The sequence below is a fragment of the Bos javanicus genome, chromosome 11 (assembly GCF_032452875.1).
Source record: "Bos javanicus breed banteng chromosome 11, ARS-OSU_banteng_1.0, whole genome shotgun sequence".
Lineage (NCBI taxonomy): Eukaryota > Metazoa > Chordata > Mammalia > Artiodactyla > Bovidae > Bos > Bos javanicus.
This window is the reverse complement of record NC_083878.1, coordinates 30,494,383-30,628,876: the sequence shown is the minus strand read 5'-3', so window position 1 is coordinate 30,628,876 and position 134,494 is coordinate 30,494,383. Positions and strand designations below refer to the sequence as shown.

Genomic DNA, 134,494 nt, shown 5'->3' with positions numbered 1-134,494 from the left:
TGTGCAAGGCCCCAGAAGACAAGGGGCTTGAGGGAGAGGATGAGAAAAGGAGGGCCGACTCTCTTTCAACTGCAGGCCTTCCCAACACAGCCATCAGCAGAGAGGTGCTCCTGATGAGAAGAGGAATCCGTGTCGGAATTACATTCTGGTCACCACTCACTTATACCTTCATGGGTTCATTGAGGGGGTTCCCCAAGTGGCACTAGTGGCAAAGAATCCGCCTGCCAATGCAGGAAACGCAAGAGATACAGGTTCAATTCCTAGGTCAGGAAGAGTCCCTGGAACAGGAAATGGCAACCCACTCTAGTTCACTGATATTAGTGGGAGTGGTGTGTGCCAGGCACTGGGATAGGTGTTGGAAGTACCTCAAAGAGCCCACCAACAGCCATCTGCTGGGGGAAGCAGATCATAAAATCATAAGGAAACAGCATAAGCTCTTCAGTTCAGTTCAGTTGTTCAGTTGTGTCTGACTCTTTGTGACCCCGTGGACTGCAGCGTGCCAGGCATCTCTGTCCATCACCAACTCCTGGAGTTTACTCAAACTTATGCCCATTGAGTCGATGATGCCATCCAATCATCTCATGTTCTGTTGTCCCCTTCTCCTCCCACCTTCAATCTTTCCCAGCATCAGGGTCTTTTCGAGTGAGTCAGTTCTTCACATCAGGTGGCCAAAGTATTGGAGTTTCAGCTTCAGCATCAGTCCTTCTAATGAATATTCAGGACTGATTTCCTTTAAGATTGACTGGTTGGATTTCCTTGCAGTCCAAGGGACTCTCAAGAGTCTTCTCCAACACCACAGTTCAAAAGCATTAATTCTTTAGCGCTCAGCTTTCTTTATAGTCCAACTCTTAATGACCACTAGAAAAACCATAGCTTTGATTAGACGGATCTTTGTTGTCTCTGCTTTTTAATATGCTATCTAGGTTGGTCATAACTTTTCTTCCAAGGAGTAAGAGTCTTTTAATTTCATAGTTACAGTCACCATCTGCAGTGATTTTGGAGCCCCCCAAAATAAAGTCTGTCACTGTTTCCACTGTTTCCCCATTTATTTGCCATGAAGTGATGGGACCAGATGCCATGATCTTAGTTTTCTGAATGTTGAGTTTTAAGCCACACGTATTATACAATGAGGCTCTGAACTAACACAGAGAGAAAAAATTTGGACCTTTTGTGAATGGAGATGAGGAAAGTACTGAGATTAGGGAAGGTTTACAGAGGAGGTGGGCAATTGGAGATTCAGTCAGCCGGTCAGCCAGAAAATGCTTACTGAGGGTCTCGTGTGTCGGACACTGTTTTGGATACTGGGACGCACGAGGAAAAAAATAGTCCCCAACCCATACTCTTGTGGAGGTGGCATTGTGGTGGGAGACGCAGAGCATGTGTAAATATTAGTAAACATAATCAGTACCTCCAGGTTAGAATGGAAGGAACACAGGGCAGCTCGGTGGAGTTTATGGTGAGAGGGTCAGGTGAGCTTCACCAAGAAAGCGAGATTTGAGCAAGGACTTCCAGAAGAGCAGGAATAAGCCCCCCTTCCCCTGGGTCTCTGTGGGGAGTGTTTCAAGCACGGGGAGCAGGCAGGGCCAGTCCCTGGAAGTGAGAATGTCTTGGAAGGCTAGGAGGCCCATGTGCCTGGAGCAAAGCGGAGGAACTTGGAGAAGGAATCGGTTTCCAGGGGGACTTGCAGGCAGTTGTGACAAGTTCGACTTTTACTCTGAGAGAAATGGGTCACCATTGGAGCAATTGTGTGCTGGTAAATTGAGTCTCAAAAAAAGAAACTTTTTTTTTTTTTTTAAGCATCTGCCAACTTCTGTGGTATAAATACTCCCACCGTGGCTTATTCTAAGCTACCAATGTGACACCACTGAACACAGTACAGAAGGTATATCAGGGTGCCTTCTCACCAGCTGGGACCAGCTCCTCCAGCCCACCATTGCCTTGGAGGGTTTTGAGAAAAGTGTGACACGATCTGACTTGTGTCTTAAGAAGGTCACTCTGGCTGCTGTATTGAGAGCACACATGGGTGGGCGGGAGCGCAAAGGCCAAAGCAGGGGGCCACGTTGGAAGCTGGTGCCAAGATCAAGCTGAGAGAGGACAGCAGAGACCGTGAGTCCTGGACAGACTGTGGGTGTATTCCGAAGGAGGTATATTGAAATCCACCTGGTTTCTTGGTGGACTGGATGTGGGATGTGAGAGAAAGAAAGCAACACAGGATGGCGCTGAGGTTTAGTGGAAGGTTTGGGGGTGATGAGAGGAAAAGCATTCCAGGCACAGGGAACAGACTGTGAGAGTCCTGTTGTGAGCACATGTTGCATTTGGGGAAACAAAAAACAAGGAAGGGGTGTGGTTAGTGAGCCTGTTATATGCGCAGAGGCTGTGGTCGGGGCTGAACAGAAGACTGCCCCCCACCAGAGAGAGCAGGACTCAGGCTGTAGCCAGGGCAGAGCCCCTAATGGGATTTTAGCAGAGAAGCATGTGCCTAGGTTCATAATAAGAAGAAATAACTAAAGAATCCAGAGGTAGTGAGATCAGTTAGGAGGCTGTAGCATTGATCAGCACAGCACAGAGCTGGCATTTCACCTGGACGGTGGTGGTGAGGCTGGAGGGAGGAGGAGGAAGAGGAGGGAGGGCCTGGTACGAGTTCCAAAGCCATCCTTGCATGTGGACCACAGAGCACCGTGGGCATGTCGTACCTGTTTGTTCAGTAAGTTAACTGATCAGCTGATTGACGTGAGTCTTACCTTTACAAACCTCCTCCCATTCCCCCATTTATCTCCCAACCAAAGATATCTTTTCCAGAGGACAAATGAATTTATTATATTAGAAATGTAGCTTAAATGCACATGCCTCTCTGAGGGGGCTGGGAAATTCTCAGTGTCAATCCAAGGGGTGACTGCGTGGGTATTCCTTAGGCCGTACAAGGCAGGTTGCACACTCAACTGGGTATGAATATATACCTATTGGTTGGCCATGATTCACTCTACCACATCATTGACAGAACACAGAGCCCTTCCTTAGACCAAGCCCTTGTTTCCAGAAGGGACAAGAGGCCAGGAGTATTGGGTGAGGACAGAATGTGTAGACAGAACAAGAGACTGTAACTTTACCTGCTTGTTTGCTGATGAAAATTCACATGGCCAGGGTTATCTGTAACACCCACATCTTCACCTGACGTCACACCTTAGATAAGGTGTGTGTGATGGGAGGAGAAAGAACAGGTCAGGACTCGGTGGCTGACTCAACAACACAAGACAAACTGGCCTAAAAGTTCTGAAAGTTGCGCCTTAACAAGGCTGTGTAGGATCATCCCAAGGCGTCATTTTTTTATAGCACTGTAAAAGCCTCGTCATCAGCAATTTGGTCCATCTATCTGGGAGGAAGCTGACTTTTCCCACCCCACAGATAGCTTCTCCTCCATGCACAGGACACATGAGTATCCCTTCCACAAGGCATGTACCCCTTCCACAACATGTGCAGCTACAGGCCTGTAGACTGTTCTGGACAGATCAGCAGCCCAAAGCCTGCCTGCTCCACAAAACCAGTGATTACTTCCTCAGTGACAGTCGGGGTTGTTTTTCAGTAAGCTTCATTTTCGTAGTTAGCCTGCAAGTATGAATTCAGCACTAGACTCCCAGAGGCTCTCAGGGGTACTTACTCTTCTCAGACAATGACCTGCACCCGAGAAAGGAAAGAGTGGATGCCACCTTTCATGCTCAGACTGTGAGGAGTGTATCTATTGTCTCTACTAGAGTTGGGTTCTCTGAAGAGGACCGGAAGAGTGTGCATGTGTGTGTGTGTATGTTTCTGTATGCACACATGCCCGAATGCAGGTGTGTATCTATTTTTGAGAGAATAAACATATTGTTGTTTTTGTTGTCATTTAGTCACTAAGTTTTGTCTGACTCTTTGTGACTCCATGGACTGTAGCCCGCCAGGCTCCTCTGTCCATGGGATTTCCCAGGCAAGGATACTGAAGTGGGTTGCCATTTCCTACTCCAGCGGATCTTCCCAACCCAGGGATCGAATCTGTGTCCCCTGTTTGGCAGGTGGATTCTGCACCACTGAGCCACCTCGGAAGCCCATAAACATGTTAATAACTATATTATCAATTATTATCAACTATGTTATTAACTATTAATAACTATGTTACTCTATGTTATATTCCCATTGGGCACCAATAACTTAATACTCTCATTGAATCTTCACAACCCCGTGAGGAAAATGTTAATAGAACCTCTGATGAATAAATCTGTTACAAGCTAGTCTTGGGAATGACATAAGACTTTCTGATACATTTTCTCTTTGGAGATGTTTGAAGATTTTTACAGCAAGGTCAATTTTTTTCCCACTTAACCACTTTTATAGGACTACACTGCCTGTAATTCAGGTTAAGTTATACATGATAACCAAGTTTAATAAGAAAAACAATAATGTATTTCAGAATTTCAACATTTTTAATGAGTGGTACTTTATTCGTGAACAGTTCTAAGTCAAGTGATTTTATTAAATGAAAATGCTCACTTAAGTAACTGTTAGATCATGAAGAATAAATCTTGAGCCAAAATAATAATAATATTCATGACAAATGTGTATTCAGTGTGCTTTGATAACTTGCTCTAAACATTTCCTTAAGGACACAAGTTGTTAAGTGCCTCAGTTGCTATACTGATACTCCAAAAAGTAAAGAGACTTGCTCGAGGTCACACAAGCTCAGTCTCTGGCTGCCCTTTGTCTGCCTCTGGCTGGACAGAGAAAGCCATGAGTGAAATACAGGTGTCTCTGCTCTCCATGTGGGCACAAGTTGGGGGCTGGGATCCTTTCCATTCAGGTTGGAAATCCCCAGGAAACAGTCATCATAAACCAATCGTAGGCCAAAAGCAAAAGAGGATACATCTTTCAAAAGAAGATGCTATTCCAGAGCTCACGCTGGTGACATCACTGACTGATCCTTACTTCCTTTCTGGACCTGAGAGCATTTCAAAACAAAGGGTTTTCTAAGGATGAAGATTCTAAAATGTACCTGGAAAAGAGCCCCGGACAGTCCTGGGGTGGTCATCAGGCAAACATCACTCATCCCATCCTTAGAAATGATGACACCTTTGCCTGCATTTGGGTTCTGTCGTCCTGGCAATGTCATCTCTGAACAGTTCCTCTTCCAGACACCCCCAAAGAAGATGGTCGAAGGGTGGAGTCAGGAGTTTTGATCAAGATATAGCCTAGCCTGAAGCGCAAGGTGGTTAGGATGTATCTGGGGAAAAGGTAAAGATTTTCACTGCCCTGAAAAAAATGCTTAAATTTGTTGGTTTTATATCCATTTTTACTCCTATAAGGTTCGAAGAAGCAGGCATAGCCCCTGGCATGGCCCTACCCACAGAGGAGGCAATCAAGCCACAGTTGTGATTAGATGGAATGAAGTGACATGACTTTAAGGATATCATAACATTTTTTTCCTCAATTGTTTTCACAGGTGAGGAAACAGACCCAGAAAGGTTAAGCTACTTGCCCAAAGCAGCTTAACCCCCTAGCCCAGTCCCAGAGCTTCTGAGCATCATCTGCTGCAGGAAGATTCCACTGACCTGCAGTATACACAGGGGTCTCCCCACCTCGCCTTGCCCGGGCCAGGCTGCATAGGAGACACCGCCACTCTGTGTCTCCCTCCTTGGCACGAGATGAAATCAGGTGGTCCCATTCTTCCTGTTCCACTCTGCCAAGTTTATCTGAACACATTTCCTCTCCACAAAGCCAACTCGCCAATTATCTGCTCCAATTAAGGCGTGTGAGATGTGGTTAATTCAGTCACTCCAGTAGGGTGACCAGGGTGAACAGGGGGCTGGCCATGCTGGCTGCAAGTCCCCCGATGCCCCTGGCCGTGCTGCTTCCCCTGGCATTCTTCCTACCCCCAGATGGCCTCTGTGGTTTCTTCCCCTCCCCGCTCCTTCCTTTCTGAGTCCCTGGAGTTCCAGAACTGTGCCTTGCCCTGGCTCCTCCCCTATCAATGGACAGTTCTGTCCTAATTTTGTGTCCTCTGATAAACTAACATGTACAGAGTTGTCAGTGGTAAATGGCATGGTAATACTTAAAGAATTACCATAAAAAACGGTAATACTTAGAGTCTCTCACAAATAAGTAACTCTCTAATGACATTGCACACGAGGCATCTTCTGTATTTATGTCCAAAGCCAGCCTTATGACCAATGAATGTAAAAATCATGCCTGTTTTGCTTTGGCATACAAACCCCAAACACTCAGCTCTCTAAGGCCAGTCCTTCCTGCCTCTTAGCATGAAAACAAAGAAGGCAGACAAAGGCTGAATGTGTATTAGTCTGATCAGTTAGGACAATGGACACAAGGTCAAGTTCAATACCTTCCTCCCTTTTATGAAATAAATACTATGACCCTGAGATGAAATGTATAAAATAATACAACCTACGTATACACGTGCAGTGCTGGGCTCAGTCACTCAGTCGTGTACAATGCTTTGTGACTCCATGGACTGTAGCCCATCAGGCTCCTCTGTCTATGGTATTTTCTCTGCAAGAATACTGGAGTGGGTTACCATTTCCTCCTCCAGGGAATCTCCTCCAGGGTTCTTCTGGGGATCGAACCCTCATCTCCTGCATTGGCAGATGGATTCTGCACCACTGAGCTACCTGGGAAGCCCCTATCTACATAAGCCCCTACCTTCTCAAAAATAAAACCAACGTATTGCCTTGACTGGAAAGATTCAAAGGAGAAATAAGACAGAGATAATTTCTAATAAAGTAATACATATTTCAATATGGAAATGCTTGGGCCCAACTATCTTAGAAGATAAGATGAAGGAGTCAAATGTAATTATTCATACATTCACCATGAATGGGACAACTATAAATGTAGATCAATTCAATAATTGTATCATGTTGCATACAGCTAGTGCTGTAAACAAATCCTAGTAAACTTCCAAAAACCAAAGAACCAGATTACTTTGCTTCATGTGGCAGCTGCATTCTTGGAAAATTAAGTGTCTCTGAAACCATGCAAATATACATTTTATTTATGTGTAAAATGTAGTTAAGTTTGAGGCACAGGTAGTTATAAATACTATCGTTGTTGTCATTTTAAAGCTACATGAGCATCTGAGACAGGACATCCCTTGGCTCTTATCCACCATTTTATTGTATTACAAGTAGTGTGATTTATTGTGACAACAAAAAAAATACAACCACCTCCCCAAAATTCCCAAATGCTCCTGGGGTAGTACTGTGCCCTTCACTCAATAGCAAGTCATTCTATTAGCAATTACAATTAGCCTCTACTAACAGACTCGAGAGACAATATTTTTCTCTCAGGTAAAACAAATCTGGAAGCAGCAGTCTTGGGCTGATTTTTTCTAAGTCTCCTATCTTTTCTTTTCCAACATTCCTAGTACTGATTTCCATCCTTAAGTTCATGGTCACAGAATGGCTGCTGGAACCCCAGCTACTGTATCTATGATTTAGTTAAAATGAAGAAAGAAGGGGAAAAGTCAGGAAGAGCAAAACCATGTAGTAAATGAATAAGTCTCCTTTAGAAATGTTTCTAGAAGTCTCTCCCAACAACTACCTTTATATCTCATTAGCTACCCCTGTCCTCAAATAAGCCTACAAATGTAATTAGGCACTTCGCTGGCTCTAATAATAATCAGTTCCATAGTGAAGAAGCCAGAGTGAATGGACATTGGGTAGGCAGCCAGTCGTCTCTACCATATTACTTCACCCACTGATAATGTTCAGAGATTCTGCCAAAACCCCAAAAGCAGATGTAAGACACAGGTGCTAAGAAGGGCATGCAGTCTTTTGGGTTGTTTAGCTCAGGACCTCAAGCTTATGTGGGCTTCAATATTTGTATGCTATTCCCTGCACAGGAGCAATGTGACACTTCATCACAGTGATCGATTATGACTAGATCCTGGCACTGAACAAATCTGGGTCAGCAGACGGATCTGAGAAGGGGTTCAAAACTCAAAATCTGCCTGAGTGTCTACTGTGAGAATTCAAGATGACAATGGTTGAGCTTCTCACATCTGGCATTAGCCATTCAAACGCATGTGTGTGTTTCCAGACTTTGGGCCAGCCCCTCTAAATTTTCCTAGGGGAGTTCTGTTCAGGCTCACAAACATGCACTGCATCTACTCATTTTTCCTGCTGTGTGACAGGGATGCAAGATAAAACCAACAAAATTGCTTCCCTGAAAAGCTTATACTCTGGGTGTGGAGGGAGAAGGCAGGGAAGGAAGGTTAGGGGGAGCAGAGAGGGTTGAAGTGGTCCGTGCTGTGGAAAGGCATGTCCTGGGTATTGTGTGTCCGAAGCAGCCAGCACCACGCCATTCCTAGTGGGTGCTCAATAAATAGTTGTCGGTACTTCCCAGGTGGTCCAGTGGCTAAGACTCCACGCTCCCAATGCCGGGTACCCTGGTTTGATCCCTGGTCAGGGAACTAGATCCCACTTGCTACAGTTAAAAAGATCCTGCTCCAGGGCAGCCAAATAAATAATAAAAGAAAATAAATAGTTAGTTGTATTTTTTATTTCAAATTCTTCTCCATGATACTTGGAGAGGAATCTGTTCTCTTCGGAGACTTCCTGGGCTGAGGAGTTATTCATCACAGCTGAATTTCTTTGTTTTCCCTTCCACTTCATTCAGTCAGCTATGTCCCAGAAAAAGTTCCCAAAATATAGCTTAATTTTTCAAACTTGCAGAAAGCCTTCTTGGTTGAAACCATGCCAAAGCTTTTCGAACTGGGAAATATCAGTGATATGCAAAGATAATAAAAATAATCTCGTGCTTGGAAATTTCTAATTCTTCCATAGCCTCAGAATCCCTCCAGAGGGCAATTTGGCAACAGTTTTCAAAGTTTTAGTAAAACATTCATATCTTTTGACTCAGCAATTCTAAGAACTTAAACCAAGAAAGTAATGAAGGATATAGAGGAAGATCCAAAAATAAGGATGTTTATTAGAGTTTGGTCTATTGTTGTGAAAGATGATAGATGTGGTTGTTTCCAATGTTTTCTAACCAATAATAGATCAATGAATAAATATAGTGCATTTCATGCAACACAGTATAGCCACTTGAAATGATTCATTTAACAATTGTGTATCGATTACCTGTTGTGTGCCAGTCACTATTGTAGATAGAAGGACATAAGTGAATAAAACAGACGATGTGGATCTCAACATTCTGGTAATGTGCCATGATTGTGTTTATTAACATGAAAATAGATTGCTAAATTTAAAAGGCAATATAGCACATGGAACTCTACTCAATATTATGTGTCAGCCTGGATGCAAGGGGAGTGTGGGGGAGAATGGATACATGTATATATATGGCTGAGTCCCTTCACTGTTCACAGAAACTGTCACAACATTATTAACCCAATAGAAAATAAAAAGTTTTAGGTTTGGAAAAAAAATTTTTTTTAAAGCGGGTTAGAATGTAAGTATTCTTATTATTAAGAAAAATAATAGTTAACACTTATATAGTTTTTATTATGTGCCAGAATTATGCTATTATGTGCCAAACATCAAACATTTAATTTACATAAGAACCCAGTATGATCAATACTTGTTTGAAAGTATTTTTTTTTTTTACTGTTTGTTATTATTTTGTTGTTAAGATGGCCACAAATGTGATAATACAGTAACTGTTTTCTTTCCCCCACATTTACTTCAAACCTATTTTCTGGATTTGTCCTTTTCCTGCCTGTGGATGAAGTCTCAGGCAGGTTGCAAAGCTTTTTTGGTGCCTTTCAGTCAGATGGTCAGTCTTAATTCAGTAACGTGAATGTGCAGTTCAATCTGAACTTTTCCTCTTAAAGGGAATCTTCTCTTCCAGGTCAGCCTGCTGTGAGCTTGGATGCCTGAGAGGCTGCATGCTGCCATCTTCTCTCTCATAGCTCCCTGGCCTCCCTTCAGCTCCCACCCCTCCAAGGCTGGGGCCTTGGGATGCGACTGGGGGAAGGGCAGTCTCCTCTGGCATGCTTGTCTAGGTCCATCATTGATTTCTGTAAGTGTGGCACAAGCACCTTTGCGGCCTCTTTCTCTGGCAGATGCCTTTGCAGGTTGCTCCCAGGATTCATTGTTGAGGAGGCAGCCTCTTGTCCAGGTGGAAGCTTTCAGTTTTTCCTTCCACCCACGGAGTGTTCAGTCATCTCCTTCCACTAACCCTCTCTCTTGGACTCTCTGCCCTCCCACTCAGGCTTCCTCTTATGTAGTTGTCCCTTTTTCGTCTTTTTGACTGAGACACCGGGCAGGCAGGATCTTAGTTCCCTGAACAGGGATCTCCCGTGTCCCCTGCAGGGGAAGCTTGGAGTCTTAACCACTGGGCTATCAGGGAACTCCTCGTGGTCTCCTTTTGTAAAAAGGCAGGCTAGATCCCTCCTCAGATCCACACAGCACTGGCAAAGCTCACACATCTTGACTTGCCAGCATGAAGCACAGTCCTTCCCTCTCCTTGCTGTTGTTTCAGTCTTAGGTCCAGCCAGCCGCTCATCTGTGGGCTTCTCTTGTCGAAAGGCAGACACCAGTCCCCAAGCTCTAGAAGGATGTGTCTAGCTCTCTAAGTGGGTCTTAGAAGGCGCTCTCACTTGGCTTTGAAGGAGGAAATGTACTTCTCTTCCTGCTGGGGGAGGCTTTCCATGAAATTTTCCCTCACTACTCCAATTCTTACTTTTTAGGCTGATGGGGTGATTGCTCAGTCCTGGCAGAACCTGTTTCATAATCTCTCAGTTTACCCTTGCATAGAAGTCATAGCACCTTAACTTGAATATTTAGGATGTGGGATCTTTGGACACCTATTGTATTTTTATCAACCTTTAGGGCATCAGCCGAAAGTGAACAGAAAGAGTCACATTTTAACCTTCTGCTAATATATGTGTGTATATATATATATATATACACACACGTATCTGAAGGTTTCATTTTAAAATGCTTTCAGTTCTCTTCGGGTCACAGAATTATTTTTCTCTTTTTGTTTATCTGTACTTTATACTTTGAACATGAGAAGAAAATGACATTTTAAAAGTTTTTATTAAAGTATAGTTGATTTACAATGCGGCGAACTGACATGCCCCAGACATGGCTGCTGCCGGCGGGCAGCCTGCTGGGGCAACGAGCCACTGCGGCCAGTGAGGAGCCCAGCGTCGAGGGCATCGCCCACCTTTCTCATCCCCCTCACTTGCCCACCCCGCCCGAGAGACTGAGAGGAAACGTGGAGACCCCACTGCACAGATGGTCCTGATCCCTGGAGCGACGGTGGCTGCTGCCCAACCTGAAAAATGGCGGAGTAGAAGGACGTGTTTAAAATTCTCCAAGTCAGGGTTCAACAGTCCGTGAACGATGAACTTCCAGATATTCAAGCTGGATTTAGAAAAGGCAGAGGAACCAGAGATCAAATTGCCAACATCCGTTGGATCATCAAAAAAGCAAGAGAGTTCCAGAAAAAAATCTACTTCTGCTTTATTGACTACAGCAAAGCCTTTGACTGTGTGGATCACAACAAACTGTGGAAAATTCTGAAAGAGATGGGAATACCAGACCACCTGACCTGCCTCCTGAAAATTCTGTATGCAGGTCAAGAAGCAACCGTTAGAATTGGACATGGAAAAACAGATTGGTTCTGAATAGGGAAAGGAGTCTGTCAAGGCTGTATATTGTCACCCTGCTTATATATGTTGGAGAAGGCAATGGCACCCCACTCCAGTACTCTTGCCTGGAAAATCCCACGGGCGGAGGAGCCTGGTGGGCTGCAGTCCATGGGGTCGCTAAGAGTCGGACACGACTGAGCGACTTCACTTTCACTTTTCACTTTCCTGCAGTGGAGAAGGAAATGGCAACCCACTCCAGTGTTCTTGCCTGGAGAATCCCAGGGATGGGGGAGCCTGGTGGGCTGCCGTCTCTGGGGTCGCACAGAGTTGGACACAACTGAAGCGACTTAGCAGCAGCAGCAGCAGCTTATATACGTAGAGTACATCATGCGAAATGCTGGGCTGGATGAAGCTCAAGCTGGAATCACGATTTCCGGGAGAAATATCCAGAACCTCAGATATCCAGATGGCACCACCTTTATAGCAGAAAGTGAAGAAGAACTGAAGAGCCTCTTGATGAAAGTGAAAGAGGAGAGTGAAAAAGTTGGCTTAAAGCTCAACATTCAGAAAACAAAGATCATAGCATCTGGTCCCATCACTTCATGGCAAATAAATGGGGAAACAGTGGAAACAGTGAAAGACTTTATTTTGGGGGGCTCCAAAATCACTGCAGATGGTAACTGCAACCATGAAATTAAAAGACACTTACTCCTTGGAAGAAAAGCTATGACCAACCTAGACAGCATATTAAAAAGCAGAGACATTACTTTGCCAACAAAGGTCCGTCTAGTCAAAGCTATGGTTTTTCCAGTAGTCATGTATGGATATGGGAGCTGGACTATAAAGAAAGCTGAGCACAGAAGAATTGATGCTTTTGAACTATGGTGCTTGGAGAAGACTCTTGAGAGTCCCTTGGACTATAAGGAGATCAAACCAGTCCATCTTAAAGGAAATCAGTCCTGAATATTTATTGGAAGGACTGGTGCTGAAGGTGAAACTCCAAAAGTTTGGCCCCTGATTCGAAGAATTGACTCATTGGAAAAGATCCTGATGCTGGGAAAGATTGAAGCTGGGAGGAGAAGGGGACGACTGAGCATGAGATGGTTGGATGGCATCATCACCTCGATGGACATGAGTTTGAGTAAGCTCTGGGAGTTGGTGATGGACAGGGAAGCCTGGCGTGCTATAGTCCATGGGGTCACAAAGAGTTGGACACAACTGAGCAATTGAACTGAACTGATTTACAATGTGTTAATTTCTTCTGTGCCACAAAATGACTGTTATATTTTTTCATATTATTTTTCATATTCTTTTCCATTATGGTTGTCACAGGATATTGAATAGATTCCCTGTGCTATACAGTAGGATCTAATTGTTTATCCATTCTATATATAATAGTTCACCTCTGCTAATTCCAGACTCCTGTTCCTTCCCCCCTCTGCCCTCTCTTTTCCCTGGCAACCACAAGTCTGTTCTCTACATCTGTGAATTTGCATCCCATCAGTTTTGGTTCTTTGGATTTCATTTTATGCATTTATTTTTCTATTTTTCTTACAAATTTCACTTTTTTTTTTTCAAATTTCCCTTTTAAGAGTGTTTAGTTGACCAGACTCAAATTAATGAAACTGGAAAATATTCTATATTTGATCCACCCAGTAATACCCTTTAGACAGTGTTCCACACTCCCTTGGGATTGGTTTGCACAATAAGTGCTACTTTAGATATCCATTTGCTGCTTTAAATTGCTCTCAGGGTTTCAAAGGCCCTTGTGTTCACTGGTTCACATGGCTATAGTTTGCTACTCTTTACTAAAATACAGGCAAATCTCCCATGAATAAGAGCTTTAAAAATTTAAAAGCACTTTTTAATTTATATTCTTTTATTTTACCCTTTTATTCTTGCAACAATAGAGCACCTGCACATGTGATAGTCACTTCAGTTGTATCCAACTGTAGCCTACCACGCTCTTGTGTCCATGGGGATTCTCGAGGCAAGAATACTGAAGTGGGTTGCCATGCCCTCCTCCAGGGGATCTTCCCAACCCAGGAATCAAACCCACATCTCTTACATCTCCTGCATTGGCAGGCAGATTCTTTTCCACTGGCACCACCTGGGAAGCCCTGTAGAGCACCTGCCATAAGCCAGATAGTGCACCAATCCCTAGAGACACAGAACTCTCAAGACAGTTTTGGTATTTGTGGCCTTGATGAGCCTGTTTACTTCTGAATTGGACCTGAGTTTATTTTCTTAACCTCTGTGTAGTCTTCAAATATATGAGCACCAACACATTGAGGACAGATTTAACAATACTACGTAAGGCATAGAACAAGTCAGTAGAAAATGAACTTTGCCTCCTGCATGATTACAATCTAAATTCGTCTCCACACTGACCTAGTCATAAGGAAACCTGGTCACTTTTAATTAGATATATGAATTGGTTAGTTATTTGAGTCTCAATTTCCTGAATTAAAAAATGCATATTATACTAGTTAACTTCTAAGTTTTCTTACAATGCTAATGAATTACATATAATTGTATTGGGTCCCCCAAGTGAATACCATTAATTAATTATGCAAAGATATATGTTCATTCACTAAGTGCCAGGCACTGCAAGAGAAAACATGGTACCAACTGTCCTCATGAAACACATTAAGTGTCTGCTAATTCATTTACTGTCTGACTAAAACAATAACAATAAAGATTTCTGTTCTTTAAACCCTCACATATGGTCAATTAATCTTCCACAAAGGAAGCAAGAATATACAATGGGGAAAAGACAGTCTCTTCAGCAAGGGGTGTTGGGCGAGTTGGACAGCTGCATGTAAATCAATGAAGTTAGAACACACCCTCAGAGCATACACAAAAATAAATTCCAAAGTTTAAATGTAAGACATGACACCATAATGCTCCTAGAAGAGAACGCAGGCAAAAAATTCTCTGATATAAATTATATCAAGGTTTTCTTAGTTCAAGACAATAGAAATAAAAGCAAAAATAAACAAATGGGACCTAATCAAACCTATAAGCATTTGTATTTTTGTTTTGTTTATGGTTTCCTTTGCTACCATAAACAAAACAAAAATACAGCATATGGACCAGGAGAAAATACTTGCAAATGATGCAACTGACAAGGGATCAATTTACAAAATATACAAACAGCTCATATAACTCAATAACAAAAACCACAAACAACCCAATCGAAAAATGGACAGAAGACCTAAATAGACATTTCTCCAGAGAAGACAGGAGACAGGTGGCCCACAGGCCCATGAAAAGATGCACAGAATCACTAATTATTAGAGAAATGCAAATCAAGACTACAATGAAGTACCACCTCATACCAATCAGAATGGCCAACATGAAAAAGTCTGCAAATGACAAATACAGGAGAAAATATGGAGAAAAGGGAATCCTCCGACACTGTTGGTGGGAATGCAAATTGGTGCAGCCACTATGGAAAACAGTATGGAGGTTTCTCAAAAAACTAGAAAATAGAGCTACCATATGATCCAGCAATCCCACTCCTGGGCATATATCTGGACAAAACTATAATTCAAAATATGTTCACAGAAACACCATTTGCAATAGCCAAGACACGGGAACGTCTCAAACAACCTAAACGTCCATCGACAGATAAAGAAGATGGTGTGTGTGTGTGTGTGTGTGTGTGTGTGTGTGTGTGTACACACAATGGAATATATTTACTAAGCCATAAAAAAGAATGGAAAAAATGCCATTTGCAGCTACATGGATGAACCCAAAGATTATCATACTAAGTGAAGTAAGTCAGAAAGAAAAAGAGAAAGGCCATGTGATGTCACTTATCTGTGGAATCTAAAAGACAATACAAATGAACTTATCTATGAAACAAAAATAGACTCAGAGACATAGAGAACAGCCCAGGGGGAAGCGGGTAGGGGAGGGTTGGATTGGGAGTTTGGGATTAGCAGATGCAAACTATTACATATAGAATGAATAAACAACAAAGTCCTATTGCACAGTGCAGGAAACTATTAATGTATTCAATATCCTGTAATAAACCATAATGAAAAAGTATATATATATATGTATAACTGAATCACTTTACTGTATAGCAGAAATGATAACACTGTAAATCATACAACACTGTAAATCAACTCTGCTGCTGCTGCTGCTAAGTCGCTTCAGTCGTGTCCGACTCTGTGCGACCCCACAGACGGCAGCCCACCAGGCTCTCCTGTCCCCGGGATTCTCCAGGCAAGAACACTGGAGTGGGTTGCCATTTCCTTCTCCAAAAAGATTTCTCTTCCTAAGGAAATCATTATACTGTATAAAGGGGGCGGGGGGGGGGCACAGAAAAAATGTTAAACAACTAGAGCTCTCAAATTAACAAAAGATTAGTTTCATGAGAGAAATTAAAAAAGAATTTGCTTGTCTGGGAAGCAGTCTGAACAAGATGATTCTGGAAATCTAGTTTGGAAGCAATACCACCAGTTCACATGTGGGTCTGTCAAGCCCTATGCTGAATTCTCTAGCAGAGTCAAGTGCAAAAGAGGAGCGACAGTCTTGAAGAACTTTCTGTTTGGAGAAATAAGATATACTTGCAAAGTCCCCCACCCAAGAACTCAGAGAGCAACTCTGTGCACATCAGGAAAAAGTACCACTCCAGGCAGACAAATTACAAAATGGCTCCCCCACAGGGCAACAAATCAGATAAAGACTCATTTCTTGAGAATACTTCAACAAGAGTGTGTACGGACACATGGAGGCTAGGCTGATTTTAGCTCCACTCATTCCCTGGGTTTTGTGTTGGGCACTGACCACACACCTGTGTGACAGCCTGGCTTACAGTGAGCAAGAGAGTATAAAGTCTGAAGACACCAAGGAGATAATCATATGAGTTAAATCATGACCCCTGGGGAAAAAATTCCAAATTTACCAGTCTTTTTAAACCAAGTAAGGTCCTTGGTCTAAATAGGAAGTTTCCTCTCATTGCCCTTAGAGACACAGCTTTAAAAAAAAAGCTGTCATATTCTTATTAGGCCTTTTGTCCAGAGATCATTGCCATATCAGCAACAAGAAGCCCTGACAGCGTGAGGGTTAAGTGTTTGAAAATTCTCTTCCACTGAAGGCTGATCTTGTTGCCTAGTGACTGCTGCGTTGCTTGCTGCTGTCACTCACCTTGTCTCCAGAGAATTATCCCCCACTCTCATAAGGAAGGTTATGATTGGACAAAGCTGACATCATAGCCCAGAGAGGAACGGCGTCTCTTTGTCAAGACAGCACCAATGAGATGACTCAAGAGTTGGTGGCCAAGGGTTTTGGTTCCTTTGTTTTGTTTCTTTAACATAGAGCCAACAAATTGGATGAAACATTTTCCTCTTTTCTTGCCGAGCCAATTTTGCAGGTGTTAGTAGTGAATTTTTACCCATAAAGATATTCCTTGATAGTGTATAGATTATCTTCCCATCCATTTAACCAACACTGTCCCCCCATGAAGTCTTTTCTCCCCCATGCACTTGGTCAGCACTTGAAAAGCTGAACAGATTACAGGCAGAAAATGAGTACCCGGGAGCTCATTATCACACCATTGGTTGCAGTGTGGAATTTCACACAAGGCAGAGTCTTCTGGGTGCTTATCTGAAAAGTACCTGAAGAAGTTTCAAAGCATCAGTTTCAAGGACAGCCCTGTAATACTCCTTCAGCGCACATACACCAGACACCAAAAAAGTTTTTTGAAAGTCGATTAAACTTGAAAGCACACCTACTTTTAAAATCAAGCAGTTGGAAAACTCTCACACATTTTAGATAATAAACAGACATAAGTTCTTTGATCACTTTTAAAAATTTACATCATGCATTTGCACTGCTTTGAAAATCAAGCTTGATAAGTCTTTGTTTTTTGCACTGACTTGAGCTACATGTGTACTCCTGAATATTTCAGCCATTGAAGACATTAGCTATATGACTGGAGTGTCGGTTGCAGATTCATTATGCCAGACTGCTATATTAAATCATCTGTTAAATGTGTTCTTTTCTTGGTAAATATTTGGTATATAGCATAGTCACAGCTGTTATAATTGGATAATTACTTCCAATTAATGCTCTATTTCGAAAGTTGCAATTCCATATAAAGCTTAGAGTTAAGCTGTAACAAAGGCAAGCCTCTCCTGGGGAAACAGAGAGTGAGAATTCCTTTCTGTAATTCTCCTGGAAAGCAATTAGAGAGAGAGTACTAATAAATTATATATGGTCCTGCTTTTACCTGCGCTGATAAAGAATCTGTAGTGTGTCAGCTAAAATGTGTAAATACACCACTGCCTCTCCCAAGAGCTGTCTGCGAGTATTTGAAGATTGCAATTTCTTATTTGAATAATCAACATTTTTCTTAGAGTGAATTAAAGCTGACCATACATTCCTGGGGATAATTTATTTAAAAGAAGGGAGAGAGAGTATTTACACAGAATCAGGTTACAAGGAAACACTTCATCTCAGAATTATCATCAAACAATATAAATTCAGGAAAAACCAATTTCATTTGTAATATAATTTTCTCTAAGAAATCAGATTGGTGTGTAAGTGCAAGCAGAAAGTGGGTGGGAGTTCTTGTAAGTGAAATCTTAACAGATCTGAGGAGCAGAGTCTGCTGCAACACAGTTCTTGCTCATTTGACCAGAAAGATACCAAATGTCTGGGTTCTTAGAGTGTTAATTAATGTCTTAGTTCTTAGAGTTTCTTTGCTTGGAAACAATAGTGAGTTAGGTGTTGCAAAAACCCCTCAGACAGGCTGATTCTAAGATTATTCTTCTCTATTCCCTTAATGCCATAAAAAATGTGGATGGTTTAGAACCAATTACACTTAAATCTAGTAAATATATATTTTAATAGACTTTGCAGTAATGTAGCCTGACCTTTATACTAATGAGAAGAAGTAATATTTTTACCTATGAAACTTATTCATAAGATACTGTAATATATGTAGCAGTTTAGAGAAATACCACTTCTTTCTTAACTGCGTAGATTTTATACCCCCTGAATATTCATTGGAAGGACTGATGCTGAAGCTGAAGCTCCTATACTTTGGCCACTTGATGCAAACAGCCAACTCACTGGAAAAGACCCTGATGCTGGGCAAGACTGAAGGCAGGAGGAGAAGGGGATGACAGAGAATGAGATGGTTGGATGGCATCACTGACTCAATGGACATGAATTTGAGCAAACTCCAGCAGATGTGGCAGACAGGGAAGCCTGGCATGCTGCAGTCCATGGGGTCACAAAGAGTCAGGAGCAACTGAACAATAAGGTTATGTACATTTCTTGGTTTTGGAGTTATTTTAGCTGGAAGGGTAACTGTAAAAGGTGATAGTGTAGAGATGTCCTGTTTGTCAGAGATATTTGATTAATAATTTGTTAATTTGTATTGTATTAAAAATTTGCTATGGACACTCTCCAAATCTCAAGGTGTGGTAGCCATCCTTAGAAAATGCAATTTGATTCCACTGCTTCTAGATCTTGGATTCTAAGTTCTTACCATGGTAGCCCCAGAACTCTGTTAAGACCTGGCCCCTGGGACCTAAATACTTTGCAGGCCTCACCTCCTACCAGTCTTTCCTTTGTAAGGGACGCTCCAGGCAAATAGCTATTCTTCTTGCTAATGCTGTAAAAACATCAAAGAGCTGCAGCCTCTAATTTAGCCTTCACTGTTCCTTTCCTCCGGAGACTTGTGTGTGTCACTCCTGCACAGCGTTCTAATCTCTGCTTAGAGCCACCTAGGTAAGAGGTCCTCCCCATCTAAAAGGTGGCCTGCAAGTCCTGGACTTGCCTAGCTTCAAGACTGAAGAGCTCTGAGTCAGCAACAGATACCACTGGTTTAATAGATGGGGAGGTGACCTGTCTGAAACAAGGTCCAGGAGCGACTTCCCACTGTGTGCGGCAGGTGACTAGCTGGACATGGTGGAATTCTTCGCTCCCGGTGGAAGGGTGAGGTTACCAGTTACGGGGGAACTGACATCATGTTGATGCACTGGTTACCAGGGAAACTAGCCAAAGGGCATGCTCCTCTTGCCCCTTTGATAAGCTATCCTAGTGGAGATAATCTGATCTGATGGTTAGAACAATCACTAGCCGTGATTGCACGGGCCGGGGGCAAGTATGTAGGAAGGTCAGTCATGTGACTGGGGCAGGTGAAGCAGGCACTCGTCAAGCAGCAGGATGTACAAGGGAGCAGGAGAATAGCCATCTTAAGGGGCCTGATCATACAGCAATTGTCACCTTGCCCCTTCCTTACCTGTTTTTCTTCATAGCACTTATCACTTTCAGTATTTTATTTCAAGTTTTTATTTTGCTAGTCTCCTCCCACTAGAATGTAAGCTCCATGAGGGCAGAGAGACTTTCATCTGTTTTGCTTACTGCCAAACCATGAGGCCTAGGCAAAGGTTTGTTGAATAAATGAAGAAAAGGCCAAGCATTCTTCTTGTGTGTGATTAGTTCTGTAAACTGGAGGCGGTAAAACCTGCCAGTTAAAGCACAAGTTTAGGAACTACTGCTGCTACTAAGTTGCTTCAGTTGTGTCTGTCTCTGTGTGACCCCATAGACGGCAGCCCACCAGACTCCCCTGTCCCTGGGATTCTCCACTGGAGTGGGGTGCCATTTCCTTCTCCAGTTCATGAAAGTGAAAAGTGAAAGTGAAGTCGCTCAGTCGTGTCCAACTCTTTGCGACCCCATGGGCTGTAGCCCACCAGGCTCCTTGGCTTCCCAGGTGGCTCTGTCGTAAAGAATCTGCCTGCCAATGCAGAAGATACAGGAAATACAGGTTTGATCCCTAAGTCGGGAAGATCCCCTGGAAGAGGAAATGGAAACCCACTCCAGTATTCTTGCCTGGAGAATCCCACTGGACAGAGCCTGGCGGGCTACAGTTCATGGGGTCACAGAAGAGTTGGACGCAACTTAGCGACTGAACACAGCAACAACAACATTAACCTCATGATGTGATGTAAGAATTAAATGAAATAAGCTATCTAAATGTTTGATTTAGTAGTTGCCAAGTCTGTCAAGCAGAAAATAGTAAGTAGTTTTAACATTTCAGGTAATACCCTTCATAGATTACTAAATCAGATTCAGGTAGCTCTTAAAAAAAATTAAAAAGCCATTGAACTCCCAGCAAGTGATTTTCCATACCCACCCAACCCTCCCCAGAGAATATCTTTCTCTCCAATCTATCTCATATTCTGTAGGGGAGCCACCTGTCTGATTTGAAGGGTTTTTATTCAACTCTCAGCTCTGAAGCTGTTGAATTTAACTTCTCATTTGCTCCTTACTAACAAATTTTTATTAGCTCCCTTACTCTGCAGTTCAAATAGGACAACTTATTTTTGGTTTGCAAAAAAGAAATTAGAATGTCAAGGAGCTTTTCTCTTGACACTGTATGTTTCTTAGCTCTCACTCCACCCACCCTGCCTGCCTGCCAGTCGGAGGTATATGGATCTACTTTCTGTCACTATAGATTCCATTGCTATTGTTCAGTCGTGAAGTCGTGTCGGACTCTTTGGCACTCCGTGGACTGTAGCCCACCAGGCTTCTCTGTCCGTGGAGTTCTGCAGGAAAGAACACTGGAATGGGTTGCCATTTCTTTCTCCAGGGGGTCTTCCTGGACCAGAGACTGAAGTCACATCTCCTGCGTTGGCAGGTGGATTCTTTACCACTGAGCCACCAAGGAAGCCAATTACTTTTTTCTAAAGTTCCATGTAAATGGAATCACATAGTGTGTATTCTTTTGAGACTATTTTCATCTACACTGTTACTAGTATCAGCAGTTTGTTTCTTTTTATTTCTGGGTAGTGCTCTATTGCAGGAACTCATACTATATAAATATTTACCTATTGATGGACATTTGCATTGTTTCCCATTTTTGGAGCTATTTTGAATATGACTGCTATGCAAGCTTACTGCCATGAATATTTAGGAAAAAATCTTTTATTTCTCTTGGGGGGAACACCTAAGAACAAAATTTCTGAGTGTTACAGGCTAAACTGGGCCCCCCTCACAAATTCTTATCTTGAAGCACTAACCCCTAGTACCTCAGAATGACTGTATTTGGACATAGGGTCTTTACAAAGGGAATTAACCTAAAACGAGACCATTGGAGATGGGTCCTAACCCAATCTGACTGGTGTCCTTGTGAAATGAAATTTGGACAAAAAGGGAGAGCCAGGGATTCAAGTGCAAGGAGGAAAGGCCACGTGGGGTACAGTGAGAAGGCAGCATCTGCAGGCCAAGGAGAGGGGCCTCAGAAGGAACCACACCTCGCTCTTGGACTTCCTGCCCACACCTTGATCTTGGACTTCCTGCCTCCAGAATTGTAAGAAAATAAAATTTTGTTTCTAAGCCATCCAGTCAGTGGCATTTTATTGTAGCAAACAGCCCTAGCCGACTAGTACACTGGGCTATATAAGTGTATATTGAACTTTATGAGAAACTGCCAAACTGTTTTTCAAAGTGTTTGTGCCGTTATATACTCCTGCCAGCAACTACGAAATTTATACTGGTTTTGTATTTTTAAATACACTTGGTGTTGTCCATCCTTCTAATTTTAGACCTTCTATTGGATGTGTAGCAGTATCTCATTGGGGTTTTAGTATGCATTTCTCTTATAGCTAATGAGGTTGAGCATGTTTCCATGGTCTTATTGGCTGTTCATATGTATCTTTGGTTAACAGTCTGTTCAAATCTTTACCCATTCTTTACTCTATGTCTCTTTAATATTAGGTTGTAGGAGCTTCTTATATATCCTGAATACAAACCTTTGTCAGATATGCTTGTTGTATCTTCTCCCAGTGTGTTGTTTGCCGTTCCATTTCCTTAATGGTGTCTTTTGGAGAGCAAGTTTTCAATTTTGATGATCAGCCGACTTAGCAGAGCAGAGCAGCAGAGTTTATAAACCTTTTGTCCTCTTGTGGTTTGTATGTTCTAAATCTTTGCTTGTTCTGAGAGGTCAAAAAAGTTTTCTGTTTTAAAAAAACACTTCTAAATTTTACACTGTTAGCTTTAACATTTAGGTCAGTAATACTGATTTTAATAGATTTTCATGTATGGTGAGAGTTGAGATTCACCATTTTCTATGTGTATATCCAACTGTCCAGCACGATTTGTTAAAAAACAATTATCCTTAGTCCTTTCAGCACCTTTGTCAAAAATCAACTGCCCCCTGGATGGGAAGGGAGTCTGGGGGAAAATGGATACGTGTGTAAGTACAGCTGAGTCCCTCCACCGTTGACGTGAAACTATCACAGCATTGTTAATCGGCTTTCCTTGTTTCGCTCAGTCGTGTCCGACTCTCTGTGACCCCATGGACTGTAGCCCGCCATGCCCCCGTCCATGGGATTCTCCGGACAAGAATACTGGAATGGGTATACCCCAATACAAAATAAAATGTTTTTATAAAAAAACCAACTGCCTCTATATATGTGGATTTTGTTTCTGGACTATCCTGTTTCACTGAAATATATTAAAGCATACTCTTTATTATCATACCTTTAAAATCAGGTAGTATAAGCCATTCAACTTTTTAAAATGCATTTGGCTATTCTAAGTTATTTACATTTCCATATATTTTTAAAATCAGCTTTCCATTTGCCTCAAAAAAGCCTACTAGATTTTGACTGGTATTGAATTGAATGTATATTGAATGTATAGGTGAATTTGGAGAGAACTGACATTGACATCGTAACAATATTTAAGTCTTTGGATCCATAAACACAGTGAATCTATCCACTTATTTAGATGTCCTTAGCTCTCTCAACTTGGCTTTATAGTTTTTATTGCACAGGTCTTGCACATGTCATTACATTTGCTCCTTCATTTCTTGCATACTAATGTAAATAGTATTTTTAAAAACTTCATTTTCCAAAATTTTGTTGCTACTATATTGAAATACAATTGATTTTTATCAATCACTGGACCTAGTATCCTGAGAGCTTGCTCAATTATTAGTTCTAGTAGCCTTTTGCAGATTCTTTAGGAATTTTTACATCTACAATCATGTTGTCTGTACAAAGCTGGCTTCATTTCTTCCTTTCCAAACACTATGCCCTTTATCCCACCTTCTTCTTCCTCCCCCTTATTTCTTCACCTTACCAAACTGGCAAAGAGGTCCAGTAAAATATAGTAGTATGAGAGGGGACATGCTTGGCTTATGCATAATTAGAGGGGACATGGTTAGCCTCTCAGTGTTCAATATGATGTTAGTGGTAAATTTTTCACAGATGCCTTTTATCAGACCCAAGAATGTCAAGAACTGTTAAGGATGGGACTTTCATGGTGATCCAGGGGTTGAGTCCACCTGCCAATGCAGGGGACATGGGTTCCATCCCTGGTCCAGGAAGATTCCAAATACTGCAGGGCAACTAAGCTCGTGCGCCACAGCTAGCGAGTCCGTGACCTGCAACTACTGAACCTGCAGGACCTGTAGCCCGTGCTTCCAGAGAAGCCCGTGCACTGCAACTAGAGTAGACCCCACTCGTTGCAACTAGAAAAAGCCCACGCACAGCAATCAAGACCTAGCACAACCAAAAATAAATAAATGGGAAAAAAAAGAATGGATTATTAAAAAAAAAACACACACACACAACTGTGAAGGATGTGAGCTTTTACAGTACTTTCACGTCAACAAGCTTGTTTGCTACAGTTTCATGGGAGCTGGCAGAAAACATGGCTCCTGGGTCAGAGACAAAGGAATTTACTACTCACAGCAAGCAACATGAGCTTCACACTCAGGGTTTCGGTCTGTTTTCCCATGGGGATGTGCAGAGCAGCCCAGTTGAATGCTGCTTAGGAAACCCTAATATTTTATAAAGGCTGCAAGCAAATGTGTCTGACTTTGCCCCAGAGGGAGCCATAATCTTTATTATACTGGACTGCAAACAAACCTGTCCTCCATTCTGAAGAAAGACACTTTATTTTCCACAGTTATTTACCATACATATATTCTTGAAAATAAAGTCTACAAGAAAATACTGCAATGCCTCTGCTTGCAAGACATGCAAAAGTGTGACACACCCTACTTCACCCCCATTAGGATGATTTAGGATGACTATTATAAAGGGAGAGAGGGAGAAAGGAAGAAAAGAACAAGTGCTGGAAAGGATATGGAGAAATTGGAACATTTGCACATTGCTGTGGCAATGTGCAGCTGCTTTAGAAAACTTTATTGTGGTTCCACAAACACACCAAAAAACCCCAAAACTGAACACAGAATTATCGTTATCATCTGGTAATTTTACTTCTAGGTGTCTACCCAAAAGAACTGAAAGTAGGGATTTAAACAGATACTTGTACACCAATGTTCACAGCCCCGTTATGTACAAGACGCAAAGGACAGAAACAACTGAAATGTTTATCAATAGATGAATAGGTAAGCAAAAGAAAAAAAGAAGAACAAACAAAACCCAAAGTCAGTAGAAAAAAAGAAATAAAGATCATAGCACAAATAAATGAAACAGAGACTAAAAAACAATAGAAAAGATCTAAAACTAAGATCTGGTTCTTTGGAAAACAATACTTTCAAAAAATAGCCTTTAAAAACATTCTGAAATTAAAACTTTTATCCTTCATCGGTATGATTCCAGCTTTGTAACACTGGAGGGGAAAGTGTATGTGTGTGGGAGTATGAAACCACCTACATCTGTATTACCAACCCCCAAAAGACAGAGAAAGCACAAAAATGTTATAAAACAACATTTATTCTGTAATACTTTATCAGAGTGAATTGCATCTCTTTGGTAAAAATAAACTTTATAAACAATTTAATAATCAGAGATTAGATACAAAAACTAAACGTTTGTTAAGTTGTTTTTAATATGAGCAAAGACTGGCAACTAAGAAGTGGTTCACATGGACTTGTCATCTACTTACTGGCAGTTATAACTCAAACTCAGGGGGATTTTTATGCTACATTAGAAAAAAGGATAAGGACACAATTTAATAACTCAAATTTCTTAAATCAGAAACCTTCTTACACTTTCACTTAAAAATAAATAATAGTTACAATGAATTGGCAATTACACATTTTTATACACTATTTAATGGCAACATAATACTTTAAAATTAAGCACTTAATAAGAAATGTACAACACTTTTGACATTGGCACTGGCAGTCAGAAGCAAAAAAAATTGTGTGATTTAAGAAAAAATGGCAGGTATAACATCAAAATACTTTGTTTTTCAGAAAATAAATATTCTGACATCATTAACATATTGAAGCAAACTGTTTAAATCAAAGCTATATAACATTTCAAACCAAAAAAAAAACTATAATATATATATATGTAAACCAGAAAGCCTTAAAGTTTCTTAATTAAATGCTCTGGTCTTCACAAAAGGTTGTTAAGCTACTGTAGTATTTAAGACAATAGTCTTTACAGCTTTGTGAAGTATTCACAATCATTGCTTAAATTGCTGAGAAAGGCCTCCTGGTCTACCAAGACACACACACACACACACACACACACACACACACACACACACACTCTCACACTCCCCCCTTAACACTTTTCTCTAGCTTTGAATTTGTGCTAACATATATTTAACTGACCACCTAGTATGATCCTTTACACAATGCCTCAGAGAATAGGAAAAGAAAGAAACATGTATATTCTAAACTTTACTATACACAAAGAAATCAAAGTTAAGAGACGCCATGTTGGTTATAAGGAGGATAGGAAAGGCTCAAGGGTGGAAAAAAGGAGGTGATCCATCAATTCATTTTCCATGTAATATTTTCTTTCTCTGAATTTGAAAAGTAAAATAAAACATGAACTAATTGAGTTATATATTGCACAAATAAATTTCAAAAATATATATTCATGAAACACTGATTCTATTTGGGATGGGAAAGATGAAGATAAATTGTTAAAACTTCTACTAGGGATCTGTCATAAACTGAGATTGGCTGTTAACAATTTATATTGATGCAAGGCAAATTATACGTTAGCTTAAGTCACAATTTTAAAAGACAGAACCTTTCCAGGATTTCCAAGTTGTTTTTTATTACAGTAAAATTTGCTAGTAATATATTCTTAGAAATACAATTTCCAGTCCATAGGACTAGAAATGACTTCCCTTAATTGGGTGGTTATTAGCCATGTTTTTATCTCAATACACCTGAGGAATAGGATTATGTCTATGGAAGTAATTAAGGGGGATGGTAATTAAAAAGGTTCTTCCCCTTAAAAATAACTGCCTGGGTAAGTCAGCACATGGAAAGTGATACAGTGAATTCTATATAAGAATTCAATAAAGCATCCTGTAACTTATTCCTGTTAGCATTTAGTGTCAAAGTTCATTGACTTTGCTAGTGATGAATATAACTTTTAAATTTGTGGTAAGAGTACATGAAGAGGGAAAGAAAATCAAGTTTAAAAGTTATTGCTATTTATATTGACAAAAATAACTTTAAAGATCTTTATTTGAACTGAGAATGACTTTCTCCCTTCCTTATATCTTAGATCATTTTCCTTTACTTACAAAGACTAATGATCTAATGGACAAGAACCAGAGAGAACATTTGTAGTACAGAATTTCAGTTAACAAAATAAATTGGAACCAGATCATTAAAACACTGTTAATAAGGTATATCCAGAGGACCACAGTAAACAGCTTAAAAATATTTTGTTATTAAATGATTTTTATAATCTGTGTACTATTTGTGTGTATGTGCATGTGTCTGTGTGCTAGTCTCTCAGTCGTATTTGACTCTGCAACCCCATGGGCTGTAGCCCACCGGGCTCTTCTGTCCATAGAATTACCCAGGCAAAAATAATGGAGTGGGTAGTCATTCCCTTCTCCAAAGGATTTTCCCAACCCAGGGAGTGAAGCTGGGCCTCCTGCATAGAAGGCAGATTCTTTACCACTGAGCCACCAGGGAAGCCCCGTGTACTATTTATACTGTGATAAAACAATTTAACAATTTTTGGTGTTATATTCACTGTGTATAGTAAAAGATGTTAACTTAGGTTAGCAATTTTATGCAGCAGATGTGATACATATGAAGAACAAAAAATTCAATACCTCATCCTGCATACATATTATCAACAAATTGGAAGATTATTATTTTCAACAGCAGCAATTCTATCATTGTGGCTATCCAGGTTCAACTACAGTTAACATGGAAACAGGACAGATAAAGTTGTTATCCCTGGCTTAATGTCTTGACAACTGAAAAAGACATTTTCATTAGGCTTCTCATTTGACAGTTTTGCTCAAATAAACTCTACAAGTTAAAAGAAAAATGTCTTTTTTTTTAAAATGCTTTATCATCATAGAAACAGCTGAAAGTAACAAACCAAAATCATAAGCTTATGTGTATATGTATATATGAAATCATCAGAAAATAAAAACAAGGTCATTGTCTACGAAACAAGATGCAGCATGAGCTAAGACTGAACTTTTAGAAAGCTGCTTTTGCCATTGTAAAAAATACATTATGAATAAGTTTAACTTTATTAGTATCCTTTGTCCTTTTTGAATGATATAGTCAAGCTATACAAATGATATGAAAAAATGTGTATCATATAAGCAGATTTGTTCAAATACTGAAAAAGGCCTTGGGCAATACACATTTGGAAGAGTAACAAAATCTTTTAGGATGGATTTAATGGCACGTAATTACACTGCCTCCTTAAAAGGATTTATAAAATTTTATACAAATTTTAAAATTCATGAAGGCATTTTGTCTCTATAATTTTGTTAAATCCTTTAACTTAATTGGGTGCACATACAATTTAATTCATACAAAGCTTGAATAGAAGTTTTTTCCTAAATGATCTACCTTCATTTATGATGACATAAATAACACATATTCAAATGTTTATATTAGATTACACTCCATTCATGTAATTTTCAGAATGCAGTACATTTAACAAGCCAATGAAAGATCCTCTTATTGCAAAAGTGTGCCTAAATGGGACTCCATGGCTATATCCTTTCATTGGATACTTTCTCCTCAGCAAAGACAGCTAGTGGCTAAAATCAAAATAATGGTTGCAAAGCACTTTGGCTGCAATAAATGGCTCCAATCAACACTATGGAATATCTCGGAAGTTAAAAAATTTGAAAAAAATAATATTGTAACAAACTGAAGTTCTTAGAATAAATTACATCACAAAATTGCCTTTTCTAAATCTTAGAACTTTTTGCTATCTCTTTGCCGATTATGCAAAAGGAACTTTCTGGACATTTAGGATCTTTTCCAACTTACATTCAACTTTGTTCATGTGTCAACAAAAAATAATTAAAAACAAAAATTAAGACAAAATAAAATATTCAAATCTCATCCTACTGGATTACACGTGTCAAGAGAGGAGTATGGGAGAAAGAAAGCAGCAAAATTTCTAGCTGATCAGCAACTATAGTTAATTACAGATAGGAAAAGAAAATGAAAAAAAAGTTAGAGTTGCCAGTTCTTACACTTGGACATATTAACAGAACAAAAGACTTCCCTACAAGTTTAAGACAGAGGCTTGGGACTTTTTTTTTTTTTTTTTAACATAAAATTTCCAATCTTGAAGACACTTATCACAAAAATTATGCATTTAGGATTTCACATCATATTGATGATTGGGCATGATCCTAACAGCAACTATTTAATAAAAATTCAAAAAACAAAAATATTTTGAAATAAACAATTAGCACCCCTCCCCCACCCTAAACCAAAAGAAGTCCATTATGGCTTTGATATCCCTTGTAAAGAATTAAGTAGAAGAGTATTGCCACATTTAAAAATAATTTCACACTAGTAAGTATTTCTATTTTTTCCGCTGCTTTTGATTCTGTGTCTTTGCAGTACTTATTAGAGAACCTAGACATGTACGAATACCAGCAAGGTGAAGCAGAGATCCAGCTGCCTCTTTGAGCTCCTCATCAATTTCTTGACATGCTTGTTTTCGAATCTTTTTGTCTGGCTGCCCCTTTTCAGTGGTATCTGCACAAGCCTGCGATGCATAGCCACTGTCTCCAAGTGGATCATCTTCATAATCAACGTCTGTGTCTTCTTCACTGCGAAATCCTTCACTGCCATCACTTCCTACATGGCTATTCTTTGGGATAAATTCATACACCTCATCCACAGAAGACAGAGAAGACACACTAGACCTGGACGCACAACGCTGTGCTGCCATGCTACTTGCACTGTAATTGTGGTCTTCTTTTGGGTCAATGCTGGTGGCTAAAGAATCACTCTCATGTAATCGCATAGCACTGGAATGATTGAATGCATTGCTATAACTCCTCTTTTTTTGCATTGCTGTTTTAAGAGGCAGAGGCTTCTCACCTGTGGAAAATAAAGCTTCCATCAGTAAATCAAATGCATCTGACTGCAGAAACAGGCCATTTAAAACTATTATATCACTCCTGAATAAGTGCTTTAGACTGGTGATGTTTCGTGGGTCTTTAAATTTTATGCAGACCATCATCCTGTAGGAATCAATCTAAAATATTTTTAAACCATTTAATGGTATGTCTTGATCTTCCCATGGAAAATACAATTATTTCAAGCTGCTTGTAGAAAATGCCTCAATATTAATGTGTCACTGGTTAGCTAACAATTTACTTGTTGATATTTAGGTTGTTGCCAGTTTTTAACTATTACAAGTAATACTGCAATGAAAATCCTCTACATGCTTTTTCTTACACATATGGAATTTTTCTAGGAGAGATAAAAAGAAACAGAATTACTAAGTAAAAAATATATACATTTTAAATTTTAGTTGGTGTTTCCAAATTACCTTCCAAAATAGTTGTATTAATTTATATCCTTTGTGTGACAACACCCAGTTCCTATACTTAACCTCTAATATTATCAATCGTTTTAATTTTTCATAATCTCATGACAAAAAGATATTATCTCAATATTGTTTCATTTTGCATCTCCTTGATTTCTAGAGAAGCTGTATCTTTTCAAATGTGTGCTATCCATCTGTATATTTCCTCCTCTGAGGCCTAGCTATTCATATATTTTATTGAACCGTTTCCTTATTTCTTACCTACAGAATCTTTTTATGTTGTGCACATATGTATACTCAACATTATTCCTTTGTCTGCTATATACAGTGAAGAAATATGTCATCCCAGTACTATGCTTGTGTTACTTTTCTTACAGGTATCTGCTGTCGTCAGAACTCTAAATAAGAGTTTGATGTCTAATTAAATTTACACAAGCTTTTATGGATTTTGCACTTTGTATGTCAAAGATAGCTTTTCTCATTACAAGGTTATAAGCATACTATGTTTTCTTATTCATAGCTTTCATTTTTACTTTTATTCATTTCTTAAAAATATTTATTTTTATGTATTTATTTGGCTGCACCAGGTCTTAGCTGCAGAATGTGGGATCTTCAGCCTTTCGTTGCGGCATGTGAGATCTTTTGTTGCAGCATATGGGATCTAGTTCCCTAACCAGGGATTGAACCTGGGTCCCCTGCATTGGGAGCAGAGTCTTGTCCACCGGACCACCAGGGACATCACCATCTTCACTTTTAAATCTTTAAGCTTAATTTCTAAACATGATATTTATTTCTTCATTTCTTGGTCAATGTAACAAGAAGTATCATAGCATTAACCTCAATTTCACAACTGCTCACATAAATTAAAAGAAAATAAAACAGAAACTAAGTTATTCAGATGAAAATACGACCTAGTTAGAAAGAAGTAATTTTGCCTGTCCTAAATGACATGTGAAAGGTGCTCACAAAAAAGAAAAGCATGATTTCTTACATTCCAAAATTCCTTGTTCTATAGAAGTATTTAAAAGCATCATTGCAGTGGCAGCATCAATATCAGATTCTAAAAAAGGAAAAGAGTGATAATATTAATGTTCTTTATAAAAAAGAGGCTATTATAGTATATGCATGTACCCAAAGGTAACCAACATTAAGGTTTTGGTGTATTTTCTACTTACAAAAAAATGCATAATGTAAATTATACACACACATATATATAGATATCATATATATACAAAGACACAAACACATACAAATAAATGTACAAAACAAGACTTATTATTTTGTTATCTACTTTTGTTCATTTAAAATTATGAACAATATTTTATAAAGGAGAATTGAGAGGCACTAGAGATAATGAGAAGGCGATGGCACCCCACTCCAGTACTCTTTCCTGGAAAACCCCATGGACGGAGGAGCCTGGTAGGCTGCAGTCCATGGGGTCACTAAGAGTTGGACACGACTGAGCGACTTCACTTTCACTTTTCACTTTCCTGTATTGGAGAAGGAAATGGCAACCCACTCCAGTGTTCTTGCCTGGAGAATCCCAGGGACAGAGGAGCCTGGTAGGCTGCCATCTCTGGGGTCGCACAGAGTCAGACACGACTGAAGCGACTTAGCAGCAGCAGCAGCAGCAGCAGAGATAATGAAAGTTTTCCTCTTTAATTATTCACAATGAAAATAAGAACCCGACCTGCATTTCAATAAGGACTGCCCTTAAACAGATTAAATTAGCTAAGAACACACATAAATATTAGCACTGTCTTTAGTCATAATCACATGCAAGCCTATAAGTACTACAATTATGGATATTCCATTAGAAAAATGGATTTTAATAGGCTGGTAAAACCAGCAGGTTCTATTCCAGAGGTCATTACGCTCTCATATCTACTTTTGCACTAGCAGTTCCTCTACATCCTGGCAATCTGTTAGCCTTTATAACCGTAATCGAATAAAAGTAAAATGGTACAATCTAAAATGTGAAGGAAAAGTTAGAAAATGTTTACAAATTTTAAAAGATAGGTTATAAAGGATAATTTATATAATTTATATATCCTTTAATTATAAAGGATAGGTTTAAAACAAGACTCAAAAACATTCCATTTCTGCCTCAAAGTTGGAAAATTTTTATTATCCCCAAATCTTATTTTATTTAATATCTAATTATAAAATTGTCTTAGATAATAAAGCCATATGGATAGTGACTTGTTTCCTCCTCATCTTGACCACAAACTCTGTAAAGGCAGGAAATGTTATGACCTTAAAAAATAGGTTTAAGTAAATCAGAAGATTGTTGCTATGAGAAAGCACATATTCTTCTCCCTTGAATAAAGTGCAATCTCATTAATCAGAGTTTCTATATGAATTATTTCCAATTAGACTGTCAGCTCCCTTAAGGTAAGAATCATGTCTTATTCTCTATATTCCATAATACCTGGAACAAACAGTAGTTCCCTGATAAATGAGTGAAGAATATATTGTATCTCTGCCAAATCTCCTTTCTTTAGATTAAGCTGATTATCACCAAATTACTAAACCCTTGACATGTTCTAAGTATTATTAACTCATCTCACTCTCATAAGTTTATGATGTGGTACTATTAGTATTTCCATCTTAAAGATGAGAAAATGGACAAAGAGGGATCTCTAGGAATGATAGAGATGGGATTTAAACCTGTGCAGTCTACCTCCAGAATCTAGGCCTTCGATTTGTAATCTCATCATCCCTCAAAATTTACCAAGTATCTATAATTAGAGTAGGAAATTTTGCAGGAAATTATTGAGTATAACGGAAATTCTCTATTTTGTTACTCATTCAATAAATTGAGTGTCCTATCTCACACTCCAGGCTGAAAACAAAACAGGAAAATCCCTGACTCTCAGAACACAAAGAAATACAACTTCTGAGAGATAAACACTAGGGAGAAGAAAATTGGAGGGAAGGAAGACAGAGAATGTGGGGAAAGGTAGTTGCAACTTTAAATACAGAGGTTAGGGAAGGCCTCAAGGAAAGGTAATAGTTGAGCAAAAACCTCAGGAAGGTGAAAGAAAGGAAACCATGAAGATATTCAAAGATAAAGCATTTCAGGCAGAAAAAAAAAAGAAATCAAGTTAAGAAGAACTTGAATCAATGATTCCCACATGCCACAGCCATAGACGCTAATAAAACAAAGACCTCTCCAATTCCCATCTTTTAGAATGAGACTTGATTATGATAGAGTTCAGTATTCTAACATGTCTTTAAAGAAAAAAAGCTAGTAGAGCTCTAGCCCATATTGTATCTCTGTGTGAACTGGGAAAAAAAGCAACTGGCCTGCAGGTGAATGCTTCGTAAACCAGGGCACACAGCTTGAGGACTGGGTGTGGTCCAGTCCTTCCAAAATCAGCCCATCACTGTCTCAGCCGGGTGTCCTGTGTGCAGGGCGCAACCTGCCTGGCATGATACTAACAGAGAGACTTCTGCTCCATGGAATGATTTTGTTTTCTTTCAATAAAAAACAAAAAACCTTTTTTTTTTTTTTTAAAAGGGGGAATGGTGGTGAGGGAAAGAATCTAATACTGAAATGCATTATAACAAGTAAACAATTTCAGGAAATTTATTAATCTTGTAAATGAAGCACCTATAAAAGATTTTTAACTTTAAAAATTAGTATATCTTTATAGTGTGTATAGGGGCTTCTCTGGTGGCTCAGAAGGTTAAGAATCTTGCCCACAATGCAGGAGATTGGGTTTCGATCCCTGGGTTGGAAAGATCCCTTGGAGAAGGGAAAGGTAACCCACTCCATATTCTTGCCTGGAGAATTCCATGGACAGAGGAGCCTGGAGGGCGATAGTCCATGGGGTCTCAAAGAGTCAGATACAATTGAGCAACTAATACTTTCACTTTCTGTAACAGTAGAAATGACAGGAAAATTGTTCTTTGAATACAAATTCTTATAGGAATTTGTTAAGCTAAATTAGTTTGAATAGTCCAACATGAAATTACTTCTTTGCGAAAGGATTTTATCTACATCTGACTTTGTTTGATTTAGAACATTCGCTAAATATGCTTCCCACAACATCTTCTCAATTACCTCAAAAAAAGTTTAACTTCAATGTTAAAATAAGCACTAGAGAAATGATTCCATCTGGTAATCAAAAACACCTGATTATCCAACATGGTATTGGAAGTGTGAACCACTTCCAATACCATGAACCACCAGGGAAGTCTCCTATCCAACACTGTAAATCAACTATACTTCAATAAACACCACTACCACCTAATTATCAATGATTTGTCCAAAGTACATTCTTGAACTTCCTGGAACAAAAGCAACAAAACTGTGTAGATCTTACAATTCTTATTTATAGTACCAAATCAGTTTTGGTATTAAAATTAAACTTAAGACTTACTTATTGTCACAGCTGAAAACACTTTATAATGTTTTTCTTATATTGTTTATAATGTTTATGTTTATAATTTTTTTTCATTAATAAGTATAGGGTTGGTTTGTTCAGGTTTTTCCATAACATCTTACTGAAAAATCCAAAAAAACTTTTTGGTCAACTCAATACCTTTTGCGATTTTAAAGATGGCTCTGTGTTCTCAATAAACATATTATTAGCTGTATTATCTAACATATTCAGAATGAAAATTTCATTTTTTTATAAAGTCTTTTGTATATATTTTCTCTGACACTATTTAATCCAATAATTCACTTCCAGCTTAAAGTCATTTGTCATTAGAGCCATGAGAGCCATCCAAACAGTGAGTTAAATAATAACAAAAATAACCTGTTATAAGTCATATTAAACAGCATTAAATAGTTCCCTTTTTATCCTTCATAGTTCTGACTGCTGCTGCTGCTGCTGCTGCTAAGTCACTTCAGTCATGTCCGATTCTGTGCAACCCCAGAGGCGGCAACCCACCAGGCTCCCCCATCCCTGGGATTCTCCAGGCAAGAATACTGGAGTGGGATGCCATTTCCTTCTCCAATGCATGAAAGTGAAAAGTGAAAGTGAAGTTGCTCAGTCATGTCTGACTCTCAGCGACCCCATGGACTGTAGCCCACCACCCTCCTCCATCCATGGGATTTTCCAGGCAAGAGTACTGGAGTGGGGTGCCATTGCCTTCTCCAATAGTTCTGACTAGAGTTCAAAATATGCTACTGATTTAATAACTGGTTCAAATAAATCTCTGTCAAAACTGTTAACTTGTTCTTCCTAGTTTATATTTTCTTAGCCTTGATGCTAAGAAATTATTAACAATAATTGAGAGAAAATTAAAAAGACATCAGTTTTAACTATGTGAAAGTAAGAGTTATAATAAGACAAGTTTCTATTACCTGATTCTCAGTCCATTTGCTTAAGGAATGATATAAGAACCACAGTGGCAGAATTTAAATGATTATAAGCCAAGTATCAACTACAGCAGGATTTACTGCCTTTATCAAAACCAGTATACACAATTACAGAGCATCCAAACAAGGAAGCTGTTTCTCATGATTCTTAAAAGTAGGAGAGTGATTTCAATAAATTACTAGTACCTGAAGCTGTCTGAAGTACCAGTTTACTTTCACTTTAATTAAGATACAAATTGTGCAAATTTGTAAACTTAAATTTGAACTTAGATTTGCATTTAGTTCCTACCTTCATCATTAACTATTTGAATTTTATACTTGCTTGTAATACGCTACATATACTTTAGTGCTTAAGTATAAATACTAAAATTTACTAATTAGAATATGGTTCCATTTTTGTCTTCTTTGTTCACTGATGCATCCTTGGTGCCTAGAGCAGTGACTAGCACACAAGTGCACTCAATAAATATTTTTCAACACATGAATTTACTACAAACCCACACCAAATCAAAATATTGACCAAAAAAAGTTTTGTTCTGCTATCTCAGTATGGGATTTCTCTGCCTCCTGCTGCCTGTTATACAATACTGTAACATTGCTATTGGCCAGATGAGCAAAACAGAGGAGACTTTAAAAAGGATAATTCTATGAAGTGACAGATGAATTTTATATCGACTCTTGGGCTCCAAAGTCACTGTGGACAGTGACTGCAGCCAAGAAATTAAAGGACGCTTGCTCCTTGGAAGAAAAGCTATGACCAACCTAGACAGCATATTAAAAAGCAGAGATATTACTTTGTCGACAAAGGTCCATATAGTCAAAGCTATGGTTTTTCCAGTAGTCATGTACCAATGTGAGAGTTGGACCATAAAGAAGGCTGAGTGCTGAAGAACTGATGCTTTCAAACTGTGGTGTTGGAGAAGACTCTTGAGAATCCCTTGGACTGCAAGGAGATCCAACCAGTCAATCCTAAAGGAAATCAGTCCTGAATTTTCATTGGAAGGACTGACGCTGAAGCTGAAGCTCCAATACTTTGGCCACCTGATGTGAAGAACTGACTCATTTGAAAAGACTCTGATGCTGGGAAATACTGAAGGCAGGAGGAGAAGAGGATGACAGAGGATGAGATGGTTGGATGGCATCACTGACTCAATGAACATGATTTGGGCAAACTCTGAGAAATGGAGAAGGACAGGGAAGCCTAGCATGCAGCAGTCCAGGGGGTCGCAGAGTTGGATATGGCTGAGCAACTGAACAACAACAACAAAGTTAGAGCCAACAGTGAAATTTCAGTGATATTTATAAAACACAAAACTGACAATGTCACCTTATTCTTTAAAGACCTTCAGTAGTTCCCCTAACTCCTCATATCTGGTAGGAGTGCAGGCTCTGAAATCAGAGTTCCTTCTATACCATTTACTAGTTGTGTAACCTTAAGAAAGTTACTTAATCTCTCCAAAGTTCAATTTCTTTATTTGTAAAAGAGGGTAACAAAACCTCAAAGAGTTGTTGTAAGAATTAAATGAAATAATGCAAGCAAAACACCATAGTCAGGAACTCAATGTAAACTAATGTTACAGTTACAGGAAGAAGTTCCAACTCATTATACTAAAGAAGCTCTGCTTGACTTGGCTGCTGTTGCTGCTAAGTCACTTCAGTCGTGTCCGACTCTGTGCAACCCCAAAGATGGCAGCCCACCAGGCTCCGTCGTCCTTGGGATTCTCCAGGCAAGAACAGTGGAGTGGGTTGCCATTTCCTTCTCCATTGATTTGGCTAATGCCTGCTTAAACTTTTTCATTTGCCTTGCCCATGCTAAACGATCACATCTATAGCTACAGGACCAAGGCTACTTAATCTTCTGTGCTCTTAGGTTTCAGCCATGCTTACCAACCTGCAGTTCCTAGCAACTGTCCCAGACCAAACCTCTAACCAAGGTTAAGTATCTGTCCAACTTTTGAGGCCCAGAGCTCAGGCATCACACTTTCTTCTCAAAGAGGCCTTTTCCGTCCTACCTCTAAGCTTAATTTGCCACCCACTTCCTTTTCTCCCAGTGTATTCTGTACAATTCTAATCAATTAAACATGAATTAATTCTTCAATTAGACAGTATATTTTCTGAGACTAGGGCCTGGGTCTCTTTCTGCATATCCCAAGGCACCCAGAATTCAGTGATTAGCAAAATGGATGAATTCAACAAGTACTTGAAAGTTTAATCAGTTTATTGCTATATTTTTTCAAACTTTTTCCCTAGAAAAAAGATATCAAGAGTTAAGAAAAAGCAAATTTCCTCAGAGTCTATGTATATGTGCTAAATCAACCTGATTTAAATATAAAATTTCTTAAAGTTTTTGTGTGGTACAGTATTTCATTTTTCTCCTAAAACATTTGTATGAGAGATGATGGATAATACATACAACTCATTAGATGAAAAAATACCTATGCTCTCCTTGTGGAAGCTGATCCCCAAAGGAAGAAGCAGAATTCGGATGGAATAGAACAAGAACCAGAAGAAATTCTAAATAAACCCCAGAATTCAAGACAGAAAATGTTCTCAAAATGTGCATATGAGCTAAAGCTTAAAAGACTAAGGGTCAGAATTTACTGAAGTAATAAAAAGAAAAAGGAAGTATCAGCAATACCAAAACATAAAGAGAGCACATTTACTCATGTAGGTAACAGGAAAATGGGTACTTGCCTTATGTTCAGTCACAATATTATCTGAAGCAGACTAATTCCATTAACTTCTCTGCAGAGTTCTCTTAAGCTTTTCACATTCTTTCCCTCCCTTATTTTTACAGACCATCATCATATGTTTCCTAGGCTTGGCTTAGTGTAGTTTTAAAGAGCCAAATGTCTCTGATACACAGAGAGGCTTTCATCTGATAATTTTTATTTTTATAGGTCAGAGTAACATCTGCAAGCTCCAAAGCAGCAATGTGAGGAAAACTTTTGTTAGTATATATCACTAACCTATAATATTAACTTTGAGTAGAGGAAAAAACAACTAATTCAAAAATTTTATCTACTTTTTAAATGTCAGCCAAGTTCAAAAGTTAGTTTTGAAAGCTTACTGCTTTCTTCCTAAATTATAGTTCTTTACACCTAATCTTGGAGAAGGCAATGGCACCTCACTCCAGCACTCTTGCCTGGAAAAATCCCATGGATGGAGGAGCCTGGTGGGCTGAAGTCCATGGGGTCACTAAGAGTCGGACACGACTGAGCGACTTCACTTTCACTTTTCACTTTCATGCATTGGAGGAGGAAATGGCAACCCACTCCAGTGTTCTTGCCTGGAGAATCCCAGGGACCGGGAAGCCTGGTGGGCTGCTGTCTCTGGGGTAGCACAGAGTTGGACACGACTGACGAAACTTAGCAGTAGCAGCAGCAGTACACCTAATCTATAAAATAATTATGTAAAGCCATCCCTAACTCCAAGGCCATAACAGAAAGAGTGGCAGCCAGACTTGGCCACAGGCCATAGTCTGTCAACTATTCTAGTCCGACAGACTTGAAAAGATGATTTGGTACTTATTGCATTACTAAGAAATATTTCCCTATTTTCAAGGAAAAGTATACAATAAAAGGAAATGAAAACAGGGATATGAAATAGTATACACAGTATAATCCAAGTACCTGGAGAAAGAGTGTGTTTGGGAGGTGGTGGGTGGTATGTGCATGTATGGGCATGCATACAAACATATCTACTCTCGTGTAAGGCATAAAAAGGACCAAAGCAATCATATTAAAAATGTTAACAGCAGAGGGGCAAGATAGATAGGGTAAGAGATTAAGAGGTATAAACTACTATGTAAAAAATAACTAAGCTTCAAGAACATACTGTACAACACACGGAATACAGTCGATATTTTATAATTATAAATGGGGTATAACCTGAAAAACTGTGAATAACTATGTTGTACACCTGAAACATACAATATTGTACATCCAGTATAGCCCAATTAAAAAGTTAACAGCAGAATAAAGGGTAAGTTTTAGTTTCTTTTTTATAAATGTTTTTTATTTTCTAAACCTTCTATAATAAACAGGCAATATTTTTATAATTAAAAAATAATTAAATAAAAATTCTGATTTTAACCTGAGTTCTTATGATTTAAAATACTGATCTTTCACATACCTTTGAGAGTTCGCACCTGGTTCTGCTTGAGTACAGAGCTTAAGTAATGAGGTGATAAAGAACCACTGAAAAAAGAGATAAGACAAGCATACTTATTAAAAAAAAACTTTATTTCACATTTTATAAAACTTAGTTACAAATACAACTAGTTTGTACAATAAAAAACAGTTTTTACCTTGTTTTCTTTGCTAATACTATTCAGTTTAGCAAGAGTCTGCCAAAGCAGAAACAGTATAAGATCCAAGTTTAAATCACAACTATTTGGGCGTTCTTAGGCAAAATAATTAACCCTTTAGTTTCTTCATCTGTAAAACAGGAATAATTAAAACTCCCACATAGGGTTGTTGTGATAATTAAATAAGAACATTAAACTTAAAATGCCCAGAACAACAGACAATACATAATAGTTACTGTTTGATTCTACACTGGATGCCTAAGTTTGATAAGATATTAATATAGGTGTTACTACAGAAATGAAAGTGTTTATCAAAACAATGTTTAAAGAAGACTGTATGGTAATGACACACACAAAAAAAAGTTCCTGATTTAATTAAAAATATCAATTACAAATCAAAATTTCTATATTTATGAAAAAGAGACCAGCAGTTTCTTTTTTTTAATTTCAAAAATTTTTAAATATTTTTGGAACAAACTTTCCTCTTCTTTGGAATTTGTGATAGTATTTAAAAAAAAAATCTGTTTGGCTAACTAAATTAGTCTATTTCTTAGTCACAGTTTCATATACACTATATAGTTCATTCTCTTCCTCAGACTTAACCAATTATGGCATGAAAGGGCTACACAAAGGCATGTCAGATGGAACTGTCATTCTGTCCAACAATAATAAAGAGAAAATATTTCTAAAAATATTTTAAAGTCAAAGATTACAACCTCTATGCTGCTGTTTACCTGTTTTTAAACCACAAAATCATCTTTAACATTTAAACATATAAAAAATGAAAACATGAAAATATATCATATGAAAGGCACAGAAAAGTGTATTTTTGATGGTATACAAAAAAAGTGTGCCAATTCTCCCATTTAATTTTTAATAAAAAATAGCATTGCTAAATAAAACATAAAAGCAGTATCAACAGAACTTACCATTAATTTCCCAACTACTGTTCTTTTAAACTAAGACATCTCATAAGCACCAATACTAAAGAAAGTATCAACTCCCAAACAATGAGAATATAAACTCTGATAACATCTTTTCAGAGTTTCATTTCATAAGGATAAACTAGTTCTTGTCACAATGATCCTTCTAATCTACTAATATGGTAAATAAGCTTAAATCTCAATAAGTATGTATGTATATATATTGCTGAAATTTCAACTTTAGGCTAATTTTTAAAACTTATCAGCTACAAACACTCCTCTAAAAGTTATATAATTTAATTCCTTAAACACTACATGAAATGTTAGTAACTGCTGCAAATGGGAGTTCACTCTTCTACTTTTGTGAATGTTTCAAATTTTTCAATTATTTTACTAAAAAGCTTTAAAAAACTTTTTATAGACTACCCTTAAAAGTATTTTGACAAAACTGTCATTTTCAACTCAAATGAATACATATAATAGAATTTAAAAATAAAGATTCTAAAGGCTTCTTTCAAAGGCAATAGTCAGATTTAAAGTCATCATTTTCAGATTTGACTTAAAATGGGAAAGCTATAAGATCAATTTAATGATGACTGAGAAAACAAAAGGCCAAGGAAAAGTATAATTGCCAACAGAAACAAAAATCCAAAGCATTATTTTACTTGACATTTAAAAATTTGAGACTTGAACATAATTTTCAAATATTAAACATGCTATGAAGGGAAAAAATCTTAAAATAGAAAAATGAATATAAGTGTATATATAAATGCTGCAAACAAACTACCTTATTTTAAAAATTTTAAATATACTTCTATTTTCTTGTGTCTTTAGGTCAGTATTAGTACTGCAGACAATGTAAATGATCTGATCTTTACAAAAAGGTTTCAGGTTATACCTGAATTCATATTATCACTATCTTCAGAGTTTAGTTAGAATACATTATTAATTATTAATACATTTTGCAGAATTTATGCTCTCAATTACCCAACATCTTGGTTCCTAATAAGTGAAAATGCCTTAGTCTAATGTCTTATCAGTAAATAATTCTCTATGTAATTTGAAAAAAAAAAAAAGATGAAAAAAACCCCACAACTTTAAGTTATTCCATCTCATATAATGAAATCTTACATATTGCCACTGACATTTAAATCTTAGATCTTGTACCTTTGTGGTGACGCAGGAGGGCTGTAAAATGTGGATTTTGAGGAGAAAGGTTGCTTCTTCAGTGCCTGCATAAGGTTGGGTTTATATTCTGGATCAACACACCATAAGGAACCTTTTCCATTAACCTAAAATAAATTACATAAGAATTAGTAATCTGGAATCAGACACAAAAAGTGTCTGAATGTCTTTCATAAATGTGTGGGGACACAAAACCCAATAGCACCTTTTGAATACAATGCAAACACTGAAGTAAACTTGCCAGCAATGAACTGTGTGATTAAAAGCCCTGGAGGCAGACAGCCTGGGTTCCTATCTCCAGCTCTGCCATTTACCCGCTGCGTAACTTTAGGAAGGTTAACTAACTTCTATTTCTCTGGGTCATTATTCCCGTATTTGGAAGGTACAGATAATAATAGTAGCTACCTCACAGGGTTGTTCCATAGATTTAATTACACGTAGAGTACTCTGCACAGTGCATGGTGCATAGGGCCACAAGACCACAGCACTCTAGGACACACCATTCACATTTGCATCACAGTTTGTGAGAATGATACAACACCAAGCTATGCAGAGAACAGCATGAAGGGCTATGCGTGATGGCCCTTCAATTAGGTGGTGTCATTCCCCCCAAAGTGCTAAACAATATGATACTGGGTGATGCATCCAAAAATAATTATTTTTATGGCATTAACACTAGTATTTATTTTCCCATTTAAACTGCTTAAATTCAAAGCAAACAATTTAATGAAGAGATGGCAAAAGTCTCAAAGAGTAAAATAAAAAACTGAGGGATGGAAAAGACTCTTGTAAAAGGTAAAAAAGAGGAATAAGTACCATCCCTATCCTCAATATGGTTAAGTTACAACATTTGAGGGCCTTTTGGATAATAAGGTAAAGGGTACACAAGCCCAGATTTCATGGAAATAGTCAAAAGAATCTAAAAATAATAGAAATGTATGCTTATTGGAAACTAGAGAAAATATAAAGAGAAGTGCCCACTAAATGGCAAATGAGAGATGACTCAAAGAATGGCTTGCCTGCTCCACAGTTCCTCTAATATGAAGGAACAGCTCACCAGGAAGGTAAGCAGACAATATACCTGAAGAATATCACTAATATGATCTAATGTGCAGGGGAAAGGCCAGACCAGGAGATAATTCCTTCAAAGAGGTTTGAAAAATGCTGCATGTTTTACCTCCTTTCTTCTTAGAAGGTCACACTACATATTAGCAGATCGATGGTGGTTTAGTCGCTAAGTCATGTCCGACTCTTGCGACCCCATGGACTGTAGCCTGACAGGGTCCTCTGTCCATGGGGATTCTTCAGGCCAGAACACTGGAGTGGGTTGCCATTTCCTTCTCCAGGGGATCTTCCCAACCCAGGAATCGAACCTGGGTCTTCTGTATTGCAGGCAGATTCTTTACTGATTGAGCTATGAGGGGGTTCTAAATAGTCTTGCTTTATTTAAACCTGTTTTGTATTAAAAACACTGATGTAACTGATGAATTCTTACAGAATATACTTTCCTAATGTTAACACTGAGAAATGTTTTTTTTTTTTTTTGGTAGAAAAAACTACAAACATTGATTAGACCATGAAGAAAAATAAATCTTATTTAAAGGTCACTCTAGTGCAAAAAGGAAAAAAAAAAAAAAAAAAAAAACCCAACTGCAAAATTCTCTGACCACCTGGAAATTTACAAATGCTCTTGAATTTAAAAAGATATCCAAACTATAATTACAGATTGTAAAGGGCATAAGAAAAACATAAAAACTAAGTGGATGTGGTCAAATGCACAGACATTAGTTGAGCTAGTTAAATGAAATAACTGAAGGATTTCAGGAGCTGTAACATCACCTGCTAACTCTTCCTTAAGGATACATCTATCCTGTTTCTTTAGCTGAACATCCATCCCTATCTACCAACCTGAACAGTTTGACTAGAAGAACATCCCTACAAATGTACCACATGGACCCACAGCTTACATATAGAAGCCCACAGTCATGCAAGGAGGAGGTTCAACTGCAAACTCATCCCACTTCCCCAGAGCTAAACACCACTTGCACAGAAATTAAGAGTACAAGCCTTGAAGAAGAGTACAATACCTACCTTTGGAAACCTGGCTCTGTCACTTAACAGCTGTGTAACCTTTAGAAAAATATCTATGGTTCTCTGTGTATTAGTATGCTCAAAATACATATAAAACAGTACCTTCTGGACATAAGCCCTTAATACCAAATACTACTATTGTTATGTTTTATGTTCATTTTCTTTGCAGTTTTAAAAACTGTTCCTCTTTCTTCCAGTCTAATATCATTGTTTTTATTCTCCAATAATTTGTTTTTCTGCTTCTATTCCACTAGATACTGACATTAAATTTTAATAAATATTTTTGAAGATATTTAATCTTTTGAAGATATAAATATCAAAAGTTAAATATAAGGTATAACCTGAACCCTTCTCACCATGGTGTACAAAATTTCCTCACAAGATTAGTGAGATTCAAACTGCTACTAATTTTTGTTTTTACATCTTTTCTATTTCAAAAACCCCTTCTGAAAATTTGAATTATACCTCACAACATTAACAATTATCTAGACAACAGTAAAACTGACCCCTGCTCCTTTCTGCTTGTATAAAATCCCATATGATGTAAGCTATTATGATTGCTGAAGATTTAATATGATGAATTCCAGGGTGCTTCCATTTCCTGAACTGTTTTCAAAGTAACATTAGTCTATTACTGAGGTTTTTTTTTAATCTCTGAATATCATGTCATACCTACTATAGCAGAACAGTATAATGAAAGAATGGTTTCACAGGTTTTAAAAGTGAAATATTAAAACACTGCTTACTGACTGGCTACTGACATTGGACTAATAATTTAATCTCTATCTGTCCTCTAATTCATATTTTATCTGTAAAAAAACAGACCACTTCACTGAGTTGTGATGAGATTCAAATAAGAAAATTTTTATGTAAGTGACAGAGCTGCAAAGTAAATGAATACAAGAGGTTATACTGAAAATGGCAGAAAGTCAGTTTATGTTCCTATTCTTTTCTTCTAAGAGATGAAGGACTTTTAAAAACATAAACAATAAGAACAAAAATGAATTAATTTTGAAATGAGACAAAAGTTAGAAATAAACAAGAATTAAACTGATAAGGGAAAAACACTTTCGTGTGAGGAAAAGTATGGTAATTGAGTGTAAGGCAGTTTTTAACATCCCAGCAACTTAAATATATTGGACAAGAAAAACCATGGTGTCATATCATACTGTAATACAGAAAGTAACGTACCATACTATCAGATGAAACTTTTTCTGGCCTGTGGCAGCAAGATATCACATGAACTACATTGAAATTTTAAGTTTTTTCCAAAGGAAGTCAAATTTCTACCCATGTATTTTAGAATTAAGTGATGGACCATCCCATCTTAAATTAGATGTAATTCCAATCACTTGGCCTAAGTGGTAAGTGTATTCTGAAGATAGAGAAATAAAACTTTAAAAGTGATAGCACCCACAACATCCTTTGTCCCCAAACCACTTCAGTTTCATATAGAAAAGAAATACATAAATTATTTTTCATATATAGACTAAGACAATTATTTTAATGATTCTAACCATGTTCTATCTTGGTATTCCTGAGATTATACTCCCAGAAACTGTTTGGTTCATAAATCTACTTTTAAAATTCTATTGTGAGAGAACTGCAAATTGTTTTGATCACAGAAGAATTGGTATTTCCTTGAAACAGCAAATTGGAAGCACTAGTACTGAAAACTTGCAGTTCAGGGCATTTAAGTATCTTGAGTAAGGTCTCCAAATAACCGTCTGTTTTGTGTTACCATGGCAGCACTTCCGTTCACTGAGCCTGTTCACAAACTATCAGTAACAAGATAGAATTATGTATTTGCTAATCTATGTTTTAGAGTCTAAAGCAAAAAACTTATTTTTAAATCTAAGTCTCAGTTAAAAACTATGTCTCTTTATTGTTGTGCTTAGATGATAGAACACAAATACTAAAGAGTTTAAGAAGTATTATTTTAAAGTGAATATGACTATTACAAGAAATGCTTTTTTGTGCAGTGGAAACAGGAAATGTGCATTCTCTCATGTACTATTTTGCATTTTGAAACTCTAAGGCTTTTGGACATATTTGGTAAAGAACCACTGAAGGTTCTGAAGAAATAAGGAATATACTGAGACTTGAACTTTTAAGATTTATCTTAATGGAAGTTGTAAAGAACATTGGAAGAAACAAAGTTCACTATTCCTGGAATGTTTTCATGTACCTGCACTGTACATTTTAATATTTCCCCCCCTGACTACCTTTTTCAGTGGTTTTTAGAACCACTGAATTTAAAAGGGCATTCATAATTCTTGCTCATAGTGTGAATTTTCAATGGTGGCTTGCATGACTTCATTTCTTGGGATTCAGCTATTGAAGCAAATCACACCACGAAAATGTACAGCCTGAAATTGTACAGGCAAAACTTAGGATTTCACGTTCCCCAGCTAAATTCTCACATTAAATATTTTAGTCTGGGTTTTATAACAAAGTTCGAAAAGCAGATTTTAAGACTTCAATGTTAATGTTCAAAACATAAAAACAAAACAAAAACACCTTGTCTAGCTTTTCTGATTTTAAAATTCATAAATAACAAGCCAAGATTCTTAGGCCTATCTTTTGAGAGTGGTAACTACGGTATGGATGAGGGCAGGGAGCTAAGCAGCAGCCATAGCAGGTGACTAAGTATCTATATCAACCTGTGGTTTGACCTGGACCTTTGTAATCTTGCTTTCTTTTTTGAGATTATCATCTCCAGACAATTATTCATCAGAAAAAGTGCTTTTCAAGGTTGCCAAACCTAATGGAAGTGAGTATAACTTACTTGTCTTTTGCACGTTGAAAAAGGAAAAAAATCAGTATTTTGAGGTACTGATTCAAGCAGTAGTTTATTAAAAAAATAAAATAAAAACAAACCACAAGCACTCCCAATCTCACTTGAATTTATCACTTTTTGTCCAAATTTTGCACTTAATGACATAATGTTGGCAGCTTGAAAATGGCCACGATAGAAATATTTATATCATGGAAATTGGCAAAAGTGATACCTTCACCCTCACCCAATTGTTAAATATTTAGCAATACACCACTGTTCATGTATTTTTAATTCTAATCTTTTGGCTGCTACTTGATGCTAATCAAGTTTTTTTCTTCTTTCTTTTGGCTGTGAGATGCAGCACGTGGGATCTTAGTTCCCTGACCCATATCAGATCTGCACTCCCTGCAGTGGAAGTGTGGAGTTTTAACCCCTGGACTGCCAGGGATATCCCCATTTTCAAGTTTTTTTTTTGCAATATTTGACACTGTTGCTCATTCACACTTAAACTTACCCTCGCTGGCTTCCATTATACCATACTTTCCCTAGACCCTTCTACTAAAAACCAATGCTGATGACTAGTTTCTTTTATATCTTGCCATAAGCATAAATACAATAGGTCTAAAACTAGAAAAGAATTAACTGATACAGTTCAAAAAATAAAATCTAATGATGCATAGTAGAAAGAATACATACAAAATTTTCAACACTTTCAGTCATTTGAAAGGAGAGTCTGACTGATAGGGGAATGCGTTTCCAAAATGACTTACTCATATGTATATTGAGTCTGATTTCCTTGCCATACGGGTCTCTCCATAGGGCTATTTAAATGTCCTTATGATACAGCAGCTGACTTCCCATATAGCTAACTGGCCAAGAACCCAAGATGGAAGCCATGTCTTTTATGACCTGGATTCAAAAGGCACACTCCATTTCCATAATATCCTCTTGGTTACACACACCAGCCAAATTCCGTAGTGAAGGGGGACTCTGCTGCTGCTGCTAAGTTGCTTCAGTCGTGTCCAACTCTGTGCGACCTCATAGACGGCAGCCCATCAGGCTCCCCTATCCCTGGGATTCTCTAGGCAAGAACACTGGAGTGGGTTGCCATTTCCTTCTCCAATGCATGAAAGTAAAAAGTGAAAGTGAAATCGCTCAGTCGTGTCCGACTCTTTGCGACCCGATGGACTGCAGCCTACCAGGCTCCTCCATCCGTGGGATTTTCCAGGCAAGAGTACTGGAGTGGGGTGCCATCGCCTTCTCTGAAGGGGGACTCTACAAGGGCACAGATACTGGAAGGCAGGGCTCATTTGGGGGCTACCTTGGAGGCTAGCTATAACAGACTGATCCTTAAAAATTGCTGAGGCTTTTTAATGGCTGAGCACATAGCTGGCCTTCATAAATATTCCATGTGTAGTAAAGAATGTGTTAAATAGCAATTTATTACATAGCAGTAGATAACTAATACAATCTCCTTTAATCGTAAGAAAATGATGTGTCCAAATGCCTTGCTACCCAAGGTGTCTCATGGATTAGAGGCATCAGGATCACCTCAGAGCCTGTTAGAAATTAGAAAGCCTCAGTCTCCATCCTAGATTTGCTGGAGAAGAATGTGTATTTTAACAAGATCCCCAGATGATCAGTAGATACTTTCAAGTCTGAACAGCACTGTCCTATGAAATCCTTCAGTTATCTAAAGATTTAATTACTTGCTTTTTAAACTTTTATTCCAGAATTTTTATATCAGAACTTTCTGCTGCCACTTGGGTTATAGAAAACTACAAAAGAACAACACTCCTAGATTAACAAGAAAAAAACCAAAATAATCTACAAAACCATAATTTTTTATGAGCCTGAGAATTTAGACTGCAAGAAGAATTGATTTTGAGGTGTGACAGGATCTGTGAGGAGGGATGAAACATAAGAGCTGTTTCACTTTTGGTACAGCATGGAAAAAGTGGCAGTTACGATAAAAAGTAAGAAAACAAAATACTCAAGGAGACCTAAGGAAGACACCCTTGGAGATGGAAATAGATGTGTTGAGCCGACTATGGTCTGTGGTTAGAGCAAGGATATCAGGCATAGCTCATTCATGCTCCAGACCCTGAGTGAGTATAAGGTAAGATCAGGTGTCCCTCTGGGAGAGGCACTAAATCTGCCTAAACCCTGGACAAAGCAAATAAGAAGCAAAAGCTGTCTGCCACTGAGAGAGAGAAAAAGTACCCTCCCTCACCCCAGTCACCAGCAAAAGACAGCTACTGTTGGAAGAAAAGTACAAAACCCAGTTATCCTCACACTTTACTGATACTAGGCAATGCAGTATACATCATGTGGAGAAAGACAGGAAATTAGCTCATGCTCAAATGCTCCAAAGATACAAAGCAGAGATCTGCTGCCACTGGGAAATGGTCACTCACTTGTACCCAGAACTTCCCACTGATATTAGGTAACATTTACTTACCATGATGGGAGTGGACAAGAAACTGGCCTGAATGCTGGAACAGTGCTGTTCAAAAGGAACTTATACAATGACAAAGTATCCTATATTTGTTCTCTCCAGTATACCAACCACTAGCCACATGGAGGTCTCTGGCTATTGATAAGTGCAGCTCTGGACTTCACTGGGTGGATGGGAGTCTGCTCATGGAAGAGACAGGGCGTCCCACACTTGAGGCACGGGCATACAATAAGCCTGCCTGACACTAAAACTGGAGAAGAACCAAGAAACCTATCCTGTTCACACCAAGAACCTTGCACCAAGTAACAAGGAAGAACGATCTACTGCTAAGGGAGGAGTAAGCGTACAGAGAGAAATATTTAACTCCCCTCCCACTTCTAAGCTAAATGTGTCACAAACTGACAGATAAAGGTGGAGCAGAAAAGCTAAGAAAAATCACCTGACATTCCAGGCCTCACACTAAATACAAAGTATCAGCAGTCTCTCCATAGTAATGTAAAGACTATGGTATATCAAAGGTAACTATGACAACCACAAAACCCACCCAACTCAACTATTAACTAGATTGATCAATACCTGTCCATACTAACAACCTGATAGGAGTAGAGTCATATCTATTTCTTGATAGAAATATTCTTTACTCCAGTTTCTACCATTTTTTAACAAGCAATGTCTGATATTTAATGCAAAATTATGTGACACACAAAAGCAGGAAACAAAACAATTAACAAAACCAGACTCAGAGATGGTCCAAATATTGAAATTATCAGACAGACACTGTGACTGTGATTAATTTGTTTAACAGACCTAGTGGGAAATTTTTAGCAGAAAGTTGGAGACTTTTTAAAGGAAAATGAAAATACTTAAAAAAAAAATGAAGATTTTATTAGGCTGATCAGCAGAATGGATACAAGAAAGAAAAAAACTGTACAAAGATCAATAGAAATTATCCAAACTGAAACAAAGAAAAAAGAGTAGGAAGAGGGATAGAGCAATCAAGAGGTGAGACAACAGCAAATGGTCTAACATATTTTCATTGTAGGTGGTGAATCACAAGAAATATTTGAAGAGATAATGAGGAAACAAATTTCTAAGTTTAATGAATGACAACAAACCACAGATCCAAGAATGTCAGAATAACCAAGGCAGGATAAAATAAAGAAAAACACACTTAGGCACATCATAGTCAAATTGCTAAAAAGTAGTGATAAAGATAAAAATCTTGAGGACAGTAAGGAAAAAAAACTACAAACAAAAGAACAAAGATAAGAATGCCAACAGACTTCTCATCACAAACTATGCTACCCAGAAGACAAGAGAATAATGTCTTAAAAGTATTTAAATAGAAAACAAATAATGCAATAATAGATTTAAATCCAACTGTATCAATTACACTAATGTAAAAGATCCACATTCCAATTTTAAGGCAGGCACTGTCATATTGAATAAATAAGAATTTATAAATACAGCAACAAGAACATTACAGAAACTAAAAACAGAAAGTTGGGATATTAAAAAAACTAATTAATTATAATCGAACCACTTTTTTGTATACCTGAAACTAATGCAACATTGTAAATTAACTATACTTCAATTTTTAAAAGTTAAAGAAAATAAAAAGGAAATAATAAACTCCTAATTTATACCTAATTTGTACCTTTAGTAGACTGAACATAATTCTGCTAGATTTATATCAATACTGAAGAAACTTCAAAACATCTGAGATGAAAGTAAATGGTGAATAAAATTAAGTTCAAACTGAAGTAATCTGACTTGACTATTTTTTGTCTTCCTTTGACTTCCTCATATTTTAAGATCTCCGTCCTATTTTTCCCCCACCTCCCTAAATATAGCAACGTTTATAAACACTGACCTTGCCATGGCTTCTTTCCACTTTCTGAAAACATTTATTCAGGGACAGATTATGTCGAACAGAATTCTTCCAGCCAGTTGGTGCAGTTGCAAAATATGGGAAGCGGTTCAGAATCCAACTATAAATTTCTTTGACTGGCAAACACTTATTTGGAGAGTGTTCAATAGCCATATAAATGAGAAGACTAAAGGAGTATGGGGGCTTTGAAGTTGCTGATTTTTTTTCTTGGCTCTGATAGCACGACGGTCCAAAGGATGGCACATCATCTCCTTCTATGTCATACAATGGACTAACAATTGGAAGACCTTCGCTTCCAAAGCTGAAGTTGGTTAGGAGATTAGTACTTTCGTGAAGCCAGTTCAAGTTTGTGAGTTCATCATCTGCTGACTCATTGTCCACTAGAGTGGCCTTTGGCCTGGCAGCATCAACAGCTTCAGGCAAGCTTCCCATTTTGTAAATCTGGCTCAATCCTGCAACCTTTTCAGCTCCTGGAGTTTCAGCTCTCTTTTCTGGAGTCATTCCAATTACTGGACCCATTTACTCTTACAGTTCTGTAACAAAAGAAACAATTATCAACCAATGTTATACTTAAGATTCATAAGCACATGGAAAAAGGAAACACAAATTTAAATATCCCCAAATCAGAGAAATTTTATAATCAATATCCCATATAATATTTAAGTATATTTGCATAACAAATGCTAAAGGTTATAATACAGAATTTATTTTATGTTATTTGAAATGGCTATAAATAAAATGCCCCACTATAGCACAATATGTACAGGTGATATTAATAAAGTTGAATGTATTCTGAATACTTATTACAGTCCCTAGCCCATAATAACTGCCTAATAAGTAATGTGTGCTATTACTAAAAATGAATAATTGTATCTTTGAATTCTAAAATTCTATAATCTATTCATCTATAATTTCACTATAATTACAGTGAAATTAACAGTCATACATAAGGCTCAAAATAGATAATAATCAAATTTAAAATAAGCTCAAACAGTAATTCCAAATAAACTTTCCTCAAATATGATTATAATACTATAAAGAAATAATTTCTAATATTTTTATAGTATATCATACTAAAAAGATAACATTTCTTAATCACTAAATTCATTACTAGCAAAATCATATTTACTACAGATTTATTATTGTAAATTCCAGTATTTCAGAGAGCTGAAACTCCAGTATTTATTATTGTAAATTCCAACATTTTAACTCTTCCTTCTATATACTATCTCATCAAGTACTGATGGTGAAAGGTTGACATTCTTAGTCAAGTTTGAACTGTCACTGTATTTTCAAGGGGAGGAAAAAAAGCTGTTTCTAAGCTATCCTTTTTTATTTCTATTCTCTCAATGATTTTTTTTTACTTCTGAAACATACTTCAATTCAAACATCTTACTACGGAAGAATAACTGACCAAAAGGGAAAGTGGCAGAACTAAAGTGCCATTTAGTTCATTTTCCATGGTTCATCAAGGTAACTCACTTCCGAATTCTGTGAAAAACTCTACGTATACTATTATTCTAGTCAAACTTCTTATATTTATGTAAGTGAAATAAGAGAAGCAACCCCGGGATTTTATTTTATTTAAAACATAGCTGGCAGGTTTCTCTAATTATGAAAACTGGTCAATGTTGGATATAAAACAATCTGGATTCTTGTAGCTATTAGATGTAATCTCAGAATACCCAATTATCAGTAACATCCATCAGCTAATATTTGGGGTGTAAGCCATTGTACTAAATACTACATATTGTATCTTAAATGACTATCAATTAAAATGCATAAATTTTATTTACACTATTACTTAGTTCTACATATGGTCCTTTTCCTCCCACTGTGAATCCCATGATAAGAGTCTTTAATACATCGTAACAAAACATTGGGCATAAGGAGGCACTCAAATTATAATTTCAAATTGAAATGAACTTATAAGCAACAAATACCAAGTGCTGTGCTACCTGCTTTTAAAAGTTACTTTATTTTCGAAACAAACCATTAATGCTAGGAAATATCCCCACTAGTTACAATAAGAAAGTTGAAAATCCCTGTTATGGAAGCCAAGTAAGTAAACTGCCTAATGTTCTAAAGCTAATAAAAAGTGAAGCCAAAATTACAAACTACGCTGAGTTCAAGATTCAAGCTTCTTTGTCCATTCGAGTACACTCAATTTCTTCAGGAACATTCATTTTTAGCAACACTACTTAAAACAGATACTGTTGACAGTCTCATCAGAAACTAATTCAAATGGTTGCAAATATGTCATCCTCTGAATCACAAGTTTAGAATGAAATCCCATTACTTTAAGATGCAAGACAATACTATGGCAGCAAACGTGCCAAAGATTACATAAAGCATTGCTTGCTTGGTTACTTTGCCTCAGTTGTGTTCAACTCTTTGCCAGACAGGACTGCAGCCTGCCAAGCTCCTCTGTCCATGGGATTCTCCAGGTAAGAATACTGGAGTGGGTTGCCATTTCCTTCTCCAAGGGATCTTCCCCACCCAGGGATTGAACCTGCATTTCTTATGTCTCCTGCATTGGCAGGTCGGTTCTTTACCACTAGCACCACATATAGCCAAGCAAAGTTAAAAAATCAAGTTTAAAGACTGACATCCTCTTAGTTAGGTTTCAGTTGTTACTGTATTTTCAAGGAAAGAAAAAAAGCTGTTTTTAAACTATCCTTGACGAGTACTTTAGAACACCAAGTCCACCAAAATAAATAGGCAAATGACCTTTCCCTACAAATAAGTATATAAATAACAAACATATGTATTAGAAAATATTCAACTTCACTGATTATTAAAAAATACAAAACAAAAATGTGACATTAAGTATGATAATATACTTAGAGTAGTGTCTGATAAACACAAATAATTAGTAACATTATACAAGTTTTGTTGCCTAATGTCAATGGTTTCATGCTAATGCTCAGTTGTTCACTTTTTGTGAACTCGTGGACTGTAGTCCACCAGGCTCCTCTGTCCATGGGATTTTCAGGCAAGAATACTGGAGGAGGTTGCCACTTCCTTCTCCAGAGGATTTTTCCACGACCCAGGGATCAAACTTGCGTCTCCTGCATTGGCAAGTGGATTCTTTACTACTGAGCCACCTGGGAAGCCCTATCACCAACCAATTAAAAAAATTTGTAATAACACAATTTTGGGCAAGGACTTGGGGCCATTTTGAAAAACAAGATGGCAATATGCACCAAGAATCATTAAAAATGTCATATTCTTTGATTCAATGCTTCCACTTATGAGTCACTCCAGTGAAATAATCCTAAATCAGAGAAAATATTCTCTCCTTATCTTTTACACACACACAAACACACGCACGCACACAGATGTTTATCCAGGAATTATGAAAAAGAGGAAAACTATAAAGTTTATATATTTTATTACAGAGAAATAGCTAAGTAAATGAAAGCGCATCTATTTAATCTAATATTTAGCAGTCATTAAAAATGAAAATTATGAAGTAAAAATTGAAGATTGTGAAGTAAACAAAAAGGTTTACTAAAAACTGGCAAAAAAAAGTAGGAAATATACAAGAAGCTAACAGTGGTTTATACAGTGGAAGTGAGAAATAGATTTAAGGGCCTAGATCTGATAGAGTACCTGATCAACTATGGAATGAGGTTTGTGACATTGTACAGGAGACAGGGATCAAGATCATCCCCATGGAAAAGAAATGCAAAAAAGCAAAATGGCTGTCTGGGGAGGCCTTACAAATAGCTGTGAAAAGAAGAGAAGCGAAAAGCAAAGGAGAAAAGGAAAGACATAAACATCTGAATGCAGAGTTCCAAAGAATAGCAAGAAACGATAAGAAAGCCTTCTTCAGTGATCAATGCAAAGAAATAGAGGAAAACAACAGAATGGGAAAGACTAGGGATCTCTTCAAGAAAATCAGAGATACCAAAGGAACATTTCATGCAAAGATGAGCTCGATAAAGGACAGAAATGGTATGGACCTAACAGAAGCAGAAGATATTAAGAAGAGATGGCAAGAATACACAGAAGAACTGTACAAAAAAGATCTTCACGACCCAGATAATCACAATGGTGTGATCACTCACCTAGAGCCAGACATCCTGGAATGTGAAGTCAAGTGGGCCTTAGAAAGCATCACTACGAACAAAGCTAGTGGAGGTGATGGAATTCCAGTTGAGCTATTCCAAATCCTGAAAGATGATGCTGTGAAAGTGCTGCACTCAATATGCCAGCAAATTTGGAAAACTCAGCAGTGGCCACAGGACTGGAAAGGTCAGTTTTCATTCCAATCCCAAAGAAAGGCAATGCCAAAGAATGCTCAAACTACCGCACAATTGCACTCATCTCACACACTAGTAAAGTAATGCTCAAAATTCTCCAAGCCAGGCTTCAGCAATATGTGAACCGTGAACTTCCTGATGTTCAAGCTGGTTTTAGAAAAGGCAGAGGAACCAGAGATCAAATTGCCAACATCCACTGGATCATGGAAAAAGCAAGAGAGTTCCAGAAAAACATCTATTTCTGCTTTGACTATGCCAAAGCCTTTGACTGTGTGCATCACAATAAACTGTGGAAAATTCTGAAAGAGATGGGAATACCAGACCACCTGATCTGCCTCTTGAGAAATTTGTATGCAGGTCAGGAAGCAACAGTTAGAACTGGACCTGGAACAACAGACTGGTTCCAAATAGGAAAAGGAGTTCGTCAAGGCTGTATATTGTCACCCTGTTTATTTAACTTACATGCAGAGTACATCATGAGAAACGCTGGACTGGAAGAAACACAAGCTGGAATCAAGATAGCCAGGAGAAATATCAATAACCTCAGATATGCAGATGACACCAGCCTCATGGCAGAAAGTGAAGAGGAACTAAAAAGCCTCCTGATGAAAGTGAAAGTGGAGAGTGAAAAAGTTGGCTTAAAGCTCAACATTCAGAAAACGAAGATCATGGCATCCGGTCCCATCACTTCATTGGAAATAGATGGGGAAACAGTGGAAACAGTGTCAGACTTTATTTTTCTGGGCTCCAAAATCACTACAGATGGTGACTGCAACCATGAAATTAAAAGACACTTACTCCTTGGAAGCGGAGAAGGCAATGGCACCCCACTCCAGTACTCTTGCCTGGAAAATCCCATGGACAGAGGAGCCTGGTGGGCTGCAGTGCAGGGGGTCACTAAGAGTCGGACACGACTGAGCGACTTCACTTTCACGCATTGGAGAAGGAAATGGCAACCCACTCCAGTGTTCTTGCCTGGAGAATCCCAGGGATGGGGGAGCCTGGTGGGCTGCCGTCTATGGGGTCCCACAGAGTCGGACACGACTGAAGTGACTTAGCAGCACTCCTTGAAAGGAAAGTTATGACCAACCTAGATAGCATATTCAAAAGCAGAGACATTACTTTGCCAACAAAGGTTCGTCTAGTCAAGGCTGTGGTTTTTCCTGTGGTCATGTATGGATGTGAGAGTTGGACTGTGAAGAAGGCTGAGCGCCGAAGAATTAATGCTTTTGAACTGTGGCGTTGGAGAAGACTCTTGAGAGTCCCTTGGACTGCAAGGAGATCCAACCAGTCCATTCTGAAGGAGATCAGCCCTGGGATTTCTTTGGAAGGAATGATGCTAAAGCTGAAACTCCAGTACTTTGGCCACCTCATGGGAAGAGTTGACTCATTGGAAAAGACTCTGATGCTGGGAGGGATTGGGGGCAGGAGGAGAAGGGGATGACAGAGGATGAGATGGCTGGATGGCATCACTGACTCGATGGACATGAGTCTGAGTGAACTCTGGGAGTTGGTGATGGACAGGGAGGCCTGGCGTGCTGCGATTCATGGGGTCGCAAAGAGTCGGACAGGACTGAGCGACTGATCTGATCTGAACAGTGGTTTATATAATAACTTGGTGATTTTTTTCTTTGTTATATTTTCCAGTGTTTAAGATGTTTATTACTTTTATAGTTTAAAATTAAAACAATATACTCAAGGCAGAAAAGGTTGTGTTAGATTATTTTTAGTTGTATTTCCATTTCACACAAAACAAAATCACAAAACAGTCAGTCTGATCAAAGGCCTCTAGTCAAAAAACAGAAGCTACCTCTCATATTCTTAGTACAGTTTACTTTGTTACTAAGCTTTTCTGTAACACAATTTAGCTCACTGGTATGTGGGTAAAAGATTTTAGTACAATGTGAGAGTCACATAGGTTTGCACATGATTTTTCTCAGCCTATGTCTTTACACTACTAACTAATAAAAGCTAAACCTGAAATAAGCTAACATAGTGGAAAGCAGTAAGCTGCTGATGATACAGAACTGTACACAATTCTCTTTCAACCCATTTTCCTCCTCTTGGCACAGCTTGGCCACATGCATTTTCTAGAAAATACTTAATGAAATCTCTTCTCCAGATCTTTATGCATTTTACTGCCTCCATAACCCTGTAGCTTCAATCTTTCCTTGCACACCCTTCAATCAGGCTTAGTTTTTTTTTTTTTTAAATCTCAGGTTGACTGTAATATTTCTTTACTTGTAATAGATTTAATGTATTTTTTAAAATATTCTAGCATTCTTATTAAGATTTACTTCTGTTAGTGTTCTGGTTACAAAGCTTTGCAAGTATTGGGTGTGACCCATATCACCTGCCCACAGTGTTTTCAGAAATATGTAATATGTAACACTGTAACAAAAGGTCTATATATTCTACACCAAAATCAAGAAAACTTTTAGCTTTAAGTTTTTATGAAACTACTTCTTAAAATGAACTGAAAATATTCAGTAGCAGGTAATAATATGCATGGAAGTTTGATTCATAAAGCGAAATAAGTACAGAAATAAAAGGAAACCTGGACTAGTGATGTAATACTTCCTTTCAGTAATCTTTTAAGAACAATACTTCAATCAACCAAATATAATTGTTATACATAATAAATGTCACTCAAAATAGGCAGTTAAGCCTAGAAAATGTGGGATTTGAAAAATATATCCTAGGCTTCCCCTGGTGGCTCAGGGAAAGAGTGGTTAACAGTCTACATGCCAGTGCAGGAGACAGGGGTTTGATCCCTGACCTGGGAGGATCCCACATGTCTTAAGGAGCAACTTAAGGCCGTATGCCAAAACTACTGAGCCTGTGCTCTGGAGTCTTGGAGCTGCCAACTACTGAGCCCATGTGCTGCAGCTACTGAAGCCTGCATGCCCTACAGCCCATGCTCAGCAACAAGAGAAGCCTCTGCAATGAGAAGCCTGCCTGCACACCACACTAGAGAGTAGTCCCTGCTTGCCAAAACTAGAGAAACCCTGCGTGCAGCAATGAAGACGCTGCACAGCCAAAAAGAAATAAAAATGTATCCTAATTTATTAGGTGTGGAACTAACATAACTCAAATAATGAATACATTCACTATCCGATTTCTAAAACCAAGACACTGCTACAAAAAAAAAAAAAAAAAAAAAGGAAGTAAATGTACAAGACAATTTAGCAAAATACACATTTCTGACTCTAAATCTACACTTCAGGAAAGAACAGAATTTTCTCTCACAAGGACAATTTTTAAAGTGGAGAGTTCAAATAATCCCAGTATTATTTGAGCCCCTGCCTAGAGTTTCACTGTGTATCGGTCATGCAGTATCTTGAGAAGAGGGCTCAGTATTAAAATGCACCACATTTTTTTCAACTATGCAGCTCATACATCTCTAAAGGTGTCTAACAGGGAACTGCATGTCTGCATATCGTGTTCAATGATACAGTGATACTCAACTTCAGGGCAAGAAAAATAAGATTTCATATTGAAATTCTTAGATCACATCTCAAAATGTTAGAGGAGAGCACTTTTGCTTAGGTTTGTATTATTAATAATACTTGTCTGAGAGGAAATGCTTGACAGAGAATAAATAAGGGAAACCGAGGCAGTGAATTTTCAGTGTTACAAGGTGCTGAATTAAAGGTATTAGAGATCACACTGAGAGCTTTTTTTTTGCCCAAAATAACTAAGAAACCTCCTAAACGTCCAGTGTTGTTTAAAACCACGTAGATTTTTATGACTTAATCTGTTCACACTTTAATTAACTGTATCAAAGACAAAGCAAATGAAATTTTTTTCCTTTATAATTAGAATCCTTGAATATTTATTACTTAGCCCTCTAAGTTTTTCACACATCTTACAAAATTGAGTTGTACTGAAGCTTGTTTTCCTGTCCACCAAATTCATTAACATTACTGCAGCAGTAATTCATTCATTTTTTTACAGATGACTTACATTCTACTTTATGAATATACCACAATTTATTACACTCTTTAGACATTTATGTTTATGTTCGGGGCTATTACAAGTAGTATTGCTATGGACATCCTTGTTTATATCCCTTGGAACACAACTGTAAACAAGTTTTCTGAAATTCTAAAAGCACAATACATGTGAAGCAGCAGAGTTACTGGGTCAGAGTATTCTTTTCTTCAACTTTAACTGCTAAGGACAGATTACTACCAGCAATGTACAAGTATACTGTTTGCTCCATGAACCCATCAAAAAAAATTTTTGCCAACCTGATGACTGTGAATTTGTATCTCCTTGTGGTATAATTTGCATTGCCCATATTATTAATGGAGTTGACTATCTCTTCACATACAAAAGAAACCTAGAAGGCAAACGTGTGTGTGTGTGTGTGTGTGTGTGTGTGTATATATATATAAAATTTTTGTGTGTGTGCCCCTTTCCATTAAGTGTCTACTGAAGCCATTTGTATTGTTTGGATACTAATTTTTATATGTAATGCAAATATCTTTCCCTATTTATATGGCTTGTCTTTTTGTTGCCTATTAATGAAAAGGTTCTCAACTTTAATAGGGTGAATTAACTCTTTTCTTTATATAGTTACTATAGTGTTTCTCATTTAAGAATTTCTTCTGTATACAAAATTCATAGAAGTTTTATCCCATACTGTCTTCTATATGTATTATAGCTTTTACCTTTCACATTTAAGTCTTCAGTTTCACCCCCAAAATGTATGGATGTATTTTTAAAAATTCAATTTCATTTTTTACATATGAATACACAATTGTTCCAGCATCATTTACTAAAAATTTTGTCTTTTCTGTTGGGAGAACCAATCCATCATTGGCTCTTAGCACTCTAACATTCTCACTAGGCATGCCAAGAATGAAAGACCTTTATGTGACCCATTTCTCAGGACTGTGTTTGCCACATGCAAAATTGAGGAATGACTTAACACTTTCTAGACAAAGGGCAGCAAGAGTTCCATTAACATTTCCTTTTTCATATGTAAGTTATTTAACAGAATATATTTTAATTTCCATGGGATTTTTTTTCTTAGTGATTTCTAACTTTAATGATTTATAGCATACTAACCCTCTGAAATTTGTTGAAACTTGCTTGATGGTCCAGTAGGTGTTGATTTTCATGATGATTCAGCTGATGTTTCTACAGTGATTGGATGCAATATATGTCCATTGGATCAAGCTTGTTAACTACATTGTTTAAGTTTTCTATATTCCTGATTTTTTTTTTTGGGGGGGGTGGTTTGCTCTCTTTACCAATTAATGAGTTAGATATATTACAATCTCCCACTACACTGGTGAAATTTGTCAATTTTTCCTTGTGGTATTAATATATTTTATTTGTGGTTTTGAGTATTAGTTGCATACAAATTTAAAACTTCTATATATTGATAGAGAAGTGAAACATATACTGTTGTGTATCAACTCTTTTATCTCTAGTAATTCTACTTGCCTTAAAAGTCTATTTCAAATGACATCCCAGTTTTCATTTCATTAATATTTGCCTGGAGAAGGCAACGGCACCCCACTCCAGTACTCTTGCCTGGAAAATCCCATGGATGGAGGAGCCTGGTGGGCTGCAGTCCATGCGGTCGCTAAGAGTCGGACACGACTGAGCGACTTCACTTTCACTTTTCACTTTCATGCATTTGGAGAAGGAAATGACAACCCACTCCAGTGTTCTTGCCTGGAGAATCCCAGGGATGGGGGAGCCTGGTGGGCTGCCATCTATGGGGCTGCACAGAGTCGGACATGACCCAAGTGACTTAGCAGCAGCAGCAGCAGCAGCAATATTTGCCTGGTATATCTTTTTCCATCATTTTACCTACAACATGTTTTCCTTTTGTTTCTTTGTTGTTTAGTCACTAAGTCATGTCTGATTCTTTGCAACCCCATGGACTGTAGCCCACCAGGCTCCTCTGTCCATGTGTCTCTCCAGGCAAGAATACTGGAGTGGGTTGCCATTTCCTTCTTCATTGTTTCTTTGTAGTCTGTACTAACTCCCATATAGCTAAACATTTTAAAATGTAAGGCACTGATATGAGATTTACTTGTATCATCTTATTATTGCATTCTGTTTCCTTCTCTCTTATCCCGCTTGCCTTCTTTGGGATTATTTTTTTCTGGTTCCACCTTTTCATCATCTACTAGTTTGGAAGTTATGTATTTCTATTACTTAAGTGTTACTTAAAATTTTCTACCACACATACTTATCAAAATCCAAAGTTACTTTTAATCTTCTCCTCAGTAATAAAAAGATCTTTTGAATACTAGCTCAAATCACCTCCTCCCAGTTTATAAAATAACTGGCATTTAGTAGATAACTAAAATAACTGCTATTTTCGTTCTAGCTTTTTTTAACCCCATCAGTTCAGTTCAGTTCAGTCGCTCAGTCGTGTCCGACTCTTTGCAATCCCATGAATCGCAGCACGCCAGGCCTCCCTGTCCATCACCAACTCCCGGAGTTCACTGAGACTCAACATCCATCGAGTCCGTGATGCCATCCAGCCATCTCATCCTCTGTCGTCCCCTTCTCCTCCTGCCCCCAATCCCTCCCAGCATCAGAGTCTTTTCCAATGAGTCAACTCTTCCCATGAGGTGGCCAAAGTACTGGAGTTTCAGCTTTAGCATCATTCCTTCCAAAGAAATCCCAGGGCTGATTTCCTTCAGAATGGACTGGTTGGATCTCCTTGCAGTCCAAGGGACTCTCAAGAGTCTTCTCCAACACCACAGTTCAAAAGCATTAATTCTTCGGCGCTCAGCCTTCTTCACAGTCCAACTCTCACATCCATACATGACCACAGGAAAAACCACAGCCTTGACTAGACGAACCTTTGTTGGCAAAGTAATGTCTCTGCTTTTGAATATGCTATTTAGGTTGGTCATAACTTTCCTTCCAAGGAGTAAGCGTCTTTTAAGACACTATTATTGTTGTTTATACAAGTTTTGAAAATTAAATTACACTTCTTTAACATACACTTACCACTGTCCTTTGATCATCATTCCTTCCTGAATCTCAGACTTTCAATGACCATTTTCCTTCTATTTTAAATGGTCTGCTAGGGAGGTGGGGGAGGGACAGCATGAGAGTTTGGAGTTAGCAGACACAAATGATTATATACAGAATGGATAAACAAGGTCCTATTTTATCACACAGGCAACTATATTCAATATCCTTTCATAAACCATAATGGAAAAGAATATGAAAAAGAATATACATATATGTACACCTGAATCACTTTGCTAAATAGCAGAAATTAACACTGAATCAATCATACTTCAATCTAAAAAAAAAAAGCGGTCTGCTAGTGAACTTTCAAATTTCTCTGAGCATGTCTTTACTTGGCCCTTGTTCTCAAAAGTTATTTTTTTTGCTAGCTATAGAATTCTGGGTTGAATTAGAGTAGTTCAATGGCAACCCACTCCAGTATTCTTGCCTGAAGAATCCATGAACAGAGGAGCCTGGCAGGCTACAATCCATGGGGTCGCAAAGAGTTGGAAATAACTGAGGGAGTAACACTTTCACTTCAGTTTCAGAGTAGGTCAGTTTCTAGATTTATTTTCACTGAGTTTATTAGTTTCATGGTCTCTATTTCCATTATTGCTATCGAAAACTGATAATCCTTTCAAAGCGCTCCATGTTTTCTCTTAAATATTTCCCCTTTACTAACCTCTTTTATAATTTTCATTTTCTTGTCTCTCTGTATTTCTTCAGGTTTATCTTTTGTTATACCATTTTTTTCTCCAATGGGGTCTATTTGCTTTTATCTATCCCTTGTATTCTAATTTCAGTTACTATATATTTCCATTTCTAGAACTTCTGATTCTTTTACAAAATGTTTGCTCTTTTCCTCATTGAACATATTAGATATACTTCTTTTATATTTTATATCTGATAACCCCAAGACATGATCTAAGTGTAGGTCTGAATACAGATTCTCTTACATTGTGCCCTATTTCCTTAGATGGTTTGTAAACTTTTATTTTAAGCATCTCATTTTTTCATTAAAACTTTACCAACAGGAATTCTTTCACGATTATGATTTGTGCTACTTCTGTCAGGCCCCTGGGAGTAGCAACAATCCAGGATCAGTTAAAATTCTTAGCTTTCGGTCTAATGTGAATTCAAGCTGCAAACAAGTGTCAGGGCTGGTTTGTGGTAACAAATTTTCAGTAGAGATTTATTTTTCCTGTTCACAGCAATATTCTAGAAAGATAACTTTCTTTGTTGGGAAAGAATTTCTAGATCACTCTTATACCTATGGTAAAGCGCTATTACCGGGGAAGACCTAAATGTTTTTACTTTAGCTGGCTCTGGGTTTTGATTCATGATCCCTGAGCCCCCACAAGGCCATGAAAACAGAAGCTCACTTGACTTGGTAAATACCTTCAAGGCAACAGCCAGCTTCAGTACTCAGCTTACCTCACTGGGTTTCCAATTAATATTTGGTTTAAACAGTCTTTACTTTTGGGCATGAGCACTGATGAATTTGATCCAGCATTTTAGGTTGTTTTCAGCAGAAAGGCTGCTCCAGGTACTTAGTTCGCCATGTCGCTGGAAACACATGTTAACATTAGTTTCTGATGGAAATATCTCTGAAGTAAATTATCCCATATTTCAGAGCACTGGTTCTTAAGTTTCTTCTGCTTCCCTACATTTGAGAACTTTGACTTACTATCACTAAGAGTTGCTCGTAATGACAGTGATTGCCAGCTGGTCGTAGGTAGAAGACAGTTCCCTGGAGGTGAAAGGTAGTAATTAAAAGTCAGGTGTACATTTTTTGTTCAAGAGGGTGCTTCTTCTCATCCCCTTTAAAAATCATACTTTTTAAATATAGGAAAAATATTTTGACCCCTTAACTATGATTCACGCTGGGGGCCCGATCTTCACTGGGGCCCCCACTGGCAGGTCTTGACTCAGTCTACCTTTGTGTCCTTTCCTCTAATGTCTCTCATAGTTGAGGCAGATCTAGAAGCCTTAGGAGTCAAAGGGAAAATGTGGTTCCAAGTGGAAGGTGAGGTTTAAGCCCCACTTCAATGTTTGTATTGTTTCCATGGCAGCAGGTCACAGAACACCAAAGCGAACAGGGGCCAAGAGATATACTCCAATCCTTTCATTTTACTGTGGAAGAAATAGCCTCAGAGCCAGTGATTTTGCCAAAACCATTTCCTGTGAGGCAGTGCATCCAGGACAACACCTGCGTTTTCTGAAGCCCACTCTCTCCATCCCAACCCTGCTCCACTTTCCTCTCACCTCTTCATCCAAGTGCCAGGCTGTCTGGCACATAGCAAAAACACTCAAAGTGTTCAGAAATGCTTGGTGGCTTGCAAGAAAAATCTTAGCCTTCCCAACTCCACTAATGTTTGTATATCTCCTAGTTGCATATATGAAGGGCTTCTCCCGTGGCTCAGCGGTCAAGAATCTGCCTGCAATGCAGGAGCCACAGAAGATGCAGGTTTGATCCCTGGGTTGGGAGACTCCCTGGAGGAGGGCATGACGACCCACTGCAGTATTTTTGCCTGGAGAATCCCATGGACAGAGGAGCCTGGTGGGCTATAGTCCATAGGGTCACAAAGACTCGGACCCAACTGAAGCGACTTAACACATACATGATTCAGGCTATTGTAAACAAAGATTTGGCAAAGAATAATACTCACAGGGATTGTTCAAGTATATAGGACTATTTGCCACTTTCTCAGTATTTCTCAATTAGTATGTGCCATGGATAAACTCTCGGGGACACAAGTTTTAAGAATTTTCATTTTGTGCTTTCATTTCAGAAGCAATATAAAGGAAAAAAAGACAAAAATAAACTTACTTCAGATACTAAAGTCAGTGATTCTAAAAATGGAATCTATAATTATTTTCTTTAAAAGAGATCTATGTATTATTCCAGTTACAAACACTGCTTTACACTGAAAGGTCTCACATTTGCTATGCTTGAGTTACTGGACTAATCTTAGTTCTATATGCTAGTTCTCAGTTGTACTGTAGTCACTGTATCTGATTATACAGGTATATGATCCCTTATCTAATATCCTTGAAGGCAGATATATTTCAGAATTTATAGAGTATTTTGGATTTTAGAAAGAGACTACGATGTATATGTGATATGTTATACGACGTGTCATTGAGGTCTGAGACAGGACCCCATAAGAAAGATGTTAATATTTCTGCAGAAAAATGTATATTCACACTAAGAAGGGAGTAAATAAAGGCCATCAATAGTCTTCTATCAGTTCATATTATGTTTTACCACTCAATGGGTTAAAAGAAAATTTGGCTTTCAGAGCATTCTATTAAAAACATGGAAATACAATTATAGAAACATTATCTGCTATAGACTGGAAAGCCAGCTAAGTTTCATTAGAATTTCATACAGATTTGATAAGGGCAAAGAGTCCACATTAAGGTACATGAATTTAGTGCATAAACTTTGAAAGTTTCTTCCCAACTACTTAGGAGACCCTTTTTGTCTACTTATAATTTAACAGTTGAGGATACAGAATAAGTAATCTCCTGTTAAGCAGGAAATATACTATAATATGAACTTTAAAATGCCAGAAATACCTAAATGCATATAGGAATTTTAAATATATTCCAAAGATAACATATTAGCTATATTGGATTATAAGTATAATGTCTTTACATAAAGTAATGTGATAAAAGAGAAAAAGAGAGGTATAAAAGTTATACTATTCAGAATGATGTCTCCTGGTCCTTCAAGAAGAAACCTTTTATTCCTACTACACTCACAGGTCTGTTGTCACAGTTGTTAGTTATATGGTAAAATAGTGTACAACTATACAATGAAAGGCTTCTTCTTTGAGAAAGGAATAAATGTATGTAATACTAGAAAATACTGAATAGAAACGTGAGGAGGCAGTACATTTGAAGTTAAAATTGTGAAAGATAAGACAATTTCATATTATAAGTCATAAAATAGAAATCATTATTATTAATATTAGAATCTGGTGGCAGTGAAGCAGAGGGTTTAAGAGGAAGCATGAGTTGTGAAGAGATACTCCTGGGTTCAAATCCAGCTCTGCTACTCAACAGACTAGAAGACCTATCAATGTAGAATTCTAACAGTACCTACTTTCATAAGATTGTCAGTACAAACTAAATGAGAATATAAAGGACTTAGAACAGAGGTAGAGAGTAAGGACACAATGAATACTAGCTGGTAATTAATACTAGATGCTTTACTGTCTGAGCCACCAGGGAAGTCTAATTATTATTACTATGATTAATTTTTAAACTATTATTAGCTTTCTTTCTAAAGCAGTATATAAATGTTGTATCTCTCAAATTTAAAAAGTAGAGTATAAGATCCATAACAATATTTTATGTTCTAAAGTTTAGAAGTTTTAAAAAAGTTCTAGCATTAAGGAGGGCCTCCTTCTAAACTAATGACACCCGCTGGTATGGCACAAATTAGGACTTCTCAGAAGAGTGCTGCAATAACAGTTTCATCATGTTCTTTATGATGTGACTTTCACTTCCTTTTACTGTTTCCATGAACTCTGTTATGTCAATCTTTTACCAATCGTGCCGCATGACAGAATCTTTCTTCAAATCTTTCTAGTTTAATAATCTAAAAGAATTTAAACCATATATAAACTTTCAGAACTTTTTAAAGTTGATTGCTATTAATAGCCCCTGAAGAGTTTACGTTCCTTTATTAACAGCTCTGCCTAATGCTAACATTCTAATACACAATAATTTATATATAAAAACAAACAAACCAAGTACACTACCTATGAAATGAAGCATGCTAAGCTTTCACTAGTAACGACATTCTGAATAATAAAAGAGGCAGTGGCAATATAATGCTATAATCAAACAGGACAATAATATACATACATACATGTCGTTGTTTAGTCGGTAAGTCATGTCCAACTCTTGCGGTCCCGTGGACCATAGCCCATCAGGCTCCTCTGTCCATGGGATTTCCCAGGCAAGAATACTGGAGTGGATTGCCATTTCCTTCTTCAGGTATCTTCCTGACCCAGGGATCAAACCTGGGTCTTCGGTATTGGCAGGTGGATTCTTTATTACTGAGCCACCAGGGAAGCCCCATCTACATACATAGCTTTATTTATATCCAACTAGTTCAGAATCTACTATCCTGAATCGACAGAATTCTCACCAAGTTAAAATATACAAAATAATTTCTTTCAAAATATTACTATATTGTAAGTTTCTGGATAATATCTATAGTACCTTAAAAATATGGACTCATGTATATAAAATTAAACAACCCCCAAAATCAGGCTCTCAGTCCAGCAATTCCCATGAACATAAAAGCTTTTTCATGTATACCTTATTAAAATAAATCCATGGCAAATAAGGAATTAATTGCAATTAATTCAGTTCTATAAATGTGTTTAATAATTTTTAAAAGTCCTTTTCAAATTATTCTAGAGTTTCATGTTACATTTTTCAATTTTAATTAAGTTTTTATCTTACCTATATCATAGTTCTTAGAACCCTATATCTGTAAGTTGTTTGTAAGACAATTTTTTAATTGTAAATTTATATTTAATTCATTATATCATATAATAATTGTTTTTAGGAAATGAAGAGTAGTATTGAAAAAAGATATCAAAAAATAGCTAATTTTTGATGTGCATTTGTGTTAGTTGCTCAGCCATGTCTGACTCTTTGTGACCCCCATGTACTATGCCAGGCTCCTCTGTCCATGGAATTCTCCAGACAAGATAATTGAAGTAGGTAGTCATTCCCTTCTCCAGGGGCTCTTCCTGACCCAGGCATCAAACCTGGGTCTCCTGCATTGCAGGCAGATTCTTTACCATCTGAACCACCAGGAAGCAAATTTATTACAATTTATTTTTTTCTTATACCCCTGAACATCACTGAATATTTCTTTCCTCATTATACAGAAAGGATAAATGAGAAAAATCATTTTGCTGTTTCTAAAAAACTTTTACTACACTGGAGTGAAAAGGAACCATGCCATCTGTTATGTTCTACTAGAAATGGAAAGAAGTTGAAACCCTCTTGAGCAATCATACCGAGAGGCCCTGAAGAAGGCTTCCAGTCAGTCCCATGCTTAAAGCAAGGGATGGATAATCTCAAGCTATATGGCAGCATCTGAACTACAAACAAAGCTGTTTCTCACCATTTTCACCCACTAGTCTAGCTTCCTATTTAAAATCAGTCTCACTATAAACATTTTAAACATCCAAATTGCTAAAACTTTTGACAAATGAGTATAATATTTGGTTATATTTAATTTTATACACGTACAATCTCTAATTATGTCTTTTTACATGCTCTTAAGACATTTGGAAACATGTCTATTGACTTGTCATTTTACCTCTCACCAAGAACTTATTGTTACCAGTAAATTAAACAATCTTAGAAGTGTCAAAAGAGCAAACAGAGAGTAGGCCCCTTCTCAGACTTGTGGCTTTTCCATCCAATCACCTTAAGGTAACCAATATAAAACATCATCTGACAGGCTATGGTAACCCTAGCAAGGGGAAACAAGCTGTCATTCACTTAGCTCAGATGACTAAACAATGCTTTCCACAGAAAACATCTACCACAGAGTTAAGGTATAACACAGAAATCCAAGATGTTTATGAATTTTATCAGAATTGCCTGGCAGTTACTTCAGTTATTTACTGTGATTTAAGCTTGGTCTCTGATTAAGATATGCTATATAATAAAAGGAATTTCCATTCAATTTCCCCTCCTTTCCTCATCTTCATCTCCTTAGGAATAAACCATTTTTATTAATTAGCTATAAAATGTACCACTACTCAAGACTGGAAGCCATAGTACTACATTTACTAGATTGACTCAGCAATACAATAAGCTTACAACAAGCTCATCATTAAATATTTTAGCAGTTTACAGATACTATTTTCAAAATCTCAAGTTCATCATTTTTAAATCACGAAAACAATTTTTTTGCTAATTTACCACACTGGTAGTAATAATACTGTAACACTTATTGAGCACATACTATTTGCAAGGCATTGTGTAACAAATACAATGCTAAAAACTTTAATATTCTACTAGCTCACAATATCTGATAACTTTGGTAACTCTTAGGTAAGAAAAAAAAATAAGCCACATTGAAGGAACTCACAACCTTTTCCTACAATACATTCTTTGTTTTAAAGGTTCTCTGTTATAAATATGGACAGGGAGGCCTGGCGTGCTGTGATTCACGGGGTCACAAAGAGTCGGATATGACTGAGCGACTGAACTGAACTGATCCTGTAAAATCCAATATTGAGAGTAGAGGATAGGTTCAAATCCCTAAAGTACGACTGCAAAAAGACGCATGTTTGATTATAATGCTACATGATGTCACATATCCAGGACAACTGAAGCATTTCGGTCTCTGAGGGATAAAACTGCCTCTTGGTCATAGATTTAGGTGACACAGCATGTGATCCATTGTCTCTAAACAAAAAATGTGTGCAGCTGCATTTTCCAGTCAAGAAAGGGAAAGGGAGGGGAGGACACAGAATACAAAAGGGTCAAACATTTGTCTCATAGGGAAACTTTTTCAAATAGGGATTTAAAAAAAAAAGAAAATTGAATGAGGGAAAAACCTTTGACCAACTCATGCTAAATAAATGGCAGAAAACACTAAAATCGGGGAGGGGAGGGGGAACTGTTGTGGTAATCTTCCACCAAATCCACTTATCCCCTAAATCAACTTGCCCAGATACACTGTGTAAACCATGGTTCAAATGCCACTTCTATCTGAACAATTCTGTGCTATCTGCACACAGTATAGAGTTTCCATACACACTGTTGCAGCACTTATCTTTAAAACATTAAAAAGGGTCTCAGTTGTTCATTTCTTTCTTGGAGATGTTAAAATGAAGCAATAGCTTTATAAGTTAAAAAAAAAAAAAAAGAAAGAAAGAAAGGTGTTAGCTTCTAACCAGTAAAGAAACCTGATATTCTCTGTATAAAGACCAAATTACCCTTTTTTTAAAACGAACCCTAGCATATAACCCGCCTTTCACAGAGAAACACTGGTTTCAAAAAATAGTTCCACAATTGATCTAACTTGAGTGAAAATTTTCTCTGTTGAGAAAAATAGGTATTTCTAACCCTTGGACTGCAAGGAGATCCAACCAGTCCATTCTAAAGGAGATCAGTCCTGGGTGTTCTTTGGAAAGACTGATGCTAAAGCTGAAACTCCAATACTTTGGCCACCTCATGCGAAGAGTTGACTCATTGGAAAAGACTCTGATGCTGGGAGGGACTGGGGGCAGGAGGAAAAGGGGACGACAGAGGATGAGATGGCTGGATGGCATCACTGACTCGATGGATATGAGTTTGAGTGAACTCTGGGAGTTGGTGATGGACAGGGAGGCCTGGCGTGCTGCAATTCACAGGGTCGCAAAGAGTCAGACACGACTGAGTGACTGAACTGAACTGAACTGAATAAATGCTTTTAAAGGCTTCCCTGGTGGCTCAGATGGTAAAGAATCTGCCTGCAATGCAGGAGGCCCGGGTTTGACCCCTCATTTGGGAAAATCCCCTGGAGAAGGGAAGGCTACCCACTCCAGAATTCTCACCTGGAGAATTCCATGGACAGTTGGAGCCTGGTGGGACTGTGAGTCCCAGTCCACGGGGTTGAAAAGAATCAGATAAGGTGATGACAAAATAATTTGTAACTTCTATTAGTATCTAAAACACAGCATGAGTGTATCTTACATGTTATGAAACATGATAGAAAAAAAGCACTACTAGCTTTTGGTGTAAATCTAGCTTGGAAGACCCATCTTCTCAACCTTTGAGATGACGATCAATGTCACGTCTGAAGAAAAGTGCATAGAAGCTGAAAAAAACAGTACAGAAAGGTAAATAAAACACAAATGGAAGGAAATACCTTTACCATGTAGAATGAGAAGTAATATCACGATATTGTAACCAGGAAGCCAACAGGCACTTCAGTTTTTCGATAGCACTATAACTGTACTTGAAAAGCTATTTTGAAAGGAACAAAGTTTCAGAAACCTGAAAAATCAACAGATCAAACATCCTAAAGTAAAAAGATAAATTTGGTTGGCATAGGAATACAAACAGGTGGTAATCTTTGTCACCAAAATTTATTTATGGGTAATATGGCTTTCAGTGCTTTGAATATAAGCCATAATTAGTCAGCCATGCAGTAAGTATACAGTAAGTTAAATTGTTCCACTGAAAATAAGCATCTTTTAAAAGCACATTCATGATCAAAATAAATTTAATAAAGGCAAACAGTGATATCTTACATTACTAATGCCCCCATAACAAATTTGGAAAGCAAAATTAGAACTTAAAGACTGTATATGGCTGATTCGATATACTGATTTTTTATGTAATTCTAAAAACAATACAGGGGCTCCCCTGGCGGTTCAGTGGTAAAGAATCTGCCTACCAGTGCAGGAGACATAGGTTCAATCCCTGATCCAGGAAGATCCCACGCACACAACTAAGCTCGTGTACCACAACTGCCTTAGCCCGTCCTGGAGTGCTGGGAGCCTCAACTACTGAGCCCACATGCAGGAGCTGCTGGCGCTCGGGCTCCCCAGAGCCTGTGCTCCACAAGAGACGCCACTGCAGTAAGAAGCCCGCACACCACAGCCAGAGAGTAGCCCCTGTTTGCCACAACTGAAGAAAAGTCCATGGAGCATCGAAGACCCAGCAGTTAAAAATAAATAGGTAAATAAAAACAAACACCCCCACAAAAGTAATGGTAAGTTAACATAAAATTAAGTCCTCTTTAAAATAGGACTAAACTAAGCTTATATGAACACTTACTAAAGTCAGATATATTTATGTTAAATTATTAAAGATATATATTATTAAATAGAATCTTTCTCTTGCAACATCTGGATTGTTTACCCTCCCTACCACTATTCAGTCAAAACCCTAATATTTATGGCCTCATTTAATGACAATTCCTCCATGTAATTCCCACCTGAACTTCTTAGGGATTTTCAGTCTCTCTTACAATGTTCTAAATGTGTTTATACGTCCTCTTTTTACAGTAGTTATTTGTGTCAACAGTGCAAAAGAAATAATCAACATGAAATCCCTTTATAAACACTGAAGTTCTATATTATAAAGTAAATAAAAAACTAATAGAACCCAGAAGAGACTAGGAACTAATGGGCTCAACACACCTAAGAATACTTCAAGCAAGTACAACTTGGTTCTAACTTGCTGCCACTAGACAAGAAACACAAAGCTAAAATTATATTTAAATTATACTGCAATGATAATATTACGTTAGATACTATGTTCCACTATGCTCTGTGATCTTTTCACTTCCTAAATTTCACTTCTCTACTTAAGAAATTTTATCACAAAAGAAAACTTTAAGACATCAATTATTTTAATTCCATGTGAACAATATGCTATTTTGAAGTTGCAATTAAAGGAAGCTTACTATTAATCCATTTGTATAAAGAACTACCAAAGGAAAAGTCTGACAAAATAGGGAAAATGAGTTATTAAAGGTACTGACACAGCATTAATAAACCCCCATTATGACTATAAAACCCACCTCACTCAATCCCATTCCTTGGGGAAAGTTCTTACTCTGTGTTTCCACAGCACTAGAATCTATGTCTAGAAGCGCATGTCTCATACTGCAATTATTAACTTACATGCATCTGATTCTTAGTATTTAACCCAATTTTTGCTCCATAATTTAAGAATGGTTCTAGGTGTATCACTGTATGGTAACCTAAATGTAGGTTAGCTTTTAAATATTGGAAAAAGCTAAAGCATTAAAAGTCAAAGCACAAACACTTGTACATGTACAACAGAAAGACAAGCCCATGACCCTGTCACAATTTCCCAAAGGATCTTTAATAGATTCTTAAAGGTTCTCTTAATTACAAAGAAATAATCAGGGCAAAACAACAGGTTCAGAATTTCGTGACATGTACCTACAATCAGTGGACAGTATTAAGTGGCAATAATTTCAGAAGAAATGAAAGTTTTTTGTTAAGATTCGAGGGGAAAAAGACATGTGCACTCCCCAAATTAAATTAGGAAAAGGATTTTGAGAAGATGTTAACTTTGGTGGTAACAAATTTTGATTCCTTGAAAATCTTCACATAAAAACAGAGTGAGCAACTAGAGAGCAAACCCCAAACCCACAGGTAATACGGATACCTACAAAACTATGTTTAACAAAGTCTCCCCACCAACCCCAAAATACAAAGGGCCTAAACAAATCACCAACAGTCCACAGTCTTACTTTCTGTCAGTGTCTAGGTGAGAGAAGACAGAGGGAAGCAAGGAGGGACTTGAGAACAAAACAACAAAATAGCCAGTATTTGCTGCAAACTACTGACGGGCAGTTTGTACCGAACGAAAGCTGAAACTATTTGAAAAGTAGGTAAATGCAAGGAGACCACAGTAAGGCTACAGTTCCTATAAGCATGGAACAATCTAGTCCCTTTGAGCATTCAAAACTTGACATTTGGGGCTCTCTTCTAAGACAAACTCTAAGCTTAAGACGAAGTACTAGGAATGGCAAAAAAATTAAGCAGGATAGGGAAAAAAGAGATAAAAGAGAATCCAGACAGAATACCAGAGTAGAACAGAGCCGGGAAATCTCAGAAAGCCATTCACCATTTTTAAAATCATGAACAACAACAACAAAAAACACAGGACTGTGAAGTTAAAAGAGGTATTAGAACCAAGCCTCCTCCCAGAAGTTCAAGAAAACTAGTTTCATGTAAAGAAATGATGAAAAGCATTGAGAAAGAATATCACACAAAGTTACAATAAGAGAAACAGAAAAATAGTTAAATTCAGAAGCAGGGGGGAAACAGGGACCATGGGTAAAAGTTTCCAGCACACAAGATGAATACGTTCAATACTAGAGATGTGCTGTACAACAGAGTTCCTATAGTTAACAATACTGTATTGTACACTTAAAATTTTAAGACAGTAGATCTCATGTTAAATGTTCTTACTACAGTACAAATACAAAAATGAGCTTAAAAAATTACATAAGACATGAAAAAAAACATATATCAGAATTAGAAAAGCTCAGAAATAAAACAGAGCTCAAGAATCTGAAATAAAAGAAGGGGAAAAAAAACCTGTTTCAGAAATGAAGTAAAGAAATACGAGAAAAAATAAACAAACAAAGCCTTAAGAGAAACAGAGGATGAAAAGGAAGAAAAGTTAATCAGAAAGAAATAAAGAGGAAGCAGGCTACCCATACTGTATAAGAATACATAGTTGGGAAACTTAAGTGATTTTCAGAAAAGCTAGAATACTGGTTACTCTTTGAAGAAAGAGAGTTATGCTTTGGAATAGGCATGTAAAAGGGCATCTAAAGTGGCTGGCAAAATTCTATTCCTTAACGTGAAAGATATTGGCCTTAGAATAATTCACTAAGCTACACATTTCTTTGGTGGTTTTTAGCATGTACATTTTAACAGTAAAAAGCATTAAAAATTTTAGAAAATAAAAAACTATCAGTTCAGTTGCTCAGTCATGTCTCTTTGCGACCCCATGGACCACAGCATGCCAGGCTTCCCTGTCAATCACCATCTCCCAGAGCTTGCTTAAACTCATGTCCATCGAGTCAGTGATGCCATTCAACCATCTCATCCTTTGTCATCCCCTTCTCCTCCTGCCTTAGATCTTTCCCAGCACCAGGGTCTTTTCCAATGAGTCAGTTCTTCGCGTCAGGTGGCCAAAGTACTGGAGTTTCAGCTTCAGCATCAGTCTTTCCAATGAACATTTAGGACTGATTTCATTTAGGATGGACTGGTTGGATCTCCTTGGTGTCCAAGGGACTCTCAAGAGTCTTCTCCAACACCACAGTTCAAAAGCATCAATTCTTCGGTGCTCAGCTTTCTTTATGGTCCAACTCTCACATCCATACATGACTACTGGAAAAACCATAGCTTTGACTAGACGGACCTTTGTCAGCAAAGTGATGTCTCTGCTTTTTTTAACATGCTGTCTAGGTTGGTCATAGCTTTTCTTCCAAGGAGCAAGCATCTTTTAATTTCATGGCTGCAGTCGCCATCTGCAGTGATTTTAGAGCCCAAGAAAATAAAGTCTGTCACTGTTTCCACTGTTTCCCCATCTATTTGCCATGAAGTGATGGGACCAGATGCCATGATCCAATGCCATGCATTGGAGAAGGAAATGGCAACCCACTCCAGTGTTCTTGCCTGGAGAATCCCAGGGACGGGGGAGCCTGGTGGGCTACCATCCATGGGGTCGCACAGATTCGGACACAACTGAAGCGACTTAGCAGCAGCAGCCATAATCTTTGTTTTTATATTACTACTTCTAGCTATCAGTACAAAACATAGTAACAACAACAACATTTGAATAACCTTCAAAATGACTTAATAAAATTACAGGACAAACCAAGAGACAGGCTTCCCAGTGTTTCATCCTGATGTTTGGCAACCAGGACAATGAATTAAAAAGTCCACCATCTTATTATACAGAACTGATGTGATCTGTTTTTTACATGTAACACATGCTCTAAAAGTATTTGACATTTACTCATTCTTAGGATAAACTGCAATACTTAAAACATGCAAAAGATTTTTTCCATTGAGAGATACTCTAAAACTGCCAAGAAAACTCACCTTTGAGAAAAACAAACATGGTAATTTAAAAAATAAACATAATTAAATTCAACAAGCATTCACTCAGCATGTGCTATGTGCGCATGTGTGCTAAGTCACTTCAGTCACGTCTGAATCCTTGTGACCCTATGGACTGTAGCCCGCCCAGCTCCTCGGACCATGGGATTCTCCAGGCAAGAATCCTGGAGTGGGTTGCCATGACCTCTTTCAGGGGATCTTCCCCACCCAGGGATGGAACTAGTGTCTCCTGCATTGGCAGGCAGGTTCTTTACCGCGAGTGCCACCTGGGACGCCCATGTTATGTATGAGGTGTTTACAATTCAGTTGAAGAAATAAGCAACACAGATAAGAGAAAGCTATATACAGTAAGTGCTTTGAGAAAGGTACAAAGTACTATGGAAGAAAAGGACAGAAGAAGAAAAGGACATCCCGCCTGCTGAGTATTTTAACCAGATGCCTCTCATACTCCTCCAATTCATCTTCCCCAATACTGGCAGAATGATCTTTCAAAGACCCCAAATCCTCTTTTTAAAAGAGGATTTTTTTCCCCCTTTTTAAAAGGGATTTCACAAAATAACAGTACACAGCAGACAATTCAAAAGCCTTACAAGAACCAGGCAGGCAACAAACTGTAAAGCTGGTCTTCTGTAAGAAAGATGGAGACTGCCAAAAGAGGGCAGTTACTTATAAGTTTCAGCCAATCAAAACTATGAAACCAATGCTGCCACAATATTCATTTTTTCCAAGGGACAAAAGAACTCTAGATTTTTGTGTGAAATGCACCAACATTTAAATATTGGCAAATAGGTGGGAAAAAGGTGTTTTGTTTTTTTTTTTTTTTTTATATTTCAAGCCCAACAAAACACAGCTGGAGGTAAAGGTTGCAAACTTTGGCTTACAGAAATGATACTAACATTCCAATAAAGGGCCCCTACTGTCCTCAAAATTGAATTATGGTTGTCTTCAAATTCAAAGGAAACAATGAACAATTTTCTCATAACGTTTTCTTCAAACTTTAGCACCTGCTTCCATTAGTCTGCTGGCAATAGCAAAAATGCAAGAAAAAATAGAAAAGGAACGTTTGATAGTCACCTCAAAACTGCTTCACCATTTTTTGGTGTGATCAACAGTTGTGCTCACACCATTTTATACTATATACCTGTTACATGGTCAAATTTTCTGTTCCTAAAATTGTTTCTAGATTATATGATAGAATCAAATATATTAATCTATCTGTTCTTTAGCAAAAGAATGCCATGAGACTTCAGAAAAACCACGGGCCTAATAAAATCTAAAATCTTTAGCATGGTGGCTGACAATTCCATACAAAATTTGGCTTCTGTCTGCACCTATTTCACACCACCCAAGCTTCCTGAATATCCAGTGTTCTCTTTATTCCTTTATGTCTTAAGATGTATTTCAGGCTCTCCACCCTAAGTTCTCTCTCTAGCAGCCTTCCTTGAATTATTTAATTTTTCCAATCATGCTTCCTCAGCATCCTACTTAGAGTCCTATTACAGAACTTGGGCTTCCCTGGTGGCTCAGACATATAGAACTTACTTGCTACTTCTGATTATTCACCATTATTATTCAGGCACTAGACCAGTTTTCAAACTTTTGATGCTATCCCACAATAAGAAATACATTTTTATAAGCGAACCATGACATGCTTGCATATATAACTGAAACAAAATGAAATAACACTTTTACCCTTACCACATACAACACACTGACATTCTCTACTTGATTGTATTTTTTTAAGAAATATTGGTCACAATTTACTATATTGATTCTCTATCATCCATTTAAGAAATGCTGTACTAGAATATAAATCCTTGGAGGCAGAACAAAAATACATTCATTTTTATGCTCTGCCACACACCATAACATTTAGTAAGCAAATGTTTAAATGAGTAAATAAAGCAGTATTCTGTACTAGAAAAGTAAAAGAGTAATAAGGCTTTGAAGTCAAGCAGACCCATCACCTACCAACTTACTTATGCAGTCTCTGACAAATGACTTCACCCCTTACATCCCAAGGAATAACACTACTTATTTAATTCACTATGAGAACAAAGTAGTGGCCTTCATGTCACAGAATGTGCTAAGTCACTTCATTCCTGTTTGATTCTGTGTGACCCTACGGGCTGTAGCCCATCAGGCTCCTCTGTCCATGGGATTCTCTAGGCAAGAATACTGGAGTGGGTTGCCATGCCCTCCTCCAGGGGCTTTTCGCAATCCAGGGATGGAACCTGTGTCTCCTGCATTGGAAGGCAGGTTCTTATACCACTGGAGCCACCTGGGCACAGAATAAGCATTGTATAAATAGTAGTTTGCCTGTATTCTTCCTTATTTTCCTGGGAAGGAAACATCTATCTCTTCCTGGCAAACATCCATTTTTCAAAGACCTAGAGTCACAGCACAAAGAATATGAAATTTTAAAATCTGACAGACCTGGGTTCAAACACCCAGCTCGGTATTTACTTAACTTCTGTTTCTTTATAAGAATAAAATATGTCCTACCCAGTCATTATGGATAATTATATATTCACGTGTCTAATATAATACCATGTCAGAATATAGCAGGCACTTGATAAAAGGTAGGAACTGTTGCTATGATTATTAGTAAGTGTTGCTCACTCAGCACAGATGAAGAATTTAACCTGAACTTTTACAGAAGAATTGGACAGAAACTTAGGGCAGACAGACAGAACAGTAAAATCTCAATTTACAAAAAATCTCTTCCTTTTTTCCTATATTTCCTCTTTTAAGACAAATAAACCACAAGGATGTAAAGTCCATCAATTTCCTCCATTTTCTACTTCTAAGGTTATATAAAAAATTCAAAATAACTACTCTGTGTCAAAATTCTAATTTAAATAATAAATTATACTCAGTCAGCTGAACATTGTAAAATGTGAAAAGTGTAAATGTATTAGCAATGCATTTTAGAGAATTTCAATAATGTAAAAATGCTTTCAGTTAACCCAGTTAAGTAGTAAAAATTAACTGAAATTCTTATTTAACATTATCTTTCAAATCACTTCTGAGAGGGAAAAAAAAACCTCTAAGTAGCAAAAGCAGCAAATATCTATGAAAATACAATCAAGAAGTCAAGAATTTTCTTATACAATGTGCAAACTTGATAAGATATGAAGATAATGATAATTAAACTATTCTGCTAACTTAACAGTACTACACCTACTTGGAGACAGTCAAAATATTTTTCCATTATTCATGTTGGTAGCAAAAAGATGGGTATTTTAATAGTATACATATTTAACTTTTACAATAGCAGCATATTTCTACATGGCTACTTAGCTTTATTTAGCCGTTTAGGCTTACAATAATACTATGTTTACAACTGTCAATGAAATAAGACCTATATAGGTGAGCAGATATATTCTATTTTATGTTCACATCAGGCTGACTCCAAAAGAGTAGAATGATGTCTCTTGTTCACCACAAGAGATATACTTAAATACAGTAGATGCTCGATATACTTAAATACAGCACTTAAATACAGTAGATGCTCGATAAATATCTGTCCAAATTTAATGTTTATTTATGGACAGGAAAATTAGGTTGAGGGAAATAAAAAAATACACAAATCAAAATTAGGTCAAGGCCTTGAGCATGAGCCTTGCCTGGCAATTTGACTCCAAACAGCAGAGTATAAATGGGTGGGGAATGAAACCTGACAAAGACTTCAAACAAGCAATCAAAGCCTGTTAACATTTTCAATTTTTTGTTGTCAGTATGTACGCTTGATATGCTGTGATGAGAATGGAATGGCACTTCACCTCTGTGGTCTTCCTCCCTAAAACCCATTACCCATGTCTACTCATGAGGAAAACATCAGGTAATTTTCAATTGAGGGATATTCTATAAGATTTCTGACTGGTACTCCTAAAAACTCTCACAATCATCAAAAATAAGAAAAATGTGAGATACTAGAATTCTGAAAGAGAAGAAGGACACTTGGGAAAAACTAATGAAATCTGAATTAAGTATGCAATTTAGTTAATAGTAAAGTAGCAACTTTGTTTCCTTAGTTGTGACAACTGTACCATAGTAATGTAAGAAGTTAACAATAGGGTACACTGGGTGAGGTATACTCTACTGTCTGGCTACTTTCTGTAATTGTAAAACTATTCTAAAACCAAAAGTTTATTTAAATTTTAAAAAAGGGCAAGAGAAATAAATATATAAATCAAAATCCTTTGGAAGTGAATGGTGATAAACATTCTTCTGGATCCTTTATATTTGGTAGCACTCTCATACAGTGGAAATTAAGGTTTTGAACAAGTCTACAGTATTAATTATGAAGTCACATATGACCAAAGCAGATGCTCCTTACTTTTGTTTTCCAAAGCATCATTCTTAGGCCTCCATACTTCAATTAGTAACTCTGTAACAAAAAATTGTAACATTAGCTGTCACCTCTATACTGAATGAATTATCTCACACCTCTAATCTCTAGTCATTAAAGGTTATATTCACCTTGATATCCTCTACTCACATTACCCTCTAACTAAACTCACCATCTTCTTGATTATGCTCCCTTTCCAAACCTCATTCTCAAAAGTTATTCCCCTTCTATAGTCAATAACTAGCCTTGCACAACACTGTCAAATGAACCTTCCTCAAATAAGGACTTTATCCCCTCATTCCCAGGCTTAAATGCCATCTTTTTTTGGGGGGGGGGATTAAACCATGTTTAAATTCAGAAGTGATGTTTGCAAGGCCATCCATAATTGGTTATTCTTTCATACCCTTCATGCACACCTTCAATCCATCTCTCTACCTTGTAAGTGCTGCCTTTCCTTTATTGAGAAAATAATCAGATACTCACTAAGCACCCATCTGGGGGCGGTGGGGGGGAAGACTCCTCTGGGTGGTCAAAGACTTTGTAATTTTCTTGGGATGAAAAATAGGGAATCTGTTTTGCAAGGCTGTAGCCTTAGTTCCCATAACAGTGCCTGGCAAATGGTAGGTGCTCGAAAACTATTTATTAAAAAAAAGCACACAAGGTAGTATAGAATGCTACAACCCAAGAGAATAAGACTTTTCCGTTGGAGAGGTGGAAGGCAGGTCTAAAATGATTCCAAGGCTCTCAAGACAATTAACATTTTAACCAAGCCTCAAGTTTGAGTAGATTTTCAGTGGTTAAGAGGATGTGTGTAGGTGCATTTCCAACAGAAAAATGTTGCATTAGCCAAGGGAAAAAGAAGTAAATTGTTATACCATATTGAAGTAGTAAATAATGAACAGTTCCTGTGGAAGATAAGATGGGAGACTAGGTCCAAATTTCAAAAACTCTTGAGAAGAAATTTGATATTACTCTTGATCTAAGAGGTTTTGGTCATTAAAAGTGATATAATCTTTAGGAAGATTAATCTAGGGGGACTAACATGAAGGTAAGGCTTCTGAAAGCAAAAACCTTACTCTATCTAAGAAGTTACTCCTCTGTCTCACTCAAACCTTCTAATTTCCTTCTCAACTCTTACAGTACCTGCCTGCATCATACAATTTAACTCCTAATTATATCATCTCACACTGTAAATTTTTTTTCACATGTATTAATCATGTCTCTTCAACCCAAGAATAAGGATCAAATCCTAGAGCACTTTTTCTTCCCTAAGCAATCAACAAAGAATTGGGCCCTTTATTCTGGAGGACCTTTTTGCAAGTATGCAAAATCCAGTTGCGAAAATGACAACAATCCAAAAGCAAGGCACACATATACAAGCTGCCACAAGAACAAGATTAATACTTGTTTGGATGGCACTTTGTAAAGTTTTATTTGATAGCTACATCCCATAACTATTAATGTAGTTATCTCCCAGCATATGCTTTCAGTGTTTCCTCCATTATATAAGTACTTTTTCATCTCATTTAGTTTTCTTTCTCAACTATGCATTGGTCTCAGTGGTCGCCCCACATATTCACTTCTCAATTGCATTGTCTTTTCTGAACTGAAGCCTCTCCAATCTTTTTAGCTATTAGCTTCCCTGAAAACCATTATTATGGCATATTAAAATTCTAATGAATGGTGCTGCTATAACTTTTCCACATAATTCTAAATTTTTCCTGTGGTTTAGCACTCTTCAAATAAAACTGATGCAAATAAAAATATATGTTACAGAAATAATTCAAATTCGCCAAAACATTTACAAAATTTAACATGATGAAATCAAAGATTGTATGTACTTAAAATTGTATGTATTGATACCTAAATTCTGAAAACTCCAAACTGTCCAAATATCTATCTTCAACATTTTTTAACTTATCTTACTTTAAAATCATTTAATAATATATTTATTTTGCTTTCTGTTATTTTTGATCTTCAGCCCTTGGCCTCTTACTTTTATATATTCTAAAACAGTTTCATTTCTTTTAAATCTGTTGATGTTAACATCTTTACTAGCTGTTAATACTTTCCTAAAAAAAAAAAGTTCCCATGCACAAATCAAACAAAGTATTTTATCTCTGAACAAGTATTTCCACTAGTAATACATCTTTTCAGGTCATAATGAAATTATCAAAAAGAAATCCTCCAGAATGTTATTACTTTTGATTACATTAGAAATTTATTAACCACTCTGAAATTCAAACGGATTTTTTTCCCCAGAGTTGAGAAACTCCATAATGTACTCTTCTGTTCCCCATCACTCCTTAATGGTACCTAATACTGCTTAGATTTTAAATACGAATCATCAAAACAGGAGAAGGCACCTTACACGGACTGCAGGAAAACAGGGAGAAGTCGACTTGGTTGGAACAGAGATAGAGAAGAACAATTCAGCTTTCTCCACTTCCCCAATCTCAGGAAACACCAAAATGTGGGTCCAAAGCAACTGCAGGGCTACAAAGCCCCTGGCTGCCACTGAAGCCTCTGCTCTAGAGGCGCTAGGGCACTCAATGACACTCGGTCGGCCACGTGGCTGTCACAATCAGAAGACAGGATTAACAGTGTAAACTAACCTGGAAATAACAATCGACCTCTTCCCACAACCTCAGAGTTGGGGTGAAAGAAAGAAGTTGTGTGTCATTTCCTTGCACGCTAAGGCTTTTTTTCTATAAACAGAAAACGAAGTACTGGGGCTGCTTTAAAGAGCCTTTAAAGCAGAAATCAGGTCCCAGAAGATTCCCGAGAGTGTGCCCCCAGTGAATTAAGACACGCTAACTCTCGTGAGCGGCGATGGGAACAGAGGCATTCTGCAAAGGGGCAATGGGGTGGAGTTTAGTAAAATGGAGCACTACACACATGGGCGGCTTTCCCCTGACTCCCACCTTCTTCCCGGGTTCCAAACTCTCGGCTTTTGCCGCGGGGCGAACTCAGAAGGGCTGAGGGACCTCGCACACGCCCTCACGACCTCTCGCCTTCCCAGTAAAAAGAAATGAAGGGCAGAGATGGAGAGCCCAAGAGAAGCGGCGAACAGGAAGTGTCCATATTGCAGAGCAGAAACACTCCCACCCCGAGATAGCACCCTCGGCGGACCCCCGGGCGCCCGCTGGAGGAAGGGCCAGAGCGTGCCGAGATCGGCCACCCCCACATCCATGACCCAGCCCTGCCCACCGCAAAGCTCGGCCGCCCGGCTGTTCGGAGTTCACTGCCGGCCGCGCCCGGCGCCTCCCCGGGCTCTACTTGGCACGGCCCAGCCAGTCCGCCCGGGGCCGGACGAGAACTCCACGCCCGGCACGTCTCGCTGCACTTCAAGCCGGGGGAGGGGGGGGTTCCGGCAATGACTCTCGACGGGCTTGGGGCGCTTCCCTCAACAGTAGATTCGCCCCGAGTCGAGCCCGAAGAGTCCTCGGGGCCACCTCCAAGCCTTTCCGAAGTGCCGGCAACACTAGCCGCGGTTTCCGCCGTGGACACCCGCTCCCGGGCCGTCATTACACCCCTCAAGAAAAACTCCTAACTCCTCACCGGGCCGCACTACCCTCAGTTCGCCGCCCCCCGGGAGCCCACAAACCACCCAAGCCACGCGCAAGGGAAGACTCCCCTGGCGGCGCCAATTCATCACGGGACAAAAATGTCCGGGCGCGTCACGGGACAGCCGCCTCCGCGCCCCACGCCCGGCGCCTGCCGCACGCGCTGTCTCCGAGCCCGGGAGCCGCGGCGCGGCTCGGGGCAGGGAGCACGGATGCCGGGCAGCGCCGGCTGGGGAAGGCGCCGCTCCACTCGGGACTCACCGTCAGCTCGGCCGCCGCAGCGGAGGGGCGAGGGATGGGTAGGGGAAGACACAATATGGCAGAGCACCACAGCTGCTGTCGGCCGCTTCCAGTAGCCGCCTCCGGGAAGACGCGGCCACGAGCAGGCAGCGGCAGCTGCGGTGGCGGCCGCAGCAGTACCACATCCCCCTCCCGTTCGCTTCCTCCCCTCCCTCCGCCCTCCCCCCGCTGCCATGGCAACGAGGCGCCAAGGCGATTAGCCCCGCCCCTCCCTCCAGTCCCCGCCTCCAGCGACTCCTCGGAGGGGGGCTCCGCCCTTCCCTCCCACTCCCCTCCCACCTCCTACCCGAGGTCCAGGCCTGGGAACTGGCAGGCTGCTGAGGCGGCGGGAGGCGGAGGAAGGGGGTTGCGGTGTCCGGAAGGGCGGGGCTCGCACGCAAGGGAGGGCGGTGATGTTGTGAGCCAGTCAGGTTTCGGGCTGTGGAGGGGCTGGAGAAGGCGGGAAAATGGAAAGGCCTCGCCTGTCCGGGAAGGACCTATAGGAGTGAGGCGGGGCGCGGCGCGGCCGCTGAGTGGCCGAGATGGGGAGAGGGCGGGACGCAGCTGGGCGGGGCGAGGATGGACGCCAGGCTGGACAGTCAGAGAAGCGAGTGCTGCGAGTGCATCGACCGCCCTCTGTAACCCGAACTCTGTGTGTTTCCTCAGGAGCTTTCCGCCATTGGCCAGGCTTTAATTGAAAGAGCTCTAGAAACGGTAAAGCACTAATAGAAATTTACAGTAGTATCACCCTCGCTTAACTGAAAGTTTATGTGGAAACTAAGCTCAAAGTGAGATTAAAAAAAAAAAAAAAGGGCTTGGGAATCAGACCCAAAATTTAATAAGGAGCTCCAGAACGCGCACTAAGTGCTATGGACTGGGCTAAATTCTTTTCACGGTTACATTGTTGTAACCGTAATGCTAAAACAGTATTGCTAGATAAAATACAAGTGTGTCTAGTTAAAGCCGAATTTCAGCATAAGAATGTTCCATTTGAGAAATACTTCCTACTTTGTTTTGTTTTTATACGAAATCTGCCAACCCTCTCCTAACTCCTAATAATTTCCGCTTTACAGTTAAGGAAACTGAAGCATAGAAAAATAACCTGTCAAAATGGGTAAGTGACATAAGGCTCCATTTTACCGTTACCACTTTGATCCTGATAATTAAAATTATGAATTCCTATACTACATCTTCAAAAACTAGAGTAGCAATACCTACCTCGTAAATGTGTTGAATGCATTTTTTTAGAAGAAGTGAAGTGAAGTCGCTCAGTTGTGTCCGACTCTTTGTGACCCCATGGACTATAGCCTATCAGGCTCCTCCATCCATGGGATTTTCCAGGCAAGAATACTGGAGTGGGTTGTCATTTCCTTCTCCAGGGGATCTTCCCTACCCAGGGATCGAACCCGGGTCTCCTGCATTGTGGGCAGACGCTTTATCCTCTAAGCCACCAGGGAAGCCCAAGGGTAGACGTGGACAGTAACTGAGGCACAGTAGGTACTAACTGAAGTTCATTTCCTTCCTGAACAATGAATGTTAACAGTATATGAGCCAGGTTCTAAGTATAAAGTGGGCAGAATATAAAACAAGCTGCCTGCTGAAAACAAAACAAGCCAAGCTGTGGGGATGACAGAGATACAGAAGAATTATAGGAATCACCATATATAGTAAAAAATGAAAATGTTCCCCTCATTCCACGGATGAAAACACTTTTTATATGATTTGTTCAGTCATCTACTAGTTCCGCTTGCTTTTGATTACACTGTCCTAGAGGGCCTCTTGGCTGCATTCAGAGTTAAAAGACCACAGGTAAATGTACAGCATGCTTCAGTTGAAGAAATAGTTGCTTCGGTTGCTCCCTTCAGTGCAATCACTGTTGCCCCCTCAAGTGGGCAAATTCAAGGAAGTTTTAGAGGAAGAGTATAGCAGAAAGGGAAGAGAGGTAAGCAGGAAGTTTGAGAGAAGATGGCTTCTGGGGAATGACAATCTTCTCAGACCTCAGTCTTGTTTTATCTCTGCTGGTCATTGTCATGGTGGCCACTGACATAGGTCTTCATCTCCCTACAGATTATTGTACTAGTGTTTTACTTGAAACATGGGACTTTAGTTTCTCTTTTTCCTTCTAATCTCTTTTAAACCCAGATGACCAAACAATCCTCCTCAACTCCAGGAGAATTACAGAATAAGAACTGGAAGTTATATATACTTTAGAGATATTTCATCTAGGAGCTCAATCTATCATAGATGGGAAAACAAATCCAGAAAAATGATGTAACTTGTTAATGATCAAATAATGAATCTACTGCATCAACATTCAATAAGTTTTCTCTACTTGTCCTCTCTACTGATTGATTCACCCCAGAGAGGCTGGAACATTTAAATAATCTCTGTGGGTGAGGCTCTCTTAGGAACTCTGTCATACTTAGTTCAGAGTCCAGGGACACTTGTATACTTTAGTGGCTATTTTAGAAGGCTTTGAATACCTACCAAGGAAAATCTCTGATTAAAAATAACTATGATTCAGAGTGAGTAGCTTTTCCCCAGGAGCTTACAAGAGTAAAAAGGCTAAGAAACCAGAGCCTAACTCTTTAGGAAAAAGAGAATCTTGGCATTTAAGATCTCCTGGGTGGTGCAGTGGTAACAGGAGACGCAGGCTTGATCCTACCGTCGGGAAGATCCCCTGGAGAAGAAAATGGCAAGCCATTCCAGTATTCTTGCCTGGAAAATTCCATGGACAGAGGAGCCTGGTGGGCTACAGTCCATGGGGTTGCAAAGAGTTGGGCACAACTGAGCAACTGAGCACACAGCACACACAAAGCTTGTATTCTTCTTTCTCCAAAATATTTTACAGGAACATAGTCATTAATAAACTTTACTGAAGACAAATTTTAAAAGTATATTGTTTAAAATGTCCTCATGTTTAGGTTAAAAAGTGACAGTGATCTCGGATGGCCTCAGCCTGCAGCAGCTTGAAGTAGGATTTCAGTTGCTAGCCAGAGTTTGAGGTCAGACAGTGTCAGGGAAAATGCTGAATCCTAGCCACTAGACCACCAGGGACCAGTTTACAATGACAAGCTGTGTAGAAATGCATTTCCACATAGAAATGGAAAGTAGTGAAGCAAGTAAAGAATTTATTAGGAGAAAAGAGAATACAGTATGCTTGGATAGACACATCAGTGGGCTCAGAGTCGCACTCTTCTGATGGTTTGACTCACTTCTGTGGGGCATATCTAACAGGTTTCCTTTGACCAATTTTCTTGCTTTGCCTGGTTCTGAGTCTGTATTTGGTATATATCAAGGTCCTCCCTGTGTGCACACACACATCTCTAAGCCAAGATGGATTCTAGTGAAGAGGCCCATGAGTAGTTGATGTTACTTACTATGAGGTGACACCCTCTCCCTTTTTGACTTCCAAGGAGTCTTTCTGCACATGCGTAGTTAGGGAGTCTCTTCCTCCATCATCCTGCTTTTATAGGTTTCTCCTATTATGGAATTTCTGTCCACAGAGGAGAAACTGTTCAGCCTGGGGCCCATCTATCTCCTGCCTCAATAGAAACTCAAACATACACGTTTATATTTTAAATGCTTCCCTGATAGCTCAGTTGGTAAAGAATCTGCCTGCAGTGCAGGAGACCCTGTTCCTGGGTTAGGAAGATCCCCTGGAGAAGGGATAGGCTACCCACTACAGTATTCGTGGGCTTCCCTTGTGGGTCAGCTGCAATGCGGGAGACCTGGATTTGATCCCTTGGTTGGGAAGAGTCCCTGAAGAAGGGAAAGGCTACCCTCTCCAGTATTCTGGCCTGGAGAATTCCATCATCTGTATAGTCCAGGGGGTCGCAAAGAGTTGGACATGACTAAGCCACTTTCACTTTCTTTCATTATTACATCATGTATATTTAACAAAAGACTTTTTGATCACGAGTTGATGAGTCCAAAAATAACCAGTTTACCAACAAGGGCTCTAGACTTCAAGCCCCTTGAGGTCAGTTATCTTGTCTTCTTTATCCTTACAATGTAATTTCTTAGAATAGCTTTCAGAACAGAGATGATGTTTAGTAGTGTTTGTCAGTAAAAGAAATAACTTTCCTCAAATGATATCAGAACTAGGATACAACATTGATAAATACTGGTCTGCCACTTTGACTCAAAAGTCAAAGTGAGTGAAATTACAATTGTGAGTGAAAGTCTATTTTTTTTTTCCTTTACGGATCTTTTTCAATGTACTTCTAAAAGCAACTACCATGGTGGTCCAGTGGTAAAGACTTAGATCTTCCAGTGCAAGGGTTTGATTACTGGTTGGGAAACAAAGATCCCACATGCTGTGCAGTGTATTCAAAAAAACAAAAGCAACTACCTATGTTTAATTATATCTACATTTGTATAAGCCCTGATATTGGCAGTAATTTGGACCAATCCTTTTACTGAGGACACTAGAAAAACTCAGCAAAGTATTTTAAAAAACCAATTCAAAGGCATCAGAGAGCTCACAAGATAGGAATTACCAGGCTATGAATCTGAAGAATGATGGAGACCCAGGGACATCCATTTATCCATTCCATAGAGTGAAGCTAAGAGGATGAGCAGGGATGAGTCAGGGTGTACTAAGGAGGGAGGAGGAGAGCTCTGTTGAAGCTCCTGTTGGACTAGGAATCCAAATGGCTACATCCTAGAAGTAAAGGGGTGACATCTCATTTTCAAAGCATTTAAATCCTGAGGTTGGATTAAGATAATTCCTTTGCGCTAATGTCCCTAAGCACTTGGTGGAGGCAAACTAAAATCATACTTGGAGTAAAGTAATATGTTAGGCCTGAAGTCATCTCAACAAATAATTTTGCAAATACAGTTTTTAGTACACAATTAAAAGTAAATCATACAAAGAAAGAAAAACAACAGAAGCAATAAAAAAAAGTCACAAAAGGGGTTGAGACAGTGAAATTATCAATTAAAAATAACAATGCTTACTATATATAAATAAATAAAACATAAGATTTAAAATTTAGGCAGATAACCAGAAACTTGAAAAAAGAATCAGGAAATACCTGACAGTCCAGTGGCTAGGACTACATGCTCTTATTGTGGAGAACCCAGATTCAATCCCTGGTCGGGGAACTGAAATCCCACAAGCCTGGTTCAGTTCAGTCCAGTCGCTCAGTTGTGTCCAACTCTTTGCGACCCCATGGACTGCAACATATCAGGCTTCCCTGTCCATCACCAGCTCCTGGAGCTGACTCAAACTTATGTCCATTGAGTTGGAGATGCCATCCAACTATCTCATCCTCTGTCATCCCCTTCTCCCAACTTCAATTTTTCCCAGAATCAGGGTCTTTTCAAATGAGTCAGTTCTTCACATCATGTGGCCAAAGTATTGAAGTTTCAGCTTCAGCATCAATCCTTCCAATGAATATTCAGGACTGATTTCATTTAAGATGGACTGGTTGGATCTCCTTGCAGTCTAAGGGACTCTCAAGAATCTTCTCCAACACCACAGTTCAAAAGCATCAATTCTTCAGCACTCAGCTTTCTTTATAGTCCAGCTCTCACATCCATACGTGACTACTGGAAAAACCATAACTTTGGCTAGATGGGCCTTTGTTTAAAGTAATGTTTCTGCTTTTTAGTATGCTGTCTAGGTTGGTCATAGCTTTTCTTCCAAGGAGCAAGCGTCTTTTAATTTCATGGCTGCAATCACCATCTGCAGTGATTTTGGAGCCCCCAAAAATAATGTCTGACACTGTTTCCATTGTTTCCCCATCTATTTGCCATGAAGTGATGGGACCAGATGCCATGATCTTCATTTTCTGAATGTTGAGCTTTAAGCCAACTTTTTCACTCTCTTCTTTCTCTTTCATCAAAAGGCTCTTTAGTTCTTCTTCTCTTTCTGGCATAAGTGTGGTGTCATCTGCCTATCTGAGATTATTGATATTTCTCCCAGCAGTCTTGATTCCAGCTTGTGCTTCGTCCAGCCCAGCATTTCTCATGATTTGAAATAGCTCAACTGGAATTCCATCACCTCCACTAGTTTTGTTCATAGTGATGCTTTCTAAGGCCCACTTGACTTCGCATTTCAGGATGTCTGGCTCTAGGTGAGTGTGAGTGATCACACCATCGTGATTATCTGGGTCGTGAAGATCTTTTTTGTACAGTTCTTCTGTGTATTCTTGCCACCTCTTCTTAATATCTTCTGCATCTATAGGTCCATACCATTTCTGTCCTTTATTGTGCCCATCTTTGCATGAAATGTTCCCCTGGTATATCTAATTTTCTTGAAGAGATCTCTAGTCTTTCCCATTCTATTGTTTTCCTCTGTCTTTTTGCATTGATCACTGAGGAAGGCTTTCTTATCTCTCCTTGCTATTCTTTGGAACTCTGCATTCAAATGGATATATCTTTCCTTTTTTCCTTTGCCTGGTAGTGTGACATAAAAAAAAAAGCAGATGAAAATTTTAGAACCCCCAAATTACCCACTCCAGTACTCCTGCCTGGAAAATCCCATGGATGGAGGAGCCTGATAGGCTGCAGTCCATGGGGTTTCCAGGAGTCTGATACAACTGAGCGACTTCACTTTCACTTTCATGCATTGGAGAAGGAAATGACAACCCACTCCAGTGTTCTTGGCTGGAGAATCCCAGGGACGGGGGAGCCTTGTGGGCTGCTCTCTATGGGGTCGCACAGAGTCAGACACGACTGAAGCGACTTAGCAGCAGCAGTAGAAGCAGCATATTAGCAGAGATATAAAATTAGTGAACTAGAAGATAAGTCAGAAAAAAATATTCATTATGAAGCACAAAGAAAAATAAGAAAGGAAAATGTAGAACACAGAGGAAGAACATAGAAGATACCATAATGAAGTTTAATAAGCATGGAAATGGAATTCTAGAAGGAACAAAAAGACAATATTGAGCACAAATAATATTTCAATGAACGAATCCCTAGCAGGATAAAAAATATTTTTAATTGACACATAAACACATCATGAAAATGTGTGTTTATGTGAGCATTCAAAGACAAATAAAAATCTTAACTGCAGCTAGAGAAAATAAGAATTAACCTTTAAAGAAACAAATTAGACTTATAACTAACTCTTTAATAGAACTATCTTAATCCAGAAAATGATAGAATGATAACTTCCAAGGATTAAAAGCAAATATTTTAAGAACAAAGGTGAAATTAAGAGTTTTTCAAAATAGAGTATTTGTCTCTATAGAGTATCTGTCTCCAGCAGGTTGAAAATGGCATTCTTCAGGCAGAAGGAAGTGATCCCAGTTGTTAAACAAGAGATACATGAGGAAATAAACATCAACCAAAATAGTAAATATGTGGGTAAATCTATCTGAATATTGATATTGACTATTTATATCGATTGTAGTAATGTCTTCTGTATTTAAACGTACACAAATGGTAAATGAACTTCCCAGGTGGTTCATGGCAAAGAATTCACCTGTCATGCAGGAGATGTGGGTTCAATTCCTGCGTCAGGAAGATCCCCTGGAGAGGAAAATGGCAACTCATTCCAGTATTCTTGCCTGGGCAATCCCATGGACAGAGAAGCCTGGCAGGCTGTAGTCCATGGGCTCACAAAAGAGTAGAACATGGCTAAATGACATAAAATCAGGAGAGGGGAAATGGAATCAAGTGTTCTAAAATCTGTGCATTGTCTAGGCGAATGGGAAAAGGTAAAATTAATAATAGACTAAGTTAAGAATACATTTTGCTATCACTAGAATAATCACTAAGAGAATAAAGAGAATAATACATACTATGTGTATTAGTCAAGTTTCTCCAGAGAGAAAGAACTAACAGAATGTGGGTGGTGGGGAGCGGAGAGAGAGAAAAAGAGAGATATTTATTTTAAGGAACTGGCTCAAGTGATTATGGAGGGGTTTGGAAGTCCAAAATCTGCTGGGTATTCTGGCAGGCTGGAAGCCAAGGATGAGTTGCAGTTTGAGTCCAAAAGCAGTGTGCTGGCAGAATTCCTTCTTGCTCAGAGATCAGTCTTTGTTTTATTAAGGCCTTCAGCTGAATGGATGAAGCTCACCCTTGTTATGGAGGGTAATCTGCTTTACTCAAAGTGCATTAATTTGAATGTTGGTCTTATCCAAGAAACACCTTCACAGAAGCATCTAGAATAATGTTTGATCAACTATCTGGACACTATAGTACAGCCAAAATGACACATAAAATTAATCATCACATCATACAATTTCCAACCTAAAAGGAGAGAGAGAATGGAGTAATAAAAGGTAATCAATCTAAGTGTGAGAAAGGAGAAACATGGTATTATGTAATAGGCACGACAAATAGAAAGTACTTAATAAGATGGTGGATTTAAACTCAAATATCTCACTGATTACATTAAGTGAAAAGAGCTCATAATTTAATGAAAAAGTTTTTTTTGGTTACCTATTGCTGTGTGACAAACTACCCCCAAATTTAGTAACTTTAAACTACCACCATTTTATTATATTTTGTGATTCTATGGGTTGGGATCATGGATAGAACACAAAGGGAATGGCTCATCTCATCTGTGGGTGATTTCTACTGGGGCTAAAACAGCCCAGATAGCTTCACTCTCATGTCTGGTACCTCAGTTAGGACGGACCAGCTTAACTTAGATCATATGTATAGGACACCGGTTCTCACTGTTGATTGGATTCTTTGATTTTTGTATAGTTTCATGACTTCCTTTCCGTGTGCTTCTCCAAATAGGTCTCTCCTGGGAGAGAGGCAGACTTCTTATATACAAACTCAGGGCTTCCAGAAGGATTAGGCTTGGAACTAGCACACTGGCACTTCTGCCACATTCTACTGGATAAAGTAAATTACAGGTTTATACCAGAGTCAAGGGGAGAGAAATAGTTAAGGACATAAATATTAGGAGGTATGATGAATCTGGGGCCACTGGTCCTTGTAACCAGCTAGCACAGACTGTCAGCCTCAACAAAAATTCAAAATCCACCTATGTGCTGTTTAGAAGGGATATATCTAGACTCTAAAAATGCAAAAGAAAAGGGATGGAAAAAAACTAAACTATGAAATACTACCAAAAGAAAGCTAGAATAGATTAAGTAGACTAAAAAAAAGTAGTACTAGAGATAACGGGAGAGTCTTCATAATGATAAAGATTTAATTGGCCAGGAAGATTTTTTTTAATTCTAAGTTTGTGTTGTTCTAGTAACGTAACCTCATGGCACATAAAGCAGAAATTACAGAATAACAAGGAAGAATAAAAATTTACAATTTTGGTGGAAAAGGGTAACATATTCAGTTACTGATAAAATAGGCAGACAAAAATTTCAGTAAGAGTTTAGATTTGAACACTTTTAGCAAAACTGAGTGTAAGAACATATTGAGGCCATTTCTATAATCCTTTGCATATGAACAAATTCATCACTTACATTATTTCTGTTTGGGCTCCTGAAGCTGGAATGGACATCCAAGGATCCTAAGCCTTTAGACTGATTGGAACGTATCTATATTTTACATATCTGTGTACCAGTGTGTACCTTTACCTCATTAATTAAGTCAACATATAAAGTTGACTTATAAAGTTCTTGGTTGTCGTATACATATAAAGTTCCTACTATATGCCAGGCACCACGCTTAGCACAGAGATGAAAGCTATAGTTAAAATTACAGACAAGCAAATCAAAAAATATGATTTGGTACTAATAAGTGCAGTGATAGAGCTGCACATAAGGAGTAATGGAACTGAGTCCTAACTCAGCCACAGATGATGCCTAAGCAAAGTGACACAAGAAAAGAATATAGAGTAGAAGTGACAGTGTGGGGGTGGCAGTGGCAAACCTGGTTGTACGAGAGATGACTGTGCAAGTCAGAGAATTGCCAGTCATTTGGAATGTCTAGAATATAAAAGACTGATGGAGTTAAGGGTTATCTAGTTGCAAGAAACAGAAATTCATGCCAGCTGGCTAAAGGAAAGGAGGAATGAATATAAAAATAGGCAGGGATTATATGAGACACAACTGTGGGGAGCACAGCCAACTTTGCAAGAACTCTCCTTCCCCACTGCTCTCTCTCATGGTGGTGTTTCTTCACTTGTCTGCTTCTCTCCACAGATTGGCTTCTCTGCTTGTTTTCTGCTTGCATGTGTCCTATGACTGTCTCAAATAGTGATCCCAGTTCTCCAACCCTGGCCCCTTCCCAGTTTGCCCAACTTTACTGCTTAACAACCCAGTTATTACTTAACTCAGCCGCAGGGTTCCAACTCCAAATTCCCAGGGACTGTAATCTGACTGGTACTATCAACAAGCATGTAGATCAGGGGTCAGCAAGCTACAGTCTGAGGCAAGGTTGGGATGGGACGAATCTGTCCTGTCTTGGGCTTTTAAAATATATATATATATTTAATTAATATATTTATTCAGGCTGTGCAGGGTCTTATCACTGTGCCTGGGCTTTCCCTAGTTATGACGAGCAGGGGCTACTCTCAAGTTGTGGTGCGAGGGCTTCTCATTGCCGTGACTTCTCTTGTTGTACAGCACAGGCTCTAAGGGATGCAAGCTTCACTATTTGTGGTGCATGGGCTCAGGAATTGTGGCTCTGAGGCTCTAGAACTTGGGCTCAGTAGTTGTGGTGCACCGGCTTAAGCTGCTCCAAGATATATGGGATCTTCCCGGACAAAGGATCAGACCCCTGTCCCCTGCATTGCAAGGTGGATTCTTAACCACTAGACCACTAGCGAAGCCCCTGTCTTCTGCTTTTAGAACACAGCCAAACATATTCATTTACATGTTGTCTGTGACTGCTTTGGCATTTACAAGGACAGTGTTGGGTAGTTGCAACAGAGAACCTATGGACCACAAATCCCAAAGTGGATACTATCTAATCCTTTCAAGAAAAACTTCTCTGACCTCTGCATCAAACAGTTGGATGTGGAGATACAGGGCTATATAGCGGCTTGAGTGGCACATGGTAGGCGGGGGTGGTCAGCTCTGGTAACAAAGTTCTTCTGAGAGGGGATAATCACCCCCCCACTCCCCACCCCACATATAGAAAAAGGATAATGTGGAGAAAAAGCAGTCTAAGAAAAATTTGAGAAAAGGACTGTTTAAATGTTCTAGCACAGGAAAGAAAATAATCAGTCTAAGTATGTGCTAAATTTTTTACACAAAGGATGGGAGAGTGCAAGACAGTTACTCCTTAATCTGGAGAAGTTCATTAAGATGCTAAATTTAGAAGAGCATGTCACAGTAACTACCTATATATAACTGGCTTGTGGCAAATTTCCCAGACCCTCCATAGTTAGCTCTTCTTGAGATGAACTGGTTGAGGCACAGTGTGTACATATAAAGATTTTAAAATGCATGTCCACAAGGTTATATATTTACCTTTCAAAAGGAGAAAGAGAGAGAAGAGGCACGGAGAGAATGAGACCAATAAATGTAAAGACAGAGGCAGATGGACTGAAACTTTCAGGGGAGGGGAAGATGAAATCTAGAAAATCAAAATTTACCATTTTGGGAAATGATCTTAAATTTACCATTTAAGATCATTGTGGGGAAAATCTTTCCTAAGCAGTCTTTTGGGTTGAATAGAAAAATTATTTAATATTAGAGGTTAAACCACCTTAGAGCTAATTCTAGTCCTTGCAACTCAAAGTGTGATCTGAGCTCACTCAGTATCATTGGCATCACCAGGGAGTTTATAGAAATGGAGAATCTTAAGGTCCCACCCCAGGCCCACTGATTAAGATTATGCATTTTTAAAATATTGCCCAGATGATTCATCTACCTGTTGAAGTATGAGAAGCATTGAATTAGAACAGTAGTTTTTAGACCATTCAAAGAAGAGCAGTTGTAGTTTTGGTTTTTTTTTTTTTTTTTTGAGTGAAATCTTACATGGAGCCCAACTCTATCAAATGATCAAAGTATACCTTCTCTGGTTGAAGATGGGTGAATACTGACATGCAGAGAAGGACCAAAAAAGCTCAGGCATTTCCAGCCAATGTACCCCCAGTACACAATTTGAAAACCCACTGATCTAACATAATGAATGGAAGTAATATCCGAATCCTCGGGGCCAAGCTCTGTTAAACTCCCAGGCCCTCTTCCACTTCCACCTCACTGAGAACTTCTACTACAATGAATCCCTGTTAGTGATGGAATATGTCCTGCCTTGAGAGAGTTGGAATTTTTAAAGACTTTAAAAATCACTGACCTAGATTCCTTCTCTCAGATTAAAGATGGGGAGACTCAGGCTCAGAATATGACCAATGAAACTTCATTAAAATACGGCCACATTTAAAACTACACTGATTGCTAACAAGGTAGCTCTTGTAGGCAGACGGTAAAGCATCTGCCTACAATGCTGGAGACCTGGGTTTGATCCCTGGGTCGGGAAGATCTTCTGGAGAAGGAAATGGCAACTCACTCCAGTACTCTTGCCTGGAAAATCCCACGGATGGAAGAGCCTGGTAGGCTACAGTCCGTGGGGTCGTAAAGAGTCGGACACGACTGAGCGACTTCACCTACCTACCTACCTATGGGCTGATATCTGTGTCCCCTCGAATTAATCTGATTGATTCCTAATGCCTAAAGTAATAGTTTTAGGAAGTAAGAAGTTTGGAAAGTGATTAGGTCATGAGAGTAGAATCCTAAGGAATGAAATTAGTGCCCTTATAAAAAAGACCTCTCTGGGCTTCCCTGGTGCCTCATATGGTAAAGAATCTACCTGCAATGCAAGAGACCTGGATTTGGTCCCTGGGTTGTGAAGATCCCCTGGAGAAGGGAATGGCTACCCACGCCAGTGTTCTTGCCTGGAGAATTCCATGGACAGAGGAGCCTGGTGGGCTACAGTCCATGGGGTTGCAAAGAGTCAGACACGACTAGCAACCAACACTAGAAAACCTCTCAGAGTTCCCTTACCCCTTCCACCATGTCAGATTACAGCAAGAAGATGGTAATCTATGAACCAGGAACCAGATTCTAACCAGACACCGAACTGTGGGAATCTCCAGACTCCTGAACTGTAAGAAATAAATGTTGTTTGTAAGTCATCCAGTTTATTATATTTTGTTGGAGCATCCGAAATGAAGAAAGACAGAGATAGTTCTGAAGCTTCAGTCATTCTCAGAATTAAGAAAGTGCTAAAATGCCATTTTCTTTTTATGTAGCAATGAAGTAGAGAGACAGTGTGTGCAGTTTTTAAAGCCCTAGATTTAGACAGGCTCAGGTTTGAATCTGGATCTGCTACTTCCTAGCCCAGGCAAAATAGTTCAACGTTTTCTAAATCTCTTCATGTCTGATATTATTTTTAAATAAACAACTGAAAAGTCAACCTACTTCAGCTTTAGAAATTGCCTAAAATGATTGCACGTGTAAAGGCAAATAAAACCATTTTCCACTGCTAGAAGAGTAAAGCAAATTTATCTGCAGTAAATAGAGTTTCTTCAAAATTAAATTCTGCAGTTGTGGAAATAGTTCTTGATAAATGAAGCATATGTTTAAAGAAGGCAGAGAGTATTAAAGAGATTCCAAATCATAGTATATGCAACTTTTAGATCCATAGCAGTGTTGCATTTAGAGTCAGGCATTTTTAGTAACTATGGTCCATTTTCACTCTGGTGCCTCTATTTCTTTCATAACTTCAAAATATCTCTAGACTCTGACCCCTTCTCCCCACCTCTACTGCCACCACCTTGGTCAAAACCACAGTCACCCCTCACCAAATGACTTAGCCTCCCAACCCTCTACACCTACTCATGTCCCCGTGCAGTATTTTCCTACCACAGCAGTCAGATTAATCCTCTCAAAAACTGGCAGTTCATATTACTCCTCAGCTCAAAACTATTCAATGGCTTCCCCATTTCACTTAGAAGAATGCTGAAGTCCTAATAGTCCACCAAGTCTTTCATAATCTCGCCTCATCACTACCACCACCATTGCCTTCCCTGCTTTTTCTTGACAATGCCAGGCACACCCTGCCCTATGACCTTTACTCTTTGCCTGAGATGTTCTCCCAGATATCTATTTAGGTAACTCTCTCACCTTCTTTAAGTCTTTGCTTGAATTTTACTTTCTCACTGAGACTTGCCTTGACCTTCTAATTTTATAAAAAAATTACCCCAACCTCATCCCAGGAATCCCAATCCCCTTTCCCTGGTTGTATTGTACTTTATTTTGCAACACATTAGATAGCTGATTTCTTATATCTTGCTTAAATCTGCACCCCCTCCACCACACACACACATACACACACACACACACACACACACGAATGTAAGCTCCAGAGAGGCAGCAGCCTCTGTTTTGTTCATTGATGTGTTCTAAGTATCTAGAACACTGACATATATACACACTCAACAAATATTTGTCAAATTAATTAGTTTTGTAGTTACCGGTTTTGTGTGTGTTTGTTGCACTGCCTTATTTTGAAAAGACTAAATTAAACTGACAATAACAAATCTAATAACTGCACAAGTTGGGGGTTTTCCATTTTCTTTTCATTTCTCTTTGTTTCAATTTCTTCTTCATGCTGTGATTAAAAAAAACAAACAAATAAACAAACCCAGAAGTTTCAAATACAACTCTATTTTAAGCTGATGTGCTTGTTTCTTCACCTAAGAATCCATGTTCCTCACGTTGTATCAATGCCATTTCTATTTTCTCTCTAGTCTTCAGCCACACCCTGCTGCTGCTGCTACTAAGTCACTTCAGTCGTGTCTGACTCTGTGTGACCCCAGAGATGGCAGCCCACCAGGCTCCCCTGTCCCTGGGATTCTCCAGGCAAGAACAGTGGAGTGGGTTGCCATTTCCTTCTCCATCAGCCACACCCTATCAATGCACAAAACAGAAATTATGTGTCTAAAGATCCATTATTTTTAGGACCTCCTGGTCTAATGTATTGGCTAAGAGACACTCATCCTCAGACCAGTAATCTGGGTTGAGACTACAGCTATAAAGAATGGATATAGGATGATAACTGATAATAGGAGCAGTGGTATGTAGAGGAAGATCTGGAGGCTGGCCCCTCTGTGGGAAAATGTTGACTCTCTGTTAGCCCTTCCCCTATAGGACAAGAGAAAGAAGACAAATTGGAGTGGGGACATTAATAAAATTGTGTGCTCTATGCCATGGTTTATAAAACCCTCCCTTGGCTCCTTTACAAAATCTTCAGAATAATCTAAATTGCTTTTAAGTATTTGAAGGGTGGGTTTTCTTTGGAAGGGACTTGAATATATTCTGATTCCTACTTTAAAGTTGACATGGGGCCAAAATGGAGGCTTTCTGGACAGGCTTACATAAGGAAAGTTTTAAGGAGTATGATTAGCAGAACTAATAAAGACCTGTTCAAGTAACTTAGAGATGTGTTGGGAAAGGGACCATAAAAATGACAAAAATTCATATAATTAGAGCCCTCCTTTTGGCTTAGGAGACTGTCTCTTCAAAATATCTGTTTCAAATGTCTAAATGTTGACTAGAAAGGGAGATATTAGTAGGGTCTATCCCATTTTACAGTTACACACTTGAGGTTAGTTAGCTTCTTCAATTAAAAGGGAACAAAGCCTTCAGAGAAAAAGTAAAAGGAAAGTATTTGTAGTTTTGATGGAACAGGCATTTCAGAAATGTTTGTTTGTTTGGAGGCAAAGCATACTGCCAACAGGTTTAAACAAACATTGGTACCACAGTGTACACCCTGACAGTGAGGAGAGGGCATGGTTAAGGTGCTGTTCCTTTGTGTGACAGGCTGGTCATACTCTACTCAATTTCATCACATTTTTGCCTAATGTAATTCTTGGCCTACCCTTTTATGATCATGGGTATCCTCATCTCCCATTGTATGTTATTTCCGATGAGAATTTTGATCTCATTTAAGTAAGTTCTCAATAGTTTGGAGCCCTATTTTTTAAATTGTTGATTAGACTTATATAATATAAGGCCAATTATTAAGCCATGACTAGGAAGAAGGCAATGGCACCCCACTCCAGTACTCTTGCCTGAAAAATCCCATGGATGGAGGAGCCTGGTAGGCTGCAGTCCATGGGGTTGCTGAGGGTCGGACACGACCGAGCAACTTCACTTTCACTTTTCACTTTCATCCACTGGAGAAGGAAATGGCAACCCACTCCAGTGTTCTTGCCTGGAGAATCCCAGGGACGGGGGAGCCTGGTGGGCTGCCGTCTCTGGGGTCGCACAGAGTCGGACATGACTGAAGCGACTTAGCAGCAGCAGCAGCAGCAGGAAGATAAAGAAATAAAAAACACAGGTGCCTAGAGTGGCACCTGGGTCATGGGGGAATGTAGAAGGTTGCATTCTACCCTCATCCTCCAGCAAGAACACGGGTCCCCGTCGAGTAGGGGTTGGAGGTCAGTCCGGCACATACCTGCAGCATCTTGGGGCAGGCATGACAGTGGCCCATCTCTGCCCTGAGCTGGCAGCATCACAGTGCATTTGATGGATGTCTTAACAGGGGCAAGCTCTTACTCCCCTATCTGGGTACCAAAAGCCTCCTGGAGTGGAGGTTGCAATCCTTTGGGGATTGCCCCTCTGCCATGGGTTTGGGTGGCATGCCATGGGAAGGAAGGTTGACTTCTGCTCCTGCCCAGGACTCAGCTCCTAACTCCTACACCTGTGAGAGGTGAACTTAGCAGCTGATGAATGGTGAGTACACACATTTGTGGAATGGTGCCCCAGGGTGCTTTTGAGTGGTGCCTTGAAAGTATCCCTGTGCAAGGAAGCAGGACATTAAGTGGCTAATAAAAATACACCATGATGAGGTGAAAGAGAAGAAAAATTAAAAATGTTTTATATTTTGGTATCTTTAATATTATAGTGAGTTGGCACTTTTTCTACTTTTTGAACAAGGCACTGTATTTTCACTTTTCACTGGACCCTGCAAATAATGTGGCCGGTCCTGTCTGTATGCATTTTGCAATTTTCTTTTCTAAGTAACAGGTTATAACATCAGACATGGTGATGTGTCTTCCATTAGTGAAAATAAGCCAATTTTTACAATCTTCAATTACCTTTGATGGGTTTAGTAAAGAGGAAGCAATTTTTCCATACTCATACGAATTGCTCTATCGTTAAATTCATTTTATTGTATGAGTTAAAATTAATAAACAGGGAAGGAAATTTAGTAGTTGTCAGCAGAATTTCATTTTAAATTGTGGTAATTTCTTTTCTGGATGTTCTTGATATCCAGCAATCATGATATAAAATGCTGCTTCTGTATAGATATTATATTACATAGGAGAATTTATTTTCAGTTCTGAGGCAGACAAGTCTCCTAAGAATAAAATAATCCTTAAAAATAATTGAATCTTTGATATGCGCATTTTCTATCTCTTCTTTTGTTAGGGAAGTAGTATGGTTTAGTTGAAAGAACCCAGGATACTGAAATAGAAGAAAATGGGTGAGTTATTTAATTTTCTGGTTCTCAATTTTATCTTTGTTAAATAAAGACCTTCAAGTAACTAGAAAATTTCTCAGGTTTCTTCCAGCCCTGGAATCCAGTGAAGTTTGAATAGCATGTTTAAACACACACACACACAGACACACACACACATGCTATTTGAATGAATACTACTACTATGAAACTATCTTTAGTAACTATGGGTCTTGAAACATATTTGCCTGAATAAATAGAAACATACTGAATTTACTCAAGTAAAAATTTGTTTTTTCTATTTGAGAAATTGTGTCATATAGAACAAGAAGGCACAAAATAATATGTATGAGTACATATTCAAAATAACTATAACAGGGATGCCTGGCTTGCTGCGATTCATGGGGTCGCAAAGAGTTGGACACGACTGAGCGACTGAACTGAACTGAAGTGAACTGAACTGAACCACCACCCAGACTAAGAAATAGAAAACTTCCATATCCTGCTGCTGCTAAGTCACTTCAGTCGTGTCCGACTCTGTGCGACCCCATAGACGGCAGTTCACCAGGCTCCCCCGTCCCTGGGATTCTCCAGGCAAGAACACTGGAGTGGGTTGCCATTTCCTTCTCCAATGTATGAAAGGGAAAAGTGAAAGTGAAGTCGCTCAGTCGTGTCCGACTCTTAGCGACCCCATGGACTGCAGCCTACCAGGCTCCTGCGTCCATGGGATTCTCCAGGCAAGAGTACTGGAGTGGGCCATATCTTAGAAGCTCCTTATCTGCACCTCTCTGAACACACACTTGCAGAGGTAACTGTTACACTGCTTTTCAAAATGTATTTATTTATTTGGCTGCCCCAGGTCTTAGTTGCAGCATGTGGGATCTTTAGCTGTGGCATGTGGGATCTAGTTCCCTGACCAGGGCTGGAACCCAGGGCCCCTGCATTGTGAGTGTGGAGTCTTAGCCACTGGACCACCAGGGAAGTCTTATACTGTTCTTTTGAGATAATCATTCTCTTGTTATTCTTTATAGATTTTACCATCTGTACAGGTGGTGTTAAATAATATGTAATTTTTAAAGGAGTTGTTAAAATAACACTTTGCATGAGATAGAAAATCTTACTGGCCAAAATGGCTTATTTCTCCTTAGTCGGATGTCTACCTCTGATCCAGTCAATTGTGGCAGAGGTAGAAAAACAGCCACAACAGTTCCAGTCAGCATTTATTCAAAGGTTACATACATTGTTCAGGAAATAGCGAGATACAATGTGTAATTCAACCAATGATGTCATTTTAAACAAGTCTGAACTACCACTGGCTTTATTTTCACATTAATAAATACTGCATTTTACATTCTGTTAAAAAAAACTTCAGATCTCTAAAAGAAAAAAATGCTAACCTTAATTCAGTTGACTGGTCATAGAAAATAATTCTCCCCTTTCTTTATTTTATTTAATTATTACTGGATGTTTCTTGGGTGTCTGTGTTGTCAATTAATGGAGAAATTCATTGAATCTCACCCACTGCTACCCTGCCATTGGTCTTATGTTCTCTAGCCAGGCCCATATCTTCTTCCTTTTCTAAGCCAATTAAGAATATCAAATGCCACTTGTTGAATAATTAACATGATGGAATGAAATGCATTCTTTTCTTTTTACTGCATAATTTTAGGCATAAATTGTGTGTTAGAGACGCAGATCATTGATTCTACCCATCCTCTATTCTAAAAGATTCTGACCCTTGCCTCCATCACAACAGAACCCTTGCTGGCCTGTTTGTGCTATGTGATCCCACCTCTCCTCTGGACTTCGGCAAGTAAGTAATGGGCAGACCTTGGTTGGTCCAAGGAGATGCACCCTACCTTGCAGTTAAACCGATCAAATTCTCCTTTTTGAACATTTGAGAGTGAATGCACAGAAACCTAGAGAGTGGTTAGCTGCATCATTTTTCACAGGGGAGCTAGAAAGAGTGACCACCCTGCTTCCACCCCTTGATTTCTCCTTGAATTCCATAAGATCAATATTTCTTAAATAACAGATCAAGAGAATGATAAACACTTGAACTAACTTGAGTAGGCTATTTGAAATAAACTTGCTCTAAAACAAATGGAAAAAAAATTTTTTTAATATTTTTCCTTAAAACAACAACAACAACAAAGTTATTCCCTAAAAACAGTAGTTCTCAAACTTCACCACTCCTTGAGAAACAATGCCTGAGGAATAATTATCTAAGATGACCATAACTAACATAACTTTTTTTTAAAACCAAAAATTGAGATTCCTCAGAAGAGTATAATAATTATGAGATCATATCTTGGATGAAGCCAGATAACCTAGGTCTAAACTCTGGCTCTGCCACTTACAAAGTGGGTGAACTTGGACAAGAATCTTAACTTTTCTGTGCCTCTTCATCTGTAAAGTAGATAGTCTAATAGATAGTATCTTTAGGCAGCCTAGCACTATTTAATTCCGGGGATCCCATTGTTACAGACCACAGTGTCAATGGCATCCCCTAAAATTGTGCAAAATTTTATCTTGTTATGAGTAGTTACCTCCTGGAGTTGTGATTAAGATCATTGTAAGGATTAAATGAAGTGAAATGCATGTGAAGGGTTTAGAACAGTGCCAGCCATGGTGAGGGTTCATTAGGTGCTGACTATTAGAAAATGGTCCATGTCTTGGCTAGGCAAAGGAAATACTGAACACATTGTTGAGGTAACTGTATCCTTAGCTAAGAAATAAAGGCGTACAGGTACCACTGTGCAGGTATAGTAGATTTTTGGAGAGCACGGAAGTGACAAAAGAAAATATGCTCCTAATTCTCCCAGGGTACAAAACTACCCTTTACCCTATATCTAGGGTATGCTAAAATTAAAGTAAACAAATAGTCACTGCTATCCCTAAATTATATTTTAACTCCTACAACATTAAATACTCTATCATAGAGACAGTACTCTGTACAGATTGACCCTAATTTTTTTTTTTTAATTAAGTCTATTTATTCTCCTGGAGAAGGCAATGGCAACCCACTCCAGTACTCTTGCCTGGAAAATCCCATGGACAGAGGAGCCTGGTAGGCTATAGTCCATGGGGTCGCTTAGAGTCGGACACTACTGAGCGGCTTCACTTTCACTATTCACTTTCATGCACTGGAGAAGGAAATGGCAACCCACTCCAGTGTTCTTGCCTGGAGAATCCCAGAGACGGGGGAGCCTGGTGAGCTGCCGTCTAGGGGGTCACACAGAGTCGGACATGACTGAAGCGACTTAGCAACAGCAGCAGCAATTTATTCTCCAACATACTGTGTTCTGATTTAAAATATTACTGAAGGATGTAGGTGGTAAATTGCACAATTTTATTTGACAGGATAAGAAACTGTTTTAAGCAAGGAAATGGTTAAAAAACCAAAGTTGTATTTGAAACTGTAGGAATAGTAAAAGCTGGGTGAACTTGGTGCCATAAGAAAAGTCCTTTGAGACATGTGTATGTGAATGTTCACAGCAGTATTATTCATAAGAGCCAAAACCTAGAAACAGTCCAAATGTCCATCAACTGGTGAATGGATAAACAAAATGTGGTTTATTTGTTATCATTGCTATGACACCAAATCACCCCAACATGTAGTGGCTGAAAACAACAAATGTTTATTTTCTTACCATTCCTGTGAGAGATCAAAGGGTCAGGAATATGTACCTTGCTTAGTTGGGTAACTCTACTTTATTCTCTCCTAAAGCTGCAGTCAAGGTGCTGGCCAGGGCTATAGCCTCATCTGAAGCCTGGACTGAAGAGTGGGGGGTATCTGCTTCCATTATCACTCACATGGTGTTAGCAGGCCTTAGGCTTTCATTGGCTACTGGCCAGAAACATCCGTTCCTTGCCATGTGGATCTCCCTACAGGGCTGCTCAAAAATTGGCAGCAAGAGAATGAGAGCCTCCAAGATGGAAACCATAGTCTTTTTATTTTTAATTTTAACCTTATTAGTGAAAATGAAAGTTGCTCAGTCATGTCCGACTCTTTGTGACCCCATGCACTATACAGTCCATGGAATTCTCCAGGCCACAATACTGAAGTGGGTAGCCTTTCCCTTCTCCAGGGGATCTTCCCATCCCAGGGATCAAACCCAGGTCTCCCACATTGCAGGTGAATTCTTTACCAGCTGAGCCACAATGGAAGCCAAGAATACTGGAGTGGGTTAGCCTATCCCTTCTCTAGTGGATCTTCCTGACCCAGGCATTGAACTGGGGTCTTCTGCATTGCAGGTAGATTCTTTACCAACTAAACTATCAAGATTTTAACCTAATCTAAGGATGACAGCCCACTACATTCTGTTCATTAAGAGTGAGTCATTAGATCTAGCCTACACTCAGTAGGAAGGAATGACACAGGGGCATGACTGCCAGGAGGCAGGAATCATTGAACATCATCTTAGAAGCTGCAACCAATGTGGTACATCCATCAGTGGTACTATTCATCCATAAAAAAGAACAAACTTCAGGGCTTTGCTACAAATGTATGAAACTCAAAAACATTAGGCTAAATAGAAGAAGTCAGGCATAAAAGACCACATTCTGTATGTTTCTATTATTAGACATTCTGAAAAGGCAAAATTATAGAAACAGAAAGTAGATTAGGGGTTACTTCAGGTTAAGGGGGTGGGTGGAGAAAAGGGAATTTTTTAGAGATGATGGACATATTTATAAAAATGGATTGTAGTGATGGCTACAGAACTCTCTATAATTATTAAAAATCAGTAAATAAATACAAAAAAAGACAGCATGGGATACAAAACAACTGTACTTTTCAAAAAATGTCATCATTCTGCCTTTCATGAAAGGCAGAGGTATTTTGTCAGATTAAAAGAAACCAAAAAGTCATGCCAACCAACTGTAATGCATGATCCTGGATTGACTACTGAATATAGTGGGGAGGGCATGGAAGAGATGTCATACAGACTTCATCAGGAAATTTGGAGAAATTACATATGGACTGTAGATTACATAATATTATTGTATCAATATTAAACTTTCCAAATAAGTATCCTGTGGTTATGTAGGAGAATGCCCTTGTTCTTAAGAAATATTTGCTTTCCAGGGGTAGAGTCACATTTTTTCTGCAACTATGGATGATGAGGTCCCACCTCCAGGTTGTTACCAGGGCATGGACATTTTAAAAGTTCCTAGGTGGTTGTAATGTACAGCTCAGGTCAAGAACCAATGTTCCATGTGTGGCCATTATGGTTTTACCAGTAGTCATGTATGGATGTGAGAGATGGACTATAAGGAAAGCCGAGCACCAAAGAATTGATGCTTTTGAACTGCAGTGTTGGAGAAGACTCTTGAGAATCCCTTGGACTGCAAGGAGATCCAATCAGTCCATCCTAAAGGAAATCAGTCCTGAATATTCATTGGAAGGACTGATGTTGAAGCCGAAACTCCAATATTTTGGCCACCTGATGCGAAGAGCTGACTCATTTGAAAAGACCCTGATGCTGAGAAAGATTGAAGGCAGGAGGAGAAGGGAGCAACAGAGGATGAGGTGGTTGGATGGCATCACCGACTCAATGGGCATGAGTTTGAGTAAACTCCGGGAGTTGGTGATGGACAGGGAGGCCTGGCGTGCTGCAGTCCATGGGGTCTCAAAGAATAGGACATGACTGAGCTACTGAACTGAACTGAACCTCTTAACTTGTTTAGGTGGGGAAAATGCATGTATAAGCAAAATGCGGAGGAGTGATAGAGCAAATATAATTAATTGTTAACAACTGGTGAATCTGAAGGACCTATAAAACTTCTTCATATGTTCTTGCAACTCTTTTGTAAGTTTAAAATTATTTCAAACTAAAAAGTTTTAAAAACCCATACATTTTTGAATGAAATTCTCCTTCTGTCTCTTAGCTTCCAGCCAGGATAGAATACAGCTACTAACACAAACAGAAAAAGCAACCTTAGAAAAAAGAAAACAAATGATTTTTTATCTATTACTTACCAGGTACTATTTTTGTTTTATTTAATTCTTTTCACACATGGAACACTGGTTCTTGACCTCAGCTATACATTACAACCACCTAGGAACTTTTAAAACTTCTCTGCCCTGGCAACAACCTGGAGGTGGGACCTCATCATCCGTATTTTTAAAGTTCTCCAGGTGATTTCCATTGTACAGCCAAGATTGAGATCTCTGCCTTGGACCTAAAGCTTTGTCACCTCCTTCTTAGAACTGTCAAAGTTGAGGCCCAGTGAGATTCTGTAATCTGCTCAGCTTGCAGAAATTGCAGAAAGGGTAGATGGAAATGGGTACACAGAAAAGTAGGCATCCATGTGACCTCATTTTTAGGCTCTTATCACCACACCTTTTGGCCCTCTTGGGTCTTCACCCTACTTTCCTGAGCTTGGTCTGCAGAAAAGTAGCTGAATTGGATGCTGCAAAATATAATCATAGTTGTTTTGAATTTTAAGGACCTTACAGAATGAATACAAATGTATAAAAGATGAGTCTTTATAGAAAAAATTCTATAAAAGCACATAACTTCTTTGTGAGAGGCTGAAATCTATCTGGTGATGGGAGTAGGTTCAATCCAGAAAGTCTTCTTTGATAAATAGTCAAGAAAGAGAAATGCACACATCTAGAGACGCTTTCTCATGATAACATAACTCCTTTCAAAGCAGACAAAACAGATCTTTTAATTTTGATTGTTAAATAAGAACTTTCTAAAAGATTTCACTCCAAATTTAGAATAGTAAAATATGCTTCTTTTAAGCCATGCTTCTCAATAACTAATCACTAGAAAGAATTATGTCTCATTTTAATTCAGTCCCATCTATTAATTTTTCATATTGTTGAACAGATAATATTCATGTGCGTGCATGCTAAGTCATTTCAGTCGTGTCCGACTCTTTGGACCCTGCCAGGCTCCTCTGTCCATGGGATTCTCCAAGCAAGAATACTGGAGTGGGTTGCCACTTCCTTCTCTAGAGTATCTTCCCAACCCGGGGATCAAACTCACATCTCTTACGTCTCCTTTGTTGGCAGGTATGTTCTTTACCACTAACGCCCCTGGGATACCTGGGATATTCATGTAATAAACTTTAATTGTTGCTGCTCCTAGGTTTCCCAGACACTTAGAAAATAAGGATTTTTCAAGTGATGTTTAGGCTGAGGAAGAGGAAAATTGACCCACAGTTTATCATTTAGCTTATTAGCATACTGATATGACTACAATTTGTATTTGACTAGAGGGTTGTTTTTTTACTCTTGTAATCTTTGTTGGCAGAATACTATGGTTTGGTTGATTTTTAAAACAAATTGACTATTTACACTAGGGAAATAAGATGGTGTTAATGCAAGAAGTGAATTAATTGCTCTGAAACAATTCCATGTTGGCTTAGCCTCTTAGGTGGTATTTGCACGGCTCTAGTGGCTAATGATCAGTTCGCCTCGGCATTTAAACAAAATCAACCCTAAGACATTTCTCACACTTCCTAATGAATGATTCTTTTCTTAGTCTCAAGTTATCTAGTCCTACGGTGATTTAGGATAGCTCTTTTATTTGATAAGTAAAAGATTTTTCAGGTCACTAATTCAGAATGAACTAGCTATTCTCTAGCTGCTTACCCTTCAAAGAATTTACTTTGATGTAGATTCACATAAGAAAGAAATTAACTGGACTGTGTTGAGTCGATCTTACTGGTATTGAGATTTTTATTATTTTAAAAAAGTAATTAAATATTCTAAGTAATAACATTATTCTAAAATAGTCTAAGAATATTTTAGAGGGCCTGTAGTAAAAAGCACGTTCACTGTTGAGAAAGGCAGACCATCTCTGGTGTATTGATGCTGTTTTCTGTATGTCCCAAAGACTGAATGTTTGTGTTCCCTGAAAATTCATAGACAGAAACCTAACCCCCTAATATGATAATATTCTGGAGTGGGGACTTAAGGAGGTAATTAGGTAATGAGGGTGTTCAGTTCAGTTCAGTCGCTCAGTCATGTCCAATTCTTTGCAACCCCATGAACCGCAGCACACCAGGCCTCCCTGTCCATCACCAGCTCCTGGAGTTCACTCAAATTCACGTCCATTGAGTCAGTGATGCCATCCAGCCATCTCATCCTCTGTCACCCACTTCTGCCCCTAATTTTTCCCAGCATCAGGGTCTTTTCAAATGAGTCAGCTCTTCGCATCAGGTGGCCAAAGTATTGGAGTTTCAGTTTCAACATCAGTCCTTCCAATGAACACCAGGTCTGATCTCCTTTGGGATGGACTGGTTGGATCTCCTTGCAGTCCAAGGGACTCTCAAGAGTCTTCTCCAACACCACAGTTCAGAAGCATCAATTCTTCTGCACTCAGCTTGCTTTATAGTCCAACTCTCAAATCCATACATGACCACTGGAAAAACCATAGTTTTCACTACACGGACCTTTGTTGGCAAAGTAATATCTGCTTTTGAATATGCTATCTAGATTGGTCATAACTTTCCTTCCAAGGAGTGTCTTTTAATTTCATGGCTGCAATCACCATCTGCAGTGATTTTGGAGCCCCCCAAAATAAAGTCTGACACTGTTTCCACTGTTTCCCCATCTATTTGCCATGAAGTGATGGGACCAGATGCCATGATCTTCGTTTTCTGAATGTTGAGCTTTAAGCCAACTTTTTCACTCTCCTCTTTCACTTTCATCAAGAGGCTCTTTAGTTTTTCTTCACTTTCTGCCATAAGGGTGGTGTCATCTGCATATCTGCGGTTATTGATATTTCTCCCGGCAATCTTGATTCTAGCTTGTGCTTCTTCCAGCCCAGTGTTTCTCATGATGTACTCTGCATAGAAGTTAAATAAGCAGGGTGACAATATGCAGCCTTGACGTATTCCTTTTCCTATTTGGAATCAGTCTGTTGTTCCATGTCCAGTTCTAACTTTTGCTTCCTGACCTGCACATAGGTTTCTCAAGAGGCAGGTCAGGTGGTCTGATATTCCTATCTCTTGAAGAAGTTTCCACAGTTTGTTGTGATCCACACAGTTAAAGGTTTTGGCATAGTCAATAAAGCATAAATAGATGTTTTTCTGGAACTCTCTTGCTTTTTCGATGATCCAGTGGATGTTGGCAATTTGATCTCTGGTTCCTCTGCCTTTTCTAAAACCAGCTTGAACATCTGGAAGTTCACTGTTCATGTGTTGCTGAAGCCTGAGGCTGAAGCCCTTATTAATGGGATTAGTGCTTTTATAAAAGAGACTTCCTTAGGGCTGCCTACCTTCTTTGGCCATGTGAAGACACAAGAATAGAATGGTGGTCTATGAAACAGCAAGTAGACTATCACCAGACACTGAATCTGTGAGCACCTAGATTTTGGAGTTTCCAGCTCAGAATCATGAAAGTAAATTTCTGTTGTTTAAGCTCCCTAGTCAATGGCGTTCTGTTATAGCAGCCTGAGTGGATTAAGACAGTATGTGTATCAGATATCTAGTGTAAGGAGATATAGATACAGGTATAGATATATATGGGCTTCCCTGGTAGCTCAGCTGGTAAAGAATCAGCCTGCAGTGCAGGAGGGAGAAGGCAATGGCAACCCACTCCAGTACTCTTGCCTGGAAAATCCCATGGATGGAGGAGCCTGGTGTGCTGCAGTCCATGGGGTCGCTAAGAGTGGGACACAACTGAGTGACTTCACTTTCACTTTTCACTTTCATGCATTGGAGAAGGAAATGGAAACCCACTCCAGTGTTCTTGCCTGAAGAATCCCAGGGACGGGGGAGCCTGGTGAGCTGCCATCTGTGTCCACACAGAGTCAGACACGACTGAAGCGACTTAGCAGCAGCAGCAGCAGCAGCAAGGTAGACCCCAGTTCAATTCCTGTGTTGGGAAGATCCCCTGGAGAAGAGCATGGCAACCCACTCCAGTATTCTTGCCTGGAGAATCCCCATGGATAGAGGAGGCTGGCAGACTACAGTCCATGGGGTTGCAAAGAGTTGGACATGAATGAGTGACTAAGAACAGCACATAGGTATATACAGGTGTATTTATTGGACACATATGTATTTATTGGATATTTTTATATATGGGGAAAAACATTTCATTCCTTTTAGGAGACAATCAAATACTCAGTAGGTCCCTTAGCCCAGCAGGTAAGATTGTCTTGTCTATTGAAAAAGTGTCCCTTTCAATGCCTCACTATATATAAGGTTGGCCAAAAACTTCGTTTGGGTTTTTCTGTAAGATTGTGCAGAAAACTCAAACAAACTTTTTGGCTGACTCAATATTTACCTTGGTAACAAGTTTGTATCAGATTTCTCTGTCCTGGGACAAAGTGCCTAATCAACTTCTTTATGGTGGACAAGGGACTTACAATAGCTGTCAATTAGGAGTCTAAATTAATTAGTAGTGGTAGAACTCTGAGATGAAGACAAAAGGGAGAAAGGAGAATGAAATAAGAATAATACTAAGAGTTACCAAAGCACACACTATATGCAGGACACTATGGTAAATACATTTAAGCCATGTTGACCTATTTCATTCTCTCAGCCACTGTGAGAGAGGTACCAAATTCCTCACCTGAAAAATGGTGAAGGTTTAATAACTTGCTGAACACGATAAAGTGATAGAGTGGAGATTCAAACACACTTTGAAGTTCTATCCATTTCAAACCTGTTTTCTTTTTATAACACCATGCTGCTGTCAAAATGAAAGAGTTTTCAGCAAATTCTGACAAGAAAATAAATCTGAAAATTTGATGCACTATGGGGGGAAACACAAGTTTTGGGGGTAGATTTGGCCCAGGGGCATAAGGCACAAGGGCATGTTGCTCAGGACATGGGAAAAGAGACTAGAAGATAGCTAGAAATAGATAGCAGAAAGAGAGTGAATACTTCTCAAGGACCTAGGACTTAGAATAGAATGTGCTTGGGTAACTGACCAGGCTAAAGACTCTCAGTATAGATTTTTTCTAAGTTGATCAAAGATGAACTGTGAATGTGACAGTGTATGTATAATATATATTTAAAAAGCATGTATAATATATGTAAAAATTATATGTAAAAAAGTATGTATAATATATGTAAAAAGTATACATATAATATATATTAAAAAGCATGTAGAATATATATGCTGTATAAAAAAGTGAAAGTCAGTCAGTTGTGTCCCAGTCTTTGCAACCCATGGAATTCTGCAGGCCAGAAAATTGGAGTGGGTAGCCTATCCCTTCTCCAACAGATCTTCCCCACCCAGGAATCGAACTGAGCTCTCCTGCATTATAGGTGGATTCTTTACCAACTGAGCTATCAGGGAAGCCCTTTATATATGCTTTATATTCTGACCTATATGTAACTCTAGTTTTCAAAGAATACTTTATCACTTACAGTGGCTTCAAGAAGATTAGCCTGTACTTGTTGCTGTTGCTGAGAATTTACTAAGAGGAGGATTATAAGAAAAATGAGGGCATTTCTCTAAGATATATACAGGGGAATGAAATTACTAGAGCAATGAGTGTGCAGATCTGGATCTTTTTTTTTTTTTTTTTAATCTCCATTTTAACTAGATATTACCAAAATTGGGGGAGGGTAGCTATTCCTTGGAAGTCACTCCAAGAATATGATCTGACCTCTCTGGGGAGGAAAAAATGTTATTTTTAAAAATAATTATTTGTTTATTTGGCTGTGCTGGTTCTTCATTTCTGCCTGGGCTACTCTCTAGTTGTGGTTCATGTGCTTCTCACTGCGGTGGCTTCTCTTGTTGCAGAGTACAGGCCCCAGAGTAAACTGGCTTCAGTAGTTGCAGCGCATGGACTTAGTTGTTGCAGTTTCCAGGTTCTAGACCACAGGCTCAGTAACAAGATGTTACAGTGAACTTACGCATCAGTTTATAGGAAAATGAGTAGATGAATTGCAACATATTCATCCACTGGAATATCTATGAAACAACAGTTAAAATCAGTGAAGTGGAGCTATAAACATGAATAAAACTCAAAAACAATGATAAGGGGCAAATTGCAGAGTATATTCAGAATGATATTCTTATAAAGTTTTAAAAACATGCAGAACAGTGTTATATATAACATATATAAAGTAAAAATATACTACAATATTACATGTCAGTGTGATAAAAAAATAACACTCACAGTAGTGACAGTGACACTGACCCTGACAGGGACAAAGTTGAGTACAAGTGGGACAGGGCCTTCAACAGTTTGTGTAATAATTTATTTTTAAAATGGTGTAATGGATCCATGGGGGCTTATTTTGTCGATCTCTAACTTTTTTATGGGTTTCCCTGGTGGCTTAGAGGTAAAGAATCTGCCTGCCAATGCAGGAGATGCAGGTTTGATTCCTGGGTCAGGAAGATTCCCCTGGAGAAGGAAATGGCAACCCACTCCAGTATTCTTGCCTGGGAAATCCCATGGACAGAGGCGCCTGGTCTGCTACAGTCCATGGAGTTACAAAGAGTTATACACAATTTAGTGACTAAACAACAACAACATTTTGTATGCCTGTAATGTTTCAACTTAAAAGTACTAGAAGAGGTAAAAAGAAGATCAAAAAGATACACAGTGGAAAAAAAAAGACACACAGTGAAATGCTTAATAGTATTTGTTGAGGATTATAAAGCAGATTAAATTTTCTTCTTTATTCTCTATATTTTCCAAAATAAATATATCATTTTCAAGTTTTATAAATGAAAAAAAAATTTTAAAGCAGAGTATATTACAGAGCCATGCTATTTTGCAAGAGCTTAGAATAGTAACTGGAGTATATTAAAGTATCAGTAAATATTTACAGAGTGAATGAATGAATGAAATACGTGGATGAATAATTGAGGCTTTACCAATACAGGCCAGTGGAGGAAGAGGAAGTAGGAATCATGGAAGCAGGCTATTGCCTGAAGCAGATAATTCTATATGGTACAATGTACAATGGTCATAATTCTTGTTTCTAAGTGAAACCAACTCAGGTATAATGAGGCTGGGCAAGGGCAAAAATATAAACCCAATCACTTTTCCCCAGTCTTAACCAACTATTCCTACCTTCCTTCTCTTTCCCACCTACCTCTGTTGCTGAGACTCATTCCTTGCACCTAAGCGTGCCTATCACCATTTGTAGGACAAGAGGAAATGTCTAAATATAAATAGTATCCATGGTTGAAACAACTAGCCTAGGTAACTTGGGTTGTATCCAGACATGGAATGGATAAAAACTAGTCAAAATTTGCACTAGCATTGTCTTAGTTTGAGCTGCTGTAACAATGTATCAAAGATTGGGTGGCTTATAAACAACAGAAACTTATTTCTCACAGTTTTGGAGTCTGTAACTCCAAAATCAGCCTGCCAGTGTGTCAGGTTCTGGTGAGAGCCCTCATCCGGGTTGCAGACTGTTGACTTATTGTATCTTCATACAGCAGAAGGGGCCAGGGAGCTCTTTGGGGTCTCATTTACAAGGGCACCGGTCTCATTCATGAAAGCTCCACCTTCATGACCTAATTATCTCCCAAAGGCCCTGCTGCCTAATCTTATCACACGAGGGGTTAGCATTTCAACATGAATTTGGGTGGTGGTGATGGTATAAATATTCAGTCCATAATAAGCATTAAACTCCCAAAATATCATCTCAAATATTTCACTAAATGGGCTGAGGCACCACAGGCAGATTATACACATCCAGTAATACATTGCCTTGCTTTAAATGAGTGCATATTTATATTTGTACCAAGAATTATAGACCACTTGGTAAGAGTCTACTTATTAAACTGATGAACAAGGTAGTTCTTTGGGCCTAGGTGATTTGAGAAAGACAGAGCATGAATCTGCACAGAAAAATAGCAGTAATCTTCTAAATGCAGCCAAGTCAATTGTATTTGTTGTGCACTAACAGAAAGACTCCTGGGTTTTAGTAGATAGCCCGCTATGCAATCATCCTGACTGAATAGCCTCAGATACTTTGTTTTGAAGAGAGTGCAGAAATCCTGCAGGTTTAATTGCCAATAAATCAGCATGAACTCCACTCCCTGGCATTCTTTTTCTACAATGATCTTTTCAACCAGAAAATGAAGAGATGGATTTTACAGTGTGTGTGTACTGCGTTTGGTAAGATAACAGAATTACACTTGCCGTTTTCTCCATTTCAGGCTACACTAGATAATGAAGGACTCTATTAATGACATGTTCTGTTCGCTTTTAGGTTATTTTCATCTTGTATTATAGTCATTCCTTTTTGTTATTATGGAGAGCTGTCTTTCTTTTTAAAAAAGATCCATCTATCATCAGTGAGTTCAATATTTTACTGTTACCAGAGATTTTATTTCCGAGTTAATTCACAAGAATTTGCATTAAAATATTCTGGCTCACTCAAAAAGCTATTTATGAACTGATTGAATTGGGTGTTACTCTTAGCTGATTTTCAGATTTGGTTTAAAAAATAGCTATTTTAATTAATATTTCCAATTCATGACTGTAACTAATACAAACATTTTATCACTCATCCATATCCAAATGTAACATAAACCTGCTGTTTGTACTGTTGAATTGTTTGTATTTGATATGTTGATATTTATTTTAATTTGAATGACTAGTATTTTGCAGTATATATTTAGATTTTTATATGAATACTATAAGAAAGCATCAAAATGTAAAACTACAATTAAATTGTAGTTCTACTTTCTGCTTAATTTCAGAGTGCTACTGCTACCTATTCTAAATTTAGGATGATACTTTCCTTACCTGACCACAGAGTGCTGGACAGATGATTCCTTGAGGTTCTGTGCAGCTCTAAGATCTCTGATGTGACCTGCTGGGTCAGGAAGCCATCTTCTTATGGACTGTTTGCTGGACAATGTTGTTGTGCTTTAAGTATACATTTAAAAATCTTTTAGGATTGAGAAAATTCTAGGATGATGGCAATAGTGACATAGTTTTTTCATCTTTTCAAATCCGCATATAACACTAGAGTCATTAGGTAGCATTTCCCGTAAAATTAGGTGATAAGGTATCCCCATAAAACTCAGACTTCCCTGGTGGTACAGTGGATAAGAGTCTGCTTGCCAATAGACGAGGTGACGAGGATTCAATTCCTGGTCCAGGAAGATTCCACATGCCACAGAGCAACTAAGCCCGTGCACCAAGACTACTGAAGCCTCTGTGCCTAGAGCCTGCGCTAGGTAGGCTCTAGAGAGAAGCCACCACAATGAGAAGCCTGTGTACCACAATGAAGAATAGTCCTTGCTCACCACAACTAGAGAAATCCCGTGCCCAGCAACTAAGACCCAGTGCAACCAAAAAAATAGATAAATTTTAAAAAGAGAAAACAAGTCACCAAAATTCACAAGACCTTCCATTTGTGTGGGAGAAAGCAGAGGAAAGCAGTAGGACCTCGGATGAACCTGAAAACTGTGAATAGATATTTACTGGAAAGGCAAAAATTTATTTTCAGAATAGCAGCTGAGGTATTTCCCTTAGCAGATGAATATGAGAGGCCTACAGGGAGGGTAGAAGGGACTAGAACAATAAACTCATGAAGCTACCAGCTAAGGCTCCCTTCCGTAATAGAACCTGACCAAGACTTCTGAGAGTAGAATCAAAATTGGTCAGGATAAAGACACTATAGACAAAGGAGAGAGAAGATCCACAGCTAAGAAATCTCAGACAGCAAGAAGTTAATTTTTTAACACTTCATGGAAACAAAAGAGGGAGCTCTGTGAAGTTAGCAAAGCTACCCTGAATCATGCCTCGTTCTTAAAATTCAGAAATCTCTTTTTACATAAAAATGGACAATAAATCAGTTACAATACTAAAACAACAACAACAACAACAATGGTGCTTCTCTGATCCCTAGGTTGGGAAGATCTCCTGGAGGAGGCAGTGGCAACCCTCTCCAACATTCTTGCCTGGAAAATCCTATGGACAGAGGAGCCTGATGGGCTACAGTCCATGGGGTTGTGAGTTGGACACGACTGAGTGACTATCACACACATACTAAAAAAGGAGAGTGGAGAGCTAAGAAGCAGAATGACATCACTTCAAATGATGAAAGCACATCACAAACATGTGTTCACAGAATGCCTCAAGATCATAACCCTTTTTTTGACATGATACTGCTATATTTATTTTTTTCAATTTATTTTTGGCCGCTCTGACTCTTTGTTGCTGCCTGCGAACTTTCTCTAGATACAGGGAGTGGGCACCACTCTCCAGCTGTGGTGCACGGGCTTCTCATTGTATTGACTTCTGTTTTTGTGGAACACAGATTCTAGGCACATGGACTTCAGTAATTGCAGCATGCAGGCTCTGTGGTTGCAATTTGCTGGCTTTAGGGTACTTAGGCTTCAGTAGTTGTGGCATAGGGACTCATTAATTGTGGCTCATGGACCCTACAGCATTCAGGCTTCAGTCCTTATTTATTTATTTGGCTGCCTCTGGTCTTATTTTTGGCACATGGTATCTTCATTGCATCATGTGGGGTCTTTTTGTTGCGGCACATGGACTCTCTAGTTGTGGCTTGCAGGTTCGGTAGTTGTAGCACATGTGCTTAGTTACCCCAATGAGTGTGAGATATCATTTCCCTGATAAGTTTTTCTGACTCATTGGAAAAGACCCTGATGCTGGGAAAGATTGAAGGCAGGAGGAGAAGGGGACAATAGAGGATGAGACAGCTGGATGGCATTGGTGACTTCATAGACATGAGTTTGAGCAAGCTCCAGGAGTTGGTGATGGACAGACAAGCCTGGCATGGTGCAGTCCATGGGGTCACAAAGAGTCGGACACAACTGAACGGCTGAACTGACTAATCAGGGATCAAACTCATGTGCTCTGCACTGCAAGGCAAATTCTTAACCACTGGACCACCAGAGAAGTCCCAAGACCATAATCTTTAATTTCACAATAATCTAAAAAGCATTAAAAAAAAATAATCTACAAGATACTGACATTTTAAAAAATCACATTTTATCTTAAACTTATAATAAAAATAAAAGGAAAATCATTTTAGAAATGAAGTCTTAACTAAAAAGAATACATGAGAACATATAAGTAATATCTTAAGAGAAATAAAAGATAAAAAGAGCAAGAATTTTTAAAATGAAAAAGAAGTTAAAAGATTTAGAAACAATTTAAGATAGAGTGACAAATTAAAGGCAAAGAAGATTCAACACATAGATAGTAGGAAGTCCTCAAAAAAGAAATCAAAGTGAAAGAACAAATCAAATACTAAAAAAAACGTAATCCAAGAAAACTTTGCTGAAATAAAAAAGAAAAAATAACTTAAATTACATGTTGAAAGATTACACTGTGTACCTGAGAATATTCACCAGGACAACCCCAAGACATAGTTTTATAAAATTATTGGACTTTTAAAGAAAAAAGGAAAAAAAAAAAAAACTTTTAGGTATCTAGGCAAAAGGAATGTGTGATTTATATGACAAACACAATGAGATTATCATCAAACTTGTCAACACTTTATGCCAGACAGAAGTGGAGTAATGTATTTGAAAGTGAAAGTGAAAGTGAAGTTGCTCAGTCATGTCCAACTCTTTGCAACCTCATGGACTGTGACCTACCAGGCTCCTCCGTCCATGGGATTTTCGAAGCAAGAATACTGGAGTGGGTTGACATTTCCTTCTCCAGGAGGTCTTCCCTACCCAGGGACTGAACCTGGGTTTCCTAAAATTGTAGGCAGATGCCTTACTGTCTGAGCCACAAGGGAGCTCTAAGGCACTCAAAGAAAACAAATGTGAATCAGGATAAGCTGCAAAGCTTACCACCAAGTATGAAAAGCACAGATAAGAGTTTATCAACATCAAGCACTCTGGGAGTATCAATTCTCATCTCCCCTCTAAGGAGTCTATTAGACAATAAATTTAATAATCAAAATTACTAAAGAGACACTTCTATTAGGCCTGCTCATGAGCATTAAATAAATAATTACATAAATAAATAAATAATTACATGTAGGACTAAGATTATATAAGGATTAAAAGGGAGAGTAGGGTATGTAATGGCTCTCTGACAGTGTAGATACAGTACAATTATTAAAACTGGGAGGAGAATGGGAGAGGAATATGGGAAAAATTTTTGTCTGTTCTCAGGAATTCTATTTGTATTTTTCTGAGCCTGTGATGTGTATAATACAGGGTAACATGAACAGCAGTTATAGAATATTCAAATTCTGTTTTACCCTTTGCCCTTGAGTACCAGGATTTCCAGTGTGGAAGACTAAATATAGGAGGGGTTACATAAAAAGCCTATTGTCCTGAATTTGAGTTAAAAATATCAGTATTAACTTAGAAATATTATGTTTAAAATGTATGTTTTTCCATAGCTGTGTATTGTCTTATACTAGAAAAGTTGTGTTTTTTTTGAATTTTCTTTTTACGTTTTCATGTCTTCATCTATTGAAGAGGTCATGAAACAGTGACAAATCCTGTTGTTTGTTTAGTTGCTAAGTCATGTCTGAGTCTTTTGTGACCCCATGGACTGTAGCCTGCCAGGTTCCTCTGTCCATGGGATTTCCCAGGCAAGAATACTGGTTGTCTTGCCATTTCCTTTTCTAGACAAACCCTGTAGTCATGAGTGTTTCTAGAAACCAGACTGTGGTCTTGAAAATATCATTTCTCCTAAAAGAAGCCCAAGATTCTTAGGGAAATGGTTCCGCTGCTGCTGCAGTAGCAGCAGCAGCAGCAGGACTGCTGCAACAAAATGCCACAACCGAGTGACTTCAATGACAGAAATTTATTGTCTCACAGTTCTGGAGGCTAGAAATCAAAAATCAAGGTATTGGCAGGACTGGTTCGTTCTGAGGATCTAGAGGGAAGGATCTATTCCAGGCCTCTCTTCTTGGCTTGTGGATGGCCATCTTTCCCTTATTTCTTCACATTATCTTCTCTTTGCATGTATCTGTGTGTCCAAATTTCCCCTATTTTTCATAAGGACACAGTCACAGTAGATTAGGGTCTACTCGAATGAACTCACTTTAACTTAATCACCCCTATAAAGCCCCTACATCCAAATAGAGTCACATTCTGAGGTACTGGGTGTGGAGTATGTGTGGTTAGGACTTCAACATATAAATTTGGGGTGTGGGGCAGTGGTGGTTTACAATTCAACCTATTGCACGTGTGCATGCTAAGTCACTTCATTCGTGTCCAACTCTTTGCAGCCATAGATTGTAGCCCGCCAGGCTCCTCTGCCCATGGGATTCTCCAGGCAAAAATACTGGAGTGGGTTGCCGTGTCCTCCTTCAGGGGATCTTCTTGACCCAGGAATAGATCTCCTGAATTGGCAGGTGGGTTCTTTACCACTAGCACCACCTGGGAAGCCCAACTCAACCTACAGTAGGCAGTAAATATACTGGATAAATGTCAAACGCCTTGTTATACCAGATAGTGAGGAAGTTATTAAGACTTACCAAGGTCATACCCAAAGGCCTAGTAGCCAAACTAAAGAAAAAAATAGGACAATTACAATTTTAAGACAATCACAAATTTACAATAAAATTATAATTTTTCATTTCTATTAAAGTTGTCTCCTTTAAGGGTTGATTGGAAAGTAATTCCCTGTCTTGAAAATTGACAAAAACAACTATTTATCTTTCTTTTCCTATATGAACAGTACCACTGTGTTACTTAAAAGGTAAATGAGGAGAACCATCTTTTTATAAAAGCATTTTATATAATCTAAAAAGAAATAACAGATTCAGAGTATCACCATTTTTCAACCCTCAACAAATAAATGGGTATAGTCACTGAGTATCAACACATTGCTGACATCACACAAGGAGAGCTAACAAGACAAGAGCTAACAAGCTAACAAGAGCTAACTAAACTCCTAGTTTAGTTCAGTTCAGTCATTCAGTCATGTCCAATTCTTTGCAACCCCATGGACTGCAGCATGCCAGGTCTCCCTGTCCATCACCAGCTCCTGGAGTTTACCCAAACTCATGTCCATTAAGTCGGTGATGCCTTCCAACCATCTCATCCTCTGTTGTCCCCTTCTTCTGCCTTCAATCTTTCCCAGCCTCAGGGTCTTTTCAAATGAGTCAGCTCTTCACATCAAGTGGCCAAAGTATTAGAGTTTCAGCTTCAACATCAGTCCTTCCAATGAACACTCAGGACTGATCTCCTTTAGGATGGACTGGTTGGATCTCCTTGCAGTCCAAGGGACTCTCAAGAGTCTTCTCCAATACCACATTTCAAAAGCATTAATTCTTTGGTGCTCAGCTTTCTTTATAGTCCAACTCTCACATCCATACATGACTACTGGAAAAACCATAACTGACTAGACGGACCCCAGCAAGATGGTAGAAGGGGCGAATTCACATTTAGAATCAAACCCCATTCCCACCAGAGACTCTAAGAGGGCTCAAACAAACCTTGTGCACACCAGGACCCAGGAACCCCCGCAGAGACTGAGACAGAACTGTGTCTGAGCATCTCCTGTGGAGGTATGGGTCAGCAGTGGGACAGGGGCTCTGGGTGCAGCAGACTTGGGTATGGCATAAGCCCTCTTGGAGAAGGTTGTCATTAACCCCACCATAGAGCTGCCAGAACTTACACAGGACTGGGAAAAAGACTCTTGGAGGGCACAAACAGAACATTGTGCACTAGGACCCAGGAGAAAGGAGCAGTGACCCCACAAGAGTCTGACCCAGACTTGCCTGTGAGTGTCCAGGAGTCTCCAGTGGAGGCGTGGGTTGGTGGCGGCCTGCTGCAGGGTTGGGGACACTGAGTGTAGCAGTAAATGTGTGGGATCTTTTGAAAGAGGTCACCATTACCTTCATTACCTCCACCAGAGTTTGGCCCCAGGTAAATAGCCAAATTCAGACTTAAATTGAAGAAAGTGGGGAAAACCACTAGACCATTCAGGTATGACCTAAATCAAATCCCTTATGATTATACAGTGGAAGTGAGAAATAGCTTTAAGGGACTAGATCTGATAGAGTGCCTGATGAACTATGGACGGAGGTTTGTGACATTGTACAGGAGAGAGGGATCAAGACCATCCCCATGGAAAAGAAATGCAAAAAAGTGAAATGGCTGTCTGAAGAGGCCTTACAAATAGCTGTGAAAAGAAGAGAAGTGAAAAGCAAAGGAGAAAAGGAAAGATATAAGCATCTGAATGCAGAGTTCCAAAGAACAGTGAGGAAAGATAAGAAAGCCTTCCTCAGTGATCAATGCAAAGAAATAGAGGAAAACAACAGAATGGGAAAGACTAGAGATCTCTTCAAGAAAATTAGAGATACCAAGGGAACATTTCATGCAAAGATGGGCTCAATAAAGGACAGAAATGGTATGGACCTAACAGAAGCAGAAGATATTAAGGAGAGGTGGCAAGAATACACAGAAGAACTGTACAAAAAAAAAGCTTCACGACCCAGATAATCACGATGGTGTGATCACTCACCTAGAGCCATACATCCTGGAATGTGAAGTCAAGTGGGCCTTAGAAAGCATCTACAAGAAATAAATGTTGGAGAGGGTGTGGAGAAAAGGGAACCCTCTTACACTATTGGTGGGAATGCAAACTAGTGCAGCCACTATGGAGAACAGTGTGGAGATTCCTTAAAAAACTGGAAATAGAACTGCCTTATAACCCAGCAATCCCACTGCTGGGCATACACACTGAGGAAACCAGAATTGAAAGAGACACGTGTACCCCAATGTTCATCGCAGCACTGTTTATAATAGCCAGTACATGGAAGCAACCTAGGTGTCCATCAGCCGATGAATGGATAAGAAAGCTGTGGTACACATACACAATGGAGTATTACTCAGCCATTAAAAAGAATACATTTGAATCAGTTCTAATGAGGTGGATGAAACTGGAGCCTATTATACAGAGTGAAGTAACCCAGAAAGAAAAACACCAATACAGTATACTAATGCATATATATGGAATTTATGAAGATGGTAACAATAACCTTGTATGCGAGATAGCAAAAGAGACACAGATGTATAAAACAATCTTTTGGACTCTGTGGGAGAGGGAGAGGGTGGGATGATTTGGGAGAATGGCACTGAAACATGTATAATATCATATAAGAAACGAATCGCCAGTCCAGGTTCGATGCAGGATACAGGATGCTTGAGGCTGGTGCACTGGGATGACCCAGAGGGATGGTACAGAAAGGGAGGTGGGAGGGGGGGTTCAGGATTGGGAACACGTGTACACCTATGGTGGATTCATGTTGATGTATGGCAAAACCAATATAATATTGTAAAGTAATTAGCCTCCAATTAAAATAAATAAATTAAAAAAAAAAAAAGAAAGCTTCGAACAAAGCTAGTGGAGGCGATGGAATTCCAGTTGAGCTATTTCAAATCCTGAAAGATGATGCTATAAAAGTGCTGCACTCAATATGCCAGCAAATTTGGAAAACTCAGCAGTGGCCACAGGACTGGAAAAGGTCAGTTTTCATTCCAATCCCAAAGAAAGGCAATGCCAAAGAATGCTCAAACTACCACACAATTGCACTCATCTCACACACTAGTAAAATAATGCTTAAAATTCTCCAAGCCAGGCTTCAGCAATACATGAATCATGAACTTCCTGATGTTCAAGCTGGTTTTAGAAAAGGCAGAGGAACCAGAGATCAAATTGCCAACATCCACTGGATCATCGAAAAAGCAAGAGAGTTCCAGAAAAACATCTATTTCTGCTTTATTGACTATGCCAAAGCCTTTGACTGTGTGGATCACAATAAACTGTGGAAATTTTTGAAAGAGATGGGAATACCAGACCACCTGACCTGCCTCTTGAGAAACCTGTATGCAGGTCAGGAAACAACAGTTAGAACTGGACATGGAACAACAGACTGGTTCCAGATAGGAAAAGGAGTTCGTCAAGGCTGTATATTGTCACCCTGCCTATTTAACTTCTATGCAGAGTACATCATGAGAAACACTGGGCTGGAAAAAGCACAAGCTGGAATTAAGATTGCCGGAAGAAATATCAATAACCTCAGATATGCAGATGACACCACCCTTATGGCAGAAAGTGAAGAGGAACTCAAAAGCCTCTTGATGAAAGTGAAAGAGGAGAGTGAAACAGTTGGCTTAAAGCTCAACATTCAGAAAATAAAGATCATGACATTTGGTCCCATCACTTCATGGCAAATAGATGGGGAAACAGTGGAAACAGTGTCAGACTTTTTTTTTTTGGACTTCAAAATCACTGCAGATGGTGACTGCAGCCATGAAGTTGGAAGACGCTTACTCCTTGGAAGGAAAGTTATGACCGACCTAGATAAGCAGAGATATTACTTTGCCAACAAAGGTTCATCTAGTCAAGGCTATGGTTTTTCCAGTAGTCATGTACGGATGTGAGAGTTGGACTGTGAAGAAAGCTGAGCACCAAAGAATTGATGCTTTTGAACTGTGGTGTTGGAGAAGACTCTTGAGAGTCCCTTGGACTGCAAGGAGATCCAACCAGTCCATTCTAAAGGAGATCAGTCCTGGGTGTTCGTTGGAAGGACTGATGCTGAAGCTGAAACTCCAATACTTTGGCCACCTGATGTGAAGAGCTGACTCACTGGAAAAGACCCTAATGCTGGGAGGGATTGGGGGCTGGAGGAGAAGGGGACGACAGAGGATGTGATGGCTGGATGGCATCACCGACTCTATGGACATGAGTTTGAGTGAACTCCGGGAGTTGGTGATGGACAGGGAGGCCTGGTGTGCTGTGATTCACGGGGTCGCAAAGATTCAGACACAACTGAGTGACTGAACTGAACTGAACTGAACTGAAATAGCAGGGAGGGAACACAGCCCCACCCATCAATAGAAAATTGGATTAAAGATTTACTGAGCATGGCCCCACCCACCAGAACAAGACCCAGTTTCACCCTCAGTCAGTCTCTCCCATCAGGAAGCTTCTGTAAGCCTCTTATCCTTCTCCATCAGAGGGCAGACAGACTGAAAACCACAATCACAGAAAACTAACCAATCTAATCACATGGACCACAGTCTTGTCTAAATCAATGAAACTATGAGCCATGCTGTGTAGAGCCACCCAAGACGGATGGGTCAAGGTGGAGAGTTCTGACAAAATGTAGCCCACTGGAAAAGGGAATGGCAAACCACTTCAATATTCTTGCCTTGAGAGCCCCATGAACAGGATGTGCCTTCCTGTGAAAGAAAATGTCATCACGTATTGTCTTAGTCCACTAGGGTACTGTAACAAAATATCACAGACTGGGTGGCTTATAAACATCAGAAATTTAGCTCTCACAATTCTAGAGGCTGTCAGTGTGGTGGGTGAGGGCCAATTTCTGGGTCACGGACTTACTGTTGTGCTTTCATGTGGTAGAAGGGACTAGGGAGCTCTGTGGGATCTCTTTTAGAAGTTATAATTACACTCATGAAGGTTTCCTCCCTTGACCTAATCCCCTTCCTAAAGCTTCATCTGTCAATACCATCATTTTAGGGGGTTAGAATTTCAACATATGAATTTGGGGAGCGGGACACAAATCTTCAGACCATAGCACCTAGTCTTCCCAAAGAAAGCTTGAATCTAATCATGTCTCTGGATCCAGTAGCCAATATAAGGGAAATGAAGAAGACAAAACCTTGTTGAACCATGGGTGTACAGTCAGTAATGTTTAGAGTGTAAGTGAGTGTACAGGTTAAGTGATCTGGGTTCCTTAACAGATAGGGTGTAAAGGAAAGGATTGGAGGAGGACCCTATAGATTAAAAGAGACTTAAAAGAAGAAAATTTCTCAGCAGATAAGACTAAATAATGGTCCAGGAATGTACACTTGGATGTCTTTTAAGACTTGAGTGATGATACAGTAAAGAAAGAAAACATTGCTTTAATACTCAGAATATTGGCTACTTTTGTTGGGAGGGGAGGTTATTATTAGCAAGGGTATATGGAGGGGCTTTGGTGGGGGTTGGAATTGGCAGAGTTTTATCAATATTTCTTGGCTTGAATTGTGGTTACACAAGCGTTTACCTTGTAATAACTCATTAAGCTATATATTTGTTTTATGTGTTTTTCTGTAGCTGTTTTGTTTTTTCAATAAAAAGTTTGTCCTCTTTTTGTTTTTTTCGTAAGAGTAATGCAAAACATGAAGAGCTTCAGGAGAGACTTGTGCTGTGTGCTGCTTTCATTTCAGGACACTTGTCAATGTCTTCCAAAAATCCTAGAGACCACATTTTCCCATTAAATTCAGCAAAACCTGTTCTTGGCATAATAAACAAACGCACATTTCTGTCTACAATCTGATTTAAGAACAAGATAAGAAGAAAGCAGTGAAAGGCCAGCAAAGTTAAAAAGAAAAATGTTTTGCCATCCAAACATCATTTCTGCAAAACACAATATTAAGCAAAACTGGGAAAGCATAGGTAGGCACAGGCATGGCAGCATTAGTAGGAGGGTGTCACAAAACCTCTCTGAGAAGCTGTGGAGTCCCTCACTGTTCAAATGTACAGCCTCACTCCATTCAGTTTAGACAAAAGGGCTTTTATCCATTTGATCCACTGAGTTTTTGACTTGAAGCTACAGAGGAGAGAAGTTTGCAGCCCAAATCAGTCTTTAAGTTGTCAACAAAGATCTCTCTGAACAGTTTCTTGAAGTACTAATTAAAGCAAAGAACAGGAGTCAGCTGTACAGTCAATGACACATTCCTTGTGACAAGTGAGAAGTGGGCCATGAAATCTGGATCAGACAGGGTCCAAGTGTGCACTGAGCAGAGGTTTTTCTATGGAATCCCAATTTCACATATGGGGTTGGAGCTCCAAATATATGGACACTACACCTGTTTTACAAAATCATTCTTTGTCTTCCTTCCTCTGCTCTTAACGAAAATCGTGCTGCACTTGCAAGTAGATCTGACAGATGAATTTAACACATCCTTAAAAATTTAAATTATTGGAACCAGCCCAAGAAGTTTCGAGAATATACCTCAGAACCCCTAAGATACCAATGGAGTAGGAGGATTGATAAGCAAGCAGTTATTTAAACCTTATTAATTATTTAAGGCCCAGCTCAGCATCATCCTGCAATGCAGGAGACCTGGGTTTGATCCCTGAGTTGGGGAGATCCCCTGGAGAAGGGAAAGGCTACCCACTCCAGTATTCTGGCCTGGAGAATTCCATTGGGTCGAAAAGCATTGGTCACGATTGAGCCACCTTCACTTTCACTTTCAGCATCATCTCTGTTTTCCAAACCACTTATATAGGCTGAACCACTCATAAGCTAGCTTCAAGATTATTTTGCCGAAACAATAGTGGTTTTATTGCCACTATTGCATATTGTCCTCCAACTAGTTTATGACTAACTTTGTGTCTCTATCTGATTATAAAGCATCCTAAAGGCAGCAATTACGTCTTATATTTTTCTGTATTCTCCACCACATAGAGAAAACAGTTATTACTCATTGATCTCATTCACTGATCCTTTAATTCACACATTTATTCAATTAACAATATTTTTTAAGGACCAACTTGTGCTGACCTTTCTGCGAGGTTTATAGCTTTGAAGTGAAACTTCCATTTTAATACTTGGCATAAGGAAAACCCCAGGTATTCCCCCCAACTCTGCACCCAAACTTCAGACTCCAAAATGACTAACTTTCCAGTAGTAGCAGGGACTAAATTCCCTATGTCCAAAAAGAATTCCTAGCCCATTCTGCTGCTCAGTAGTAGGCAAAGTAAAAGAAAGGAAAAAACAAAACAGGTTTAGCAGGTGTGAATTCTTCCTCACTGCTCTCCCCTTCACTGAGGCGCATTCTTCAAAAGCCAAGTAGAAGTTTTCAAAATTCTGGAGTAGGAGGAGATTCACAGAGTTTCTCTTTGACTGCTGGACTTCTCCCCATTACTTTCCCTCAGACATACACCATTTTATATAATATATACATATATGTGTGTTTACATGTGTATCTATGTATATACATACATATGTAGGCATATAAGCATATGTATACATGTATCTCTCAGTTCAGTTCAGTCACTCAGTCATGTCCGACTCTTTGCGACCCCATGAATCGCAGCACGCCAGGCCTCCCTGTCCATCACCAGCTCCCGGAGTTCACTCAAACTCACGTCCATCAAGTTGGTGATGCCATCCAGCTATCTCATCCTCTGTCGTCCCCTTCTCCTCCTGCCCCCAATCCCTCCCAGCATCAGAGTCTTTTCCAATGAGTCAACTCTTCGCATGAGGTGGCCAAAGTACTAGACTTTCAGCTTTAGCACCATTCCTTCCAAAGAAATCCTGGGGCTGATCTCCTCCAGAATGAACTGGTTGGATCTCCTTGCAGTCCAAGGGACTCTCAAGAGTCTTCTCCAACACCACAGTTCAAAAGCATCAATTCTTCGGCACTCAGCCTTCTTCAGAGTCCAACTCTCATCCATACATGACCACAGGAAAAACCATAGCCTTGATTGGACGAACCTTTGTTGGCAAAGTAATATCTTTGCTTTTGAATATGCTATCTAGGTTGCTCTATGTGTGTGTATAATGAAGGTTGTCCCTCATCCCCCCTTCATAGTGTTTCAGGGTGACTTTTAATTTTAAAGCAGTAATCACCCTAGTGCCCTTTGCCCTCTAGAGTGATTTCTCAAAGGCAGGGCAGTGCCAAAACTGTAAACCTTTGCCTTGCCTTTGTTGTTCTTTTTTTTTTTTTTTATGCTGGAGCTTTCTCACCTTTTTGTTTAAGCAATTCCCAGGCTTCTACAATTCTGGGAATCTGGCAACTACTTAACCATTGTCATTTATTTCATCAGTAGTGTTGAGGTGGCAACTTGTATACTACTGTGACAACAGTAACATTGATTCTCAAAGTAGGTGTTTTCCTGACTTTAATTGTTTTGATAAAATAATCTTAGACTGAAAAGAGAACTAAATACATTTGCCCTAGGCCAACTGTCCAAGATTTATAATACATAAAATATAAAAATGATAAAACTCTGCCCTTAAAAATAATTATAGTGCAGGTTGATATAATGCTGCAGACTATGGTAAAACTTAATTGATAGACACATAGATATAAGTACTTTTCTGAAGGAAGAAAAAAGTGAAAAACTCACAGGATCTAACTTCAATAAATAGAAAATCACCCTATATCCCACTGCTATATATCCCAGGCCAACAAATAGTGAGCACAGTAAAACTTGTTGAATGAAGGATTTCAGTTCACTTCTTCTATCTACCATTCCCAGATCCCTGATACTTAAAGTGGATTAACTATGAGGATAAGCAAACTTGTTATGAATGTAAAGAATGATAAGATTATAACAAATCATGCTTTTAAACCAGTACATTGTTGTTCAGTCACTGACTCGTGTCCAACTCTTTGTGACCCCCATGGACTGCAGCACATCAGGCTTCCCTTTCACTATCTCCTGGAGTTTGCTCAAACTTATGTCCATTGAGTCAGCGATGCCATCCAACCATCTCACCCTCTGTTGTCCCCTTCTCCTTTTGTCTTTAATCTTTCCTAGCCTCAGGGTTTTTTTCAATGAGTTGGCTCTTCGTATCAGGTGGCCAAAGTTTTGGAGCTTCAGCTTCAGCATCAGTCCTTCCAATGAGTATTCTGGGTTGATTTTTTTTTTTTTTAGTATTAACTGGTTTGATCTCCTTGCTGTCCAAGGGACTCTCAGAAGTCTTCTCCAGCACCACAGTTTAAAAGCATCAATTTTTCAGTGTTCAGCCTTGTTTATGGTCCAACTCTCACATCTGTACATGACTATTGGAAAAATCATAGCTTTGGCTATACAGATCTTTGTCAGCAAATTGACACCTCTGCTTTTTAATATGCTGTCTAGGTTTGTCATAGCTTTTCTTCCAAGGAGCAAGCTTCTTTTAATTTCATTGTTACAGTCACGGTCTGCAGTGATTTTGGAGCCCAAGAAAATAAAGTCTGCCACTATTTCCATTTACCATGAAGTGATGGGACTGTATGCCATGATCTTAGTTTTTTGAACATTGAGTTTTAAACCAACCTTTTCATTCTCCTCTTTCACATCCATCAAGAGGTTCTTTAGTTCTTCTTGCTTTCTGCCATTAGGGTGGTATTATGTGCATATCTGAGGTTATTTATATTTCTCCTGGCAATCTTGATCCCAGCTTGTGATTCATCCAGCCCAGCATTTCGCATGATGTACTCTGCATGGAAGTTAAATAAGCACAGTGACAATATACAGCCTTGATGTACTCCTTTCCCAATTTGGAACCAGTTTGATGTTCCATGTCTGGTTCTAACTGTTGCTTCTTGACTTGCGTAAAGGTTTCTTAGGAGACAGGTAAGGTAGTTAGTCTTGTATTCCCATTTCTTTAAGAATTTTCCAGTTTGTTGTGATCCACACAAAGAGTTTAGCGGTAAAGCATCTGTCTACAATGCAGGAGACCCAGATTCAATCCCTGGGTCGGGAAGATCTCCTGGAGAAGAAAATGGCAACCCACTCCAGTGTTCTTGCCTGGAAAATCCCATGGACCAAGGAGCCTGGTAGGCTACAGTCTGTGGGGTTGCAAAGAGCTGGACACGACTGAGCGACTTCACTTTCACTTTAATGAAACAGAAGGAGTTGTTTTTCTGAAATTCCCTTGCTTTCTCTATGAGCCAATGGATGTTGGCAATTTGCTCTCTGGTTCCTCTGCCTTTTCTAAATCCAGCTTTTACATCTGAAAGTTCTAAGTTCATATACTGTTGAAGCCTTGCCTGAAGAATTTTGAGCATTACTTTCCTAGCATGCAAAATAAGCACAATTGTATGATAGTTTAAACGTTCTTTGGCATTGCCCTTCTTTGTGATTGAATGAAAACTGACCTTTTCCAGTCCTGTGGCCACTGCTGAGTTTTCCAAATTTGCTGGCACACTGAGTGCAGCCCTTTAACAGCATCATCTTTTAAGATTTGAAATAGCTCAGCTGGAATTCCATCACCTCTACTATCTTTGTAGTATTGCTTCCTAAGGCCCACTTGATTTCAACTCCAGGATGTCTGGCTCTAGGTGAGTGATCACACCTTTGTGGTTATTCAAGTCATTAAGAGTTTTTTTGTATAGTTCTTTTGTGTATTCTCGCCACATCTTAATCTAAACCCGTATCTCTATGGTCAAAACTTCATGCTATAAGCTAAGGCTCTTGTAAATAATTGTTCACTCTTTGTACATTTGTTTGAATAATCCAATTATAAACATATGGGAAGATAAAAGTCTACAGAAAAGCAACCAGGAGTATTTTTCTTGTGAAAATGCACAGACATTCTAAATACTTCCAAGGTTTGCTTTAGGTGATCCATTCTTAATACCATTCTTAATTCTCAAAGAATTGCTGTCAGGAGTGTTGCTGTTCCAAGGTGGGGCTAAGTGTCTTTAAAAAGTATGAATTAATGGGTTTTCGTGTGGGGTGATTGTTTTTATTTGTCCAAGTAGAAAGTGCATGTGGGCAGCAGATGGTTGTCATTTGGTACAGAATGGCTCCAGATGACTGTACTGTTCCCAAGTTGAGCTCTGAGGAAGCGCAAACCAAGCTGCTGTGGACAGCCAATCAGTGAAACTTGTGGTAACTGAGGAGAGTCTTTCCTACATGGACTCCGACCTGAACTTCGTGCTGCCAGTATCTCTTTGTGTAAGAGAAATTTGTTTACCTCTCAGGAGGCTTTTGAAATGATTCAAAGTCCTAAATAACTAAAGGATTCTAGTCAAACAAGTACAATTTGTGTCTCTTTTTCATACCAGAAGTGACAGAGAAGATATCGAAATTCTTTAGGTTTCCTCTGTATTTGTACAAATGGAATGACAGTAATGCAGTGACCCTGTAGAGCCTTAGGTTGAGTTAAACAGGTTGTCTTACCAAAGCAGTTTCTCTAACAGTAGATCATTAGTGGTGAGGGAGCATATTTCTACCCTTGACCATTAGAGCTTACAATCCTTGAAGTAAGTATAGGACAATTAATACTACATTAATATGTTACTACTGACCTGTGAACTCAAGCTATAATTTTTTCATATAACATTTTGAAAAAGCCAACTTGGCCTCTCTCCACAACCTACAAAGCTAGAATACTTTTTCTGATTTGTCTAACAAATGAGTGGAGCCTAAAGTTTGGGGACAAGAAGAATTTGTAGCCTGGTGAGATGCATAATGCACACTGATTACTGAATTATCAGGGAGATCAATAAAAGACTGTGTAAATCAAAAGTGTTTAACTTGAGAAATAAATATGCATACTCTTAAATAATAGGTGTCTCTAGATTTGCCCCTACTTTTTGAGCTATGTTGAGTCATATTCTTTCATGTAAATAAATGTGTTTAGCAAATATTTATCAAGCTCCTACAGTGTGCTCAGCACTGAGGTAGGTACTTGGAATATCACAGTCATTGAAACAGATAAAAACTATGAAGTTTATCCTCTAGGGTATTTAAGGATAGTGATTCAGTATATGAGCTGCATTCACAGAATTAGGTCCAAGATTGCTCCAACTGACTCATTTTATTTTAGTCTGTCTCTGACCACTGTTGGCTCTCAATTGTTTTTCAGGTTTTTTTCTGCCTAATCATTTTAGTTTAGCACACTGATTGACAAACTTCCACTTTGTACTTCATATTCTTTAATTTATTCTTAGTCTTTCAAAATCTGTCTTTTTCTTCTGATATGTCCCCCTTGAGAGCAAATGCCCAGTGATAAGCCTCCTTGTATGCAACTCTCAGAGCCTACCACCTTTCTGTCAGCTCACACCAGGGATGGCCTGGGCCGTGAACAGATGCTAGACAACAGACCTGTGTTTTGCTCTGAGTTGGAGAGTGTGTGGTTGCGCACAGTAAGGAATATTTCTGAACAGAGCTTCTACTTAACTCGCTCAGTCGTGTCCGACTCTTTGCAACCCCGCAGACTGTAGCCCGCCAGGCTCCTCTGTCCATGGGATTCTCCAGGCAAGAATACTGGAGTGGGTTGTCATTTCCTTCTCCAGGGGATCTTCCCAACCCAGGGATCGAACCTGGGTCTCCTGCATTGCAGGCAGATGCTTTATCCTCTGAGCCACCAGGGAAAGCCACCAGGGAAGCCCACTAGGGAAGCCCTCTACTTAACCTGGTGGATACTAAAAATAAACAAGGTAGTACCTGGCAAAGTTAAGAAGCAGAAAAAATGATTCCACCACTCTGTGTTTTTTTTCCTCTTTTTTCTACTTAGTAAAATTTTTCTATCTTTTAACATCTGCTTTAGTCACTTTAGGAGCCAGCCACAAAGAATGTCTCTCTTGTAGATCTGTCCCTCCTCCTCACAGAATGAACCCTGGCTGCAGCAATTTAAGGACTTGTACCCAAGAGCTACTAGAAGTGAGGAAAGTTGCCTCGGGGTTTCCTTCCCTGAACCCCTAACTGTACGTCTTCATTCATTATACTATGCCCTGAGCTTCCCAGACACCAACTATCCTATGTTTCTTTTTTCTTTTTTGTTTTTGGCCACACTGTGTGTCTTTTCAGATCTTAGTTCCCACCAGGGATTGAACTCAGGCCCTCAGTAGTGAAATCATGGAGTCCTAACCACTGGACCTCCAGGGATGTCCCTTGTAATTTCTGCATAATAGTGATGACTAGCATTGGTTGAGTGCTTACCATGTGCTAGGCTCACACTAAGTAGTTTACAATGTATTATCCTCCTGAATCCTCCCAACCTGATCAGATAGGCACTGCTATTACCACAGGGTAAACTCAGAGCAGACATTTCTTTCTACTGCTAGGCAGGAATAAAGTGCAGACTCTGGGGGCTGAGGTTCAAGAGAGAGAAAGCATTTAGTATTAGTTATGTAT

General features: G+C 38.9%; 2 protein-coding genes and 1 non-coding gene across 6 annotated transcripts; 1 reads left to right on the top strand and 2 right to left on the bottom strand.

Annotated features, from left to right (window-relative positions):
* Window positions 1-25,296: 25,296 nt before the first annotated feature.
* On the bottom strand, window positions 25,297-84,763 carry FOXN2 (forkhead box N2). 4 transcript variants are annotated; one of them, XM_061432300.1, is made up of 7 exons: window positions 84,420-84,507; window positions 64,018-64,149; window positions 51,305-51,855; window positions 42,086-42,210; window positions 39,821-39,885; window positions 31,343-31,411; window positions 25,297-29,900 (listed from the first exon to the last, which is right to left on the bottom strand). In XM_061432300.1, the coding sequence occupies exons 3-7, from the start codon at window positions 51,839-51,841 to the stop codon at window positions 29,377-29,379; spliced, it is 1,320 nt and encodes a 439-aa protein (XP_061288284.1). In that variant the 5' UTR covers window positions 51,842-51,855; window positions 64,018-64,149; window positions 84,420-84,507; the 3' UTR covers window positions 25,297-29,376. The 4 variants fall into 4 exon arrangements, with proteins under 4 accessions (XP_061288284.1, XP_061288283.1, XP_061288285.1 ...); XM_061432299.1 differs by lacking the exon at window positions 64,018-64,149 and adding an exon at window positions 80,581-80,631 and having other exon boundaries at window positions 84,420-84,505; XM_061432301.1 differs by lacking the exons at window positions 64,018-64,149; window positions 84,420-84,507 and adding an exon at window positions 84,745-84,763.
* On the top strand, window positions 71,395-86,640 carry LOC133256581 (translation initiation factor IF-2). Its single transcript, XM_061431372.1, has 3 exons — window positions 71,395-71,456; window positions 83,793-85,151; window positions 85,511-86,640. The coding sequence occupies exons 1-2, from the start codon at window positions 71,395-71,397 to the stop codon at window positions 85,129-85,131; spliced, it is 1,401 nt and encodes a 466-aa protein (XP_061287356.1). The 3' UTR covers window positions 85,132-85,151; window positions 85,511-86,640.
* Window positions 86,641-133,659: 47,019 nt separating this feature from the next.
* TRNAC-GCA (transfer RNA cysteine (anticodon GCA)) lies at window positions 133,660-133,731 on the bottom strand. The gene has a single exon. It is a non-coding gene; the product is annotated as a tRNA-Cys (tRNA).
* Window positions 133,732-134,494: the final 763 nt, after the last annotated feature.

Coding starts and splice junctions, on each gene's coding strand:
- FOXN2 (XM_061432301.1), bottom strand. CDS start 51,841: ATGGGTCCAGTAATTGGAATGACTCCAGAAAAGAGAGCTGAAACTCCA. Junction 42,211..51,304: donor TGGAAAGAAGCCATGGCAAG/GTCAGTGTTTAT, acceptor AATTTATTTTAG/GTTAATGGAAAAGGTTCCTT. Junction 39,886..42,085: donor CCTCCTGCGTCACCACAAAG/GTACAAGATCTA, acceptor CTCTTTTTTCAG/TGGTTCTTTATCACCTCATT.
- LOC133256581 (XM_061431372.1), top strand. CDS start 71,395: ATGACGATCAATGTCACGTCTGAAGAAAAGTGCATAGAAGCTGAAAAA. Junction 71,457..83,792: donor GAAAAAAACAGTACAGAAAG/GTAAATAAAACA, acceptor TCCATGACCCAG/CCCTGCCCACCGCAAAGCTC.